Source organism: Pogoniulus pusillus, chromosome Z, assembly GCF_015220805.1.
Source record: "Pogoniulus pusillus isolate bPogPus1 chromosome Z, bPogPus1.pri, whole genome shotgun sequence".
In the NCBI taxonomy this organism is placed as follows: Eukaryota; Metazoa; Chordata; class Aves; order Piciformes; family Lybiidae; genus Pogoniulus; species Pogoniulus pusillus.
In genome coordinates, this window is record NC_087309.1 from 4783287 (window position 1) to 4927465 (window position 144179).

Here is a 144179-nt window from a genome sequence, read left to right on the forward strand (position 1 = left end):
TGTGAGCTATTAACTAGCTCAGGGGGGGAGCCCTGCTGGCTACTCTGGTTGCCTGTGGTGAGGCAAACATGTTCAGCTGTTGGGATGATGTTCCCAGCTGTCAGCTCTGTTTCAAGCAGTTCCACAAGCAATGCCTAAAACTCACTTCTTCACTCCTAGCAGCACTCAAGAAGGACGGAGCCTAGCGGTGCTGTGAAGTTTCAGCTTGGCTTTGTTGCCTTTCTGAAAGGGAATTTGAAATTGCTGGATGTGGGGAGAGTAGTGGATAGCTGGCACCTTTCAGGGTACTCACCCCCATATGTGAAAAGGCTTGTATAACTTTTACTGGGTTTTGTCACATCCACATAAGGACCTTTCCAAGTGATTCAACAGATGTAATTAGAGGAGTCAAAAATGACATTTAAACACCAAATTTCTGAAAAGCTTCCTCCAATGAATAAGAGCTTCAGTGTCACAAGCCAACACCCGTTGAAGGTTCGGATTCTGGTAATGATAAGTGAAAATGTTTGTAGCTCATCTTCAGAAAGGAGTTGCATAAACAGTTGGAAGAACCAGTATGGAAGGAAAAAATAATTCATTGCCATCAGCATAAATGGTTACAGGTGTAGAGGTGCATGTGTCTGGAGAGTAAGTCAGAACACACACAGCTTTCATAGAATCAACCAGGTTGGAGGAGACCTCACCTCCAAAATCCTCCAGTCCAACCTAGCACCCAGCCCTATCCAATCAACCAAACCATGGCACTAAGTGCCTCAGCCAGGCTTTGCTTCAACACCTCCAGGGACAGTGCCTCCACCACCTCCCTGGGCAGCCCATTCCAATGCCAATCACTCTCTCTGACAACAACTTCCTCCTAACATCCAGCCTAGACCTCCCCTGGCACTACTTGAGACTATGTCCCCTCATTCTGTTGCTGGTTGCCTGGCAGAAGAGACCAACCCCACCTGGCTACAGCCTCCCTTCAGGTAGTTGTAGACAGCAATGAGGTCTGCCCTGAGGGTCCTCTTCTGCAGGCTGCACACCCCCAGCTCCCTCAGCCTCTCCTCACAGGGCTGTGTTCCAGACCCCTATCCAGCTTCATCACCCTTCTATGGACATGTTCCAGTATCTCAACATCTCTCCTGAATTGAGGAGCCCAGAATTGGACACTCTACTCAAGGGGTGGCCTGACCAGTGTTGAGTACAGGGGCAGAATAACCTCCCTTGTCCTCCAGGCCACATTGTTCTTTATCCAGCCCAGGATACCATTGGCTCTCCTGGCCACTTGGGCACACTGCTGGCTCATGTTTCCCTCAGTATGTTAGTAGCTTTCCTCCTGTAGGCTTAGAAGAATTTGAGAGGGTGAAAAAAATCAAACCCTCCAAAGGTCTGATGACTGATACATGCCTTTTACTAGCATTTTCTGACAGCTTTGTTCGAAATCTCTCATATTTATGGGAGTACTTAATTCATGATAATTCTGTATGCAATGAGAAAAAATAAACCAGCTCCTCCAAGATTAAACTGTTGAAAATATTGCCACTTTAATTATGTTTGTCCTGCTGAGTATGCAAAACTGGCTGCTAGCAGACCATTACTAAATACAGTCAGTGCCCAACCCACACACATAGCTATTTATGGCACTGTAGATCAGTCTTTGGGGGTCTGTAGTCTCCTCTAGCTGACCTCCATCAAGTGCTTTTCTTCCCCCCCCCCCCCCCTTTTTTTTTCTATACTTATCTCTTCTTTTATTTGTCTTTCAATAGTTGTATTTATCAAATAAAGACCATAAAGATACTTTCAAACGTCACATGGCTGTTTGTAATTTCTTAGGCATAGCATAACTGTAAACATATTCTGAGAGAGAAGCCATAATTAGCATTTTAAGAAGAATAAACAACTTCCTTAATCGTCTGCTTGAAGCACATCATTCAGACAGTTTTGCCAACACATCCATGAGAGAGAAACACATACCATAAGTAATGGGGAAAATCCTGCCTGGCCCCACAATTTATATGTCTGTTCACAACAAGACCTGTGTGGTCTTAAGAAGCTGCCATATTTTCATTCTGGTTCTTAAAAGAAAAACAAACAAACAAACATAAACCATGATATATTTCACAGAATCACAGAACCTTAGAGGATGGAAGGGACCTCCAGAGATCATCCAGTCCAACCTCACCAAGGCAGGATCATCCAGGGTAGCTTACACAGGAATGCATCTAGGTGGGTTTGGAAAGTCTTCAGAGAAAGAGACTCCCTAACCTCTCTGGGCAGCCTGCTCCAGGGCTCTGTCACTCTCACTGCAAAGAAGTTCCTCCCCCTGTGGAGAGGAAACCTTCTCTGTTCCAGGTGAAGCTGTTGCTCTTTGGCTTATTGCTGCTGACCACCAAAAAGAGCTTGGCCCCAAGCTCTCGATACCCATCCCTCAGGTATTTATATACACTGATCAGATCTCCTCTCAGCCTTCTCTTCTCCAGATTAAACAGCCCCAGGGCTCTCAGTCTCTCTCCATAGGGGAGTCCTCCACTCATCCTAGTGGCTGTCCACTGGACTCTCTCCAGCAGGTCCCTGTCTCTCCTGAACTGGGGAGCCCAAAACTGGACACAGTATTCCAGGTGTGGTCTCAGCAGGGCAGAGCAGAGGGGGAGGAGAGCCTCCCTAGCCCTGCTGGCCACACTTTTCCCAATGCAGCCCAGGATGCCATTGGATCTCTTGGCCACAGGGGCACATTGCAGGCCCACACAGAACTTGCTGCCCACCAGCACTCCAAGGGCATTCTCCATGGAGCTACTTTCCAGCAGGGCAGCCCCAACCTGTACTGGTGTCTGCTGTTATTCCTCCCCAGATGCAGGACGCTGTACTTGTCCTTACTGAACTCCACGTGGTTCAGCTAATCCTTACTTATCACTAGTAGCAGTACCAGCCCAACCAACTCATCATCCTTTCATCGGGTCTTGGTCAGGGCACTTGGCCATTTCTGCTAGCGACTGTGTAGGCTGGGGGAAACCAGACTACATTTTGGTTACCTCAGACTCATTTCACATGTGTCTATTGTTATGCCTAATCTAGGAACACCAATGGTTTTGAAATTAAAAAACAAAACAAAACAAAACAAAACACCCGAGCATTTATTAACCTCTGCTAAACTCTGCTTGAGTTCTCCTATTTTGGATACCTAATTGGAAAGGAGCACACATAAAGAAGCCAAGGAATCCACTGCAAGCAGCTAAAATAGTATTCTGATTTTATGTGGCTTGTTCCAGCTTCATACACACAAAAGAGTCACACTGCCTTCAGTCTTGATGTCTGACAAATTTAGGCCTTATTTTGTATCTCTTTCTACACATAAAAGAAGAGATTCTTATTTTAACTTTTTTTTACTTCCCTTTTAATGGCTTGGACATGTTTTAATGGTAAAAAATAGAGATAAAAGCAAAATTTTGTAGAATTCACAGAAGAATACAAGTGTAGTAATGATTTATTTACCTTTCTCAAGCTGTGACACATACTTTATTCAGGTAAAATGCAATGGCTTTCAGTCCCTGCTGCTGCTGGGTGCGACCTCCACTGTGTAAAGACTACAGCAAGTAGCACTGCATCTCAAACAAAAGAGCTTATCTCATTGCTGGTCGGTGATTGTGAGAACTGTGTCTCACTACTTTCTCTTTATAAGCAAGATTACCATTTCACAACACTACCAAGTCCTGCAGCTTGGAACTGACATAGACAGAGGCATCTGAACTGTTAACTGGCTTTTGGCATTCCTTGCTGAATTTCTGGCAGAGCTGCTTCTCTGGCAGTGACATTCCTGGCCCAAATTTCTCTCAATGAAATCACTGGCAAATTTCCCAACACCTTGAATAAGAGCAAAATCTGGTCCCACGACCAGAAGATGCATGTGCACCTCCCACCACACTGTAAGCAGCAAATGTTCACGACTGCTACCTAGCAATCCAAACTGAGGGGCTGGCATCAACTGAGAGTGAGCTGATTATATTAAAACTCAAAGGCATAGACAGAACTTACTTACATCACCAGAAACAATTTCACTTTGCTTAAGGGAGATCATATAAGCCAAAATGGACTCCTGCTACCATAAAACATTTCTTCTTTTGATTAACAAGGAAAACAAACAAACAAACAAAGCAAAACAAAGCAACAACAACAAAACAGCCAAGCAAAAAAACCAAACTCACCACTACCAAAATAAAGCCTCAGAACTCCCCTCTTTGCTGACCAAAATTCAAAAGCTACGAATATCCAAACAAAAAAAAAAAAAAGTATTTAGGCTACTAAAAGTAGCCTAAAGTATTTAGTTCAGGCTACTTTTCATTAAAATTCAGTTCAGGCTACTTTTCATTAAAATTCACCTGGGCAACTAACTTCCCTGAACATGCTTTGGGAAGAAAACAGCCCAGGAAACAAAACAAAACAAAACAAACCTTAAAATATCTTTTTCACTTTTTGCACATATTTTAGGAAAGGTTTTCTTTGTTTCCTTCTGGATGGGTCAGGGTAATTCAGCATTTATAAACCTGCAGCACAGGGAACTTTTCACAGAATCTTAGAGCAGTGAAAGGCAAAACAGAAACATTGTTTTAGAAGCAGCAGGTACCATTTCTAGTCTAGGACCTGTACTGAAGGTAGCTGCTTTTCAAGCTTAGCAATGGAACAATTAATAAAGGAACCCATTAAGGTCTGATTGTTGCTGCTAAAAAGGAAGGTTGAATTTCAGCCCTTTGAAGTAACTGAGAATGATTCAGGCCTCATTACAGAGATATAATCTACATTCATACATTTATGTTAGTGATTCAAATCTATTGGGACAGATTGAATTCCGTTAAATAGTGCATCTTTCCTGTGGAACTTTTCTCAGGCTTTCTGAGGCTGACTTAAGAGGTGACCTGACAATACAAAGTAGTGGGGTATTTAGGGATTCAACTGTGCTATAAAAGAAAGGCTATGCAGAAGGGGGGGGGGGGGGGGGGGGGGGGGGGGAGAGAGAATGAGATATAATCTAAAAAGCTATGTCAGCTTTTCATTTGGACTCTGTTTTGTTAATGCCCTCTCTGTCATCACACGGGATAGAAAAGGACTCTGTGTGTTGTAGTAATGTTAAGTATTGGGCTGAATATTGCACCTGCCAGAGGCAGATTGAATATGAAATTCTGGCTATGTGAGGTTTGTTCTTAACAACAAGATCCTTACAACCACCATGCAGTGACAGATACAGCCATAGAAATAGGTCCAAGATGAACTATTCTTGAGTGAATTCAAGATAGTACCTCATTTTTTTTAAATGAATAGTGTTTAATGTATCTGTTTGGCTCCAAATCTTCTCTTTTATCCTGCCACTGTGATCTTAAAATGCCAATCCATTCTATATTCCAGTACTTGCCAAAGAAATAAAGTGATGTTTGCTTTAAATGTGCAATTTTAAGATATTACAGTAATTATTTATGATTAAAGGTGTTAGAATCAAAAGAGCTTGTATTTCAGAAATAATTCATTGCACCCTTCACAGAATCACAGAATTAACCAGGTTAGAAAAGACCTCTAAGATTATTGAGTCCCACCTAACACCTAACACCTTCTAACTAACTAAACTATGACATTAAGTCCCTCATTCAGCCTCCTTTTAAACACCTCCAGGGTTGGTGACTCCACCACCTCCCTGGGCAGCCCATTCCAATGTCTTCACTCTTGCAGTGAAGAACTTCTTTCTAACATCCAGCCTGAACTTGCCCTGGTACAGCTTGAGGCTGTGTCCTCTTGTTCTGTCCCTGGGTGCCTGGGAGAAGAAATCAACCCCACCTGGCTACAGCCTCCCTTCAGGTAGTTGTAGACAGCAATGAGATCTGCCCTGAGTCTCCTCTTCTGCAGGCTGCACACCCCCAGCTCCCTCAGCCTCTCCTCACAGGGCTGTGCTCCAGGCCCCTCACCAGCCTTGCTGCCCTTCTCTGGACACGTTCAAGAACCTCAACATCTTTCTCAAATGGAGGCACCCAGAACTGGATACAGTACTCAAGCTGTGGCCTAAGGGTTGAAGGACTTCCCTGGTTGCTGGCCACACTATTTCTGATAGAAGCCAGGATGTCATTGGCCTTCTTGGCCACCTGGACACACTGCAGGCTCATGTTCAGATGCCAACCAGTACCCCCAGGACCTTCTCTGCCTGGCTGCTCTCCAGCCACTATCTCCAGCCTGTAGCACTGCATGGAGTTGTTGCGGCCAAAGCGCAGAACCCGGCCACGACCTGGACAGCAAGCAAACATTGACATCAGCTTTGTGACATGCATGTAAGCTGCTGGGCATTCACCAAAAAGCAGGGGGTTGCTTTTCACTTTGGCTTAATTTCTTTTCTTATTAGTTGCCACAAAAGGAAAGCCTAAATGAGGTTCAGAGCTGGGGGTGGAATTTGAAATGCTTTGCACTCAGTGTAAATACACACAGAATAAATATTCTGAAGTGCCATAAACAATATCATAAAATATAATGACTCTAACATTAAATGGTTTCATTTGTAAGGCTGTTTAAATGTCACCCCCAGAAGCTGAATGTTTAGATTTAGGAGGCATCTCTCCCCAGAATAAACATCATAATTAAAGCAAGTAATTCCTAATTTCTGTTGTGAAGTTAGCAGTATATTTAACATCCTAATCTAATGAATCAGTCTAATTATAGAACTGCTTGTACTTTTCTGCACTCTCCCTTGTTTAAATTAAGAGTCACCCCAAATGCAGAATGCAACTGCATAGGTGATTTTCCATTGCTTTCCACTGCTGTTTAATGTGTCTTTGCTTCAGAAATGTTCTGGGTTAATGTATTGAGCTACTCTCAGTTTCTGTGCCACTTCACTTCTCTGCCGCTCCATTTTCTTAGTGGAACTTACATTCCAAAACACTTATTTTACAATACTAAATACAGAAACAAAATTTAATGCCTTGGATGCTGTCCATATCCTCAGTTCCTGACACCTTTTTCTAGTGTTAAAAGATTGTACATCATATGGAAGCTGCCTGTTAGTCGCTGGGAAAGTTGACAGTTTGGTGATGGGTTAGAAACATGTGACACTCTGTGAACAGAATGACAAATCCATTAGGAGAGATGGAATCAGAGGAAGAACCAACAACTTATGCCCTTCTAGAAAAAAAATAATAGCTTGGGGGAAAAAAAATCACTCGACGATAGCCTTGAAAACAGAAAATTTGTTTTCTTTCTGGCAAAGGAAACTGTTAGTTAAAAAGGGAAAAAAAAATCAGACAGATTTTATGGGCAAACCTTTGCAATCCCAATAAAGCCCCTTTTGCTTTGAAGTCAGATGCGTGATTCAGTAAATGACTCATGTTAGCAATTAGAAAATGGCCATTTAGGGCCCTGATTTCTTTGGAGACAAGGAGGGTGAGTGTGGGGGAAAGAGACACAATAAATCGTGAGAGGCTTAAAAGGAAGAGCAGGCTAAAGTGTGAACTTTTTATTTCAGCAACGGAAGTGAGAAATCAGTGATTCATTAAAGGAGGGCAAAAGACCTCCATGGAAGCTGGCAAAGAAGAGGGAAAAGGAGCTAATTACATCTCCTTCCTCTTTACTCTCTCTGACCATATAATCTGCTTTTCCAGAGTCTGCCTGTAGTATATATTTCTTTCCAATCTCTCCACCCAACCCCTCCTCCAGCAGGGGGGAGGGGGAGATCTAGCAGACAACAAGCTCCAGGTGGCTTTCTCAAACACTTCACTGCCAAAAAAATAAAATAAAATCCTCCGCAAGAAAACAAGTTTCTTTTTAGGAGGGTGGAAGGGGAGGGAAGCCTCCCTAGAGGGGATTGGTTCAGCCTGGAAGACAGGGAAACTAGTAAAGCATGAGTCTCCAAGCCATGCTGGTGGCCGCCGCTCCGAGGAGAACGCTTTAGGAGCAATTAGCAGCGAGCCGAAGGCGGCGGCTGCCGCAGCAGCCCGGGAGGAAGCGAGGGCAGCTCCCGAGGCTCCCTCCGCAGCAGGCACCGCTCGCTCCAACTGCAAAAGGGTTTCAGATGTCCCACCGCTGCTTGACCCCCTGCAAACAAGGGCTGACCACCAGAGGCACATCCTACCTCTGACTTGTAATCGCTGACATTTAGGCTACAGCTTCCAACCTGTTTACAACCAAAAGGGGAGGAAAAGGAAGGCAAAGGGGGGAACAAGTTGAGATTTTCCCCTCTCTCTTTCACTCTCTCTCTCTCCCTCTGGATTTTTTTTTTTCTTAAAATATTGTTCTGGAGAATTCAAAACAAAGAAACTGCCTCCTCTGGGGTCGTCAGCGAGAAAAGGACGAGTTGTGCAACTGGTTTGGGGTTTGCAAAAAGGCAAAGGGGGTTAGGGACCAGAAGAAGGTGCAAAGCCACAAAGTGTGAGTGCCTCTCTGTGTAAAGGGGTATGTGTGAAAAATCCACTCCAGCATCCCTTTCTTGTAGTTACTGCTTTTTGTTGTTGTTGTTTTTCACTTTGCTGTCATCTGTTTTTCAGACCTTTCTGCATCTAAGATGGTGAAGAAAGGAGTGAGGAAGAGAACAAAATAACTGCTGGGAAGTCTCAAACCAGGTTGGGGAGTGTGTGTGTATGGAGGGGGGGTGGGGGGGGGGGCGGGGGGTGGGGAAGAGAAAAAGGAAAGAGGATTAACCACAGCAACCCCCCAAAAAAAACCAACAGCTCTTTTTTCTGAGGGAGGACTCGAAGGATTAAAAGGCAGCAACTTCTGAGGCGATTTGTCCCCTGAGTTATGGATGTTGGTGCACTTACTTCAGGCCAGATCAGAGCTCAGAGGGATCTAACCAGAAGCAGCAACCACCGGCTCTCCACTTGCCTTTTACCAGGTTTTACCCTTCCAGTATGTTTCTTTTGATAAGACATTTTCCAGCGCCCAGAGTTTCAGTACAATGTGCAAATGGATACTGACAAATGGTGCCTCAGCCTTTTCCCACCTGCCTTGTTGCTGCTTGCTGCTGCTCTTCTTGGTGTCTTCTGTGCCTGTCACCTGCCATGACCTCGGCCAGGACATGCTGTCCCCGGAGGCCACCAACTCTTCTTCTTCATCATCCTCCTCCTTCCCCTCGTCCTTCTCCTCTCCTTCCAGTGCGGGGAGACACGTGCGGAGCTACAATCACCTCCAAGGAGATGTTCGCAAGAGGAAGCTCTACTCTTACAACAAGTATTTTCTCAAGATTGAGAAGAACGGCAAGGTCAGCGGCACCAAGAAGGAGAACTGCCCCTTCAGTAAGTACGGTTCTGCCGCCGCGCTGCCGGCCAGCAGCTGCCAGCCGCCCCCAGCGCCCCGGCCCCGGGAAAGGAAGGGGAAGGTGATGCCTCGGCGAGGAGAGGGCGCGGGGCAGAGGTGGGGTGGGCTCTCCCGGGACACCGCTCCCTGCCGGAGCCCGTATCTGCAGATCTCTCCGGTTACATTTGTTTTGCAAGTGGTTTCGCCGAGCTTAGTTTGTTTCTTTGCCTGGCAGAGCAGCGAATTAGAAAGATTTACAAGGATGCGGCGCGGAGCGTGTGTGTGGGGCATTGTCTCCCGAATCTGAAAACCATTACCCGCTGTCATTGCCGTGCTCTGACGAGAGCCCCATACCGAAACAATGCAGCGATTCCCACCCCCCCTGCCCTCCGCGCGCACGCGCTCTGCCCCCCGCGCCGCTCCGCGGCTCTCCGCTCCGCGCTGCCGTCTCCCCGCGCCCGGGACGGGGTTGTTTGCTCCGGGCCGGGAGCTTAGCTGGGTTTGCCCCTCGTCGCAGGGAGTGCCCGGCGGGGCGGTCGCTGGGAGCCAGTGGGGCAGTGCGGTGCCTGGCGAGCGCCCTGCCGCTGCCGGCCGCTGTCCCGCTACGCGCGGCGTGGGCAACATCTGGTGCTGGTCTCGCACGGACCTCACACGCGTCGCATTGTCTTTTTTCCCCTTTTTTTTTCCTTTTTTTTTTTTCCCCCCCTCTTCCTTTTCAAGAAATTATTCCAAAGCAAAAGGCATATGGCCGTTCCCATGGCTTTAAGTTCTAAGCTTTCATTTTCTGTAGTACTTGTTAGGCTTCTAGTAAGAGCACGGTTCCTGTATCGTATTTTTATCTGTAAGTGCTAGAAATGTAACCTTTGTTTAGTTTTCCTGCCTGTGCAATCTCAAATTTCAGTAAGTGTAGTAAATCACAATATATTGTGTTGTTACTCTTCAGTGTCTGCATTCAGCTAGTGGCGTGCTGAGAAAGTAAGCTCAGTTATGCAGCTGCTGGAGAAAACTCTCTGACTTGCTTCACTGGTTGAGAACCATGTTTTGATTCTTGGGTTTTGCATAAATCCAGATAAACCTGGGATAAACCTTCTGTTAAATTAAAACAACTTCAAGTGACTTAAGTAGATCCCTTGTTAGCTAGTGTGTAAAGTACGCAGTACTTTAGCAGGTTGCCATGCTGTATGATAGGCATTACTGTTAATTCAGCTGCATTTCTATTAAATACCTATAATACAGGCTTACAAACAGGGAGGAGAAGAGCTGCTGTATCATATGACACTACTTCACTTGCTCCACCTTGCAGCTTCATACTTTATCACGCACATGGTGTTTGTAAAAGCTTTAAATGTCAAAGCAGCTGAATCTTGCCACCTCCCTCTCTGTATTTCATAGGAAGACAAATTCTTGGAAACATAGAGCTATGATGAAAGCTTCACTGATGAATTTGTGTGGAACAAGGTCCTAGCAGTATATTTCTTAGATTAGTTTTGTTTGTGGAGGACAGCATCATCCCCCTAAAACGGGCTTCTGAAAGCTTTGTCTGAGAACATCAAGCCATTCTGCGTAGAGCTTTGCTGCTGAAAAGGCTACAAAGGGCTCTATCTGACAACAGTGTGCTCTTGGGAAGTAACTGTTTATCTTTGTAAGCCTCACTTAGCCAGCAGAAATGTTCATGCATACAAGCACGTTCTTCTATGAGATTCTGCAAAGAGCAGGTAGAACACACTGAAACGCACATACTTCTGCTCTTTCAGTCTGCACGCAGGTAGAACTCCCTACAATGACAGAGTTTGATTCCTTTCTGAGTTTTCCAGTTAGTGCACCAGAAGGAGAATTGGCATTTTTGGTTATATCATGATTATTGTCATCTCTGTAGAGTATGTGCTGGAAAAGAGAGAAAGAAACTTGTTTTGTGTAAAAGTAAACCAATACCTTTATTATGCATGACTATATCTTGTCCTTCAAGTTTATGTACAAGAGAAGAAAGTACTCCCATCATCTTGAAACTAGCAACTTGCTAACCTCAGGTCACAAAGCCAGACCTAGAATATAACATACTTAAATACAAAGCAAACGGGGTCTTGTTAGCAGAAGATAAGTCAAACAAAATTCCTTTTGTAGTTGTTACAATTTGCAGTGTGACATTGCTTTCTGTAAGAGTTACACCGTCTGAAACTACTGAAGAACATACCTTTACTGTGCTCTTTATTTTGAGGGTGCCTGTGTATCAAAATAATGCAAGTGATTCGTGAGATCCATGGTTTTCATAACCTCCTATCCATAGCTGCGCTGTCGTAGTACTGCCGTAATCCTCGGCTGGACTGATTCCACGCAAATATATGGTACCTTTAAGAGACTCTGAAATATGTAATTACATGTGAATAGTTTTTATGTGTTCCATAAAGTGGTAGCCAGCCAGCCCACTACATCGTATCCTGTTTAACATTAGAGGCTATTTAATGTAAGTTCCCCTTTTAAAATCATACTATACTAAACAAATAATAGTGACTATTGACACACAAGACTGAAATATTCTAATCTGGGGGCTCCCTCCCCCCCTTTATGTGCTAATGTTTAAAATCCATTTATGCTTTTATCTGTTGGGTTGTGAGGTAAATTATATGTTGTGTAATTAGACAACAGCTTTCATGGCTGCCAACACTGTCAAGCAAGAACAGTTGGAGAAAGTCAGAATAAACATTCAGAATACATAATTTAGTCTCTAGCCTTTAGCTGGCTCAAACAGCATTCATAGTTTTGCTGTGTAACAACTTGATTGCTTGGAACTACTCCAAGAGCCTTTCTCTAGCTATAGAATAATGGGAACAGAGATGGCTTCTGAATGCTCTGTCAAGAGGCTGGGAGAACTTGCAGCATTTGGTGTAGCTGGAAAGAGTCTGCCACCAGGCAGAAGCAGGATGCTTTTTAAGGTTTGTTTTGTTGTTCTGAAAGGTTCTCCTGAAAAATCTAATTACTGGCTTGTCCCACAGCCCCACAGCTGAAAAGTCCTTTACCCCTCTTCTTGATAAAGCCTTATGTGTGCATGAATAAGGAGAGCTGTACTGCTTTTGGATGACTTAAGTAGTTTTTGCAGGAAAAAAAAAAAACCAACAACAACACCCAAACCAAAACCACCACCACCAACAACAAAAAAGCCTCTGAAGAGCATTTGCAAAGGCTTCCACTGTAACTTGAGATGTGGGATGACCAAGAGAAGCTTAAGCCTTATTATTAAAATTGAGAGAGAACTGCCTATGTGCAGATTCTGACTTGCACTTAGAAAACCTTCTTGAAAATAGATGAAGCTCTTTGATTTTATTAGATGGCATGCACTGGGGGCTACATGATAGATAAAGCTGTTTCAGGAAAACTGAAACGTGCTTTTGAATGTTACACTATTTTCAGCTGTCTTTTAAAGGCGCTGCTGATAGTGCTGTGAAGCACGTAGGCTTCAAATTTACAAGGCAGATGCTTAATAACTGAAGAATAGCACCACAGCGCTCGATTAGCAAGTTTCTCCCTGAGCAAGGACTGCAGGATCAGGCCGTTACTTAGGTATGTGTTTAGGAAGTGGAATCCGTGTCGCTGAGCCCTGGGTTTCACTAGGAAGGGTTCCTGGAATGATTTCTGCGAGCTTTGGACCAAGCGGTGCTATGCAAAGCCTTCGGTAGATGGCGGCACAGCCACTACATGGTGTCACCTCTGCTCCAAGTGGACAAGAAGGGACAGATCCTCAGCTGTACGAGCTGAGGTGAAAGGGCTACTCCGTATGAGATTCTACTAACTGACCTTCTGGACATCCAGAGTGAATTAATCCGAACGGTGCCAAAGCACTTCAACTGCAGAATAAGTAAGGGTGTTTACTGGGAGAGGCAGCATGAAGTGAACAGCTACTTCTCACAAGCTGACTTGTGCAATGCTTTTCTTCCTGAGTAGTTACCTTTAGGATCTGCTGCAGTCCCTGATAGTCTTTGGGCTTGCTTTAGTTAGTGTGGGAGCAGATTAGCAACACAGTGAGTAGTAGTCTAAAAGACTGTAAACACTCTAATTACTGGAAATGCCAAACATTACTACTGAAAGTTTTAAGTGGCTGCATACATATATGTATGGCATATAAATATATGTGTCCAAAAGATTGGGTTGTATGCATTAAAGAGCATTAAATATGTTTTGAATAAGTATGCTCATTTAGATTTGGTTCTGCGTTATACCCTAGGTGTAATAAAACCAAGCTTTACAGTGAGCCTTAACCTCAGCTGTAAAGCTCAAACCAGATTATAGCAGTTGGTATTAGAATATTTTTGCTCTGGTAAAATATGCTCCTTTTGCTACTAGAACATTTTTAAGGTAGCTGTTTGGGGTTATTGACTCCTTATGAGCTGCGGTTTGTAAATTAATGTGAGAACCTTTCACTGTTTTTCTGAAGACTGTTAGGCATATGTGTTTTACTGTTTTACTCTTCATAGATATCAAGTTTATTTGGTTTGTTTGTTTGTTTGTTTGTTTGTTTTTTCTAATCAAAACACTTAAAATAGGAAACAACCCTGGTTTAGAGATGTAATTTCAAATTCAGGGTCTTTAATACGGAATGTGTAAGTTCTAGTGGAGGTGATTTCTCACTTCAAGTATTTTCTCTCTCTTTTTTTTTTTAACTTCCACAGAATTCAGTTACATAATTTATTACCAGCAGTATCCAGCGCTGGGCATTTAGAACCTATGAATGTAGAGTGAATTGTACTATTTAACATCTACACGACACTCTCCTCTTACCCTTCCCGCATTCTTGCCTTGTGGACCCTCCATGCTGATACTGTAGCCCTGTCATAAATCTGCTCAGAATACACTGTTGTAAGAAGTCTTTTTGTCTTCATAAATCTAATTTATAGCCACTTGCCAAAGGAAGGGGAAAAAAAAAAAGGTCAATTGGAAGACTGTTCTTAAAGAAAAAGAATCTCAGAAGAAAGAAATCAAGAGGTATGCAGGCTTGTAGGTGCTGTGCTAGTCTTTTAATCAGGAGTCTTCTCAGGTCGTGGCTCTGTCAGAGCCTCCCTTGAAGATGGTGTTAGCTGAGTGAGCACTACAGAATGTGCTTACACTTCTGAAACATCTTGGATGCATTCTCTCATAGGATAAGATTCTCTGTTTTGAAATAAGGCATCTTAAGATGACTTTCAGATGTCTTTGAGCTCTGTGTGTGAATAGGGGCCTTCAAGCAAGAGTCAGGTCAGATCCTGCAATAGGGGAGTTTTCATTTAGTCCACAGAGCTTTTCATTTGGGGAAAGTAAAATCCCTTTCTTGTGTTAACCTGTGTGTCTTAAGTTAAAAATAGCAGGTACCAGTACCAGCATAGGGCATCATCTCCTGTTGTGATGGATTCCTGACTTTTCTTCTGAGCAGATAATACAATTGCTCAAGGAAGGTTCTAAATAGGAAATATAAATAAAACAAAGCAACCTAACAGAGAAGAAAAACAAACAAACAAACAAAACAAAACACCAAAACACCAACAGATCAAATCATTTAAAATAATGTTTGGAATGACAGAGATAGCAAAGCAGTGAAATTATTCAGTCAGCTGGGGTTTGTTATAATGCTCCCTTCATGGCCTGTTTTTGTTTGTTTTCTAAAGAGTTTACTGAATCAATCTCTTGCACTTCTTGTTCCTCAGAGTTACTCCAAGATTTCATTTTGGACATTTTGAACACTTGGCTATCAATTGTTTTCAGCCTTCATAAGACTGAATTGCTTTAATATTTTTGACTTTATTGTCTAATGTCTTTACAGCAGAAATGTTTATTAACAGTAACAACAATTAGCCAGCTTGATGAGACTGCATGGGAAAGACACCTTTGATAGACTTGGACCATAAGACAATATTACCTGATCAGAAATGGAGGATGCATAGAGCTAAACATTTGCACATGTGTATTTCTTCATCAGTAGGTGTACTAGTACTGTACTGCTAGTCTCACTGCATGTACTCATCAAACATTATCCTCCCTTTACTTCAGCAACTTACTATGATGCAGTGCTTTAATACCTAGCAGCCTTTCATAGCTCAAATGCTGTGACAAAGAAAGGTAGTCAATGCTACTTGCAAACATTAGTTCTGTTAACTAGAAAGATGCCTGCTGACCTGCATTAATTGCTTCTGTTTCTAGTGCCAGTTTGTTGTAAAACATCCTTGTTAGTTACAACATAGTAAAAAGGAGACAGGAAACAGTTATGAAGTTTTGGAAAGTCAGCCTGGGAAAACTCTCTGTGTTTATGAAGAAAATTAAGATCATCAAGGGCAGGAGTGAGAAGGAAGTGGCTTAATCTTTAATCACCAAATGGATATCAAAACTTAACTCATTAGCTGAATGGATTATTAAAACTGATTATGCTACTTCATGAGTACAGTGCAACAAATGGAAATTGCAGGGGAAAGAAGTGGTTACATGTAAGCCAGGTCACACACTAAATAATGGCTTTAAAGGCACTCTTTGTTTTTAAATTAGGTCACTTGTGTTCTTTCTTTGAACATTCAGTTCTAATTGCAACAGTAAATCAAAGAACACACTCAAAGTAGATTCCCATGTAAGGTGGACAACTGGACAGTGCCTTTTTACTGCTACTAACACGTGCATCCAATTACTGGGTTGATATACTCACAGTGTCAGCTGTGAAGCATTCCCCTATTTTATAGTTAGCCTAAAGAATTATTAGCCTGTCCCCTTTCACATTTACCTCTAAATAATCTGTCAGTGGTATATATCTTGTACATGTAAAGAGGAATTTGTGCACGCATCGAATCTGACTTTCAGGCAAAAGGAAATGTTGAAACTGCACTCCAAAGTTTAATTCCTTTTCTTCCCTCCCCCTTCTCTAATTTCTGTTGTGCAAGAGAGGAAAAGGCTATTAGTGCTGGAAACGTGAATGCTCATGAATTTTGTATAAAAACAAAGGTCACATCTTTCATAAACCTGGAATTTGTAAAGCAGGCTGATGCCTCTTTAATGGTGAACAACACGTGAATAAGCTTCATTGGGTTTTGCAGCTCCTGACTCCTCCTTTTACACGGGAGGCAGAAGCAAAAATGGGGAGCCCATGGAATCTAATTCTGTTTCCTCCTGCCACTGATATTAGAGGTTCAGACCTTTCACAGAAATAAAGGAAATATGTTTTCTTTCAGGTTGCCAGTGCACATCTGTGCAGCTGTAGTCAGTGTGTGTGAGATGGAGCGCTGAAGTATTTTGGAAGGATTCAGGATGTTGTTTAATTAGAGTTAAGGCACAGTGCTAAGTGGAGACTGGGTATGAATCAATGGTATAATGCCTACATTAGAGGAAGGAGATGGGAAGTGTGATGAGTGCCAGAGCAACACTAGAAAGGATAACAAGAAAGAAGTAGGGGGCAGAATGTGTCATGAGTGGAAGAAAAATGGGGAGAGGAGGAGCATAGCTCAGGCATTTCAGCAGCTGTGAACTGTCAGTGATGTTAAATTGCCTTGTCTCATCTCACTGCATCATCAATTTGTGCTCACAGACTGAACCTATGAAGCCATTAAGGTGACTGTTGAATTTGTCTACAAGTGTGTAATTTGTATTGGGATATAAAATCTTCCTCTCTCAATTTCTTTGTCTTCTCTGGCCCTGTTCTATAGATGTTAGATGCTATTTGGTACGTGCTCTGTGATTCACCTCTCCACATTAACTTTTTCACGAGGACTAGTAGTGTGCTTTATTCCCAGTATTGAAGTCAGTACTGACTACTTGTCAGCAGAAAGGTGGGCAAACTTAATCTTCACAGTAAAAAGCTGTTTAAAGGAGCCACAAGTAAACCTATGTTAGAGAAAAATGCTGAGGGGGGGCAGGTGCTGGTTGTTTTTTCTTCAGTTTTCCTTATGCCTCTGTAATCTACTCTATTTGTAATCAGAAATATACACCTGAAGGGCATGATTTACTAAACTTCTGTTTGTTTTTTTTTTGAGGGTTGATTAGGGGTATTTGTTGACTGATGTGTTTAGTGTTATCAGTATGTTGTGTATACAGGCTTATCATTACAAGATTGTACATTCAGTTAGTTGTTAGTGCAATGGACAAGGGAATATATAGTCTAGAATAGGATATGGGATGGCTGTGTTTAAGACAAAGTGGATTTTATAAACCTGTCATTTTGATGCCTTCTTTTCATAGCTTCTTATGGCATTTGAAGAAATGCAAAAGCTCCTGGTGTTGACTTGAAAGTCTTTTGACTTCAACAGAACAAAGCTTGATCTCTGTGTATTTCACAGGTACTTTTCCCCCCTATGTTTTTCTTGGAGTTAAACATTGAAAATGCAAACCATGTCAACCTAGAGGTACCTCTCATCCACATGAAGTGCCTTAATACATGTGGCACCTGTTCCTTGGAGGCATGGAAGCCAGTGAAAATCTTCCCCTGAACTGTAACCTTAGCTGACTTCATTGTGCCCTTCTCCCTTGTCTCCAGGGAAGCAATGTGATGCAAGCAGCTCACGTTCTGACCACAGGATGCTTTTCCTTTCACAAAACACTGATGCTAATAACTGCAGCACAGAAATCGTGTGCTGAGGATCTGTAGCTGCAAAACTAACCATAAGATGAAAAGAAGCAGCAGAAACAATCTAGAGCTAACCACATGAGCTGAGCTGTGGCTGCTTATTGTTAGTCTGCTTCAAGGTCTAAGCTTCATTGCTCATCTGGCTTTTCAGATGCTGAAAATTTAGCCTCCTCCTGTAAAAGATGCACATGTAGTTTTACTGCTACCTTTACCAGGTAGTTGGGTTAGTAGTAGCTAATTTGGCCAAAGAGCTGGGCTAAGGTGCCACTGTGTGTAAACTTCAGCAGAAAATTAGCACAACCTGAGTTTATGCAGGTACCCAAACCTATCAAAATTATCACTTGACCTGCTACTTCTGTCAGAAGTGGCTTGGAAAGCAAGTAGTATGTAAGAATGGAAGGATGTCCCTGGAGGTGTTCAAGAAAAGACTGTGTTGTGAAGGGGATTTCTCTATTCCTCCCCTGTTAGGGGGAGGTGAGAAATTAATTTGAGGTGGGTTTGGTTTTTATAAAATTATTTATTAAAATTAATATTAACAAATTTACACCACGCCCAACCACTATGAAATCAGGTTCGTTGCAAAGTTATGAAAATAGCTTTGGGATATATTTACAGGGATTGATTCTTAAATGGAAATATCAAATTACTGACAATTATTGACAGAGAGAAAGATTTCTTAGACTTAATGCCTCTTAACCACTCTAGTGTCTGCCCATCGAAGGCTGAAACTGTGTGTGCTCTTCAGATAGAGATAACTTATATTACAGAGGAATTGAAGCTTACTTAGGTGTGCTGCTCTTGAGTATTAATCATTAGTCACCCTCCTGGGAATCTGTCTCAGCATGTGCCCAGTATTTGGGGTCTTGGTATAGCTGGAGTCTGTCCTGGCTTGCAAAGGGAATTGATAAGGGTTCTCCCAGTCTCTGGGGTAGATTGAGTTTTCTCTAACCTTCTCTCCTGGGGTGATCTCTGTCTTGGAGCTGTGGCTTCTGGATGCTGTGTGTGTCCAGGGATGATCAGCTGGCAGGAATTTCCCAATGCAGGAGAAGGATTGGTCCGTGTAGCTCCTGACACAGTCTCACAGCTACCAGGCTGCATTCGTAGGTTTGCAGACAGTCTGAGGGTCTGCTGGGCCTGGGTCTTTCCAGAGCTACAGGATAGCTGGCAATCAGTATTTATGCCATGCTGCAGGGAGATTTAACTCTGCAGATGGATCAAGATAGCTCTAGGCTTAGGCAGGGGTCTCTCAGCTCCCCATATATGTATGGTGCAGGCATGAATGTGCTCTGCTTCTCAGAGGGCTTGCAGATAGCTTGGCTGCGCCCTGAGGTCAATGCATGAGGTCTGAGCCTCTGTAGTGCTTGCAAGTGAGCAAGGCCTGATCCTGTGTCTAGGCCAATGCAAGCAGGTCAGGGTAGCAGGATGCTGCTGTGGATCAGAGCTGAGTCTAAATGCTCTAAGCTTCTGAAACTGGTAAACAGTCTGGACCATCTGAACAGACTGAACCTCTGGACGGGCTGAACGTCTGACCACGTGGTGCTGCTGTGCACCCCTCTTTATAGGCTCTGGGCCGAGATTCGTGGCTCGTTGGACATCTAACATGACCAATCAGGTTGGCAATAAGCCAAACCTTGCCCCAATAGGCAGTAGAGATATGCCTGGACCTGCCAGTAGGGGATTACCTGCCCAGGCCTCAGGGGTACACAGGCTGGGCGTGTGTGTGTTACACAATTTGTTTGCTGCCTCGTGGGTCCTGGCAGAAAAACATGTCTGGGCATGTAGAGGCATAGAGAAGCCTCAGTTTTGGGGCTGCTGCCTCTCTGCCACAGACTGGATGAGGCACTTAGTGCCATGGTGTAGTTGATTGGCTAGGGCTGGGTGCTAGGTTGGACTGGATGATCTTGGAGGTCTCTTCCAACCTGGTTGATTCCATGACTCTATGATTCTGTGAAATTATGATTGTTTCAGCTTCTTACAGTAGAAAATGGAAGGTACTGGCTGAAGGTACATGTTGTGCAAGTATGCCAATTGTTATGAACAGTGACATGTGCTGCCAGGTCTGTTAGCTTTTATTCACAGAGCAGCACTACCTTTGCTTCCTAACACCCATGAGCACACACAAGCAGTGACTCACTTGTTAGGGAAATGGACAGTTTAAACCACTTAAGCAGTTAAGCCAAAATTTACTAAGGTCAGCACCAGGAGGTGCAAATTATGTCCTTTATGAGGACCAGGAGTGGATTCAATTCAGTTTTGCTGATGCTTTGGGATTTGCTTTGTGGGCAGCCCTAGTCCTAAGGCCAAGGAGGATGGAGGGAGATGCTGACATCATGCAGAGTAGGAATTCTATCGGTCCTGGCAGTAATGATGTTTCCTATTGCCAAAACAGAGCAGAAGATACTGCAAGGTGGGGGAAGGGGAACAACGCTAAGGGAAGTCTCTGCTTGGTGTATTATGTAGAGAAATGGGCAGTTTCTGTCAGAGCTTTATGTGCCTGAATAACCTGAGCAGTGGTAACAAGAGGCCATTCTGTAGATCCTGTTCTGTTATATGACAGCTATATGTTACTTAGTTATTGCTTGGAACTTGCTGTTTCTCCTGCCATAAACCAGCCATCAGCAGCAACTGCAGATTGCTTCCAAGCTGCTGGCAATTGTGCACTAAGGAGCCACGAGGCTGAAACCCCTGCCATTGATGAAAACATTTTATCATTGTCTGTAAGACATAGTACTGATAGTAAATGCAGAGAGTAAAATGCTTTGCTGGGGGGATTTTGATAGAAAAATGCCTTTCCTCTGGATGATGCTTCACAGAACAGCCACTCCATCAAGTCTGCAAATAAATTGGTTGGGAAAGAAAAGATCCAATCTCAGCTTTCTGTGTAGAGGAGTGTGTGGTGGTTTGGGACTTCAGAAATATTTTTAATGATCACAACAGGTTTATTTGTTAAGTCAATACAAGACTGAAATGCATCAAGGCTGGAGTAATGAAGCAGGATTGTGGAGAACTAAAGGCTTATGTCCTCCATCATATGCTCTGAAGACACTCTGGGTGTAAATGAAGTTGGGAGACTCTTGCGAGTTCCTTTTAGAATCAGAATGGTGTAGGTTGGAAGGGATCTCAAGGATCATCCAGCTCCAAGCCCCTGCCATAGGCAAGGACACCTCCCACTAGAGCAGGTTGCTCAAGGCCTCATCCAACATGGCCTTCAACACGTCCCATAAGAGAGCAGCCAAAATCTCCTTGGGCAACCTGTGCCAGTGTCTCACCACCCTCATTGCAAAGAACGTTCTCCTAACATCTAGTCTAAACCTCCCCTCTGCCAGTTTAAACCCATTACTCCTCATCCTGCCATTACAAGACCTTGTCAATAGTTCCTCCCCAGCCTTCCTGTAGGTCTCCTTCAGATACTGGAAGGCCACTGTAAGGTCTCCTCAAATCCTTTTCTTCTCCAGGCTGCAGAGCCCAAACTCTCTCAGCCTGTCCTCATAGCAGAGCTTCCAAAGCCCTCTGAGCATCTTGGTGGCCTCCTCTGGGCTCGCTCCAAGTGTTCCATGTCCCTCTTGTGTTTGGGGCTCCAGAACTCCACACAGGACTCCAAGTGGGGTCTGACAAGAGCAGAGTAAAGGGAAAGAATCACCTCCCTTCCCCTGCTGGCCACACTTCTCTTGATGCAGACCAGGACACAGTTGACTGTGCACACTGTCATCTCATGTTGAGCTTTTCATCAACCTGGACCCCCAGGTTCTTTTCCTCAGGGCTGCCCTCCAGCCATTCAACACCCACCCTGTATCTGTGTCTATGCTTAGAATCATAGAATCAAGCAGGTTGGAAGAGACCTCCAAAATCATCCACTCCAACCTAGCACCCAGCCCTGTCCAATCAACCAGACCATGGTACTAAGTGCCTCATCCAGGCTTTGCTTCAACACCTCCAGGCATGGTGACTCCACCACCTCCCTGGGCAGCCCACTCCAATGCCAATCACTCTCTCTGCCAACTTCCTCCTAACATCCAGCCTAGATCTCCCCTGGCACAACTTGAGACTGCGTCCCCTTGTTCTGTTGCTGGTTGCCTGGCAGAAGACTCCAACCCCACCTGGCTACAGCCTCCCTTCAGGTAGCTCATCTTCTCCTGCTGATGGTCAGGTTTGGTCAAAGAGGAGAATGGGAGAAAATAGAAGATTGAATAATTTGACACAAAGATAATCCCCAGACCTAATCTTTTGAATATAAGGAGTACCATACCATATTAAGTATTATGAAGTATCTGGTGTTACATAATTGTTATATACTGTACCCCAATATTTCCAAATTTATTTTACTCTAATCTTTCTTTGGCTTTCTGCTGCTTCTAAAATAGTGATAGTGAGGCTTTCTGTATGAGCAAGTTTGTTATGAAAACAGATTATTTGTGAAACAAGCTGGTGACCCTGTGGTGAGTGCCAGGAATAAAAAGCCCACCCAGATGGTAATCATTCTCTTTCTACAGAAAGCTCTGGGTATAAGAACTAGAAAGGGTAGTTTTGCCTTTCTATGGAACAGGAAAGAGCAGTCTACCTATCTATGAGACTGAAGTGTCTGTCTTTTGACAAGGAAATATTCTATAGCCTCTTATGCAAATACTCTGTCAAAAGCACTCAACAAATTTGTTGCATGGCATATTAGAAGTTAATAGCAAAATAGCTCTTAACCAAACAGCAGGGGTGTAGGCACAAATTGGATCAGTCCTTCTGTCAAGCTGAGCTCCAGATTGGTTATGCTGCGTGAACATTGTAGCCATATGCCGTGCCAAAGCTTATTCTGCTTTAAAGGTATGAACAACAGGATGTTTCAGCTCAAGGATCTATGTAAGTCCCATGATTAAGCAGTTAAAACAGAGCTGCTATATTACCCTCTTTACTGTCAGGACTATCAGCCAAAGAAATTTGAGCATGGTCTCCCAGTATTTGTTGTGTTTGGTCCCATTATATATTTTGGGGACTGCCTCAATTTCCCTGAAGTGCTGCTTATGCATTGGGCTTAAGCTTCTAGAATTATTTGTTTGGTTTCTACTTCTTTTCTTACCATCTTTTAAAAGTTATTGATATTTCCCCTTTGGTGTCACAGACACCATTCTTCCAATTTAATTTACTGCAGCTACTTTTCTATGTCACAACTTCTCTTTGAAATGACAGCCATCCAAGTTAAAGTCTTTTCAACTTTAGTGAAAGCATCTAATGAGGCTGACACTTGGCTCACATGGTATTAATCTGGTCTCTTGGTCATTTCTTCTGTGTCTCCTACTTCAGTCTGTTCTCAAAAAGACGTTATCTGCAGCTGGGGAGTACATAAGATTAACTTCCGCCTCTCTGTGGCTTCTTGCCTCAGACCACACACCAAATAATTCCTCAAAGCATTATCCAGATTTGCTTAAAATTCACCATGCTTGCTTTATTCCTCCAGTTCTGCCACACATGCATTCATAGGCTGTGCTTGCAGCTGATTCTGCTTATGAAACAGGAAATATTTTGCAAAGATGAGGATCTGGAGACAAATACTATTGTAAAATACCTATTTTTTTTTTTCCTGTGGAACTCTCCCCTTTTTGGTGTTGCTGATTTTGTAAATGTACACACTACAGCAGAAGGGTCAGCGAGTTGTAATCTCTCTATTTTCAGTTGTACTCGGGGCATGAAAAAGATTGATGCATGTTTTTAAGCATGGGCTTATAGTAACTCTTACGTCCAAAACCAAGCTTAAAGCTATACTCCCATTCAGTAAGATCTTTAGTGCTGCTTGAACTACTCAATTTAATAATACTACCAAAACATAGCCACTGTGCAGATAGAGGAAGTGTTAGTAAACTCTCTTATCCAGGGGTGGCTACACTTTAATTGCAGATGAAGGTAGAATCATAGAATCAAGCAGGTTGGAAGAGACCTTCAAGACCATCCAGTCCAACCTAGCACCCAGCCCTGTCCAATCAACTGTCTGTTGTAACATGATTTTTCCTGAACATCTCATAAAATGTAACACAGGGGAAGAGTTAATATCTGCCATGGCTATGAGCAGCTAATTAAATTGAGGAAGTACTAGAAACATAGAGTCATAGAATCATAGAATCAACCAGGTTGGAAGAGACCTCCAAGATCATCCAGTCCAACCTAACACTCAGTTCTAGCCAATCAACCAGACCATGGCACTAAGTGCCTCAGCCAGGCTTGTCTTGAACACCTCCAGAGATGGTAACTCCACCACCTCCCTGGGCAGCCCCTTCCAATGCCAATCACTCTCTCTGGCAATAACTTCCTTCCAGCTTAAACCTCCCCTGGCACAGCTTGAGACTGTGTCCCCTTGTTCTGTTGCTAGTTGCCTGAGAGAAGAGACCAACCCCCACCTGGCTACAACCTCCTTGAAAAAGGAGCCACATGTGTGAGGGGTATGAGTACCTGTGCCCACCTCCCAGGGCTGGCTCGAGAATTATCTGTAGTGATATGCAAGACAACCAGTATGTTAAAACACATAACTGCTGTTAACCTTTCGCTTAGTACAAGAAGTTCACATGTGGATGGGAACATAATTTTTGGGTTTTTTTGTTTTTTTTTCCAACTAAACATCACAGGATGTTTAGCTTACAGGATATTAGGAGCTGGAAGGGACCTGAGGAGATCATTGAGTCCAATCTCCCTGCCAGAGCAGGACAGTAACTAACACAGATCACAGAGGAACACATCCAGACAGGCCTTGAAAGGCTCCAGAGCAGGAGACTCCAAAACCTCCCTAGGGAGCCTGTGCCAGTGCTCTGGGACCCTTACAGTAAAGAAATTCCCTCTTGTGTTGAGGCAGAACCTTTTTTGCTGCAACTTACACCCATTGCTCCTTGTCCTATCCCAGGGAGCAGTGAGCAGAGCCTGTCCCCCTCTTCCTGGCCAGCCCCAGATACTTATAAATATCTATCAAATCCTCTTTAAGTCTTCTCTTCTCCAGACTAAAAAACCCCAGGTGCCTCCATGGTATATATCCATGGTATATATCCATGGTAGTTCTGGTGTCTTTCTGCTTTCTACAGTAAGCAGTCAGAAAGACATGTATAGATAAGGTTTTTATTTATGGATATATTTTGTGTGCCAAGCTATGGAAGTTCTACACACAAAACTCCTGTCACACGTTTACAGATGCCCTGACAAAGCAAGGGTAGATTGCATGATGATCCTGCTGCAACTAATGTAGTGCATAAGATGAGGTTTCCAGACCTGTAAGGCCAATAAGTGAAGAGCATACTTGCAGTTTCAGATGTAACCCCATTGCTCTGAGCATCTTCAAGATCTCACTCTGCTGAGCTGATGATGTGAAAGCTCTCAGGATTTGAAACATCCTGGAAATGAGTAGAAGTCTCTGTCCTTATTGCAGTACTCAGAGATGCTAGACTGCTTTCAAAAGGACCACAATATATTCTTCACAAAGCAAAGGATGCAAAATGTTAAGAGACCTGTAGGTATCTGCTAATAAAGTCAATTTAGTCAGTTAAGAAATGTACTTCATTCTCTATTTCCAGTGTTACACAGTATCACCAAGGTTGGAAGAGACCTCACAGATCATCAAGTCCAACCCTTTACCACAGAGCTCAAGGCCAGACCATGGCACCAAGTGCCACGTCCAGTCCTGCCTTGAACAGCCCCAGGGACGGCGACTCCACCACCTCCCCGGGCAGCCCATTCCAGTGTCCAATGACTCTCTCAGTGAAGAACTTTCTCCTCACCTCCAGCCTAAATCTCCCCTGGCACAGCCTGAGGCTGTGTCCTCTCGTTCTGGTGCTGGCCACCTGAGAGAAGAGAGCAACCTCCTCCTGGCCACAACCACCCCTCAGGTAGTTGCAGACAGCAATAAGGTCACCCCTGAGCCTCCTCCAGGCTAACCAATCCCAGCTCCCTCAGCCTCTCCTCATAGGGCTGTGCTCAAGGCCTCTCCCCAGCCTCATCGCCCTTCTCTGGACACGTTGAGAGTATCTGCTAATAATGTCAGTTGAGCCAGTTAAAGAATATATCTCATTCTCTAGTTGCAGTAACTGCCTTCCTAAGGAATCCTAGTTAACATGACCTTGCAGCAGAGCTTTTGTGCTTTTCCTTTTCTTCCCTCCACCCCCCACCCCGGCCCCGTGTTCCTTATGCCAATGTTAGATTGGTGTTCTGATTGTGAATGCGAGTTGATACTCGCAAGTCATATGTCACAAGCCACTAAAAGTGTCAAGATCTTACAGCAGGCTCTTGGTGGCTTGTTAATCACTTTTTTCCCCCCTCTTCCCCCCCCCCCCCCCCCCCCCCCTTTTTCTAAAGGAAACAGACTAATTCACTTAAATATAATGAGAGCCATACTTGCCATAGCCTGCTTTATAAACAGCCCGAGTAAGATCTGTCTTATTTCTTCACCTTCTTTTCTTTACTCCGACAGTTAAACGGAAAGCTAAGATAATGCAAGTTTGTATGGAAAAGCTGTTTCATACATTAAATGAGAATTGGAGGCTGCTGCTCTCATAACAGAAAAATATGCAAGTGTTAAGGCAGGGAAGTTCCTCCTTTCCTTTGTGTGTCTCCCTTCCCCCTCTCCCCTTCCTCCCCCCCCCCCCCCTCCACTAATTATCATCAGCAACATGCAAAAGATAAACCTCTGTGCTGAATAGGGAGACCAGATGAATGTTTAACCTCCTGCCCTTATTTTCCAATTGGCTTCCACTAGGAACAAAAGTTAAAATATCTCTGAACAAAAATATGGTAAGGTGAACTTTTCAACTGAAAAAGAGCTCTTTAGGAAACAACAGGATAACAGACTCCTGCATTAGCCCAACAGACTATTTGACTTTAGGAGGCAACAGGATAACAGACCCCTACATTAAGCTGACAGACCATTTGACTGTAGTGATACTACTGTACTTGTAACAATAACTCCATGTTCAGCTTTGATAAGCTGTGGCAGAAAGTGGTGAGCTGCAGCAAAAGTGAAAGAAATGAATAGCTAAAATTTTCACATTAAGAACATCTAGAAGCATCATGCTGCAGCTCTTAGCTTTGCTGTTCAGTGTTAAGACTTCTTCATCTCTGTGACTGTTATATAACCAAATCTTGAAATATATGTAAATTTTCACCTTTTTCAGAGACAGAGGTGGAGGCAGAGAGTTTAAAGAGCAAGATTTTCTCTCTCTTATCTTTATTCAAGCTTATTCCAACATAAATCCCAGCTGGTGACTCTGTTCCTTATTTTGTGTTCACCATTCAAAGGGTGATATTTGTGTTCTTAATAGAAATAGAAGGACCATGTGCAATGCTGTTTATTTTATGTATCAGATTTTCTCCAGCATAGGTGTCCATGTGTGGACACTAGTTAAAAACACAGAAGGTAGAAGGGAAGTCTGCTGAAGTGGTTGAAAAGAGACAATAGGCAAGTCTCTCTAAAGGCAGAGGTATTGGAAAGTGTGTTCTGGTAAAAATGCCCATCAGCCCATGGAGGCAAGAAAACTGGCAACGTTTGCAAATTCCTTGTTCTTAATGAGCAAAGCTGAGAGCTTCTGGTAACCCATAAGCTATCCTTTGGAAGAATCTGGGAACTGAGTTTGTTATGTTATGGAAGATAAATGTTTCAAGTGCTGTTCATGTATTCAGTACAGATGACAGCTGGAAAGAGTCTGTCTTTTAGGGAGTGCATAGTCTGAAGGCCAGTAGGTTTTTGTGTATGGATTCTGAATGTGTAATTTTAATTTCTCCCTTCCTATATCATTAAGCTTTTTATGGATGAGTTAGTGTTTGGGAGAGGCCTAACTGAAGAAAAGTTATTTATCCAAGAACAGAAGAAACTTGCCAACAGAAAGGCAATAGAAACAGGTCTCACCCTGAAGAAAATGAGACTATTGCAATTTGGAAACAGCTACCAGAAGCAAGTGAGGAGAGGAAAATCTCTCCAGCCAGTTCTAGCTCCTTTGCTGAAACTCACCAGCTCATGCTGGCGTTCTGTAACTTCCTCCATGCAAAATCACACATCTTAGCTTTACTGGCTTAAGTGCAAGATTTCAGCAGTCCTTGCTGATACTATCTAAAGCAAATGTACACTGGAGTGTTTGGAGAGCAGCTAAGCTGGGGAAGTCACATAAAGATTGGGTGATGAGAGGTGTTTTGGCTGTTGGTTTTTTTTTTTTAATCTTTTATTCATAATTTATAAAAGAGGTGCAGGATATTTCAGAAGGAAAGTACAAAGGAGGTGTTAAAAGGAGAGTTATTTGAAGTAAGAGAAACAAGAAAAGAGAGATGAGAGAAGAATCACCAAAAAAAAATCATCCAGACTTTGAACAGAGAGGAGAGAAGTTTGCACCTATACCCTAGTGCAGCAATTCAGCATCTCACTTGTGCCTTCCTTGTATTTCTCTGAGATTGGTAATGTAAAACAGCAGGTTTATGCACACTGTGATTTCTATCAAGAGTATAATTTCAGCACCTTATAAAAACAATAATACCACCGTAGAACCTAGTCCAAGAGAAAATGCCAGTTGATTTTGGTTCGTTGTTTGGTTTTTTGAGTCGCGCCTATTCTGGAGCTAAAAAGCTACAAATGTCAGCTGAAGTAGCCTAAGGTAAAGTCACACAGAATCACAAAGCCCCTCAGGATCACTAAGTCTAACCTGTAACCCTACTCCACAAGATTCACCTTAAACCATATCCCCAAGCATCATGTCCAAACCACCCTGAAACACATCCAGGATGGGTGACTCCACCACCTCCCTGGGCAGCTCATCTGTGAGACAAAGAGGAAAGGGAAATAAAAGAATTCTTTGTGCTGCAGTCTGCACCAAGCAGGTAGGAGTACTCTGAACAGAGGAAGTTCATCCTTTGTGTCCTTCAGGTACCTTAGAGACCCTCTCATGTCCTTACCTGTATGCATTCTGAAGGTAGAACATGATTACTACTGAACAGCTTCAGCAGTTTCTGCAGTCTGAGCATGGTATTGATGGGATCTTCTCTACAGTCTCTCATCCACAAAATTAGGGAACAGTCTCAAGTTGTGCCAGGGGAGGTCTAGGCTGAATGTTAGGAGGAAGTTGTTGTCAGAGAGAGTGATTGGCATTGGAATGGGCTGCCCAGGGAGGTGGTGGAGTCACCATCCCTGAAGGTGTTCAAGAAAAGCCTGCATAAGACACTTAGTGCCATGGTCTGGTTGACTGGGCAGGGTTAGACTGGATGATCTTGGATGTCTCCAACCTAGTTGATTCTATGATTCTATGAAAACAGGCATTTCCATATGCCCTCTTCTACTTACAAACATCCTGTTTGTGGCACTTTGGTAGGTGGGGACATTTTGTGGCTCAAGTTCAGCAAGCCCTGTAATATGTAACCAGTGAACTCATGGTACCAAATAAAGAGAGAGAGGTCGCTGCTCATCTTTCTCTATGTCCCCTTTTAACATCAGCTTTTAGTGGATTGATCCAAAGTGGTCAGGCAGGCCTTGAGTCCCAGGGTCAGGAAGCAGGCAACATTGCTGCCATTTATGATGACAGGGAAACTCTGTTGAATTCACAGCCCTGACATGGGCATTTGTTATGCATGGTCAGTGTGCGTCCATCAATTGATTTTTTTTCTACAGGAGCATCTTTCACTTTCCTACACATAGGAGACAGCTACAGGAGCATCCTACACTTTCCTACACATAGGAGACAATTACATTCCCTCCTTTTTTTTTTTTTTTTCTCCTTTTTCCCTTATTCTTTTTTTATCTGCTAAACTTAACAGAAATCATAGAATAGAATCATAGAATCATTCAGGGTTGGAAGAGACCACAAGGATCATTTAATTCCAACCCCCCTGCCATGGGCAGGGACACCCTACCCTATATTAGGCTGGCCAGAGCTTCATCCAGCCTGGCCTTAAACACCTTCAGGGATGGAGCCTCAACCACCTCCCTGGGCAACCCATTCCAGGCTCTCACCACTCTCATGGTGAGGTACTTCCTCCTCACCTTCAGTCTGAATATAATACACCATGTGGATTGTTAAGCAGTGTGCTGAGACACAGTCCACCATCCTCCTGCTGGTTCTGTCTGCAAAGCCCACATGGGCTAATAAGCTGTGTGTCTTGGTGGAGTGTATTAATCCCCTTGTGGCACCTTGGGAACACAGCTGTGTTGCTTCCCAAACTCAAGTTTGATAGCTTCTCTGGGGCAGCTTTATTTGAAATATTTCTTTGTCACCTCCTGTTTAGATTTGCCTTGACATGTCCTTCTCTTTTTAAGCTTTCATTCTCCTGCCATTCTAGAACTGCTTCTAGGTGCCCCATCTTAAATCAGAACTTAAAAATTCCAACTTCCTGTTAAGCCCCCAAAGCAGACCTCAGATCTGCCATTTGGGAAAGGCTGCCTCCTGCACAATAGGTAAAAGAAATGTGGAGTAAGAGAATAGGCCTGGTTTAGAGTGTGTTTGCCAGGGCAGAGTTTTGGAAAAGTTAAAAGTACTCTGTCAGGAGTCGTGATGAGAACACAGCTCATGTAGACAAAAGTGAAGTGGATTGAAAGAATCTCTCCTGTTATATTTTGGTCTTACTCATTTGCATGCAAGACCTCGCTTGCAGATTGAAAGGAGACTATTCCTTTGTGGGTGTTTTCAGGAGGAATCTTATTTTATTCTCAAGGCAATGATGTCCCAGCTAGTCCTTAGTCTCAATCTTTAAGAGGTCTTGAGTTGTTTAATTAATAATGATAAAGAATTAAGGTGGATACCAATAAGGGTTTAACACTTGTTGCGGAGGGGGATTTCTCTATTCCTTCCCTTATTAGGGGGAGGTGAGTAACTAATTTGAGGTGGTATTGAATTTTTATAAAATTATTTATTAATATCAATATTTACAAACTCTTGCCACCTCCAACCACTGAATAGTTCTTTTGTGCATGGTTATGAAAACAGTTAGGATATGATATATTTACAGGGATTGATTATTAACTGGAAATATCAAATTGTCAACAACTATAGACAGAGAGAAATTTCCCTTAGGCTTAATGCCTGCTTAGGAGCTATGATGTTTGCCCAGCAGGGGCTGAAAGCTGTGTCTGCTCTAAGGCAGAAATAACTTATTCTACAAAGGAATTAAAGCATATTTAAATGTGTTGCTCTTAATTATTAATCACCCTCCCGGGATTGTGTCACAGTGTGTGCCCAGTATTCAGGTCTTGGTGAGGAGAATGAGAAGTGTTCCCAGTCTCTGGGGTAAACAGGTTTCCTCAAACCTTCTCTCCTGGTGTCAAGTGGTCTCTGCCTCAATGCTGCTGCTTCTTCTGGATGCCGTGTGTGTCCAGGGATGATCAGCTGGCAGGATTCCAGGAACAGGAGGAGGATTTGTCCATGCAGCTTCTGGCACGGTCTTCTCACAGCTAGCAGGCTGTGCTCATGGGTTTGCAGACAGTCTGGAAGGTCTGCTGGGCTGATTCTTGAGGCTATGGCAGGGGGTATGCAATGTGCCAGACTGCTGGGAGATTGATCTCCGTGAGATAGCTCTAGGCTTAGGGGCTGTTGGCTCCACATATATGTATCAAGTGCAGGCATGCATGCGCTCTGCTTCCAAAGGTACGCAGACAGAGTTAACTGCGCCTTGAGATCAATGCAAGAGGGCTGAGCCTCAGTGAGTTTGCAAGTAAGTGAGAGCCATATCCTATGTCTAGGCCTTGCATGCAGGTCAGGGCAGCAGGATGCTGATATATGGATCAGAGAGCTGAGCTTAAACAGCTAAGTCTGAACCTCTGAACACTCTGAACACATGGTGCTGCTTTGCACCCCTCTTTATAGACTCTGAGCTGAGATTCGTGGCTCTTTTGGCCATCTAAAGTGACCAATCAGGTTGGCAGTAAGCTAAACCTTACCTTAGTAGGCAGTAGCTGTTTGCCTGGACCCTCCCAATAGGGGATTACCTGGGCAGACTCCACGGGTACACAGACTAGGTGTGTGTGTGTTACACAACCTGTTTACTGCCATGGGTCGAGGCAGAAAAGCATGTCCAGGCATGTAGAGGCATAGAGAGGCCTCAGTTTTGGGGCTGCTGCCCCTCCACCACACCACTATGTACAGAACTGTTGCTTCTCATGCAGAAACCTGCCTGTAGGTCATTACCTTTCTGTTGATGTGTAGAATGGAACAGGCAGAGCTGTGCCTTTACTTCCTTGGCATCTTTTCCCACCATTACTAAGAGATTTAAGGTAAATTACAGGAAAATACACTTGTTTTTCTCTCCAAGCATATCATTATTTCCCCTGACTTTTGGTTTAGTTTGTTTTTTGTGTTTTTTTGAGTGGTGAGGTCTCTTCCAGCCTGGCTGATTCTGTAGTTCTATAAGACCACCATCTTTTGTGCAGGATACAGTGCAAACTGAGCAACCAGGATTTGTTGTTATTATTGTTATTAAGTTGTATTATTTCTTATGCTAACAACACATATGCATTTAGAAAAGCACTTTGGGAAATGGTGCATTTATGTGACTCTGTATTTGCATCTGATAAACCTCATACAGGTCTACTGCTCCTATGTTGAGGAGGGGTGAAAAGAATGTGTTGGCATAGTGGTTTTTTTTTCCCCTCATGTTGTGACAGGTCTTTTCAATATATTATCTCCTGAAGCCTTTAGGTATAATTTCACTTGTTCCTGCCATTCTAAAATAGATACATCAACCAAAGCTATTCTTAGCACTCCGCTGATGCATCAAGATGTCATAGAAGTGTGGACTGTTGCAGCTAATATATGGAGATAATGGGCACCACATGACAATTTTTTCCCCCTGTTTTCTTTTTCTTTTACTGTCTGTATGTCTGGCTTTAATCACTGACTTCTCTGTGAAATGTTGCAATTGAGACTGAATAAACTCTGCTCTTCCCTGATAGAGACCTGTGGATTATGGGTGAAATGGCATTAAGAGGCTACAAAGGTTAATTATGCTTGAAAGTTTCCAGCACTACCCACATCAGTTGACACTCTCAGCACACTGCATAAACAATCTGGGAGAAGCTATCATTAGCAAAGTTGGAGAGCTGCACTTGCCCCAGCCCCTGCACTCTGTGCATTTTGCATTTCAAAGCCTTTACACATGGTTGTTCATTTATGTGCTCGAATAAGTTTGTTGGTCGTCTGCAAACCCTGCGTGTGGTATTTCTTTTGTGGGGAAAAAGATCTCTACCTACCCTCCAAAAATTTAACACCTACATTACCCTTTCCAAAAGCTTTATTTGAGGTACCTAATCTTTCTTGAGTTAATTTTGGTGGAACACCTGAATGTGTTATATGTGTATATAACCTATATGTGTATATTTATGTGTATATATGTATACGTAAGATATATGTATATGGTATACATATGTATATATTATACATATGTGTATTTTCTACATAGATACCTGCATGCATATGTATTCTGTGGTCACATTCTGCTACTTTAAAAAGCTGCTGTTTTCTCTCTTATCCAATGAAAATTCCCAATTTGGCTGGAAGTTAACTTTCGCTGGGAAAATACTAGAACTGATTAAACAGAAGTGCTGTCGAGAGTGCAGTGTAAGCATGCTGATAAAACATGGCAGTCCTTTTAATAGCATCCGTGCAGATGTTAGGTTAAAAACATAAAATATCTGTTTTCCAGACACAAGCAATCCTCAGGGCAATCATGTCTTATTTCAAGTTACTTTATTTCACATCAAACTCCAGTGGAATTGGTTCTCTCTTAGGCAAAACAAAGAAAGTGCGAGTACCTGCGTCCCTCTGTCTCTTGTCATGATAGTTCCTTAACATTCCAACACTGTTTTCTTTACTCTTTTTGAGTAGAAAAGGCAGTTTTATGATTTGGAGTATGCAGGAACAAGTTGAGGAAGGGTTGGAAGGTCAGCCAGCGAGCTCAACGAGTGGCAGTTCATTTCTCTCTCACCTCATTCCTGCTTCTTCAGAGCAGCAGCACAATAATCTTTTAAATCTGGTATGGCCCGTGGGCTTGAAGCAACTTGGACACAGGTTGCATTGGAACTGACTTGAATTGCTTATATGAGATCACAGAAGTGTGTGTGGGGGCGGGGGGGGAAATAATCATAGGACACTCAAGGAGTTCTCCAGGTTGCTAGGTTTAATTACCAGAATTTCTAAGGAATTCTTTTTGTACCAAAAATAATGGGACCATCATTTTTCTTTTTTTTTTTTTAAAGTGGATTAGATATAAAAATATAATGTAAAACAGCCATTACACTGAGATATGATGTGGGACATTTTTAGCTGTCAAAATGTGCTTAGAAATGTATAAAAAATGCCAACATGATACTATGAATTGTGAAAAGGAAAAGACACAAGTTCTGCTATTTGCTGTTGCCAGTAAATGTCAACTTATGTTTAGACACTATTACTACAAAAGCTAAGATAAGGCTGTGGTTTGCCAGATGTTGCACTGTGCTGTCCAACTCAGGATTTTAATTGAAGCACACACATGCCAAAAAAAATATGCTTATGTAATTTAGTATGTTGTGTAACAGGACTGTGTTAGGTAGTCTAGTTAATGAAATTACTAAACTTTGGCAGAGCAATGTTAAATTGAGTTTGTATTGCCATTGGAATGGGCTGCCCAGGGAGGTGGTGGAGTCGCCATCCCTGAGGGTGTTCAAGAGAAGGCTGGATGAGGCACTTAGTGCCATGGTCTGGTTGACTGGATAGGGCTGGGTGCTAGGTTGGACTGGATGATCTTGGAGGTCTCTTCCAACCTGGTTGATTCTATGATTCTATGATTCTATGTATATTGGGTCTGGGGAGATTTGGTGGCAGGTTTTGGATTCTGCTTTGTATTAATTGAGACGGACTAAGCTGTTGATAGTAATTAGCTGCTATGTGATAGTGCATCTCTCTAAGAAGACAACTTGGAAAGGGTTTACTTTAAAACAAAGTATTCTTTTTTATTTCCTGTAAGCAAGTGTCTGTGTAGCCAACATCTCTTTTTGGGCAGGTGAAAAGTTCCCTGGCTCCAGCAAAGCCATGCACTTGGGGAAAGGTCTTTGAAGTTATTCTGCAAAGCAAAAAAAAATTGGAGTCACACATTCAGTGGTAGAAGCTGGCCCATGGGAAGTAGCATGACTTAGTATTTGTTTTTTTGCCAGTTGACATTTTGGTTCTCAAGACAAGACCAGCCTTTTCCATTTTCTGTGAACCAGAGCACATGTAAAAGATCTAATTACTTTTTAATTAAAACTCTTATGGAAAACACTTGGATAATTTTCTTGAGTGGAGCAGTTTTTGAAGATCAGCTTTGTTTTTCCCTGCAAGTTGCTCAGGCACTTCCAGTTGGACCAAATCTGCGCACCCCAGCTTTTATGAGTCCTGTTTGTTGTTTATTTTTGCATTATCAAGATCACCAGCTGCATGTTTCATAAGTTGGTGGGTTTTGATTATTAGGAGTGTGGCAAACAAGCTCCGTTTGTCCCTTGTTTGGTTTGACACTCTTCCTGGATGCTAACACTTAATTATTTACTGTCTGATTTGAGGAGTTTGAGTAGCTTGATATTTTTGTGTGTACTTATTCCATCCTATTGTTAAGTAGTTTAAGGCATTATCTTGAAACAGAACATGGACTTTTCCCCTGTACTCAGGACTGATCAGACCACACCTTGAGTGCTGTGTCCAGTTCTGGGCTCCTCAATTCAAGAGAGATGTTAAGGTGCTGGAATGGGTCTAGAGAAGGGCAACAAGGCTGATGAGGGGCCTGGAACACAAACCCTATGAGGAGAGGTGAGGGAGCTGGGGTTGTTTAGCCTGAAGAAGAGGAGACTCAGGGCAGACTTCATTGCTGTCTGCAGCTACCTGAAGGGGGGCTGTAGCCAGGTGGGGGTTGGTGTCTTCTGCCAGGCAACCAGCAACAGAACAAGGGGACACAGTCTCAAGCTGTGCTGGCTGAAGTATATTCTGGATGTTAGGAGGAAGTTGTTGTCAGAGAGAGTGATTGGCATTGGAATGGGCTGCCCAGGGAGGTGGTGGAGTCACCATTCTTGGAGGTGTTGAAGAAAAGCCTGGATGAGGCACTTAGTGTTATGGTTTGGTTGATTGGCTAGGGCTGGGTGCTAGGTTGGCCTGGATGATGTTGGAGGTCTCTTCCATCCTGGTTAATTCTATAATTCTATGATGTGAAATGCCAGCATTGAAAAATTGCTCCTTATTGGTAACAGAAGTTAAACCATTGCACCACTTCTTTTTGATTGAGCAGTGAGAGATGACAGTCTCTTAAATCACATATTAAGAAAAGGGAGGGACAGATGAGCCTTGAATGACCTGTTTTAATGGGAAGTGCCCCTGCCTATGGTAGGAGGCTGCAACTGGATGATATTTGAGGTCCCTTCCCACCTAAACCATTCTATGATTCTATTCTAATTATAGCTAGGAAGAATTTGAGTTGTAGCAAGGTCTTGTTATGAGAGGACAAGGAATAATGGGTTTAAACTGGCAGAGAGGAGACTTAATCTGGATGTTAGGAAGAAGTTCTTTGCAGTGAGGGTGGTGAGACACTGACACAGGTTGCCCAGGAAAGGTTGTGAATCACTAAATGTGATCAAAGATGTGATTGCATCAAAGATCACATTCTGTGATTCTGTACTCCACAACCTCCCTGGAGATGTTCAAGGCCAGTTCAGATGAGGCCTTGAGTGACCTGTTCTAGTGGGAGGTGTCCCTGCCTATGGTGGGAGGTTGGAACTGGATGATCCTTGAGGCCCCTTCCAACCTTTTCTTTTTTTCTTTTTCCCCCTCTTTTTCTTCTTTTTCTCCTCTTTTTTTTTAATATTTTCTCTTTTTAATTTTCTTTTTTCTTTTCCATTTTTTCCTCTTTTTTCTTTTCCCCCTTTTTTTGATCTTCCCCCCCCCCCTTTTTTTTTTATTTTTAACTTTTTTCCATTTTTTTAATTTCTTATTTTCTCCCCCCCCCCCTTTTTTTTCTTATCATATTTTACTGCAGCAATATGCAAAGAAACAGATAAAAAATATATTATGCTGTTGAGACTGATTAAAGCCAAATCTCAGCAGCTTGCATTTGTATGAAATATTTTTATGCATATTTACTCTGAATTAAAAGAACTCTGAAGTCTTGGGTGCTGTATGCTAAGTCTTTGAGGACCTATCGAGAGTGGCCAAATACACATGCTTTTTTTGAGCATCCAAGCATTTGCAACTGCTGCCCAGAAAGACAGGTCAAATTATTTCACTCACAGCAAAAGAGTTACGAGTAAATAAGAAAGATGAGACAAGGTCTAGAATGATAAAATATAACATGAGAAATCTGGTTATTTACAACTGGGATTTCATAGAATCATAGAATCATACAATCAACCAGGTTGGAAGAGACCTCCAAGATCATCCAGTCCAACCTAGCACCCAGCACTAACCAATCAACTAGACCAACTGTAACAAAGATTAACCACTGACATATACCTCATGACCATTCTCTTAGCAGAAATAGCTATGTAAGATGACTTGGGCTGCTCAGGTTGAAAAAGAGGAGGCTGAGGGGAGACCTCATTGCTTTATAGAGCTACCTGAAGGCACATTGTGCAGAGGCTGCTGCAGGTCTCTTCTCACAGGTAACTGGAGATGGAACAAGGGGCAATGGCCTCAAGCTGAGGCTGAGGAGGTTTAGATTGGACATTAGGAAAAGGTTTTGGAATCATAGAATCAACCATGTTGGAAGAGACCTCCAAGATCATCCAGTCCAACCTATACCCCAGCCCTAGCCAGTCAACTAGACCATGGCACTAAGTGCCTCATCCAGGCTTTTTCACAGAGAGAGTGGTCAGGGATGGGAATGAGCTGCTTAGGGAGGTGGTGGAGTCACCAACCCTGGATGTGTTTTAGGGTGGTTTAGTTTGCCTTAAACCACTTTAGGGGTGTGTTTTAAGGCAAATCCTGTAGAGGAGGGTTACAGGTTGGACTTGGCGATCCTTTTCCAACCTGCAAGTTTCTGTGATTCTGTGATGCTGTGATGTGACCAGGTCTGACCGCCCAGCCATAGGAGATTATGAGGCATCTTGTAGTGTTAGGGGTGTAGAATCATAGAATCATAGAATCAACCAGTTTGGAAGAGATCTCCAAGATCATCGAGTCCAACCTAGCACCCAGCCCTAGCCAGTCAACCAGACCATGGCACTAAGTGCCTCATCCAGGCTTTGCTTGAACACCTCCAGGGATGGTGACTCCACCACCTCCCTGGGCAGCCCATTCCAATGGCTAACAACTTTCAAGGATGTTTGCCTGTTCACTGGGTTTGGGGATTTTTCCTAGCACAAATCTGGAAATATGTCAGTAAGGGTCTCAGTTATGTGCTATCAACCAAGGCCAAGGGGCTGGAAGGGATCTCAAAGCATCATCCTGCCAGAGCAGGATCTCCTATACCAGATCACACAGGAATGCACCCAGGTGGGTTTTGGACATCTCCAGAGAAGGAGACTCCACAACTCCCTTGGGTAGCCTGTTCCAGTGTTCTCTCACTCTCATAGGGAAAAAAAAATCCTCCTCATGTTTACATGGAACTTCCTATTCCTCAATAGTAGGTACCTGTCTAAATGAGTCTATGTATATGTATAAAGACGAGATGAAATATCAGATGCTTACTGCAGTAAGGTGATCTACTGCAAAACCATGGAGTTTTCGTTGTTGTTGTTATAAGGGTTTTTTTAAATTATGCATCATTTTTCTCACTGTCTTTCTGCCTGGGTTTATTTGCAATGCCTGCAGTTGTTTTGCCTAGCTGTACAATGCAAGGACATATATTGCAGAGGATTTAGAAGAACAATTAAAAGTGATTTACAGAAGTTAGCCACAAAAAAAATGGAAGCAAGGGCATTACTCTTAGAAAACTGGCTACTGCAAGTGTCTGTCTAACCACTGTTGAGCCAAATGAATAGCAATGTAACCTGGTATTATGAAGTGCAGGGAATCATCAAAGGTAGTAAAACTGAGATCAGACCAAAGCAGCATCTGGGAGCGAAGTTTTAAGTAGCAGAGAGGAATGTGTACTAATTATTGCATTGTTAATATGTTGCACGTGTTGGTTGATTAGAGATGGTGTAACTGAGGGCAGGCAGTAGCACAGCCAGTGCCCTGGTATTTATCCATCACAGATTCTGTATTAAGTCTCCAGCTGCTTTATAACTTGCCTAATGCAACATATTCCCGTGCAGAACCTGTCTGTCCAACCACGCACACCATTTCTTTCAGATGTCACCAAATTTATTTAACAGTCTAGGACCCTTTGGCTTCCTGTTAAATGGGATTGAAAGCTCAGAAGAGACAGCTGAACAGTGTTTCACTGCTACTAAAGTACTTGCATGGTATACATCAGACACTCAAGGTCATCAGTGTGCTTTGATGGCTTCTTTCCTGTATATACAGGGGGAAAATTTAGTTGAGTTGATGTTGCAGCATTGCCTTCAAACACAGCACTCCAAGGTGTCTTTCAATCTCAGAGAGGACTACTCTTCAAACTCTTATTTCTTTCTTTTTGTTTTGTTTGGGGTGTTGTGGTTTTGGGTTTTTTTCCCTCCCTCTTTGACTATGGAGGCTTTAGAGAAGGTATTGTATTGGTTTCTTTTCTGTACAAGGTGTGGAAAAGAAGTACAGAACAAGCACATTTCACCAGCCAAAAAAAAAACCCAAAAAAACCCAACAACCCTTTTAATCCTGAATTTTGTGTGTTTGTTATTTGAAATATCAAAGCTGAGAAAGCTAATTTCATGCTAATTACTACTCTGAAGAAAAGGAGGCTGAGGAGAAACCTTATCACTCTATACAACTACCTGGAATGGTATTGTAGAGAGGTGTGTTGCCCTCTTCTCACAAGTCACAACTGACAGGACTAGAGGAAATGACACCAGGTGGTAGAATCATAGAATCAACTAGATTGGAAGAGACTTCCAAGATCATCCAGTCCAACCTAGCACCCAGCCCTAGCCAGTCAACCAGACCATGGCACCAAGTGCCTCATCCAGGCTTTTCTTCAACACTTCCAGGGACGGTGACTCCACCACCTCCCTGGGCAGCCCATTCCAAGGCCAATCACATCCTAATATTCCCCTGCCACAACCTGAGACTATATCCCCTTCTTCTGCTTTTGGGTGTCTGGGAGAAGACACCAACCCCACCCGGCTACAACCTCCCTTCAGGTAGTTGTAGACAGCAATGAGCTCTGCCCTGAGCCTCCTCTTCTTCAGGCTGCACACTCCCAGCTCCCTCAACCTCTCCTCACAGGGCTGTGCTCCAGGCCCCTCGCCAGCCTTACTGCCCTTCTCTGGACATGTTCCAGCACCTCAACATTTCTCTTGAATTGAGGGGCCCAGAACTGGACACAGCACTCAAGGTGTGGCCTGACCAGTGCTGAGTACAGGGGCAGAATAACCTCCCTTGTCCTACTGGCCACACCATGTGGCACACTTCTGACACACTTATGCCAGAAGAAGTTTAATTTAGACATTGGAGAAAACAACTATATCAAAAAAGCTTATCAAAAACTGGAAAAGGCTGCCCAGGGAAGTAGTTGAATCATCATCCCTGCGTGTAACTAAAAGCCATGTAGATATGGTACTCATGTAGTAACAGCCCCAGTAGAGTTAGGTAATGGTTGGGTTTGATCTAAATGTTTTTTTCCAACCACAGTGATTCTGTGATCAATCAACTGAGTGGAATAATATTCACCATTTGTACTTAAAATTCTCAAGGCATAGCAACATAACCTAATCAACATCCTGGAAGTCCAGAAAGCAGTAAAAGTCTTACAATACTTTGAACACATATAGCAGGACAATATACACAGTTTAAGTGTGTACTTAAAGTCTTGAACATTAGCTGGTAAGTGAAGACATAATTTTTCTCTGTGAAGTCTTCCAAATTGTGGAGTTACAGTATCACAGCATCACAGTATCATCAGGGTTGGAAGAGACCTCACAGATCATCAAGTCCAACCCTTTACCACAGAGCTCAAGGCCAGACCATGGCACCAAGTGCCACGTCCAATCCTGCCTTGAACAGCTCCAGGGACGGCGACTCCACCACCTCCCCGGGCAGCCCATTCCAGTGTCCAATGACTCTCTCAGTGAAGAACTTTCTCCTCACCTCAATCAGTATCCATTTAAAATGCAGAACACTCACCTGTTAGCATCACAACTGTTTGTATCATTGCCAATTTATGTCTTGCTCTGCTCCCAGACTTCCTGGGTGTATCTGGTACCACTGGAAGATCACAGGATTATAAGAGATGTCAAGGGAATTGGCCTCCGACACCAAGCAACATTGTGAGGTTTTTGTGAGGAATAATTATTTGTCAAGTCATTTGGAATGTTATGTTCATGTTTGGGAAATGTTTAATTATTCATAGAATCGCAGTATCAGTCAGGGTTAGAAGGGACCACAAGATTCATCCAGTTCCAACCCCCTACCATGAGCAGGGACACCTCACATTAGATCAGGCTGTCCAGAGCCTCATCCAGCCTGACCTTAAACACCTCCATTGATGAGGCTTCCACCACCTCCCTTGGAAAATTATTCCAGGGTCTCACCATCCTTATGGTGAAGAAGTTCTTCCTAACATCCAGTCTGAATCTACTCATTTCTGTCTACAACTACCTGAAGGGACACTGTAGCCAGGTGGGGGGTGGCCTCCCAGGTATAGAACAGCAATATTGCTCTCCCAGCAATAGAACAAGGGGACACAGTCTCAAGTTGTGCTGGCTGAAGCATAGTCTGGATGTTAGGAGGAAGTTCTTCACAGAGAGAGTGATTGGTATTGGAATGGGCTGCCCAGGGAGGTGATAGAGGCACCATCCCTGGAGGTGTTGAAAAAAAGCCTGGATGAGGAGCTTAGTGCCATGGTCTGGTTGACTGGCTAGGGCTGGGTGCTAGGTTGGACTGGATGATCTTGGGGGTCTCTTCCAACCTGGTTGATTCTATGATTCTGTGATTCTATCTTTGTTGCATTCTGTGGTGATTTGGGTGTTCCCTACTCCCTCACACTTTGGAAATCACCCAGACTAGACTCAGCCAGCTCTGGAAATATGAATGGAGCTTATATTTACAGCTAGCACAATATCCAAGCAGATAGTTACAGTCTATACAGTTATAGAAAGAAATAGACAAGGGAAAAGGTAATACAGAAACACAACTCCCCTCCCAGAAACCTGAGTCCCCAGGAGGGGCTCTCAACCACCCTTGCACCTTCCCCCTGCCCCTCTCAACCTTACACCAGTCCCAAGGAAGATTTGAGGGTTGGCCAGAGGTTAAGAAGCAAAGTGGGTTAGGCCAAATGGAGGGTGAGGTTAGGGAGTAAGATGTTGCTCAGTCAGCAGCCCAAGTGAGAGTGAGAGAAAACGCTGAGAGTGTTATCTAATGTTTTCATTTCTTGTTCCCATACATCTCAGTAAGACTGTGAGTGAAGCAAACATCACCATTGTTTTCCTTTCACAGCCTGTAATCTACTTCTTCTCACCAAAACATTGTAGCCTGCTTCAAACTAGCACACCCAGGTTTTAAATTCTACACTGACTAAATACTAAATGGTTTACATTTGTAGCAAGAAAGGGGAACTGTGCTGCAACTGTTCTGGGTTTTGTCCATTCTCCTTCACATAATTTTTGCCAGGCTGCTAAGACCCTGATGAAGTTTTTGCTACCCAAATTTGCTCTCTGAGTCTAATGATAAGAAAGTCTGAGTTTATTTTTTAGTATTTTATAACGTATCTTGTAACTATCTGGTTTGCTCTGTAGCATATTTTAGTTTAGATTCCCATGCCCAACTGTCTGATTCCAGTGATAGCAGTGGCTTGGACAGCCTCTTTGGTGCAGAACGGGAACACTTTTTGAACCTTGAAATGTTTCCTGGGCTAAGGAGATGGATTTCTACACAGCTACCACCAGCAGCCATTTATTGAATCACAGAATCACAGAATTAACCAGGTTTGAAAAGACTTCTAGGATCATTGAGGCCAACTTATCACCTAACACTTTCTAATTAATCCATGGCACTAAGTGCCTCATCCAGCCTCCCCTTAAACACCTCCAGGGACGGGGACTCCAGCACCTCCCCAGGCAGCCCATTCCAATGCCAATCACTCTCTCAGGGAAGGACTTCTTCCTAACATCTATCCTGTATCTCCCCCAGCACAATTTGAGACTGTGTCCCTTTGTTCTGTTGGTGGTTGCCTGGGAGAAGAGATCAACCTCACCTGGCTACAACCTCCCTTCAGGTAGTTGTAGACAGCAATGAGGTCTGCCCTGAGCCTCCTCTTCTGCAGGCTGCACACCCCCAGCTCCCTCAGCCTCTCCTCACAGGGCTGTGCTCCAGGCCCCTCACCAGCCTTGCTGCCCTTCTCTGGACACATTCAAATACCTCAACATCTTTCTAAAATGGAGGGCCCCAGAACTGGACATGGTACTCAAGGTGTGGCCTAACCAGTGGTGAGTACAGGGGCGGAAGGACTGCCCTGGTCCTGCTGGCCACACTGTTCCTGATAGATGCCAGGATGCCATTGGCCTTCTCGGCCGCCTGGGCACACTGCTGGCTCAAGTTCAGTAACTGTCAACCAGTATCCCCAGGTTCCTCTCTGTCTGGCTGCTCTCCATCCACTCTGTCCCCAGCCTGTAGCACTGTTTGGGGTTGTCGTTGTGGCCAAAGTGCAAAACCTGGCACTTGGACTTGTTAAAACTCATGGCACTGGACTGTGCCCATCTGTCCAGCCTGTCCAGGTCCCTCTGCAGAGTCCTCCTGTCCTCCAGCAGATCCACACTTGCTCCCCACTTGGTGTCATCTGCAAACTGGAGGACTTTAACCATAGGTGAAGGATTCATAGGAGAATTTATCCATGGCCTTCCCATATGCCTTTGTGGGTGGCAATGTGTAGAGAGCAGCCTTCCCACCACTGCAGTTTTCCTCAGTACAGGTTTATTTTCTTTTGTTCTGCAGAGTTTTCAGTCTTAACCACTGCTAAACTTGTTCATGATATTTGTATGACAGTTTAAATGATATGAGGAAATAGCTCTGTTGAGATGTGTTGAGCACCTTACCCATGTACTTCCACTGCAGCCTAAGTGCTGTGGGTAGAGACAGCAGCCAACCAGCCACCACTTCTTCTCTTGTAAGGTGCATTGATTACCACTGCCACACTGCCATCACACTCACAGAGCCTAAGTACAATGTAAATGTCACAGTATTGGAAGTAGTTCAACAAGACCAACTGCAAGGTCCTGCAGCTGGGTTGAGGCAATCCCAAGTACCAGTGTAGGCTGGGCAGTGAGTGGCTGGAGAGCAGCCCTGAGGAGAGGGACATGGGGGGTGCTGGTGAATGAGAAGCTCAACATGAGCCAGCAGTGTGCATTCACAGCCCAGAGAGCAATCAGAGCCTGGGTTGCAGGAGGAAAAGTGTGGGCACCAGGGCACGGAAAATGGTCTTCTCCCTCTACTCTGCACTGGTGAGACCCCACCTGGAGTACTGTGTCCAGTTATGGAGCCCCTGTTACAAGAGAGATATGGATGTGCTGGAAGGTGTACAGAGAAGGGCCACAAGGATGATCAGAGGGCTGGAGCTGCTCTGCTATGAGGACAGAGTGAAAGAGTTGGGGCTGTTCAGTCTGGAGAGGAGAAAGCTCCCAGGTGACCTTATTGTGAACTTTCAGTATCTTAAGTGGGCTACAAGAAAGCTGGGGAAAGACATTTTAGGCAGTCAGGTAGTAATAGGACTGGGGGGAAAGGGGCAGAGCTAGAAATGGGTAGATTCAGACTGGAGGTTAGGGAGAACTTCTTTACCATAAGGATGGTTAGAACCTGGAACAGATTTCTCAGGAAGGTGGTGGAAGCCTCATCCCTGGAGGTGTTTAAGGCCAGGGTGGATGAGGCTCTGGACAGCCTGACTTAGTGTGAGGTGTCCCTGCCCATGGCAGGGGGATTGGAAATGGACGATCTTTGTAGTCCCTTCCAACCCTGCTTTTAGTTTTAAGTTTTAGTTTTTCAAAGTATTCTTCTCTTTTAACTGCGTAAAATTACATGATAATCATCTTGTCACCATGTTTTGTTATTTCCTAAGTGCTACTGACTGGCATAATGGAAGAACAAACAGAAGAGAAGAGACTGGTTGAGCTTAAGCTCTGCACACAATGCCACACACACGTTGCCATTCAGCCGTGTCTAACAGATACTGCTTAAGCAGAAGAAGAAGGTAAATAGGAGCAGTTAACAAAGTACACCAAAGCAAATCAGCCAATTGCAATTCATAATTGATTTCATTTGGTTGTGCAGTCTTCTCTGGAGACTTTCCAAACCCACCTGGATGCATTCCTGCGTGAACTACCCTAGGGGATCCTGCCTTGGTGATCTCTGGAGGTCCCTTCCAACCTCTAAGGTTCTGTGATTCTATGATTCTGTGATTTGGGCTCACATCACTAAGTTATCCTTGTGTTTCCAACTGCCAGAAAATCAAAGTTGAGAATTAAAAGTGCAAGTGTAGTTAAGCACTCAGGGAATGCAACTTATTTCTTAATAAAACAGACAGTAAAAGAATTAGATTTTCTGCTGCTGCAATTGAAAAGAAATATTGGACAAGGGGGAAGTTGAGGTGTAGGAGGTTCCATGTGAACCTGAGGAAGACCTTTTTTCCCTGTGAGGGTGACAGCACTGGAACAGACTGCTCAGGGAAGTTGTGGAGTCTCTCTCTCTGGAGATGTTCAAGGACCATCTGGATGCATTCCAGTGTGATCTGCTCTAGGTGATCCTGCTCTGTCAGGTGGGCAGCACCAGATGATCTGTGGAGGTCCCTTCCAGCACTTGACATTCTATGATTCTATTGCCCTAAATTGTGTAAGTCATCATAACCTAAAGACATGAGATAGGTTCTCCTCTATACTAATGTTACCCTGATTTGATGCCTTATTAAAAGTACTGAATGTTTTGCGGAATCATAGAATCAACCAGGTTGGAAGAGACCTCCAAGATCATCCAGTCCAACCTAGCACCCAGCCCTAGCCAGTCAACCAGACCATGGCACTAAGTGCCTCATCCAGTCTTTTCTTGAACACCTCCAGGGACGGTGCCTCCACCACCTCCCTGGGCAGCCCATTCCAATGCCAATCACTCGCTCTGTGAAGAACTTCTTCCTAACATCCACCCTAGACCTACCCTGGCACAACTTGAGAAGTACACTTAAAAGACATAAGTCTGTTCCTTCATTGTTTGTAGTTGTCTGGTGTTTTGGGGAGAATTTTATTTGCATGAAGTAGTGGAATTCTGAGACTGCAAAAACCCTTCTGTGAAGTCCAGTATGAACACTTAATGAAGTATCACACACATAAGAAAGCATAGAGTCATAGAATCAGTCAGCATTGGAAGGGACTACAAGAGTCATCTAGTTCAAACACCCCTGCCATGGGCAGAGACACCCTACCCTAGATTAGGCTGACCACAGCCTCATCCAGCCTGGCCTTAAACACCTCCAGGCATGGGGCCTCAACCATCTGCCTGGGCAACCCATTCCACGGTCTATTTGCATCTCAGCAAAGGAAAAAGGAGCAGAAAGAGAGCATATGAGGAACTATCATCAAATCAGGGGTTTCAGGAATTGTTCTAAGAGTTGTAAGGCCTTCACCTTACAAAAAATGAGACATTGCTCCTGGTTCAGAGGGCAGTGGTATTTGGAGTGCCAAGGAACGCTCTTCTCCCCATGTACTTGGTCTTGGTGAGAACACGTCTGGAGTACTGCATCCAGTATAGACTCCCCAGTTCAAGACAGACAGATTAAGTAAAGTCCAGTGGAGGGCTAGAAGGAAGAGTAAAAGGTCTAGGCTGGATGTTAGGAGGAAGTTTTTGGCAGAGAGAGTGATTGGCATTGGAATGGGCTGCCCAGGGAGGTGGTGGAGGCACTGTCCCTGGTGGTGTTCAAGAAGAGCCTGGATGAGACACTTAGTGCCATGGTCTAGATGACAGGATAGGGCTGGGTGCTAGTGTTGTGGAACGGAGTTTTGGGGAATTTTGGGGAATAACGCGTAAGGCCGATTTATAAAAAAAGTTTAAATGATTTATTACTAAAACACTAGAAATCCCCTTCCCCAAACTGATTTATAACTATCCCATGTGAGTTCTTGGTTCGCGGTTACAAATTAAAATACAGAATGGCTAAAATGAAGAGAGTCTGATTTTGAGAGAGTTCATTGAAGTCTTGAGAGATTATTCAGTCTTTAAATTAGGATTTTATCAGTTACTCACTGTCCAAATGCAGTTCAGATAAGAGTCTCAAAGTATTATGAATTTAAGGTGCGTTGTCCGAGCCTCCGTGGGTCCAGGCTGAGCTGGACGCTGGCTTCCGAGGCTGATGAGAATTAAGGCGCTGCCAATTTCGTGCCATCCTGAGCTGGCTGTAACTTCAGTGCTGCGGTGTGAATGCCGAGCGAGTGCCGACGCGTGTGCGAGCAGGGTATCAAGGGGGGGGTATAAGGTGCAGAGGTGCAAGGAATGCTCAATTAAGACAAATGCAGCATTTTTATAGTGTCCCAAAGAGGTGTGTTCAGCCAATTCAGGTGGTTTTATGTTAGCTTTACAGATTGGTACAAAGTTATAATCAATTCGTACAATTGGATAATTTTTTACCAAAAACAACCTATGGGACCACCTAGGGGTCAGCCCCCAACAGGTGTTCATCAGGTGGTCAGAATGCATGAGAACCAAGGTCCCTTATTTCAAAACATAGCCTATGTTTACCTTTTGCCCCTCTGAGGGAGAAATCTTCTCAGAGGCTAGGCAGCTACTGGTACAGCAGCTGTCGTCATTGCAGGCAGATAGTAAGCAATGTTTTGACTTTTTCAGTGGAAGGCCTCTGAACCACAATTTTGTGTATAAATGAAAGTTTTGCAAGAGGGCAAGAGGGCTCTGCTACCCTCCATGACAGCTAGGTTGGCCTGGATGATCTTGGAGGTCTCTTCCAGCCTGGTTGATTCTATGATTCTATGATTCTTATTAGGAAAGGCTAAGATACCCAGGACTGTTCTGTCTGGAGAAGAGAAGACTGATAGGGGATCTTATTAGTGTTCATAAATACCAGAAGGATGAATGTCAGGAAGTAAGTGAGCCTCCTATAAATAATACTAGAAATAAAGTCAGATCCTCTCCATGGATGGGAACCAGCATCGTAGCATCGTCCTTTCACACCTCAGTCCTGCTATAGGTGAGGCATTAAGGAAGAAAGCTGAGTACTGAAAGCAAAGTTAAACCTGGGGTGAGATAAAGCTTTACTGATCAACAAACTCAGAGGAAAAAAAAAGAAAGAAAGAAAGAAAGAATGCCTCAAAAATGTTTGGGTGGTTTTTTTTTTTTTCATTCTTACATCAGGCTCCCAACAAGATTCCAGGAAACTGAGCACTGCCATTGTCTTTTTATTTGCTAACTGACTCCTTTTCTCCAGCCATGTTTCAGTCAGACCAAAGTACAGCTGAGGAATAGATAGGTTGACAGACTGCTCCTGGAGAACTTTATCCTAGGGTAAGGAGAAAGGGAACCCTGCTGAGCCATGAACTCCCTGGGGAAAAAAAAACACATCACACCATTAGCCACATTGGTATCAGCATGTAAAGCCTCCAGAGGGAGTGAATGGCATTGGAATGGGCTGCCCAGGGAGGTGGTGGAGTCACTGTCCCTGGAGGTGTTGAAGCAAAGCCTGGCTGAGGCACTTAGTGCCATGGTCTAGTGATTGGCCAGAGCTGGGTGCTACGTTGGACTGGTGTTGTGGAGGCAGGAATTAATGTGTGGCCGAGTCAGGGATTTTATACAAAATAGTTATTTTATTTTCCCCAAAACCCACCCCCAAAACCATATATACAAAGATTAATTTAGTTTAATTAGCAGATTCAGTCGCATGAGAATTATCTACAGGGATACCATCAATAATCTGCCTATTTTGGAAGTCAGAAGTTGGAAAAGGCTTTAGCTATTAATTAATAGTGGGTTTCTTACTAATAAAGTTGAGCCAAAATAACTCACGATCAGGCTGGCTTCCTGGTGAGGTTTGTGTCTCATTCTCCTGCAGAAGCTGTCGGAGAGTCGTCTAGAGGTATTCAGCTCTTACAAAGGTGTCAATGGGGAAGCAATCCTTTGAAGCTTTCTGTATTCACCTTAGGCGAGCGGGGCGGGGGGAGTCTCAGGCAGACACGAACATCCAGGCATGGACAAAATCCAAGGTGGGAACCCCCAAAGGTGGGAAGTCCCCCAGTTTATACCCTTGCTAGACAAAGGGCAGAGTTACCTCACCTTAGGCACTAAAGTGCACAGCCAATCCCAGCCAGATTCCAGCGCGGGCACTGCACAGGGCACTCCTAGTGCAGGCAGGACCCCTTGGCTCACCCCCTTCACACCTACGGGGCAGGCGAGGGGGGGAACCAGGCAGCTTTCCCTCTCCCATTCAAGCCACGGAGAGAGAGGAATTTAGGGGTACACAGGACTTCCAGGACAACTGGCTGATCTTGGAGGTCTCTTCGAACCTGGCTGATTCTACGACTCTATGAAGAATAAAGGCCCAATCTCTTTTCAGTGGTGCTCAGTGATAGAATGAAGGATAATGGATACAAACTCAAACACAGAAGTTCCACCTCTACATGAGGTAAAGCTTTTTTACTGCAAGGGTGACAGAGCCCTGGGAGCAGGCTGCCCAGAGAGGGTGTGGAGTCTCATTCTCTGTAGACTTTCAAAACCCATCTGTACATCTTCCATTATGGTCTGCCCTAGGTGATGCTGCTTTGGTGTAGAAGTTGGCCTAGATGACGTTTTCAGGTCCCTTCCAACCTCTATCATTCTATGATCCTGTAGTTCTATGAAACAAAAAGTTTCCTTCTCTAGTTATAAGCTTAACAGAAGAGGTTTAGTAGAACCGCTGCAGCATGCACTGGAGTAGGCTGTGCCTGGGGCCTGTTTGCTGAGTTGAGTGAAAGGTATAAGAAGAAACTGGTTCTAGGGGCAAGCCCACAGAATTAGACTGAACTGAAGGAAGAGAGCTGAAACACATTGTAAAGGGTCCTTGCCCCTCCATTTGCTTGAGTGGTTTAGTGGCAGTGTATTAGAAACTGCAGGTTTGATTAGAAGAGGGAGAATGTTCAGCAGTTAATGCATACTGAAAGAGAACACTTTTGTCTGTTTGTTTCTTTTGCCTCAAGCAATTTGCTTAGTTCTCATTTACCGTTGTGTTTCTTTGGTGGGAAGCACTACAGAACTCTTGCTTGAATCCAAGACAAATGTTTTCTGTATAATGTAAATAAAAGTTACCTTCTCATGACACTGTGGTGCAACCTCTTATCAGTGACATAGAGTAACAAAATACACTGCTTTGGTTTTCTAAGCTGGCAAAACTTAGTTTTCTGACAAAGTCAGTAGCACATCCTTAGTGGTTAATTCTACTACACCATAGTCAGAAAGCAGCAGCTGGAATTGCAGGGCCTGATGTTCTCCTTCAAACCAGCATTATTTTTGCCATTGACTTCATTGGCAGTAGGAGTACTTCATGTTTAGCTGCAAATATTATCTCATACAAAGGCCTTGGAAATTTTAAAGTAGCCTCTTAATTTGGTGTGAGAGAAATAAAGAAGGGAAACATTTTCTGGACGTTAGTGGTTTGTTGTTGGGGTTTTTTGTTTTGTCTGTTTGTTTGGACTACTAGCAATGTTCAGTGACTGTGATGGTTTGGGTGTTACCCACCCCACACACACACTTAAGTAAAATCACCCAGCCTAGACTCAGTCGATCTGGCAATTGAATGAAGCTTTATATTTACAGCTTAGCACAGTATACAAGCAGACATTTGCAATGAATGTACAGCTATAGACAGTAATATACAAGTTAAAAAGGTAATACAGAAACACAGCAGCCCTTCCAGAAACCAGAGTTCACAGGAGGGGCTCCCAGCCACCCTTCCACCTTCTCCCCACCCCTCTACCTTACCCCAGACTTTGCCTTACGTTCAAAGTGGGTTTGGAGGGTCAGCCAGAGGGGTTAGGAAGCAGATGGATTAGTTAGGCAGCAAGTTAGAGATAGAGAAGTTCATGCAGTCCCAAAAGCCAGAGAGAGACTCTGTTGTCTGTGTTTGTGTTCTTGTTCTTATACCTCTCAGCAAGCCTATGAGTGCAGCAGACAGCCACCACTGTTTCCTTTTCACAGATATCATCTAATTCTTCTCAGCAAAATATCCCAGCTAGGCTCAAACTAGCATAGTGATAAAAGCTCTGAGTATCCCTGTTTGAATGTCACTAAGTCACTCAAATGCCAGAAGCTAAAAACTTCATTAGACTGTTAGGTATCACCAAAGCCTTTATGTATCATCCCACTCACAAAGTACAAACAGCCCAATATCCAGGAAGCAACATAAAAGTAATTTGGACTATTAATAAACAGAGTAAGACCTCGCTGAGGTGTAAAAGAGGATATATATTGCTGTTGATTCCAGGGGGGTGGATATCAAATGGATGAGGGTTTGGTCCTTTTATTTCACTGAGTTACAGAAGTTTTTGTTTGTGAGTGGGAAATGTTCTTGCTGTTTTGGTTTTAGTATTGAATTTTTTTCTCTAAGATGTCAAATAGGAAATAGTCCTTTGCATATGTTCACAGAATCACAGAACCTTAGAGGTTGGAAGGGACCTCCAGAGATTGAGTCCAACCTCCCTGCCAAGGCAGGATCATCCAGGGTAGTTCACACAGGAATGCATCCAGGCAGGTTTGGAAAGTCTCCAGAGAAGGAGACTCCACAACCCCTCTGGGCAGCCTGCTCCAGGGCTCTGTCACCCTCGCTGCAAAGAAGTTTCTCCTCATGTTGAGCTGAAACCTTCCCTGTTCCAGTCTGTAGCTGTTGCTCCTTGGCTTATTGCTGCTGATCAGCAAAAAGAGCTTGGCCCCAGCCACCTGATACCCACCCCTCAGCTATTTGTACACATTGATCAGATCTCCTCTCAGCCTCCTCTTCTCCAGACTAAACGGCCCCAGGGCTCTCAATCTCTCTCCATAGGGGAGATGCTCAAGTCTCCCAGTCATCCCTGTGTTTGTGGAGAGGTTTTGATAGGCTCATAATTACTGTGTTCTGAAGGAAGATATGTCCATCATTGTAGACTGGTAAGAAACCACCGTTGACTCTCTGGCACAGGCATAGCTGATCATCAGCACACAGTAACACATAATGTTGGAATGTTTTATTTTAAAGACATATTCTGTCTTGTGTCAGATTGTCATAAAGCAATACTTATTCTGATTGAGTCTGGAGTCTGAGTTGAGAGACAGTGGACTGCACTGATGCATGTGCCATTGAAGGGTCCAGCCTGAGGTTCACAGATGTGTTTCCACTGAGCCCAGTGAACTCTGAGCCTAATTCCTAATGAATGTCAAATTAAAGATGCCTTTTTTCCCACAGATTACTCAAGCACCTCTCCTGTGAGGAGAGACTGAGGGAGTTGGGGCTGTTCAGTCTGGAGAGGAGAAGTCTCCAAGGCAACCTTATTGTGACCTTTCAGTGTCTTAAGGGGGCTACAAGAAAGCTGGGGAGGGACTTTTCAGGCTGTCAGGTAGTGATAGGTCTGGGGGGAATGGAACACTGCTAGAAATGGGTAGATTCAGACGGGAGGTTAGGAAGAAGTTCTTCAGCATGAGGATGCTGAGACCCTGGAAATGGTTGCCCAGAGAGGTGGTGGAAGCCTCATCCCTGGAGCTGTTTAAGGCCAGACTGGATGAGGATCTGGACAGCCTGATCTAGTATGAGGTGTCCCTGCCCACGGCAAGGGGCTTGGAACTGGGTGATCTTCGTGGTCCTTTCCAGCCTTGACTGATTCTATGAGTCTGCGATACTGTCCTGCACTTTTGATTCACAACTGAAGAACAACAACTAGTTTCACACAACAGTTTTCAGTTTTACTGTGCAAGACTTAGTTTTATGTCAGAGAGAGTTGCCCCAAATTTGTTAAAATGTGGTGCTAAGGCCCAAGCAGTTCTTTGTGTGGTGAGGAGGAGGAAAATCTTTCAAGCATATGTTTTACTTATTTCATTTTTAAGCCTCTTGTCTTTAAGAGCTACTCTGTAAGTTTTAAATGGGAGGCTTTAAATCACATTTAAATGCAGTTACAGATAAATTAAACTCTAACATGGCTGTTCTGGCAGAATATTTGTTTAAACTACAGCTAAGAATTAAAATGTGTTTTAGCTTAGGTAAGGAGGTTGAAAAGCCCAGAGACTGTAATATTGTTGTTTCTCAGAGTACCCCAGAAGATTCCCATTTTAAGTTTCCAAGCTTTAATGATCCATAAAAATTATTGTATGCTTGGGATGGATGACAAAGGATCAAATTTCTTGCTTTGCCGTAGAGACGAGCATGCAACCTCCTGAAAGATGATCCTGGGTAGGCATTTTAACATGACTTTGAACTCATCCTTCACAGCATCTTATTCTCAGCTCAGTTTTGTCTCCAAGAGCCCTACTCGACACATGGCTGTCCTGAGAGATTCAGTTCTTTGACATCTGGAGATGATCTCACAGTGATCACTGTCTCTCTTCTCCCACCAATATTCCCTCAAACAATTTCCAACTCATTTTTCTCACACAGGCAATAGCATGCCCAGAATTCATCTTTGGAGTAGTTTTATCTGCACAATGAACTGGTAACAGTACAAAGCTGTGACTCACTGAACGAAGGCTGTGGATATGAATCCTGAAAACTGTTACCTTTGAAAACTCTGCCTTCTACTTCCCATGTTAGTTTTTCTTGAGCATTAAATCCAGGTTGAGCAAATGCCATTGCTGTTTCTGGTCTCCTCCTTCTCATCTTTTTCACACTTATAAAAAGTGTGTAAAACCATCACACCATCCTTTCCAGTCATAGAATCATAGAATCAACCAGGCTGGAAGAGACCTCCAAGATCAACCAGTCCAACCTATCCCCCAGCCCCAGACAATCAATGAGACTCATCCAGTCTTTGCTTGAACACCTCCAGGGACAGTGACTCCACTACCTCCCTGGGCAGCCCATTCCAATGCCAATCACTCTCTCTGACAACAACTTCCTCCTAACATCCAGCCTATACTTTCCCCAGCACAACTTGAGGCTGTGTTCCCTTGTTCTGTTGCTGCTTGCCTGGGAGAAGCAGTCTCTGCTTTCCATTCATATTATTGCAGCACACCCATAAAACTCTCTAACTAGCCTCACCACGCTGTCCTCATGTTAACTGTTGTTCACTTACTCTGTTTGTTTCCTCTTGTCAGTAATTTTTTTTTAATGGTAAAAATTCCTGGGACCAGGAGCCTGAGGATAGAACTCTCCCAAAATAGGGCAGTAGATCCTGTATGAGATCCTTGGAGCACCACTGGAGCTAAACAGAAATAGAATCAACCAGGTTGGAAGACACCTCCAAGACCATCCAGTCCAACCTAGCACCCAGCCCTATCCTATGAATGCACATACATACACTTTAATTACATGGGAAAAAATAAAACAGGAAGCAGGACAAAATCTAACAGGGATTTGCCAAAGGGATGTAAGGTCATGGCAATCTGATAACTTTGGTGTTTTCTTTTAACAGACAAGGAAAATAAAGGAAAGCTTATCTATCTGGATGAACTTTGTAGAAGTGAATGCATTTTTGGTGCCTTCAGTAATAACTAAACACATTCAGTTTGATGATGTGACACTGAGACATCTAGAAAATATACAGCAGTTGTAGAATCATTGAGTGGTTTAGGTAGGGAGAGACATAGATAAGGACATCTCCCACTAGAGCAGGTTGCTCAAGGGCTCATCTAACCTGGCCTTGAGCACCTCCAGGGTGAGAGCAGCCACAACCTCCTTGGGCACCCTGTGCCAGTGTCTCACCACTCTCACCGGAAAGAACTTCTTCCTAACATCCAGTTTCAATCTCCCCTCTGCCAGTTTAAACCCATTACCTCTCATCCTGTCATTACAAGACCTTGTCAGTACTCCCTCCTCAGCCCTCCTGTAGCCCCCTTCAGGTACTGGAAGGCCACTCCAAGGTCTCCTCGAAGCCTTCTCTTCTCCAGGCTGCAGAGCCTCGGCTCTTATAGCCTGAGCTCATAACAGAGCTGCTGCAGCCCTCTGAGCATCTTCGTGGCCTTCTTTGGACTGGCTCAAAGAGTTCCATGTCCTTCTTGTGTTGGGGGCTCCAGAACTGCACAGAGTACTCCAGGTGGGGTGTAAGAAGAGCAGAGCCAAGGGGCAGAATCCCCTCCCTTGCCCTGCTGGCCAACAGGAAGTATTTGATGAGAACAGAGAATAGAGAGATGGAATAATTTAGTAGTTTAAAGAATAAGATATCATGGGCTAGTAACAATAAAATGCATTATAAGCAAATATTCATCACTCAGAAAGCAGGATTTTGGTGTACAGCTTCACCACAGACTTAACAAAAATCTCTCATGTGAATGCAGCAATGAAAAACACAAACACAAGCCTCTAATGTTCTGCTTTAGAGAGTTCTTGGAGAAGTGGAGTAAATCTGATTCCATTCTGGCACCGTTAAGAGCTCATCTAAAATGAAATATTTCATTCCAGTTTGGAAAAAAAAAAAAAAGAAGAAGAAGAAGAAAAAAGGAAATGGGAGTTGAACCAAAAACGATGCTGTGGATGGCTCTGTAAGGAATAGGAGTGGTTTTATCAGGGAGTCAAAAGAAACCTTCCGTGCCAAACCAGGCAGGGGGGCAAAAACAGGCTAAAAGGGGATGTAAGACTTATCTGTTAATATATTTAAGCAGAAATATAAAGAGGAGATATGCTTACACTAAGAGACTAGTGATACAGAAGAAAATGTGTGAATGTATTTATCATAGAATCATAGAACCAACCAGGTTGGAAGAGACCTCCATGATCATCCAGTCCAATCTTTCACCCAGCCCTATCCAGTCAACCAGACCATGGCACTAAGTGCCTCATCCAGGCTTTGCTTCAACACCTCCAGGCACAGTGACTCCACCACCTCCCTGGGCTGCCCATTCCAATGCCAATCACTCTCTCTGACAACAACTTCCTCCTAACACCCAGCCTAGACCTTCCCCAGCACAACCTGAGACTGTGTCCCCTTTTTCTCTTGCTAGTTGTCTGGGAGAAGAGCCCAACCCCACCTGTCTACAGCCTCCCTTCAGGTAGTTGCAGACAGCAATGAGCTCTGCCCTGAGCCTCCTCTTCTGCACACCCCCAGCTCCCTCAGCCTCTCCTCATAGGATTTGTGCTCCAGGCCCCTCACCAGCTTTGTTGCCCTTCTCTGGACATATTCCAGCACCTCAACATCTCTCTTGAATTGAGAGGCCCAGAACTGGACACAGCACTCAAGGTGTGGCCTGACCAGTGCTGAGTACAGGGGCAGAATAACCTCCCTTGTCCTACTGGCCACACTGCTCCTGATGCAGGCCAGGATGCCATTGGCTCTTTTGGCCACCTGGGCACACTGCTGACTCATCTTCAGCTACTCTCTATCAACACCCCCAGGTCCCTTTCCTCCTGGCTGCTCTCAGCCACTCTGTCCCCAGCCTGTAGCACTGCTTGGGGTTGTTGTGGCCAAAGTGCAGAACCCTGCTCTTGGCCTTGTTCAATCTCATCCCATTGGCCTCTGCCCACCCATCCAGCCTGTCCAGGTCCCTCTGCAGGGCTCTCCTACCTTCCAACAGATCAACACCTGCTCCTAGCTTGGTGTCATCCCCAAACTTACTGACTCAATCCCCTCATCCAGATGTTGACCAGGACTGGGCCCAGCACTGATCTCTGGGGCACACCACTAGTGATAGCTGCCAACTGGATGTGGCACCATTCACCACCACTCTCTGGGCCTGGCCTTCTAGCCAGTTCTTGACCCAGCACAGAGTGAATCTGTCCAAGCCATGAGCTGCCAGCTCTGCCAGGAGCTTTGATAGAACGCTGACCCTGTGGAGGTTTTGCTGGCATGTGTATTGCTTCACTGTACCATACAGGAGATTTTTGAAATACACTTTAAATAAAAACCTCAGAAGGAATTAAGGCTTAGCAGGTTATGAGTCTGTGACCACAAGGTTCCAGAGCACTGGAACAGGCTCCCCAGAGAGGTGGTGGAGTCTCCTTCTCTGGAGCCTTTCAAGGCCTGTCTGGATGTGTTCCTGTGTGATCTGTGTTAGATAGGATTGCCCTGCTCTGGCAGGGGGTTGGACTCGATGATCTCCTTGGGTCCCTTCCAACCCCTAACCTCCTGTGAGCCTGTGATGCAAGTGCTTCACAAAACAAGCAACTTACCTTGACTGCTCCACTTTATGCCACTATGACTTAAGGCATTCAACAGGAATATTTATTTTTAAAACAATAATTTTTTAGTGGTTGACTCTCTAGCATTTTGTTGATTCTCAGTCCTTGGTATATTGTTTAATGCTCCTCTTTGTGGACTTTCAGTATCTTAAGGGCGCCTACAAGAAAGCTGGGGAGGGACTTTTTAGGCTGCCAAGTAGTGATAGGACTGGGGGGAATGGAGCGAAGTTAGAGATGGGTAGGTTCAGACTGGATGTTAGGACGAAGTTCTTCAGCATGAGGGTGCTGAGAGCCTGGAACGAGTTGCCCAGGGAGGTGGTGGAAGCCTCATCACTTTCAAGGCCAGGTTGGATGAGGCCACCATGATCTAGTGTGAGGTGTCCCTGCCCATGCCTGGGTGGCTGGAACTGGATGGTCCTTGTGGTCCCTTCCAACCCTGACTGATCCTATGATTCTTTGCTAAATGCAAAGAATGTGCAGATCTCTGTATTCATAGTTATGTGGATTAATGAGCAGTTACTTTGTTTCATAATTTTTCCTTTTTGGCTTTGCTAGAAAATGGTGGATGATAAATTAGTCATTTACAACACAATTATTCACGTGGCTTTTGTCAAGCCACATTTGGAAAGAAATTTGCTTCTAACTATAAATAAATAAATAAATAAATAAACAAAACAAAACCAAACAATTTTACATTGTTTTGTTAGTTAAATTATATTGAATGACATTATGTTGGAAACTCAAAAAGTAGCTTGTCAAAATGCACTTTGCATTTAGCATGAACTAATTTATTAACCAAAAGAAGTGTGTGCAGTTATTGTGCTCAACTGGCCGCTGGTTGTTGCTGTTTCCTTAGGACTTTTGAAAGTAGAACTCATCCTACACACCTTATTTCTAAGCATTGATTTATTTCCTGTTACAAATTTCACTAGCTTTTGGAATCCAAATCACTTCTTTGCTTGGAATGGATGACTTAGTGACATGGATAAACTGAATATATGAATGACAAGAGAAGGGCCAAGGACAACCTTCAGTCCTTATTAGATAGAGAGGGGAATGTAGAGACCAAGGATGAGGAAAAGGCAGAGGTGCTTAACACCTTCTTTGCCTCAATCTTCATAGAATCACAGAATCATAGAATCAACCAGGTTGGAAGAGACCTCAAAGCTCATCCAGTACAACCTAGCACCCAGCCTTATCCAATCAAACAGACCATGGCACTAAGTGCCTCATCCTGGCTTTGCTTGAAGACCCCCAGGGATGGTGCCTCCACCACCTCCCTGGGCAGCCCATTCCAATGCCAATCACTCTCTCTGTGAAGAACTTCTTCCTAGCATCCAACCTATATCTACCCTGGCACAACTTGAGACTGTGTCCCCTTGTTCTGTTGCTGGTTGCCTAGGAGAAGAGGCCACCCCCCACCTGGCTACAATGCCCCTTCAGGTAGTTGTAGACAGTAATATCACAGTATCACAGCATCACCAAGGTTGGAAGAGACCTCACAGATCATCAAGTCCAACCCTTTACCACAGTGCCCAAGGCTAGACCATGGCACCAAGTGCCACATCCAACCTTGCCTTGAACTGCCCCAGGGATGACGACTCCACCACCTCCCCGGGCAGCCCATTCCAGTGTCCAATGACTCTCTCAGTGAAGAACTTTCTCCTCACCTCGAGCCGAAATTTCCCCTGGCGCAGCCTGAGGCTGTGTCCTCTCGTTCTGGAGCTGGCCACCTGAGAGAAGAGAGCAACCTCCTCCTGGCCACAACCACCCCTCAGGTAGTTGTAGACAGTAATAAGGTCACCCCTGAGCCTCCTCTTCTCCAGGCTAAACAGGCCCAGCTCCCTCAACCTCTCCTCATGGGATTTGTGCTCCAGGCCCCTCATCAGCTTTGTTGCCCTTCTCTGGACACGTTCCAGCACCTCAACATCCTTCTTGAATTGAGGAGCCCAGAACTGGACACAGTACTCAAGGTGTGGCCTGACCAGTGCTGAGTACAGGGGCAGAATAACCTCCCTTGTCCTACTGGCCACACTGCTCCTGATGCAGGCCAGGATTCCATTGGCTCTCTTGGCCACCTGGGCACACTGCTGCCTCAGCTTCAGCTTACTATCTATCAGTACCCCCAGGTCCCTTTCCTCCTGGCTGCTCTCAGCCACTCTGTCCCCAGCCTGTAGCACTGCTTGGGGTTGTTGTGGCCAAAGTGCAGAACCTTGCACTTGGCCTTGTTCAATCTCATCCCATTGGCCTCTGCCCACCCATCCAGCCTGTCCAGGTCCCTCTGCAGGGCTCTCCTACCTTCCAACAGCTCCACACCTGCTCCTAGCTTGGTGTCATCTGCAAACTTACTGATGCTGGACTCAATCCCCTCATCCAGATCATCAATAAAAATATTGACCAGGACTGGGCCCAGCACTGATCCTTGGGGAACACCACTAGTGTGTGAGACAGGTTGTCTCCAGGACAGCTGGACTACTGAAGTGGCAAATGGAGTCAGGGACCAGTATAATCCCCCTCTAATCCATTAGGAAGAAGTAAAGGACCTGCTGAGACACTTGGATCCTCACAAGTCCATGGGACCAGATGGGATCCATCCTAGGGTGCTGAGAGAGCTGGCAGCTGAGCTGGCCAAGCCACTCTTCATCATTGATCAACAGATAAATGATGGAGAGGTTCCTGAAGACTGGAAGCTGATCAAGGTGATACCCATCCACAAGAAGGGTCGTAAGGTGGAGCCAGAAAACTACAGAGCCTTCGTTATAGAATCATAGTCATAGAATCAACCAGGTTGGAAGAGACCTCCAAGATCATCCAGTCTAACCTAGCACCCAGCCCTAGCCAGTCATCCAGACCATGTCACTAAGTGCCTCAGCCTGGCTTTGTTTGAACACCTCCAGGGATGGTGACTCCACCACCTCCCTGAGCAGCCCATTCCAATGCCAATCACTCTCTTTGGGAAGAACTTCCTCCTAACATCCAGCCTAGACCTCCCCTGGCACAGCTTGAGACTGTGTCCCCTTGTTCTATTGCTGGTTGCCTGGCAGAAGAGCCCAACCCCACCTGGCTACAATGTCCCTTCAGGTAGTTGTAGACAGCAATGAGGTCTGCCCTGAGCCTCCTCTTTAGGCTAAACGTGTGAAACACTACATGTGTTTCACACCTCACTTCATTAGCAGATGTAGTGCTTCAGTTAATATTATGACTTTACAGTTGACCTTAATATGTCATCATATAATAAGGAAACAGGGCTTTATTATTAAATCATGGAATAACAAATGAAAAATGAACAGTATTCACTGGAGCCCTTCTCCCCTTCACTGGACAGCAGTGAAGGGGAGAAGAACTTGGGAGTCCGGGTGGATGGCAGGATGACCATGAGCCTGCAGTGTGCTCTTGTGGCCTGGAAGATCAAACCCCCCATTCTGGGGTGTATTAGAAGGGCTGTGGTTAGTAGGTTGAGGGAGGTGCTCCTGCACCTCTGCCCTGCTGAGGCCACATCTAGAGTATTGTTTCCAGTTCTGGGGCCCCCAGCTTAAGAACATCAGGGAGCTGGTGGAGATAGTCCAGTGCAGAGCCACAAAAATGATTAGGGAAGCTGAACATCTTCCTTATGAGGAGAGCCTGAGGGAGCTGGGGCTGTGCTGCTTGGAGAGGAGACAACTAAGGGGTGACTTCATCAATGGTTATAAATATGTGCTGGGTGAGCGCCAGGAGGCTGGAGTCAGGCTCTGGTGGGTGATGCCCAGTGACAGCACAAGGGGCAATGAGTGGAAGGTGAGGTGTAGGAGGTTCCATGTGAAGCTGAGGAAGAATTTTACTACTGTGAGGGTGACAGAGCACTGGAGCAGGCTGCCCAGGGAGGTTGTGAAATCTCCCTCTCTGGAGATATGCAAGACTCATCTGGATGCATTTCAGAGTGATCTGCTCTGGGTGATCCTGCTCTGGCAGGAGGGCTGCACCAGATGATCTTTTGAGGACCCTTCCAGCCCCTGACATTCTATGACATCCTGTTAATAGTAAATAATATTTTAACATTGATTCTTTAATAAAACCAATTGCCACAGGTTTGTATTTTTCCAGTTACATAAAAGAGAGCCATTGTGAACAGTTTAATGTTGGGCAGTGCTGGCTCAGTGCTTATAACAACTACTTCAGCAACTTCCTTGATTCAAAAGTTATGGTGTGCAGCCACTTACTCACTTATCCATTACCCACTCAGTGGGACAGAGGAGAGAATAAGACAGATATGACCTGAAAAATCTCACAGATTGTAAAATAAATACAGTTAAAAATGTAAATAAATTTAAATATACATTTAATTCTGCCCCAGTACTCAGCGCTGGTCAGGCCATACCTTGAGTCTTGTGTCCAGTTCTGGGCCTGTCCATCTAAGAAAGATTTTGGGGCATTTGACCGTGTCCAGAAAAGGGCAGCAAAGCTGGTGAGGGGCCTGGAGCACAGCCCTGTGAGGAGAGGCTGAGGGAGCTGGGGGTGTGCAGCCTGCAGAAGAGGAGGCTCAGGGCAGACCTTATGCTCTCTACAGCTACCTGAAGGGAAGCTGTAGACAGGTGAGGTTGGTCTCTTTTGCCAGGCACTCAGAGACAGAAGAAGAGGACACAGTCTCAAGTTGTGCCAGGGCAGGTTCATGCTGGATGTTAGGAACTTCTTTCCAGAGAGAGTGATTGGCATTGGAATGGGCTGCCCAGGGAGGTGGTGGAGTCACTGTCCCTGGAGGTGTTGAAGCAAAGCCTGGATGAGGGACTTAGTACCATGGTCTGGTTGACTGGCTAGGGCTGGGGGATAGGTTGGACTGGATGATCTTAGAGGTCTCTTCCAACCTGGTTGATTCTATGATTCTATGGTTATGCATCACTTGATTTTAGTGGCCACAGAAGTGGTCTACACCCAAAGAATGCTTAGGCATTTGCCTGTATCTTTTTGCATCCCACATTACTCAAGTTAACCAGTGATATTTCCACTTCCATTTCTATTTTATCATTGTCCTGGAGGTGTTCAAGAAAAGACTGGATGAGGCATTTAGTGACATTGTCAAGTTGATTGGATAGGACTGTGTGATGGTTTAGGGGTTACCCCGCCCCCCCCCCCCCCCACTTTTGAATTTGCCCCAGCTAACTCAGACGGACCCTGGGAATATAGATGAAGCAATTTATTTACAGCTAGCAGAATTTACAAGCAGCTATTTACAATATATACAGTTATATACAATTATATACAGAAATATACAAAGGATAAACAATACAAAAGCACAACTCCCCTCCCAGAAACCTGAGTCCCCAGGAGGGGCTCTCAAACCACCCCAAGACCTCCCCCCGGCCCTCTCAACCTTACCCCAGTTCTCAGGAAGAAGAGAGGTGCAGCCAAGAGGTTAGGGAGCAAGGTTAGTGGGAGCAGGGTTAATGAGATGTGACCAGGTCTAAGGCAAAAGCAAGAGTGAGAGACAAAATGGAGAAAAAGTCTTTCTTCTTCCCAGAGTTCTCAGCATGACTGTGAGAGAAGTTGACATCAATTGTTTTCATTTCACTGCCTGTTATCTAGTTCTTTTACCAAAACATTCCAGCTTGCTTCAAACTAGCACAGACTGGATTGGACTGGATGATGGTGGAGGTCTCTTCCAACCTGATTGATTCTATGATTCTGTGATTCTTTTGTACTGTAGTATTTACTAATTCTGTAGCATTCACCCAACTCTGATATTTATTACTTGTGAAGTGTTCAAGGGGCCTGAGCCTTCACTCCTGCAGCAGATTGTTTCCAGTATTAGCAAAACTTCTAGGCTTTAAAGTGAAAAGTATTTTATGTGGAGAAGTCAGAGAGCAAACTAAAGATCTAACTATAGCTGACACTTCTCTAACTAATACAGCTGTCACTACTGTCTTTCATCCCTGCTCCATGACTCACAGGCAGAAAAAACTACAAGCTACAACCATTTTGTGCACCAATTTTCAGACACAGCATTTCATAATTACATTTCACAATCCTTTTTCAGCAAAGCCAGCCAAATGCTTCATTGCAATCTCTTCTTCATTAATGAAGTGTCCCTGTACAAAGTTTTCAATGGTGCATTCATGATGTATTTTTGTTCAGTCTGTGAGCACAACAAATGAGTACAGTTCAGCCTCGCGTGTTGAGGTCCATGCTGCAATAGACTCCATCAATTTCAGGGGTTTTGGTTTCTCTTCTATGTCACTTAATGATGTTTCTGCTTGCTTATAATACAATATAGCTGGGGAGAGACTCTTTAGACTTTCAGGTAGTGATAGGACTGGGGGGAATGGAACAAAGCTGGAAATGGTTAGATTCAGACTGGAGGTTAGGAAGAAGTTGTTCAGCATGAGGGTGCTGGGAGCCTGGAATTGGTTGCCCAGAGAGGTGGTGGAAGCCTCATTCTTGGAGGTGTTTAAGGTCAGACTGCATGAGGCTGTGGCCAGCCTGATCTATGCTAGGGTGTCTCTGGCCATAGCAGGGGGGGTGGAACTAGATAATCCTTGTGGTCCCTTCCAACCCTGACTGATCCTATGATTATATGATAGTGAAAATTATGCATTTGGACATCTGGCAGTCAATTTCTTTCACCTGGAGAGAAAGGCAAACACCTGCATTAACGAGCTCAACAGTCATCAACTAGATTGCTGTTAGCAGACAATATTATCCTTGTAAACATGCATGTTATCTGCTGTAGCCAAAAGCAAACTGTGATTGTCATAGATGTTTGCAGGGTGATGGCTAAACACAGCTGAAATGAAGAGATACCCATAACTGGTGAACAACTTGGAATGGCTCCTGAGAGACATCCTTCACTGGTTCCATCTGTTATTTCTTTTGTTTGGCCTGCCTCCAGATGGGAAATAGCTTAGTGGAGATCTGTCCATTAGACAACATTGACATCTGTCTTGTGGGTAGAAATGTGAGAAGGGAAGATGAATGGTGTCTCACGTCTGTGCTGAACTCTATCAAATGTTAAGGAAAGGAAATCCACCTTGTGCCCTTGGATGACAAGAAGTATTTACAAGAGGTCACTATCGTTTTGCCTGCATGTAGAGTGCTGTCACTTTTCTACCCAATTTTCTGTGTCAGAAATATTGATTATCAGCCAGTACACTTCATAAATGTTCAGTGTAAATTGAGAGTATGAATAATTTGATGGTTATGCTGTGATTAGGCTTCTGATGGGAACAATACCAGGGGTTTTACATTCAGTTAGATGTACTTCAGAGTTTAGAAGTACATTTCTAAGTCATCTGTGAATGTGTATCAGAAGTCTCCACAAACAGTATTTCAGTAGCTAATACTCTTATGGCTGGATTTATATTTGTACATGAGAGGAGTAAATTATACATATGTGTGCATGTGTGTGTGTATAGAATAATAGAATCAGTCAGGGTCGGGAGGGACCACAAGGATCATCTAGTTCCAACCCTCTGCCATGGCCAGGGACACCTTACCCTAGGCAGGTTGGCCAGAGCCTCATCTCAGGTCCAGCCAGCATGGGTTTAGGAAGGGCAGATCCTGCCTTTCTAACCTGATCTCCTTCTATGATCAGGTGACCTGCTTGGTGGATGTGGGGAGGCCTGTGGATGTGATCTATCTGGACTTCAGCAAGGCCTTTGACACTGTCCCCCACAGCAAACTGCTGGCTAAGCTGTCAGCCCATGGCTTGGATGGCAACACTCTGTGCTGGGTTAGGAACTGGCTGGAGGGCCGGACCCAGAGAGTGGTGGTGAATGGTGCCACATCCAGCTGGCAGCTGTCACTAGTGGTGTCGCTCAGGGACCAGTGCTGGGCCCCATCCTCTTTAACATCTTCATAGATGATCTGGATGAGGGCATCGAGTCAGTCATCAGCAAGTTTGCAGATGACACTAAGCTGGGGACAGATGTGACTGGGTTGGAGGGCAGAAGGGCTCTGCAGCGGGACCTTGACCGCCTGGACAGATGGGCAGAGTCCAAGGGGATGGCATTCAATAGCTCCAAGTGCAGGGTGCTGCACTTTGGCCACAGCAACCCCATGCAGAGATACAGGCTGGGGTTGGAGTGGCTGGAGAGCAGCCAGACAGAGAGGGATCTGGGGGTGCTGATTGATACCCACCTGAACATGAGCCAGCAGTGTGCCCAGGTGGCCAAGAGAGCCAGTGGCATCCTGGCCTGCATCAGGAATGGTGTGGCCAGCAGGAGCAGGGAGGTCATTCTGCCCCTGTACTCTGCACTGGATAGACCACACCTTGAGTGCTGTGTTCAGTTCTGGGCCCCCCAGTTTAGGAGGGACATTGAGATGCTTGAGCGTGTCCAGAGAAGGGCGACGAGGCTGGGGAGAGGCCTTGAGCACAGCCCTACGAGGAGAGGCTGAGGGAGCTGGGATTGGTTAGCCTGGAGAAGAGGAGGCTCAGGGGTGACCTTATTGCTGTCTACAACTACCTGAGGGGTGGTTGTGGCCAGGAGGAGGTTGCTCTCTTCTCTCAGGTGGCCAGCACCAGAACAAGAGGACACAGCCTCAGGCTGTGCCAGGGGAGATTTAGGCTGGAGGTGAGGAGAAAGTTCTTCCCTGAGAGAGTCATTGGACACTGGAATGGGCTGCCCGGGGAGGTGGTGGAGTCGCCGTCCCTGGGGCTGTTCAAGGCAGGACTGGACGTGGCACTTGGTGCCATGGTCTGGCCTTGATCTCTGTGGTAAAGGGTTGGACTTGATGATCTGTGAGGTCTCTTCCAACCCTGATGATACTGTGATATACTGTGATACTGTGATCTCCAGGGATGGGGCCTCAACCACCTCCCTGGGCAACCCATTCCAGCCTCTCACCACTCTTATGATGAACAACTTCCTCCTCATATCCATTTCCAGCTTTGCTGCATTCCCCCCAGTCCTGTCACTCCCTGAGAGCATAAAAAGTCAATGCCCAACTCTTTTTTAGGCCCCCTTCAGATCCTGGAAGGCCACAAGAAGGTCACCTTGGAGCCTCCTCTTCTGCAGACTGCACAGCCCCAACTTTTTCAGTCTGTTCTCATAGCAGAGTTGCTGCAGCCTCTGAGCATCCCAGTGGCCCTTCACACTCCAGCATCTCTACATCCATAAAAACCTACACATGAGAAAAAAAAACTTTTCCCACATGCAGTTTAATATTGCAGACAAGATGTATAGCTACTTGTAGGTGCACAGCTAAAGGGGACTTGGACTTGATCTCTGGAGGTCACTTAAAACCATTCTGTGATTCTGTATGACCTCTATCAGTTTAGTTTTGCTGCTGAACTTAAAACTAGCATGTTTTTCTGATGTCTTCTAAGTTAAAGATCATATAAAATTGTTCATGGCAACTTAGCATTTAGAACCAGATGCCAGCTTATAAATAACTGTCTGAATCATAGAATCAACCAGGTTGGAAGAGACCTCCAAGATCATCTAGCCCAGCCCTATCCAATCAACTAGACCATGTCACTAAATGCCTCATCCAGTCTTTTCTTGAACACCTCCAGGGACAATGATGAAATAGAAACAGAACTGGAAATATTACTGGTTAACTCAACTAATGTGGGATGCAAAAAGATACAGACAAATGTCTAAGCATAGAGGATGAGAATGTGTCAAACAGAAAGGGTGAGGTTTGTTGTGGAGAAGAGACAAAATATTGCTTCACTAGAGTATTACCAAATCATACAAACTAGCTTTACATGAGCTAGGCAGAGAAGCAGAAGCAAGCAAGGCACTGGGCTGAATCCCTCTGCAGAGCTAACATATTGTGTACTGAGCACTTAGAAATCTACAGTGCTAATCCTTCTATGCTAGAAACCAAGCTAGGAGCAGGTGTTGATCTGTTGGAAGGTAGGAGAGCCCTGCAGAGGGTCCTGGACAGGCTGGATGGGTGGGCAGAGACCAATGGGATGAGACTGAACAAGGCCAAGTGCAGGGTTCTGCACTTTGGCTACAACAACCCCAAGCAGCTCTACAGGCTGGGGACAGAGTGGCTGAGAGCAGTCAGGAGGAAAGGGACCTGGGGGTGCTGGTAGATAGTGGCTGAAGATGAGGCAGCAGTGTGCCCAGGTGGCCAAGAGAGCCAATGGCATCCTGGGCTGCATCAGGAGCAGTGTGGCCAGCAGGACAAGGGAGGTTATTCTGCCCCTGTACTCAGCACTGGTCAGGCCGCACCTTGAGTCTTGTGTCCAGTTCTGGGCTCCTCAATTCAAGAGAGATGTTGAGGTGCTGGAAGGTGTCCAGAGAAGGGCAACAAAGCTGGTGAGGGGCCTGGAACACAAACCCTATGAGGAGAGGCTGAGGGAGCTGGGGGTGTGCAGCCTGGAGAAGAGGAGGCTCAGCGCAGACCTCATTGTGGTCTGCAGCTACCTCAAGTGAGGCTGTAGCCAGGTGGGGTTGGGCTCTGCTGCCAGGCAACCAGCAATAGAACAAGGGGACACAGTCTCAAGTTGTGCCAGGAGAAATCAAGGCTGGATGTTAGGAGGAAGTTCTTCCCAAAGAGAGTGATTGGCATTGGAATGGGCTGCCCAGGGAGGTGGTGGAGTCACCATCGCTGGGGGTGCTGCAGAAAAGCCTGGCTGAGGCACTTAGTGCCATGGTCTGGTTGATTGGACAGGGCTGGGTGCTAGGTTGGACTGGATGAGCTTGGAGATCTCTTCCACCCTGGTTGATTCTATGATTCAAAAATGTGTATGTGAAATCAATTTTCTTTGAAAGAAATGAATGCTAAATTAAGTTTGGTTTAAGACTGTATTCCCTGTTTTAACCTGGCGTACCTAGAAGTAACTATAGATGTTCTGCTTTGTTCAAAATAGTGATTTTTTTTTTCCCTCCTGTGGTTTCAGGCAAAGTAACAGAGAGAGAATGGACAAGAGTCTTAAGGAGTCAGGATGGCAGAATTAGGCACATTTTGCATTTATCTCAAAGAAACATATAATATTTAATTAAAATCAAAGCATATACTGACAAGATAAATTGTGGAAGTTATCAACCAACTTAAAATGTGTCCATTTCCACATGTTTGGTTTTTTTAAACTAAAAGCAATGCATACACTGAGAAGATAAATATTGTAAAATACCAATTAACTTAAATCAATCCACTTGCAGAAGGGGACCGTGAAAATACCTTGTCCCTTGGATTTGGGAAGTTACATTTTCTCTGCCCAACTGTTCATGTGAGGTGACTTTCAACAGTGGCTTCCAACTGTTGCATCTATTTCTAGCTTTTCTAGAGCTCCTCCATTTAGTAGTTCCTTCATACATGAGTTACATGTATCACTTTCATGAGAAGTGATGATCACAGAGCCACAGAACTAACCAGGTTGGGGAAGACCTTTGAGATCATTGAGTCCAACACCTTCTAATTGACTAAACTATGGCACTAATTGCCTCATCTAGTCTCCTTTGAAAGCCTTCCAGGGATGGGGACTCCATCACCTCCCTGTACAGCCCATTCCAATGCCAATCACTCCTGCTGGGAAGAACTTCTTCCTAACACCCAGAGTAAATCATAGAATCACAGAATCATAGAATCAACCAGGTTGGAAGAGGCCTCCAAGATCATCCAGTCCAACCTAGCACCCAGCCCTAGCCATTCAACCAGACCATGGCACTAAATGCCTCAGCCAGACTTTTCTTGAACACCTCCAGGGACGGTGCCTCCACCACCTCCCTGGGCAGCCCATTCCAATGCCAATCACTCTCTCTGACAACAACTTCACCCTCACATCCAGCCTAGACCTCCCCTGGCACAACTTGAGACTGTGTCCCCTTGTTCTGTTGCTGGTTGCCTGGGAGAAGAGACCAACCCCACCTGGCTACAACCTGACCTGACCTGGTGCAGCTTGAGGCTGTGTCCTCTTCTTCTGTTCCTGGTTGCCTGGAAGAACCATTATATTTATTATTTAATTATAATCATTACTATATTATTTCTTATATTATTGTGTATAAATATTCATTATATTATTTATTATACTATGTTTAAAATAACATTATTTATAATATTATTAATGAGCTGCCCAGGCAAGTGGTGGAGTCACCCACCCTGGATGTGTTTCAGGGTTGTTTGGATGTGGTGCTTAGGGCTATGTTTTAAGGTGAATCTTGTTGAGTAGGGTTATAGGTTGGACCTGTTCATCCTGAGGAGCTTTGCCAACCTGCATCTTTCTGTGATTCTGTGATATTTGAATCTAGTTGTGGTTAAAATTGGTTTTACCTCAAACAAAATTTTTGCTTGCTTAGGGCTTTCTGCTTTCTTTTGGCTAATCTTGTTTGTGGCACTTGATTTATAGAACTGAGCTTTTCACAATAAACCCTGTGCCCAGCCTGTGTGTACTCTCCTCGTCTCCATGCACCTATAATTCATTTCCTTTGTCCTCACTTGCTTTTTGTGTGCTAGATAAATGGCCACCAACTAACAAAAATGTTTGTTGATCTTAGCTCGGATATTAGAACATTTCTTATGAATGCTAAAACTGTACACAGCAGATCAAAGCTGCTAGAAAGCCTTTGTTACAATTCAGCTTTTCTATTATATGTCTTCTTTGAACTTGCACTGTACTGGGGAAGATGAGGACAAGGCTCTACTGATGTTTGAAACACTTCAAAGAGTTAAGAAACTAAACATGTGAGACAGATGCTTTTGTTACCCGGTGCTGTATCTCATTTCACCATCTTTAGCAGCATATACAGCTTCACAATTTGACAGAGTTAGTATCTTGCTGCTCATTGAAGTGAAAATTTGATACAGTAGGAAACACTTGTTCCCGGAGGGAAATATATATATCTTTTTTTTTTTACAACAATTTTAACCTAAAAATAGAACTTGAAAGAAGAAGAAGGGGGAAAAAAAGTTAATAAATTGCTAATAGATACCAATTCTTAGATTTCTTTAGCTACATGAAAAGATAAATATCATCCAGTGTGACTGCTTTGATATTGCAGTCTACTGCATTTCCTACAGTCAGCACTGTAGAGGTAATAGTAACTTCCACTTTGAGCATAACTAATATGTAGGTAGCCACACAGCCCAGAGTGGCACTGGCCTGGCTTTAGGCACATCAGTGTGTAAAGCATCTCCATACTGAAGATTCTTTGCTAGCTAGTTCTAAAGTGTGATCAAAATTCACATTGAAATGCTTTTGGTCTTAATTTCGTCTGCAATTGGATCCCTGCTAAGGCTTCAGTATTTTACATTAATCAGACTGTTCCTTTTTCTTTTTCTTTTTGCTTGTTTGGGGTTGTTTTGTTTTGTTGTTTTCGTTGTTGTTTTGGGGCTTTTTTTGCATTTTGGGTTTTTTTGGGGGGGTGGTTGGGTTTTTGTTTGTGTGTTTTGGGGTTTTTTTGTTTTGCTTTGCTTTGGTTTGTTGAGTTGGTTTGGTGATTTGTTTGTTTGTTTGTTTGTGGGGTTTTTTGTTTGGTTTTTTGTTGGTTTGGTTTGCTTGGGGCTTTTTTTGTGGTGGTGGTGGTGGTGTAGCTGAGGTTTTTTGTTTGTTTCTTGGTTGGTGTGATGGTTTGGGTGCCCCAGCACTCTTATGAAATCACCCAGACTAGACTCAACTGAGCTGGAAATTAGAATGAAGCTTTATCTTTACAGCTAAGCACAAGATACAAGCAGGTATTTACAATCTATACAGCTATAGACAGAAATAGATAAGTTAAAAAGGTGATACAGAAACACAGCAGCCCTCCCAGAAACCAGAGTCCCCAGGAGGGGCTCCCAACCACCTTTCCACCTCCTTTCCACACCTCTGCCTTATCCCAGACTTTGCCTTATGTGCAAGGTGAGTTTGGAGAATCAGTCAGGGGGTTAGGAAGCAGAAGGATTAGTTACACAGATAGCAGGTTAGGGAGAGAAGGGAGGCAGCCAGAGCCAGAGAAAGCAACTCTGTTATCTATGCTTGAGTTCTTGTTTTCACATATCTCATCAAGCCTATGAGTGCAGCAGACATCCCCATTGTTTCCTTTTCACAGCCTATCATCTAATTCCTCTCACTAAAATATCCCAGCTAGGCTCAGACTAGCACAGTCAGGTTTGTTGTTTGTTTATTTGTTTGTTATTGTTGTTGGAGTTTTGTTTAGTTTCAATGAGCAGGAACTTCTACACATAGGTAATCATAGAAGTGAGCAAAGTTTGCCAGTATGATTGTAACAGGAAATCCTTTCTAGCACAGGTCCAAATTTAGTCTTGAGTGCTGAAGTTTGACTTTGAAGGAGTTGGGGAAAGAGTGGCTGGAACACCCCATTGTTGCATATGGGTAGCCCCAGCTGCAATTCCTCTCATACCTCTTTATGCTACCAGCTTCTGATTCGTTATATTTTCCCTAAAGTAAAATGCTAATGATGGTGAGGATAACACAATAAACCTGCTAATGAATCTGAAATAACTTGGCTAATGAATGCTGCCTTTTACTGCCATAACTCTAGGGGATACATAGGTCTGGGCTGTTTACAATTAAAGGCACTCCATCCTAAGTTCAAGTGGAAGAAGAGGCAGGCTACAGCAGAAGAAGCTATCTGAGTCCTATCCACACTTCTGCTTTGCAACCACACATTCGTTACAGTACTTTACACACACTGCTTTCCATTTATGGACCTCACTGAAAATACTCATCCCTAAACATTCCCAGCCTCCCTCCCCCCCTCCCCCCCCCATTCATAATGTGATGTACCACTGGGATTTCTTTATCTTGTTTAAACTGAAAATGGGCATGGACTAAGGCTGTCAGTTTTGGTTTCTCTCGTTATGGTTAAAGTAACAGGCTTTAATCATTACCAGCAATATTAGTGCCACAACAGTGTTTACATCTCAAATATGCTTCTAATTTTCCCAGTCAAAGGCAAATTGTTGGTGATATCTTAATGTTTTTTTAGGTAGCTAATGCCAAAATGCAAGGTTACGATCTTGATCTGAATATTTCCCAGATGTGTGGTAAGGTGAAAGGTGGAACAGCTAACAGAACTTGACTTCCTATCTGTGATAGTCTAATTTAAGTGAATTCTAAGTCAGGCATAATTAGAGAATGAGACCCCCAGAAGCCTTCACCTTCACAGCTGTTAGAGATGAAAGCTTAGCACTTGGGTGGATGTAACATAATCCACATGTTGGAAGAGAAATCTGAATCAGCTGTCACTGTCTTCTTGCATGTGCTTTACAGTGCCACATTAGCCACCTTCTTGTCAGAAGTCAGTGATCTTCTTCAAGCTTAATGCTTCTAATTCATTTACAGTGGAACCAGGACCAGATTCTGAATTCTGCCACAGTGACTTTTGCTGAGGTTTCAGTTTGCACATGGCAGAACAAGTTCTGGAAGAGATTCGTTATTCTAAGGGTCTTCAGTTAGATGAAGACAGTTAACTCTTTTTCTAAGACAGTCGTGTCAGAGACAGCACAGATACCAAAAATAAGAAATAGAACAACTTAATAACATTTTTAATTTGGCCCCTGGGCTGTGGACCAGATGATCTCCAAAGGCTTTCTCCAGCCTACATAATTGTCTGAATTGAAAAGGCATCTAGAATTTTTTCTGTGTCTTGCAACACTGGAATTAGAATCATAGAAACATAGAATCAACCAGGTTGGAAGAGACCCCCAAGATCATCCAGTCCAACCTAGTACCCAGCCCTAGCCAGTCAACCAGACGAAGTGCCTCAGCCAGGCTTTGCTTCAACACCTCCAGCAACAGCAACTCCACCACCTCCCTGGGCAGCCCATTCCAATGCCAATCACTCTCTCTGCCAACAACTTCCTCCTGACATCCAGCCTGCCCTGGCACAGCTCCAGACTGTGTCCCCTTCTTCCCTTGCTGGTTGCCTAGAGGAAGAGCCCAACCCCACCTGGCTACAGCCTCCCTTTAATTGTAGACGACAATGAGATCTGCCCTGAGCCTCCTCTTCTGCAGGCTGCATACCCCCAGCTCCCTCAGCCTCTCCTCACAGGGCTCTGCTCCAGGCCCCTCACCAGCTTCACCACCCTCCTCTGGACACCTTCCAGCACCTCAGCATCTCTCTTGAATTAACTCTTAAGCTGTGATCCAAATACTGGTAATCAAATAATTTCACCTAGTTAGATATGTTTACTATTATTAAAATCATCAAAAATTACAATTAATAATTAAAATTGTTAAAAATTGTAACCTCAGTGGATGAAACACTGAAGTAGACCTTGCTGAACTCCCGTGTCAGACTCTGGTACTCTTTTGCTAAGCCACTGCTGTGAAGTTTTCAGTATCCTGAATCAGCAGTATTGGCTGGCTTTTCAAACTCATCATTGTCACTCTGATACCCAACAATCCTATCACATAAAGGGGATATGGCATTCAGGTGCCTGTCTATATAGCAGTAAAGAGGTAACAGACTGTTTTCAATGTGCATGATATAATGGCTTTAATGAGGCTAGAGTGGAAAAACATTATAGAGTGGTCCTATAACAAGTGCATCAATGCTTTAGGCTGCTGGCTAAGAAGAAGGTAAGGATTAAGTACTGTTGTTTGTTCATTTTTCCTATTAAGTTTTGCATCTGTTGCATCAGGTTTGTTAGTTGCTCAGTTTTCATACTGGAAAAACTAAACAAAACAAAAGAAAACCCAACCAAAATATAGAGCTTTTATGAGATAATTAGGCAAGCAGTCAAAGCAGTGGCAAATCATAGAATCACAGTATCATAGTAATATTACGATTGGAAGAGACCTCACAGATCATCAAGTCCAACCCTTTACCACAGAGCTCAAGGCCAGACCATGGCACCAAGTGCCACGTCCAATCCTGCCTTGAACAGCCCCAGGGACGGCGACTCCACCACCTCCCCGGGCAGCCCATTCCAGTGTCCAATGACTCTCTCAGTGAAGAACTTTCTCCTCACCTCCAGCCTAAATTTCCCCTGGCGCAGCCTGAGGCTGTGTCCTCTCGTTCTGGTTCTGGCCACCTGAGAGAAGAGAGCAACCTCCTCCTGGCCACAACCTCCCCTCAGGTAGTTGTAGACAGCAATGAGGTCTCCCCTGAGCCTCCTCTTCTCCAGGCTAACCAATCCCAGCTCCCTCAGCCTCTCCTCGTAGGGCTGTGCTCAAGGCCTCTCCCCAGCCTCGTTGCCCTTCTCTGGACACGCTCAAGCATCTCAATGTCCCTCCTTAAACTGGGGGGCCCAGAACTGAACACAGCACTCAAGGTGCAGTCTTGTTAGTTCAGTGCTAAGAAAATTAGAGATTTAATCAGCAACCAACCATAGATGTGAAAGAACATTAAGAGCTCTGTATACATTCTCAGCAACAGAATAGAATAGGAATGGCTGAAGTATCAGCTGATGATGATAGTATATTTTGGAATGGTACTGACCACTGCTGCTTTAAAATCTTGTTATTTCTGAGCACTGGGCTAAGAATGTCTTTGAGTAAATAATGATCAGTCAGCTGTGAACTGTGCTGGACTGGTCATTTACCATAGTATCATAGACTCATAGAGTCATAGAACTATAGAATCAGTCAGGGTTGGAAGGGACCACAAGGATCATAGATTCATAGAATCAACCAGATTGGAAGAGAGCTCCAAGATCATCCAGTCCACAAGGATCATCTAGTTCCAACCCACCCTGCCATGGGCAGGGACACCTCACACTAGATCAGGCTCTCTAGAGCTCCATCCAGCCTGGCCTTAAACACCTCAGGGATGAGGCTTCCACCACCTCCCTGGGCAACCCATTCTCACAGCCCTCATGCTGAAAAACTTCTTCCTAACACCAATTCATCTGACCTCTCTTGTTGAAATGGGATTTAAGGAAGAATGATAGATCTGACATAAATCTGTGTCAACTCTTTAACACTTCCAGCCTTTCAGTTATGAGTAGTCTGCTTGGAATGTGGCCACAGATCTCCCTTTTATGTTCTCCACAGCACTGAAATTGTTACATTGGCAATCAGAGATTGGTATTTAGTGGGTTAAGAAGATATTTCTGAGATTGGTGGGCACTGGGTCTTTTCAGCTTACACTTGGAACAGTGGCACTTAGCCAGCATTGAGAGCCTTCAGGCAACATGCTAGATCAACTTGCACCAGAACCTTTCCACCTGGGTACTAAAGAACTGAGAAACTGGTGTGCCAACTGGAATTTCATCATCTCTGTCATGTTAAACCTTTCACAGGGTAGTAGCTGTTGCTCAATATGTACATGAAACATAAGGCACATGGAAATGAAAAACCATCTGCATATAATGTCAGTGATACATTGATATTATTCTATTGGCATAACAAAGGGAATATTTGCAATACAGTTATCATCTTGCTGTCTGCAACTACCTGAAGGGACATTGTAGCCAGGTGGGGTTGGTCTCTTCTCCCAGGCAACCAGCAATAGAGCAAGGGGACACAGTCTCAAGTTGTGCCAGGGTAGGTCTAGGGTGGATGTTAGGAGGAAGTTGTTGTCAGAGAGAGTGATTGGCATTGGAATGGGCTGCCCAGGGAGGTGGTGGAGTCTCTGTTGCTGGAGGTGTTGAAGCAAAGCCTGGATGAGGCACTTAGTGCCACGGTCTGGTTGACTGGCTAGGGCTGGGTGCTAGGTTGGACTGGATGGAGGTCTCTTCCAACCTGCTTGATTTTATGATTCTTGATTATAAAAAGAAAAAAAATAAAGAGAAGAAAAGTAGGAGCATTGCTGGTAGTTGGAAGGGAAATTTTTCTTGAGGTTATTCTTTTGTCAACTGCTATAAGGCTTATCTTATTCAAGAGCATTAGCTCTTGTGTGATGCCATGAGAAACACTTTGACCTGTGCTGGTCAAATGCCTTTCATTGTTTTATTAAAAATGGGAAGTTGTTGTATTATCATTTTAATGGAGAAGAGGTCAAGTGAGGAGCACCTGAGGGAGCTGGGGTTGTTCAGCTTGGAGAAAAGGAGGTTGGGGGGAGAACTTCTTGCCTTATGGAGCTTCCTGAATGGAAATTGGAGCCAGGTATCCACTCCAGTCACAACTGATAGGACAAAAAAATGGCCTCAAGTTGCACCAGGGGAAGTTTAGGTTGGATATTAGAAGCATCTTCCTCACCGAAAAGGTTCTCAAGCACTGAAATAGTTTTCCACTGGAGGTGGTTGAGTGCACATCCCTGGAGGTGTTGTAAACACACAGAGATGTGGTGCTGAGGGACATGGTTTAGCACCAGGCATGGCAGAGTTAGAGACTGGTTGGACTCAATGATCTTAGAGGTCTTTTCTGACTGAAGCAATTCTGAGAAAAGTTTTCTCTACCAGAGAGTGAAGAAATTCTTCATGGAAAGAGTGATTGGCATTGGAATGGGCTACCCAGAGAGGTGGTGCAGTCACCATCCCTGGAGGCGTTTAAGAGGAGGCTGTTTGAGGCACTTAGGGCTATGGTTCAGTTAATTAGAAGGGTTAGGTGACAGTTTGGACTTAATGATCTGGTTCTGTGATTCTGTGAGTGGTTTATTATATTCTACTTTCAGGCCTTTCATTTTGTTCACAGGCAGCTGACAGTGCAGCTGGTGGGTCTGAGTGGGGTCAGATCTTCCCAGTTCCTTTGTAGTTGCATGGAAACTAATCATAATTGTGCAGATGTACGACCACAGGTTTAGCAGTGTCCTGCAACTGTTGATTATTGTGTTAGTTTATACACAGCAAGCAGCTCCCAGACCATGGTCTTGGCACACAGAGAATTCAAAACTGCAAAATAAATGAAGTAAATAAATAGACTGTCAACTTAAAGGAAGCCACTGTGATTCTTCAACTCAATCTTTTGCTATCAAGTTACTGTATTAGTGTCTATTACAGGGAGGCAGGAAGAGGTTATGAGGTGGGCTTGAGGGGGAGAAAAGGCACCAGGAAAATGGTGAATAGAAAACAATTGCCTACAAGTGAGCAAAGGAAGCTGAAGATTAAGAATCAAGTTCTCAGAAGTAGTGGTTTGTGGTTTGCTCTGTAGAGTACTTGATGTCTATGAGCATGATTTGTGAAAGAGTTCCACAAATTTGTACAAGCTAAAGCTGAGATTCCAGACTTCAGAGACTGGATCCCAAGTTCTGCACGACAGTGTGTGCAAGCTCATTCTTTGTCAGTTTGTTTGCTTATTTGTTTGTTTTTTTTTAAGAAGTGTCTCTTTAAGTGTAGTATAACAGGCTTAGTACTGTTGACATACCTGAAGGGAGGTTGTAGCTAAGGTGGGGTTGGTCTCTTCTCCCAGGCAACCAGCAACAGAACAAGGGGACACAGTCTTGAGTTGTGACAAGGGAGGTCTAGTCTGGATGTTAGGAGGAAGTTGTTGGCAGAGAGAGTGATTGGCATTGGAATGGGCTGCCCAGGGAGGTGGTGGAGTTGCTGTCCCTGGAGTTGTTCAAGAAAAGCCTGGATGAGGCACTTACTGCCATGGTCTGGTTGATTGGCCAGGGCTGGGTGCTAGGTTGGACTGGCTGATCTTGGAGGTCTCTTCCAACCTGGTTGATTCTATGATTCTATGATTCATACCTATGCATGTCTTTACAGAAATAAATAGGTGTCATGGAAGGTACATGTTGTGGCTTGCCCAGGCATGACCCCATGGACCCCTTCCCTCTGCTGGAGGGTAGGAGGAAGAGTGCAGAGAGAAGACAAAAGGATTGGAGACACCCAATTTGAGGGTCCAAGACTTGTCCAGACTTGTTCCTCCCAAATAACTGAAAGAAAGCTCTCCTGACTTCACCTGACATGGTCAGGTTTGACAAAGTGCCAATCTGATTGGTGAATTTGTGTGGCCAAAGGGGGCCACTGCATTCAGGTAAACAGTAAATAGGTTTTTGCCACAATAATGATTTGCTTTTGCTTTTGCTTTTGCTTTTGCTTTTGCTTTTGCTTTTGCTTTTGCTTTTGCTTTTGCTTTTGCTTTTGCTTTTCCTTTTCCTTTTCCTTTTCCTTTTGCTTTTCCTTTTGCTTTTGCCTGCTCTACCCTGCCACATTGTGCTCTCTTTGCAACAACTTTCAAGACATCAACAGAACTCCCTTCCAGTGTTTGGGTAGTGGATACTATTTTGTGAGTGAATATTCAAAGCCTGTTTGTAAGAAATTCTGTAACTAGATTCTATTGTGCCTTCTGCCTTAGCAGCAGAAAGGACACTCTCAGGCCTCCCTCAAGGGCAAGTGGCATACTGGCCGCAAGGTTCTCTCTCTTAATGAGTTAATGTTTGTTATATTGACAAGTTATCTCTTAAGTGTTCTAGGTTGCCTGTTCCCAGTGTGTATAACTATCCAAATCATGCATTTCAAATGTTGTAAATAAATTTTCTGGTGAGATTTAATGCACAATTTTCATAGTTACTAACAATTCTCCCCTGGATATCAAAATCGATATTGATTATTCATTGTGCAGAATTTGTAACAGTAGGTGTCTCAGTTCCCAGCACCACTGGCTGCAGTGTTTGAATAGTTTCTAATAGAACAAAGAGGAATGATGGCTAGCCTTGTATTTGATAAGATATTAATTAGGTCAGTACACACAAACCTACAAATGAAGAATCATAGAATCGGCCAGGTAGGAAGAGAACTCCAACCTCATCCAGTCCAACCTAGCACCCAGACCTAGCCAGTCAACTAAACTATGGCACTAAGTGCCTCATCCAGTCTTGTTTTGGACACCTCCAGGGACAGCAACTCCACCACCTCCCTGGGCAGCCCATTCCAATGCAAATCACTCTCTCCGTGAAGAACTTCCTCCTAACATCCAGCCTAGACTTTCCCTGGCACAACTTGAGACTGTGTCCCCTTGTTCTGTTGCTGGTTGCCTGTCAGAAGAGACCAGCCCCACCTGGCTATAGCCTCCCTTCAGGTAGTTGTAGACAGCAATGAGGTCTGCCCTGAGCCTCCTCTGCTGCAGGCTGCACACCCCCAGCTCTCTCAGCCTCTCCTCACAGGGCTGTGCTCCAGGCCCCTCACCAGCTTTGTTGCCCTTCTCTGGACACCTTCCAGCACCTCAGCATCTCTCTTGAATTGAGGAGCCCAGAACTGGACACAGCACTCAAGGTGTGGCCTGACCAGTGCTGAGTACAGGGGCGAATAACCTCCCTTGTTCTACTGGCCACACTGCTCCTGATCCCAGCCAGAGTGAGGATGAGTAGTGTAAAGCTTACAACTTAAGAGGAAAGATCTCCAAAGCTTGTACATAATCCCAAGGAGACCACACGCTGAAACAACTCTTGAAACTTTTATGGTCAAAATCTGACTACTTCAGGATATCAGCTGCACACTGTGCATGCTGCATGCCCTACAGTTCTGGAAGTGTTTTCATTTCAGTTGAAAATGCTCTACAAAATACTTCTCTGTAGCAAAGCAATAATTCAAACACCATCAGAAACATGATGATTTTCTCTGTGGAAATACAGTTTTATAGGCTTGGAAGATATCTCAGCAGATCATGTGGTGTATCTCCTTGTCCCACAGTGTACAAATGGATGATACCTATCATCAACTCTGCTGGACATTTTTATCACCTGCTTTTAAAGGCTGCAAACACTCCAAAGCATCTTTAATGAATACAGAGAGTTTTCACCACTTCCACAGAATGTCATTATTCTTAATAACCTCTCTTACTCTTCTGTGCTGTCAAACCCTTTATTTCTACTACCTCTTGCATGGGATATTCCCCTTCTCTTTCTAGATTTTTTTTTTTTTGTAGTATTTGAAAGTTACTTATATGATTTTTTTTCCAAATGTCCTCTTATTAAGATGATTAGAATGAGTTTGTTTAATTTTCCTTTACCAGTCATATTTTCTAGACCTGTGTCCGTGCTGGCTGCCCTCCTTGAACATATCTTGAAATTAACCTAAAGCCCAGATGAAGCTCTTCAGGTGTCAGACAACATGGAAAGCTTTTCTTTTGCATTTCACACACTATATTCATGTTCAGATCTGTTAGGAAGATGTTTGGTTTTCGTGTTGCTCACTCAAGCCCAGATTGTGGACCAGTAGCCAACCAGGCACTTTTCTGCAAAATGGGTATCTCATTTTTCTTCATCTTGTATTTCTACTTCCTTCAGCAGTGAGTCATTGAGAATGATTCTCTAAATACAAGTTTCTAGCTTCCTACTTAAAATACAGTTTCATGTGAAAGTAGTGTGTTTAAGGTAATGTGCTATGAGGTGCTGGAGCAGGTGCAGAGAAGGGTGACCAGGCTGGTGAGAGATCTGGCAAACATGACCTATGAGGAGTGGATGAGGTAACTGGGGTTGTTTGGAGAAGAGGAGGCTGAGAGGGGATCTTACTGCCCTCTACAACTACCTAAAAGAGGATTGTAGTGAAGCTGGAGCTGGTCGCTTCTCCTGAATGATAGGACAAGAGGAAATGGCCTCAAGTTGAGTCAGTGGAGGTTTAGATTGGATGTTGGGAGGAAATTCTTTAATGAGCAGGTGGCCAGGCAGTGGCACAGGCTGCCCAGGGAGGTGGTGGAGTCACCATGCCTGGAGGTGTTTAAAAGGAGAGTGGATGTGGTGCTTGAGGCTGTGGTCTAGTGATGAAGGCTGCTGGGATGAAGGTTGGACTGGATGATGCTGGTGATCCTTTCCAACCACAGTGATTCACAGTGTACTGTGTCCAGTTCTGGGCCCCTCAATTCAAGAAAGATGTTGAGGTGCTGGAGCATGTCCAGAGAAGGGCAACAAAGCTGGTGAGGGGGCTGGAACACAAACCCTATGAGGAGAGGCTGAGGGAGCTGGGCCTGTTTAGCCTGGAGAAGAGGAGGCTCAGGGATGATCTTATTACTGTCTACAACTACCTGAAAGGACATTGTAGCCAGGTGGGGGGTGGCCTCTTCTCCCAGGTAACCAGCAACAGAACAAGGGCACACAGTCTCAAGTTGTGCCAGGGTAGGTCTAGGCTGGATGTTAGGAGGAAGTTCTTCCCAGAGAGAGTGATTGGCATTGGAATGGGCTGCCCAGGGAGGTGGTGGAGTCTCTGTTGCTGGAGGTGTTGAAGCAAAGCCTGGATGAGGCACTTAGTGCCATGGTCTGGTTGACTGGCTAGGGCTGGGTGCTAGGTTGGACTGGCTGATCTTGGAGGTCTCTTCCAACCTGGTTGATTCTATGATTCTATGATTAGATGTTGTGCTGAGGGATTTGGTGTAGTCATGGACTTGTCAGTGTGAAACAATGATTGGACTCGATGAGCTTGAAGGGCTCTTCCAATCTAAGACACTCTGTGATTCTGTGATGTGATAGTATCAAAAGCCTAACTAGGTAGCTCTTTGCATAATATGACCTATTCCATTGTGATAAAGTGAAATCAGATGTAACAGAATTTACCCTTGACGAGTCTCTGTTGGTGGTTTCCTTGCTTTCTTCCATTTCTCTGTATGAGGGGATATATGTGTAAGAATTAGAGGGCAACCCCACTGATTTAGACCGAGTTCATTCTGGTTCCCTGTCTGTGACAGCAGCAACAGCAGAAGCTTGTAGAGAACACAGAGTGCTTAATGCCTATTACTTTCCTAAGTGTTCACCAGTATGCAATTCAGAGACAAATGATGGTATGCTTTTACTTGTTCTAGGAACATGTTGTCGGAATTAATTGTTCTGTCTGCTTTTCAGTTCATGTGAACTGATGTCCTGAGAGTGACTTGCTAACAAATGTGAAAAAATGCTTTCTATTGTTTTGAAGGCTTCGCCAATAATTTCATTTAAGACTCAGTACATAGTTGCTCATTCTTCACTTTCTTAAGGCTGCCCACAATTTGGTAGATTCCTCCTCCTCAAGTAATTCCTGTTCCATCCCATCATCCCAAAAATTCTCAGGCTAATTCACCACAGGCACCACTCTAAAGTGGAAATATGGGTAAGGCTAAACCAGGATTTGTTTCTTTGGTTTTATGCACTGTCATGCCAGGCCCTGCAAGAGGATCTCTCCATGCCCTTGGCATCAGACTATCCCAATAATGAACTGGGGGATTGCTGCAGAGTCTTCACACTCAGAACTGAAAAACCACAAAGCTCTCTTAGGGCTAAGGATAAATTCTCTAGAGGTAATAGTCTGGGGAAGATTGAGGAAGCACTTTTAGTGATGCAGCAGACCACCCTGGAAGGTGTGGATGTGATTGTCGTCCAGTTTTCACTGGATGGCCTGGAGGCCAGGTGCTCTCTGCAATGTTAGACAATGTTGTAAGTAAAGGTGTCTCTGAGCCTGACATAAAAGTACATAGAGAAGAGGGGAGGTCCTTTGCCTGCCCTTCACATGTCCTCTGACAAGGATTCTGCTCGGATCAGAGCAGAGAAGCTGGAAAGAGAGTATCAAACCTTCTGAGTCTGATTTTCTGTTAGATGTCCTGGGCATGGTTTTGTCAGTGTTTGTGCAAAGTACTTACACAGTTCAAGGAATGAGAGAGCTAAAAAAAATTCAGCAACCTGGGCTGGGGAAATAAGAGTTTGTATGAAAGAGCAAGACATGAGGTGCAAGCATGTGTGAGTAGATCACATAATCCTGCTTGCAAAGCATGCTCATTAGCTGCTATCTGAGGATGTCAGCAGGGAAGATGGGAATCAGTGTAGAAGGACACGTGAAAAATAATGAAAGCAGGAAAGTGTGAGGTGATTGTGCTCTGCAGATCAGCCTTTTAAGTTTCTGTGCAGGATTGACGATTTTGTCACCCTGCTTTTTTGATGAGGTGTTGAAAGAATGTTTAAGAAGACACTGCTTATCACTGCTCATCAAAGTTTAAAAGGAGCTGTTTGTACTAGCAGGCTGAAGATACCAGCTCCAGCCAGGTTTCAAGGCAGTCAAGTATTAAAGATGAAAACACTGTGAAAGACATGTATCATGTGTCTGCACTGTATTAGTCAATAGTTTACATCTGTGTGCAAGAGACTTGGTTACTTGCTTCAGCATTTCAGGATACTTTTAATGATGAAGTGTACAAAGTATTTGAGATACATTACAGATCTAGGATCCAGTTTTTAAAGTGGAAAGCTGATCACATAGCATTCTGACAAGAATAATATGGTTATGGAATGGTATCTTTTTGATTGCTTGGAATTTAGGATGGATCAAGTACATTATTTATTATATATATAATAATAAATGTATATAATTATTTATCCCAGAAGAAAAAAAAAATAAATCCAGTGGACAAAGCAATGTTAAACAAAGGTCACCAAGCTCTTTCCAGCTCCTAAACTGTTGGTTCCTAACATCTTAGAAGCATAGAATCAATCAGGTTAGAAGAGACTTCCAAGATCAGCCAGTCCAACCTAGCACCCAGCCCTATCCAATCAACCAGTCCATGGCACTAAGTGCCCCAGCCAGGCTTTGCTTCAACACCTCCAGGGACAGTGACTCCACCACCTCCCTGGGCAGCCCATTCCAATGGCAAATCACTCTCTCATATCACAGAATCACAGAACCTTAGAGGCTGGATGGGACCTCCAGAGATTGTTGAGTCCAACCTCCCCTGCCAAGACAGGATCCCCTAAGATACTTTGCACAGGACCATGTGCAGGCTGGGTCTGAAAGTCCAACAAGGAGTGACAAGTCTCAGTTAACTTCTTTTTATTCACTCCAAGACGGTGAAAATTGTTGTAATGATTGTGTCTTTCAATAAATATTTTGTCAGGAAAAGTTTAATCAGTAGTTTGTTTACAAAGCACCCACAGAGTTATGAGCTACTCACAATCTATGATCTTGAGTCATATGTGACATTGACTCAAGCTATGTAAACATGAATATTAGGGTAAGAGATCTGCCTTTTATTTGACCACATTCAGGTAAAGGAAGACAATATTTTGGATATGGAGTCAGGGTCAGGTGGGGGGCTACAAGGGGCATGCAAGAGTTAGGAATTCTTAAATACATGAAATGCTGTTTGCAGTCATTTTCTTAATGCTGATCATCATACAACTGCCATAATATAATCTTCTCAGATATTGCTTCTGTTCACACAGTCATAGAATCATAGAATGGTTTAGGTTGTAAGGGACCTCAAAGATCATCCAGTTCCAACCCCCCTTTGTCCCCCCATAGGCAGGGACACCTCCCACTAGAACAGGTTGCTCAAGGTCTCATCCAACCTGGCCTTGAACACCTCTGGGGAGGGAACAGCCACAACCTCCCTGAGCAACCTGTGCCAGTGTCTCACCACCCTCAGTGGAAATAACTTCTTCCTAGCATCCAGTTTCAGTCTCCCTTCTGCCAGTTTAAACCCATTACTCATCCTGTCATTACAAGACCTTGTTAGTAGTCTCTCCTCATTCTTCTTGTAGCTCTCTTCAGACATTGGAAGGCCACTCCAAGGGCTCCTCGAAGCCTTCTCTCCAGGTTGCAGAGCCCCAACTCTCTCAGCCTGTCCTCATAGGAAAGCTGCTGCAGCCCTTTTTGAGCATCTTGGTGGCCTCCTCTGGACTGGCTACAGGAGTTCCATGTCCTCCTTGTGTTGGGGGCTCCAGAGCTGCACCCAGGACTCCAGTCACTGTAAAGTTTCTTTTTAAAATGTTATTATTATGACCAAGCTGTGTTGTGAATATTAGTGGCACTGCAAAAGAACATTGCTGGAAATGTTGGTGAGTAGCTACCACCAAAGAGAGTTATGTGAAAAGGAGTGATCATTACAGGCATCCAAAGGTGATCTTGTATTATAAACATGTGGATCCCATTTAAAATACTATGAATTCCTATGTGAGGCAAAGATCCCCAGAAGTATCAGATAGTTGTTGATGCAGTGGGTAAGTGCATTTGGCAGCTTTCTGATTTGCAGAAGAAACCATGGAATCACAGAAACATTCAGGTTGGAAAAGACCCTCAGGATCGCCAAGTCCAACCGATAAGCTTGGTCTGTGAGATTCACCCTAAACCATAACCCCAAGCATCACATCCAAACGACTTCTAAATACATCCAGGGTTGCTGACTCAACCACTTCCCTGGGCAGCCCGTTAATGCTAATCATAGAATCATAGAATCAACCAGCTTGGAAAAGACCTCCAAGATTAGCCAGGCCAACCTAGCACCCAGCCCTAGCCAGTCATCCAGACCATGGCACTAAGTGCCTCAGCCAGGCTTTGCTTCAACACCTCCAGGGTAGTGACTCCACCACCTCCCTGGGTAGCCCATTCCAATGCCAATCACTCTCTGTGTCAACAACTTCCTCCTAACATCCACCCTAGACCTCCCCCGGCACAACTTGAGACTGTGCCACTCGTTCTATTGCTGGTTGCCTGGCAGAAGAGACCAACCCCACCTGGCTACAGCCTCCCTTCAGGTAGTTGTAGCCTTTTTTTCCTTTAGAGAAACATGGCAGTAGAATGGTACTACTAGGAACTGCACCCAGTCGTGGCTTCTTACAGAGGAGTCTGTAGACCCTTGTGATTTCTGTATTTTACCCCATTATTAGTTCTTTATGCCCCTACAGATTTCAGGAGGGGATCTTAATTGCCACAGGAGTGTAATGCGTGTTGAAAGGTTTGTGGTACATTTATGCAGTTTCCTTCTGTCCCCTGCCTTTCACAAGAAAAAAAGATAAGTATTTGAGACCAGCAAATGGGAGACCATACTTTTACAGTCCTGTTGTCTTACATGATGGGGAGTCAAGTCGAGATTCATCTTAAGAACAAATGAGGCTCAAATTAAACATAACTGTTGAAAGAAACTGTTGTCTCGATTTCATGTGCAGCTGTGCAGCCTTAGCTAGATAAAACGGCTACAGCATGCATCAGACAGTCCCAGTAGGAGGAAACAAACAATTTGGATAGATCATTGACAAACAATTAGCAGAGGGCATCTGTAGCACAATGAAGTCTCACAACTTCTATGCAGCATTTGGTAGGGATACCTCACAGGTTTAGAATATCTGTGGAGAGGGAGATTCCACAACCCCCCACCCGAGCATCCTGTTCCAGTGTTCTGTCACCTTCACAGGGTAAAAAATCCTCCTCATGTTCCTTCTTCCTATTCTTCAGCTTCCAGCCATTGCCCCTTGTCCTGGCACTGGGCATCACCCAGCAGAGCCTGCCTCCAGCCTCCTGGCACTCACCTTTACATACTGATAACCATTGCTGAGGTCACCTCTCAGTCTCCTCTTCTCCAAGCAGCACGGCCCCAGCTGCCTCAGGCTCTCCTCCTAACAGAGATGTTCCATTCCCTTCATCATCTTTGTGGTTCTTTGTTAGACTCTCTCAAGCAGTTTTATGTCCCTCTTGAACTGGGGGGCCTAGAACTGGACTCAGTATTCCAGATGAGGCTTCAGCAGGGCAGAGTAGAGGAGCAGGAGAACCTCTCTTGATCTACTAATCATCACTCTTCTAATACACCCCAGAATGGCATTGCCCATCTTGGCCACAAGTGCATATTGCTGGCTAATGGTCAACCTTCCATCAACTAGGACCCCCAAAATACCTGTTTATATGTCTGTACATACTCTGACCACTTTAGCAGTGGAGTTCACTTCCATCTGCTCATACTTGTCAATGCCTGAGTAATGACTGACTCAATTGAATTAAAATTTGTGCCCCATTTCTGGAACACAAACCCTATGAGGAGAGGCTGAGGGAGCTGGGGTTGTTTAGCCTGGAGAAGAGGAGGCTCAGGGGTGACCTCATTGCTGTCTACAACTACCTGAAGGGAGGCTGTAGCCAGGTGGGGTTGGTCTCTTCTGCCAGGCAACCAGCAACAGAAGAAGGGGACACAGTCTCAAGTTGTGCCAGAGGAGGTCTAGGCTGGATGTTAGGAGGAAGTTGTTGTCAGAGAGAGTGATTGGCATTGGAAAGGGCTGCCTAGGGAGGTGGTGGAATCACTGTGCCTGGAGGTGTTGAAGCAAAGCCTGGCTGAGGCACTTAGTGCCATGGTCTGGTTGATTGGCCAGGGCTGGGTGCTGGGTTGGCCTGGCTGATCTTGGAGGTCTCTTCCAACCTGGTTGATTCTATGATGCTATGATTTGAAACTGTACGTACTGCATCTACTAGAAGCTCCTGCTGCTCAGTCAGTGTCCTTCCTGAGACTGCAGGTGGTGGACAGCTACTTCTCCTGGCAGTCCTTCTGCAGCTCCGCTGCCTACGTGCCTTGAGCACTTGGATGAACTAAAATATATCAGCCTTAGCTCCACACAGTTTCTTTCAATTTTCATTATTCACACTAAATTCTATACCACAGGTAAAAAGAAGGAGATGTATGGAATGGTCACGGATGTGAAAAGCAGCTCAAGATTACACCCGGGTTGGAATAGGCAGCTATGCACACAGAAATTTTCCTGAGCTGTGCTTGTCTCTTCAAAGCCTTCCATGCTCCTGCCTAGTTCTGTGGAGACCTAGAAATTTAAGATTTGGCAGAAATCCCGGGTGCCTGGTCCTGTCTACTAAGTGGAAACATATATGGACTGCCAATTTTCGATTAGGATTTGGATTGGGATCCAAGTTTCCTTATAAACACATGAAGTAATCTTTCTGCTCAATTCAGTACCCATCAGGCCTTAGTTAGAACATCGGTCCAGTCTTGGGCACTGCACCTCAAAAAAATTAGCCAGTTGGAAAAGGACCAGAAAGCAAGCAATAGGAGGTCTAGGAAATATATACTACTATGATTGACTGCAAAAACTTGGACTGTTTAGTCCTTAGGGGTTTAGATTGATTTGTTTTCTATTGAGAGTTATTTCCAAGACAGATCATTCCAATTATTTTGTTTATATTGCTGCTCCACAAACAGTTATGTTTGAAGGGTTGGTGAACTTCAGCACAGAGACAGGAAAATGTATCTGGGGGAAGGGAGGGCTGAAGCTCCCTAAGTTATCTTTGTCAAGAAATCTAACAAGTCAGGTAACTGCAATCGTGCATCTAACCATACATGCTGAGTGGGAGTGTTTTGGTTTCCTTTTTCCTTCTCTCTTAGCACATGAAATGCTACTATTCCTTGTTTGATAAGAGTCACTCTAACTGATAAGCCCCAGCCCAGAAACAGATCAGATAATCACAGAATCGTAGAATCATCAGGTTGGAAGAGACCTCCAAGATCATCCAGTCCAACCTAGCACCCAGCCCTAATGACTGCTAACACTGTGTCTAATCTATCAGTGGTCAAATCTTTTAGTGTTGGTGTCAAGCATGCTGAGATGTTCAGGCCCTTGTCTGTTTCATTTATCTGCCTACATGCCATGGAGTCATAGAATCACAGAATCATAGAATCAACCAGGTTGGAAGAGACCTCCAAGATCATCCAGTCCAACCTAGCACCCAGCCCTAGCCAATCAACTAGACCATGGCACTAAGTCTTCCCATCTTGGCTCTTTTCACTGTCAAGAAGGAAAACTAACAGCTAACTGTGATCCTGAATTAATTGTTTATTTTACAACTCAGGATGTATGATGGCCAAATTGTTTCCTGGCATTCTTGTAGCTAAACTTAAACTCCTCTTTTGATAGCAGCTCTCACTGGTACATCACTAATCAGGTTCTCTCTTCCTGTGTAGCCTACTGCTGCCATTCTTCCTTCTACTTGGTCTACAGAAGACTGTTGGTTGAGTTGTCCTTACTTCTCTCTGAAATTAAAGCCATAAAAGAAAGAGATAAGGAAAGGAAAAGTAGTTCAGTTCCCTCTAATCCCCTTATTGGCTTAAGAAAGGGCTGCAGTAATTAGTCTTTTACATAGAATCATAGAACCGACCAGGTTGGAAGAGACCTCCAAGATCATCCAGTCCAACCTAGCACCCAGTCCCATCCAGTCAACTAGACCATGGCACCAAGTGCCTCATCCAGTCTTCTCTTGAACATCTCCAGGGATGGTGACTCCACCACCTCCCTGGGCAGCCCATTCCAATGCCAAGCTCTCTCTCTGCCAACAGCTTCCTTTTAACATCCAGCCTAGACTTCCCCCAGCACAATTTGAGACTGTGTCCCTTTGTTCTATTGATAGTTGTCTGGGACAAGAGACCAACCTGCACCTGACTACAGCTTCCCTTCAGGTAGTGGTATAATCCATGCTGTGTGGCAGCAAAGCATTTAAAATCACCTCTGCTAAGGGAGGCAATGCACAGTGGAGACTTTGCATCTTATGCTGATATTACATGAAGGCCCAGACATCCTGTTCCCAGAGCCTTCCATAATAGTGAATGTATATCTCAGGCTTCTCCAAATGCATGATGTGTGAGAACTGAACTGTAAAGTGCATGGGATATCCACACTCTGGATAGATGATACATTTGCAGCTTACTTTGTGGTCTTTAAGTACTTTCACTTCTAATGTAGAGCAGGAGGGATGGAGGTCTCAGGAAATATTAAACGATGACAACAAAAACCCTCCTAAATTAATTGCACTTTGCAAAACTTGCAGTTTTAAGTCGAAGTTCAGGTTATGGTTTAGGCTGGTTAATACTTGAGATTGCTGATCCTAACTGTAAATTAAGCTGTGTTCCAAAGAAAATCACTGAGCCTGTAAGATTGCACTTCAGGGTAACTACTTTGCTTCATTGAAAAAGCTTCCAAACGTGAGTCTTGTGTGCTGGCTTGAGGACAACTTGAGCCCATCCTCAGTTTCTGAGATTTACCTTTTACTCCACTATCTCACTCTTCCTATTGTCAATAGTTCCTATGCAAAAATAAATAAAAGATAGGAATAGCAATACAGATTCTCATTGCTGTCTACAACTACCTGAAGGGAGATTGTAGCCAGGTGGGGGTTAATGTCATCTCCCAGACAACCAGCAACAGAACAAGGGGACACAATCTCAAGTTGTGCTGGGGGAAGTATAGGCTGGATGTTAGGAAGAAGTTCTTCCCAGAGAGAGTGATTGGCATTGGAATGGGCTGCCCAGGGAGGTGGTGGAGGCACCGTCCCTGGAGGTGTTGAAGCAAAGCCTGGCTGAGGCACTTAGTGCCATGGTCTGGTTGACTGGCTAGTGCTGGGTGCTAGGTTGGACTGGTTGATCTCGGAGGCCTCTTCCAACCTGGTTGATTCTATGATTCTGTGATTTGGGAATGTTTTTGACTTGTGTTTCATGAGTATAAATGAAGAAACAATGGAAGCAGAGGCCTCATATTCCCTTAGCCCATCACTCTGTCATGACCACATTCAACTAGTCTTTTAATTTCTCCAAACTACTCTTCTTCAGGCCACCTACTAAAAGCATCTTTTTGAACTATCAGATCTTTAACCTTATGCCTTACCATCAATGCCACTCAAAGATGTCCCATCAGAGAGGCTTCTGGAGGGTACTGCAAAGACAATTTTCAGTCACCCACCAGCTGCCTTCGCAGGTCCAGCATGCTTCTTGTCACAGTTTGGGAAATTGGAAAGTTTTGGGAGGCTCTCAGTCATCATCACATTCCATCCAGTTGAACTCACTCTTCATCTGTGGTATTTCTGCACACAGAAGAAAAAGCAAGGGAGGGAGGGAGGGACTGCCTGTGGATTGCCACGTATGTGGGATAATCTCTGAGAGGGGAAGGAAGATGCAAAGTGGTCCTGCTGCTCTACACGAAGAGGACTGTAACTAGGTTTGCAGATGTTTCAAGTCTCGTTTAAGAACTTACAATACAAATGATGCAGCTGATGAAAAATGGCCACTGCCTCACCCTACAAAGAAATTGGATTTGGTCCCAGAATCGAGTGGTTCTCGTGGCATGCTATGTTTGGATCCATAGCAGTACAGCCTTGATAATACATATGGTACTCTGGCAAGTTGTCTTCCCTAACAAATTGCTTGACATAATTTCACTCAAGTTCTAGGATACTTTGTACCTTTTTCTTCTGCTTCACTTCATCAGCGTTTTTTTATGAAATCTTAGGACATTTGGAATTAGCACACAGAATTATGTAAGTGCAATTTTTCACTTCTGTTTTTGTATAGTCCCTCTGTGCAGAGCAAAACAGCCAGTCAGCTTTCTGTTATCTTGTCCTCTCTATAATGATCACTTCTATAAACTATTAAAAAAGATAGTTAATATTTAAGTCAAATACATTTGAGTTTTGTTGGAAATAAATCTCAAGCCTTTGGGACCTGTAAAGAGGCCACATGTGTAGCTGCAGGGCACATCTTAAGTTGATATTTGAAATGTTTTTAATTACAGTGAGTTGGAAATGGTTTGGGTATTGAAAGCTATGTTTTGAAAGCAGTGGATGTGATCAGAGGAGATTAGATAGAATTGTTGAAGTTTGCAGAGTTATGGTTGTAAAATAATGGTGTTCTGTCTGCTTTAAAACCGTAATGGAAGAGACAGCACTTTTCATTTTTTAACTGTTTTGTTTTCCTGCCCAAGTTCCTAAAAAAAAAAAAGCATCATGGAACCAGAAATGAGTAACTACTAACAAATGTTTTCTCCCCAATAATACTAATATTTTTCAGTGCTTATTATCAGTCCTAAAGACAAATCACGTTATGATTCGCTTTACGCGTTTCCTGGGAGTGGAAAATTTTAAGGCATGAAAAAGAACACAAAAGCACTGATATAAAGTCATTTGAAAGGAACATACAAGGATGTGTGTTGAAATGCTTTTGCTGGTTTCAGTCTTCACAGAAACAAAAGTAGGAGCTCCAAAGAGAAGCTAACAGTGATTGGAAGAGAGCAAGAACAGTACTCAGCACTGGTCAGGCCACAGCTTGAGTACTGTGTCTAGTTCTGGGCTCCTCAGTTTAAGAAAGATGTTGAGGTACTGGAACGTGTCCAGAGAAGGGCAGCAAGGCTGGTGAGGGGCCTGGAGCACAGCCCTGTGAGGAGAGGCTGAGGGAGCTGGGGGTGTGCAGCCTGGAGAAGTGGAGGCTCAGGGGTGACCTCATTACTGTCTACAACTACCTGAAAGGAGGTTGTAGCCAGGTGGGGTTGGCCTCTTCTGCCAGACACCTAGTGATAGAACAAGAAGATAAAGCCTCAAGCTGTGCCAGGGCAGGTTCAGACTGGATATTAGGAGGAAGTTCTTCACAGAGAGAGTGATTGGAATTGGAATGGGCTGCCCAGGGAGGTGGTGGAGTCACCATCCCTGGAGGTGTTTAAAAAGAGACTGCATGAGGCACTTAGTACCATGGTTTATTTGACTGGATAGGGTTAGGTGATAGGTTGAACTGGATGATCTTGGAGGTCTTTTCCAACCTGGTTAATTCTGTAATTTTGTTGAACACAACAGAATATCCACAATAATCTGGCATCCTTTTAGTCATGTTGTCTATCACTACACATAGACTGTTACTTAAAAGTCTACAGCTCTTGAAGAACATGAAATTTTGCAGTGTCAAGATTGTGGAAATGGTATTTTTATTATAGTGTTATAGAAGTCAAATTATGATCTATGACTCCACTAAAACAGGTTTAAGGAAATAACAAAACTTTTTTGCACTCTGAAAGATGCCAGCTCCATTAAATCTTGAAAACACTACAGTTTTAAGCTTCATCTTTATGTCTTTTTCTTAAATATACTGTGGTGGTTTGAAGCTAATTGGAATGAGCTGGCTGGGGTGGTGGTGGAGCTGCTGTCCCTGGAGGTATCACAGTATCACAGTATCAACAAGGTTGGAAGAGACCTCACAGATCATCAAGTCCAACCCTTTACCACAATTCTCAAGGCTAAACCATGGCACCAAGTGCCACGTCCAATCCTGCCTTGAACAGCTCCAGGGACGGCAGCAATTAATGCCATGGACTGGTTGACTAGACAGGGCTGGGTGATAGATTGGACTGACCTTGAGGGTCTCTTCCAACCTGGTTGATTCTGTGATCTTAATGAGATAAATTAGGCTACAGGCTGTGAAAATGAAACAATGGTGTTGTCTACTTCACTCATAGGCTTGCTGAGATGTATTAAAACAAGGACACAAACATAGATGTCTGTCAGTGTCTGTGTTTTCTCCCTGGGCCTACCCTGTTCTGCTTGGATCTGTGTAACCCAACTAATCATTCTACTATTAACCACCCTGGCCAATCCTTCCAACTCACCTTGCACATAAGACAAAGTCTGGGATAAGGTAGAGGGGTAGGAAGGAGGTGGAAGTGTGGTTCGGAGCCCCTCCTGGGGACTCTAGTTTCTGGGAAGGGTGTTGTGTTTCTGCACTACTTTTCACTTGTATATTTCTGTATATAGCTGTAAATAATTGTATATATCTGCTGTGGATATAAAGCTTCATTCCTTACCTTCCAGCTTGGCTGAGTCTAGTCTGGGTGAATTCATATTGTGTGGGGGTGTGGGTTACTCCCAAACCATCACATATACTTTTATATATATATATATATACTTTATATATATATACTTTATATATATATATATATATATATATACTTTTATATATAAACTTACATTCCTCATAAGTTTAATAACAACTACAACAATAATCAAATATGTATTTCCACTCTTAAATCCAGTCTGTTTCAAAGTTCTGAAAAGTCTTTATGAATTGTGCTTGTAGATCCATGTCAGATAAGTTGATGCTGGGCCTGTTTAGCCTGGAGAAGAGGAGGCTCAGGGGTGATCTTATTACTGTCTACAACTACCTGAAAGGGCATTGTAGCCAGGTGGGGGGTGGCCTCTTCTCCCAGGTAACCAGCAATAGAACAAGGGGACACAGTCTCAAGTTGTGTCAGGGGAGGTATAGGCTGGATGTTAGGAAGAAGATCTTCACAGAGAGAGTGGTTTCCCATTGGAATGGGCTGCCCAGGGAGGTGGTGGAGGCACCGTCCCTGGGGGTCTTCAAGAAAAGCCTGGATGAGGCACTTAGTGCCATGGTCTAGTTGATTGGGTAGGGCAGGGTGATAGGTTGGACTGGCTGATCTTGGAGGTCTCTTCCAACCTGGTTGATTCTATGATTCTATGATTCTATGCTCTTGTGCTGACCTTCAAAGTTTGCATCTACATCACTGGCACCTATGAAATGATTTATATTGCTTTCAGTAGATGTCTGTCAGACTCATAAGACAATCTCCTGAGAAAAATCTGTAATATTATTGAGTAATTTGAGGTCTGGACAAAAACTAGTTCTCTGCTTGTAAATATCATGCAGTTCCAGTGGAGCTTCCAGGGCTGCAGGGTTGATGAGTACCAAGGTGGGTCCCTGTTACCCAGTAGGTAATGGATCAAGAGTTTTACATTAATTTGAGAGATTCAAAATTTTGCCCTACAAAATATGTCATGAGTTAGAATATGCAAAATCTTAACTGAAAATTGTACCTTTTCCAGCTTCTGATTAGGCACACAGAAAACAAACCAAACCCAAGAAACAAAAATCCAGTATCTGTAACAAGTGGTGTTCCCCAGGGGTCACTGCTGGGTCCAGTCCTCTGCCATGTATTGATCAATGACCAGGGAGAGGACAGAATGTACCCTCAGATCCTTTGCTGGTGACACAGAGGAGAATGGCTGACACACCAGAAGGCTAAACCTCCATCCACTGTGATCTGGACAGGCTGGAGGCTTGCACAGCGAGTATCCTCATGAATTTCAACAAGGGCATGTTATCAGTACAGGTTAGGGGATGGCCTGCTGGAAAGCAGCTCTGAGGAAGAAGGCCTGGAAGTCATGGTGGACAACAGGATGACCATGAGCCGACAATGTGCCCCTGCTGTCAAGAAGACCAATGGCATCCTGGGGTGCATCAAGAAGACTTTGGCTACCAGGCTGAGGGAGGTTCTCCTCCCTCTCTGCTCTACCCCAGAAGTGCTGTGTCCAGTTCAAGAAAGACAGGGAATTGCTTGAAAGGGTGCAGAAAGGGCTGTGGAGGTTATTAGGGGACTAGATCATCTCTTTTATGAGGAAGGGCTGAGGGACTTTGGACTTTTTGGCCTAGAGAAGACTGAATGGGATCTTACCAATGCTTATAAATACTTACACACAGGATGGCTGTCAAGTGGATAGGGCCAGTTTATTTTTACTGATACTCCACAACAGGATGATAAGTAGTGGGCACCATCTTGACCACTGGAAGTGCCATCTAAACATGAGGAGAATCTTCTTTAGTTTGAGAGTGGTAAAGTACTGGGACAGGCTTCCCATAGAGGTGGTGGAGCGTCCATCTGGACTTTCACAGCCCACCTGGGCACCATCTGTGCAGCCTGCTGTAGGTTAGCATGCCCTGGCTGTGGTGTGGACTAGATGACCTCCAGATATCCCTTCCAATATCATTTTGTGATTCTGTGATCATTGGTGATGTGATCAAACTCATAATAGCTCCAAAGAACTCAGCTGCATTTGGCTCTGGATAAAGAGCACAATTAAGTGTAAACAGGCTGGTTTCCTTGGATGCAATGTAAATGTAGTAACAGTTCTCTTCATCACCTCCTTTCAGCCATTCCCACTGGGAATATTATGGATGATGATACTGCAAGTAAGCTTTACCAGATAATACAACTCTATTTTAATGAATTATATAAATACTTCTGTTGCTTTAACTCAGCTATTGTACTGAAGAACAGTACATTTCCATTCAAGTGCAAGACACTGAAAGTTAGTTCATTCTGTGCAACTTTCTTACTTAAGTACTGCTGTCCTTCAGCTGCAAATGTAATTGTCCATTGAGATGGTCTAGTGATGATATTGTTACAAGAATATCAGTAGTTATAAATATGTGAAGGGTGAGTACCAGGAGTCTGCAGCCAGGTTCTGCTGAGTGATGGCTGATGACAAGACAAGAGGCAATGGGTGGAAGCTGAGGCATAGGAAGTTTCATGTAAACATGAGGAGGATTTTTTTTCCCTTTGAGGGTGGCAGAACACTGGAACAGGCTGCCCAAGGCAGGTTATGGAGTCTCTCTCTCTAGAGATATTCAAAACCTGCCTGGACACATCCCTGTGAGCTCTGGTATAGGAGATCCTGCTCTAGCAGGGGGATTGGACTGGATGAACTTTGGAGGTCCCTTCCAGCTGCTGACATTCTGTGAGTCTGTGAATATGATTCAGTTTAATCCATCCCAAAGTAGACAGTAATAACGGCACTGTCTCTCCTGGGTTTCACTGGTTTTGTTACTGTACTTGTTAGTCTAGTTTTACCAGTGCCCTTCTTTGGGTTGCTGAAGTTAATTTCTATAAGAAGAATTAACTAAATTCTTCTCATCACTTTTTGGCACAGAAAAGGCAATAAACCCACATGTGTCCCATGTAAAAAGAAGTGGGCACTGTAGCAGTGTTCACCCCACATGCTTGGTCTGCAGTAGCTTGTCCTCCATGTAATTTAGGGCACGCTGCTTGACTCTGCAAGATTTTCAGCCCACATGCTTTAGGGCATGTCCCATGGGAGAAAAATATTAAAGATTACAGCTCTGCATTATTTCTCTCAATCTCAGATACATAAAATAGTATGTGGCTCATTTGCAATGGTAGACAAGTTAGCTTTAAAAGTAGGTATCGAGTCTGTAATAGTATGGGTAGTAGTTTGTTCATTTTGATATTCAGAAATCATAGAATCATAGAATTGACCAGGTTGGAAGAGACCTACAAGATCATCCAGTCCAAACTGTCACCCAGCCCTATCCAGTCAACCAGACCATGGCACTAAGTGCCTCAGCCAGGCTTTGCTTGAACACCATCAGGGATGGTGACTCCACCACCTCTCTGGGCAGCCCATTCCAGTGCCAATCACTCTCTCTGACAACAACTTCCTCCTAACATCCAGCCTAGACCTCCCTCAGCAGAACTTGAAAATGTGTCCCCTTGTTCCCTTGCTGGATGCCTGGGAAAAGAGACCAACCGCACCTGGCTACAGCCTCCTTTCAGGTAGTTGTAGACAGCAATGAGGTCTGCCCTGAGCCTCCTCTTCTGCAGGCTGCACAGTCCCAGCTCCCTCAGCCTCTCCTCACAGGGCTGTGCTCCAGGCCCCTCACCAGCTTTGTTGCCCTTCTCTGGACAGGTTCCAGTACCTCAACATGTCTCTTGAACTGAGGGGCCCAGAAATGGACACAAGACTCAAGGTGTGGTAATCAGAAGTCTCAGACCACGATTTTTAATAATGAGGTTTTTGCACAGTCATGAAGAGTATTACACAGAGGGAAAACAGGGAATCTGAAGTACTTAATAAATAACTAGCTACAATATAACAGACATTAAACTATACTGGAAAGAGAATCCTGCAGCCAATATGCTGCTTGCCCTCTAGTGAGACCTGAGAGGCTCTTTTCTGCTAAGGCAGAAGGCACAATAGAGTTCAGTTATAGAGACGCTTTTGAATACTTTTCTTACTAAATATTCTCTCTGCACTCCTGGAGCTGAATTACAGTTTCCAGGCAGTACCCAAACACTTGAAGGGAGTTCTGTTAGTGTCTCAACAGATGTCAAGGCTTCTAGATCTTTCCAGGCTCTAACAGGGTTCTGGAAGAGAGGCAGACAATCTCTGACCTGATCCTGGTTCCTCTTGGACTCCAGACTTATTATAAACAGTGCACAATGTTTCTGATATCTGGATGAGAAAGGTAGTGTGATGTTTAAAGTTAGTCTCAAGTTGTGCCCAGTCTCAAGTTGTGCCGGGGGAAGTCTAGGCTGGATGTTAGGAGGAAGTTGTTGGCAGAGAGAGTGATTGGCATTGGAATGGGCTGCCCAGGGAGGTGGTGGAGTCACCATCCCTGGAGGTGTTCAAGAAAAGACTGGATGAGGCACTTGGTGCCATGGTCTGGTTGATTGGATAGGGCTGGGTGCTAGGTTGGACTGGATGATCTTGGAGGTCTCTTCCAACCTGCTTGATTCTATGATTCTATGATATTCCAACATGTCAGCATGTTTGCTGAAAGTGAATTTATCAGCTCAGCACAGCCAAGAGATATTTAGTTTCTCTTAATGCCTTGCAAGGAATAAGTAGTTTAGCACTGTTTTTGAAGACTGGGGTAAATGTGACATTCTATTGACACATGCTATAGATTTCATTTAATTCTGAGGTTCAGATGTCTCCTCTGAGAAATTTGAGTAAACTCGGTGCTAAGAGGAATGGAGCTGCTTCAGTATTTGTGGGGTTTAAAATGCAAAGGTTAGCAAAAGAAACATAGTAATTGAAACAATGTCTGTGTATAATCTTGCAATGATGTAGGGAATAAATTTGCTAAATTTTGTTGTCCAGTTGGTTCCAACTATTAGAAGTTTAACATTTTTCAGTTCTCTTGTCTTCCCTGTAGCAAGAAAAATCCTCTAATGAAGTGTTTAAATAGCTCAATTTTTCTTTTTTTAGGCATACTGGAGATAACATCTGTAGAAATTGGAGTTGTGGCAGTTAAGTCCATTAAGAGCAACTATTACTTAGCCATGAACAAGAAAGGAAAGGTCTACGGCTCTGTAAGTATTTTTTAACTTCCCAGATGGAAGCCAGCATAATTACCTCTCATACCTACTGAAAATCCCTCTTCTCTGTGTGTTGGCACTAGTCACAGCTGAAGTAAGCTGCTCATCAAAAATCTATCCTCTGATAAACCAGCAGCCTCATCCTCCCCAAGCTCCACACATTCGTTAAACCCATAACATACCGAGTTAGCTGCTGGGGTTTGTTATGCATGGAACACCCCAGTAGCTTCAGTCAGGTATGTGCTGGTGTATGCAGGTGTTTGCTGCTACAGGGCTAATTGGAATATTTTAATGAGAGCAGTTAGATCATTTGCTGTGAAAATAAAGTAATAGTGATGTCTACATCACTCGTTTGTTCTGCTGAGAGATATGAAAACAAGAAACAAAAATGGTCAGTCTCTGTCTGGCTGCCACTTGCTTCACCAATTCCTCTGCCTGGACCTGTATAACTCTAATTGTTCTACTCCTAACTCCTTATCTGACCATCTCATCCCTGTACCTAAGACTTCTGTTGGGGATGGAAAGGAGGGGGAGTTAGTTTGAAAGCCCTCCTGGGCAGTTCTGCTATTTGGAGTTCTGTATTCCTTTTAACTTGTGTATTATCTGATTTTCTATGATAACTGTATGTAGTTGTAAATATCTGTTTATGTTGTGTATATATATGCTTGTATATTTGTGGCATGCTGTCAATACAGCTTCATTCCTTAACTTCCAGCCAGTCTGATGAATTATGGGGGGTACTCTGAAACCACCACATCTTTATTTCTTATAAAGTACTGGCCAATGGAGAGCATTCTAGAAAGTCTAATTATTAAGGCTGTTTTTACCCTGGTTTTCTGCAGTACGGTCACATTTAGCAGTAATTCTGTAGTCAGACACTTAGGTGTGTCTGCTCCATCAGCTGAAGTTCCCAAGATTTCAAGTACAATCCAATCTAAATGTCTCCTGGCACAGCTTGTGGCCATTTTCTCTTGTCTTACCACTTGGTACAAGGGAGAAGAGACCAATACCACAAGTTTTTTTAGCTAGTTGTAGGGGACAATGAGGTCTGCTCACACTCTTGTCCAGATTTAACAATTCCAGTTCCCTCAGCCACTCTTCACAGGTGTTCAAGAAAAGACTAGAAAGGACTGGATGGGGCACTTAGTGTCATGATCTGGTTGACTGGCTAGGGCTGGGTGATAGGTTGGACTGGATGATGTTGGAGGTCTCTTCCAACCTGCTGATTCTATGATTCACTAGACCTACTCCATCACACTTGTTCTTTACATCCGTTACCATCTTCGTTGCTGTCCTCTGGATGTGGTCCAGCAACTAAATGTCCTTTTGTTGTGGTGGGCCCAAAATTAAACACACTATTTGAGATGCAGCCTCCCCAGAGCCAAGTGCAGGGTCACAATCACTTCCCTGCTCCTGCTGTTCACACTATGTCTGATACAGGCTACTGTGATGTTGGCCTTCTTGGCCATCTGAGTACACTGCTGACTTTCAAACAGCGCCCCCCAGGTCCTTCGCTGCTGGGCAGCTTTCCAGCCACTCTGCCCTAAGCCTGTAGCATTGAATGAGGTTGATGTATCCCAAGTGCAGGACCTGCTACCTGGCCTTGCTAAATCTCATACAATTGACTTTGGTCCATCCAGCCAACATAGAATCATAGAATCATAGAATCAACCAGGTTGGAAGAGACCTCCAAGATCATCCAGTCCAACCTAGCACCCAGCCCTAACCAATCAACTGGACATCCTCCATCCAGCATAATGCCATCTGCAAACTTGATGGTGGTGCACTCAAGTCCCTTGTACAGATTTGATAAAGATGTTAACAAGAACTGGATCCAGTACTGATCCTTGGGGAACACCACTAGTGAGTGGCTGCCCACTAGGTTTATCTCCATTCGCCATCACTTTTTGGGGCCAGCTATCCAGCTAGTTCTTTATTCAGCAAATCATCCACCCACTCAAGTGCAGCCATGAGCAGCCACTTTTTCTATGAGGATGCTGTGAGAAATGATGCCAAAGGCTTTACTAAAGTCCAGATAAACAATAGCTATAGCCTTTTCTCCATCCACCTGGTGACAGAAGAAGATCAGGCTCATAAAACACAACCTGCTCATGGACCCATGCTCACTGGGCCTGTTCACCAGGCTCCCCTGCACACGCTGCGTGATGGCATGACCTTCCCCAGCACTGAGGTCAGACTGACAGGTCTGTAGTTCCCTGGGTCCTCCTTACTGCCATTCTTCTGGATGAGCATCATATCTACCTGGTTGATTCTGTGATTCTCTGATCTCCAATCAGGAGACTTCCCCAGATAGCCAGGACTGTTGGTAAATGATGTAAAGTGGCTTGGGAGCACTTCCACCAGCTCCCTCAGTAACCTCAGGTGTGTGTCATAGGGCCCCATAGACATATGTATGTATAAAGCGTGCAGCAGGTCACTAATCATCTCCTCTTGAATTATGGAGGCTTGGGGTCTTCATTCTGCTCCCTATCCCTCTCCTTCAGGTCAGAGATCTGGGTATTCAGTGAACAACTGGTGTTACTTCTAAAGGCTGAGGCAAAGAAAGTATTGAGTACATCCACCTTTCCTTCCTGTGTCCCACTTTGCACCCAGCAAAGGGCAGCTGTTCTCCTTAATCCTCCCTTTGTTGCTAATATCTTCATAGAATGATTTTCTGTCCTCAAGTTAATGTCTAATTGGGCTTTGGCCCTTTTAATTTTTTCCCTGTGCAGTTTCAGAATAATTTTGTAGTCCTCTTGAGTGCCCTGCCCCTTCTTCCAACAACCATAGACTCTCTTTTTTCTCACTAAACTGCAACCAGATCTCTCTATTCAGCCAGGCTGTCTTGGGGACAGCCTGTTCCTGTGCCTGTGTCCAGCACTTTCAGGACTGACCCCCAAGAGGCTCTCTTGACCAGTCTCCAGAACAGGACAAAGTCTGACTACTAGAAGTCCAAGGTGGCAGTTCTGCTGAGCCATCTCTGTACATCTCCTGCAACTAAGAGCTCTATCATTCTGTGATCACTGTGCCCAAGACAGCCTCCAGCTGTTAGGGATTCACAGATTGCTTTGGGTTGGAAGGGACCCTTGAAGGTCATCTTGTCCAATCTCTCTGCAGTGCATATGGACACCTCCAATTACATCAGGCTGCTAAGGGACACATCAGATCTGGTCTTGAATGTCTGCAGGGGCAGGGTCTCAACCACATCTCCTGGGCGACCTATTTTAGCATTTTACAACTCTCATTGTAAAGAACTTCACACTTAGGTCCAGCCTAAATCTACCCTGTTCCAGTTTAAAGCCATTGCCTTTCACCCTATTACTACAAGACCTTCTAAACAGTCCTTCCCTAGCCTTCCTGTGGGTCCCCTTCAGATACTAATCATCTTAGTGGCCCTCCTCTGAACTCACCCCAGCAGGCATATGTCCCTCTTGTGTTTGGGGTCCCAGAGATGGACACAACAATGAGGCACTTAGTGCCATGGTCTGGTTGACTGGATAGGGCCGGGTGCTAGGTTGGGCTGGATGAGCTTGGAGGTCTCTTCCAACCTGGCTGAATCTATGATTCTATGAACTCCAGCTGAAGTCTCACCAGAGCAGAAAGAGGCAGAATCACCTCTCTCAACCTGCCAGCCATACTTCTTTTGATACATCCCAGGATGTGCCTTGCCTTCTGAGCTGCAAGTCCACGTGCTGGCTCATGTCCAGCTTCTCATCCACAGTCCATCTCAAAAGCTCACGACAAGCCCTCCTGCCCAAGTTGATAGCCATCACTGGTATGCTGAGAGTCCATCCCAACCCTAATTCACAGTGTATTAGAAATAGTGTTGGCAGGAGGATATGGATGTGGAAAGCCTTTTCTAAATTCCATCTGAGATAATTTTTCAGTGTTCACGTCATAAAATCACAACATAATGACTTATTGAAACCCACTCCATAATACTTCAGAGATTTCAGGAATGATTCTGTTATTATTTTTCCATCCTCCTATGACTTGCAGTCAGACTTAACAGTGCTAGAGTGTGGCAGCTTGCAGATGAATATGAAAAACAGAACCGATAAAAATCTTAAAAACACTCTTAAGCATGTGCACAATAGACATTGATGCAGGGTTATGTTGAAATCCATTTGAAATGAGGAAAGCAGTCCTAGGCTGACACTCAAGTCCCTGCCAATAAGACTTCTCAACCACAGCACAACATCATCTGTTCTCCCTTTATTATCTAAGAATAGAGGTAGAAGTTTGGATTCGAGTACAGTTCTGCATCTGGGAAAACAAGTTAAATAAGACTGGTTCTATGTTTATCAAATACTTTTCCATTTGACTGACTCTGGTTGGAATGAGGAAGCAAAAGGAAACTCACTATTTGGTTTCTTTAACAAAATAAGCTGCTGGCAGACCGGAGAAGTTAGTGTGGTTTATAACTGTGGTTGATGGTCATCTGCCTCCTTAATAACACAGTGCTGGAACACTAAGTCATCTGCATGGGATTTTTTGGTGACATCCTGGCCTGCATCAGGAACAGTGTGGCCAGCAGGACAAGGGAGGTTATTCTTCCCCTGTACTCAACACTGCTCAGGCCACACCTTGAGTGCTGTGTCCAGTTCTGGGCTCCTGAATTCAAGAGAGATGTTGAGGTGCTGGAAGATGTCCAGAGAAGGGCAACAAAGCTGGTGAGGGGCCTGGAACACAAACCCTATGAGGAGAGGCTGAGGGAGCTGAGGGTTGCTTAGCCTGGAGAAGAGGAGGCTCAGGGCAGAGCTCATTGCTGTCTACAACTACCTGAAGGGACATTGTATCCAGGTGGGGTTGGTCTCTTCTGCCAGGGAACCAGCAACAGAACAAGGGGACACAGTGTCAAGTTGTACTGGGGGAGGTCTAGGCTGGATGTTAGGAGGAAGTTGTTGGCAGAGAGATTGGCATTGGAATGGGCTGCCCAGGGAGGTGGTGGAGTCACCATCCCTGGAGGTCTTGAAGAAAAGACTGGATGAGGCACTTAGTGCCATGGTCTAGTTGACTGGCTAGAGATGAGTGCTAGCTTGGACTGGATGATCTTGTAGGTCTCTTTCAGTCTGGTTGATTCTATGATTCTACGATTATCATTTTGTAGAGTCTTCACAGAATCACTGAATTAACCAGGTTGGAAAAGACCTCTAAGTTTATCGAGTGCAACCTGTCACCTAACCCTTCTATTTAATTAACCCATGGCACTAAGTGCCTCATCCAGACTCCTTTTAAACACCTCAAGGGATGGGGACTCCACCAGCTCCCCGGGCAGCCCATCCCAATGCCAGTCACTCCTGCTGGGAAGAACTTCTTCCTAACATCCTGCCTAAACCTGCCCTGGCACAGCTTCAGGCCCTCAGTCCTATCACTACCTGACAGCCTAAAATGTCCCTCCCCAGCTTTCTTGTAGGCCCCCTTAAGATACTCAAAGATCACAATAAGGTCACCTCAGAGCCTTCTCCACTCCAGACTGAACCCAGATCCTATTTTTCGATTGTAAGATGCACCTGTTGCAAATGTCAGACTTTCAAAAGCCATCCAAATGGAACATAAGCAGCCAACTTGACAAAACTACAGGGTTTTATACGTTGCTTGTTTGTAAAATCAAAGCATTCTTGGCTTCATTATAGTAAAAAAAGATCTGTGCAGAAGTGCATTTAACATTAGAGAGAGAAGAAAAGAAAGGGTCACAGGATGGAATGAATGGTTTAGGTTGGAAGGGACCTCTAGGATCATCCAGTTCCAACACCCCACCCTAGGCAGGTACACCTCCCACCAGAAGAGGTATCTCAAGGCCTCATCCAACCTGGACTTTGGCACCTCCAAGGAGGATTCTATGTGATTCTACATGCTTGTATTTTTCATTCTTTATAACAGACAACTTGTTCTCATTTAAATAGAGAATTTTGTTTAGTTGATGAGATACAGAACCATACATGGTCCTTGTTTTAGGCTAAGCCACTCCAATTCAGCAAAGTAAACAGGCCTCATAGTCACTGCAGCAACTGCATAACAGTGACCAGCACACATCTGAAAAAAACCCTCTTTTATATGACCACAGTGTTGTAAAGTATCATAGTCTATGCTTGAAGTATGCCTATGTCATGCATGTTTATTTAACACATGGTATTAATAATCTGGTTCAAGATATTTGAGGATTATATTTGTTAGAACTGAAATATGATGCTCAAAAAGACACTGGATGAGGCACTTGGTGCCATGGTCTAGTTGTTTGGCCAGGGCTGGGTGCTAGGTTGGACTGGATGATCTTGGAGGTCTCTTCCAACCTGGCTGATTCCATGATTCTACAATATCATTTCAATGCTATTATGATGCTGCAAAGAACTGATTATGTCTTTCCTTATTTTCACTTTTTTTAGTCTAACTGATGATGCTTAAATGTTAAAGGCAGAGGGAAATTTTTCACTAAATACATTGTAGAATTCTAAAAAGAGGTTGCATGCAGAAATCCTGCAAAACATTTTCAGAAGCTGACTTCATTCAGTATGCTGCAACTATAGAAGCTGGTGCTTATTCTGAATCTGTGCTGTTTGCCTCTTTTAACAGAAGGAGTTTAACAGTGACTGCAAACTGAAGGAAAGAATAGAAGAAAATGGCTATAACACATACGCATCCTTAAATTGGAAGCACAATGGGAGGCAAATGTTTGTGGCCCTGAACGGAAGGGGAGCCACAAAGAGAGGGCAGAAAACAAGAAGGAAAAATACTTCAGCTCACTTTCTTCCAATGGTGGTAATGTCATAGACGAATGAACTGTCTTATTGATTCAGTTGAACCAAAGGCTATAATGTCAAGAGTGTTTGGTAATCTTCTTGAAAAGCAAATGCAAATAAATAGTACAGCCATCTGCATGTTTGAAAAGAGAGCAGGGGAAGCCTTTGAAGGTTTTGTACTCATTGCTGGCACGTGAAATACTTTTATTTAGTCGGTGTCATATCTTATAATCAAGATACAAGCTGGATCAAGTGGGATGGAAGTTATTGCCAGTGTGAACAGTTTTTTTTTTTGTTGTTGTTGTTTGTTTTTGTTTTGTTTTGTTTTGTTTTTAATTTCTGCAACAGAACTTGAGGGACATCAGACAATCTGTTGAATCTGTGCATGGGGATCTATTGAATCCCATGAAGTTTTTTCATGGGGATTTCATGGTAAAGTTATTTATGGAATACGAATTCATATCAAAGACCTTAATTGCTTATTCAAGCCTAAGGATCCAATGAACAGGTAGACATGCAAGTATTTACTGGAAGCACTTGGGTCATATGCACAAATAATGACATTTCTGGAGAAGCCTTGTGGATGAATGGATAGGATTAAGGAATATAAGCAAAGCAATGTAAAACTGTTCTAACAAAACGAATAGTATGGTTTGCTTGTATGTTCTAAATTCATTTCTTTTTATTTCTCTCTAAGTTATTTATTTAATAGGATGTTAAATATCTTTTTGAAATGTTTTCCTGATTTGCTTCTTTGTTATTTCCCCCTTTTTCTGAGTGCTTCACACAGGGCCTAATAGGTTAAAATACCAAAACCTCAGAAGTACTCTGAGAATATGTATTAGACAAGGCTTTAAAGGCAGAATTTAAGGTGTATTAACCATTTTTTCCCTAAACTTGCTTGCACTTAAGCAAAAAGACCAAACAAGCCGTGCTTGGATTTATGGTATTGGGTGACTTTATGTTAGAGATTTTTTTTTTAACCTAGCAGCACTCAAGAGCAAATTTCAAGACATACTTTGTTCAAAGGGTCTCTCTGCTATTTTGAAATTGAGAGAAGGGGGCCACATCTGTACTTGGGTGTTAGTGCACCTGTGTGTATATTCATCTGACTTTGATTTCCTTTTGGAACTAAGATTGCATTGGTGTTGCAATCATTGTGCTGTTCTGCAGCAAGCTTTGGGCTGGAACCTAGATGAGGACAGACCTGTGAAAGTCACTGAGGTTGCAAATGTTTAGAACTTGACCAGCATGCAGTTCCCAAGTGTAAGATTTGGCCTTCAAAAGGTAAACAGAAAGGCATCACGGCCCTGCACTCCTTCTTCAATGGAGACACCCACTCAGCACATTCGTCCTTGTTACCAGCTTGTTAGGATCGCAGCCACATAGTGGGAGCATTACCTATGTAAGGACTGAGGGACAAGAGATCCAAAGTCATGCGCATGCTTCTATCAGAGATTATTAGTCACATGTATGCTATAGATGAGAGCCAACCAACAAGCTGTGCTGGTATCCAGCTTTAGCATGCCTTTCATATTCATCATAGTAACTGGAGGCTCGAAGTACAATCATATCCAGCACATTCTTATGAAGTGTCACTAGTCCCGTGGCTTAACTTGAGTGACTGCAGTATAATAAAGTTAAGCATAATATGAAGTCTGTTCAATTAAAGGTACGTAAGGTTTGTTTTATGTTTTACTTTACTCTGTAATTTTAGAGAGCTCTGGATAGCTCACCAGTGTAACCATATTGAGATTCATTTTGTTAGAGCAGATAAATAGAAAACAGTACATCAAAGAATTTGTACCACTGTCTTCACATTGTATTCCACTAAATAAATAAGTAAATAAGCCTTTGCAGTGTCTTTAGTAAGAAACAAAAGTAGTATAATATTATTTTGTTCTAAATACTTTAAGGGATAGCTACGAGATTATATTGATGCTGCAGCTTTATCTTCAATACTTCTTGTTGTGAAAAAGTTTGTTCTATTTTTATTGTTTGGAAGCTGTATTTTGGTACAAAGGAGAGCCTTGCTTAAATGTGTCTTTTTGAGAATGTTTAACCTCTATAAAGGCTGGTGGTGTTGAAATCTTCTATAACTTATTTAAGTCAGTGTTTAACCAGCACTTCAATCTTAATCTGTTATTTAAATATTAACTGTTTGAAAAAAAAAAGAAAGGGGGGGCCAAAAAAATTAGCTTTCCCATAAAATACAAAATTGTCTGGTTGTATTTCTGGTCCTTGAATGAAGTCAAATGTTTTAAAACTAGAAATCAATTGAGAGACAATGTAACTGATGTTGTATGTCACAGTACTTTACTTTACCTACAGTTCTATTCTTGGCAAATGAGATTTTTCCAGAAAGAGAAATGAGAATTTGAAATTTAAAATGCAGTTTCAGGTCAACAGCAAAACTTAACTACCATGATAAAGCAAGTTTCTATTGATCAGATTTGCAATTGGTAGTTAAAACTGGCAAGACATAATGGACCACCCGCAGCGTACACACAGTGTAAGCCTGGGTGAATGCAGTATTGGATGACCATTTAAAGAACATTTAAGGTACAAAACAAGTTATCTTTTGACAGAATTACTTAGATGACTTTGTCAGGGCAGGATTTATGCGTGAATAGTATCACAGTACTCGAAACACCATACTGCTCAGAGGCCAAGCTGGGAAATACCACTTCTCCAAAGTGAGTCGGGAGCCATTTGTAACATGAATAGTGGTTTCTGAAAATTAACCTAAACCAAAACAAAACCTTGAAGGAGTCAATGATTCCTGTGCATTTGGTATACTGTAATGCTCACTGTAGCGGGAGCAAACTGCAGACATTCTATCTAGTGTATCATAAATGCTTAACCATAGGCTCTGTTTTCTGTCACACTCAGCGTAATGGACTCCTGAGCAAAAGGAAAATGGGGATTTGTAAAAGAAAATGGAAACAAAAAAAAAAATCATTGAGCAACAATGTATAGTATGTTATATTTAAATAAAAATAATAAAACGTGGGGATTAGAGAATAAGAGTACAATAAGAGTATTGTCTTTCTTTGTTTTATTAACCTGAAATGATACTGCACAAATAAAAAAAAAAAAAAAAAAAAAAAGAAAAAAGAAAGAAGTTAAAAGATCTGTTGTACTGCAGGATGTGGTTTGATGCTGTGTAGCCTCAAAACAAAATAAGAAGTCACTTGACCATTTGTGAGTTTCTTTAATTTTTTGCATGTGTGAGTTAGCTATCGCCACACTAATAACAACCAAATGCTTTATATTCCTCCTGTAAGTATTCACATACACCTACTTCATACAGCAGAAAGAAACCCAACCCACCAGTTAATTTAAAGCAAGCCCATTGGATGGAAGAATGAGGGAGTTTAGGAAGAGGAACGTGCAGTCCCATTTTTAAAGTCAGCATTAGAAATGGAGCGGTAGTTAATGTATTAGTAAGGCTTAAGACACTTCAGGTTGTAAAATTCACTAAAGCTCAGCAATCCAGTGTAAGAATACCAGAGTATTATAGAATCATAGAACCATAGAATCAACCAGGTTGGAAGAGACCTCCAAGATCATCCACTCCAACCTAGCACCCAGCCCTAGCCAGTCAACCAGACCATGGCACTAAGTGCCTCATCCAGGCTTTTCAACACCTCCAGGGACAGTGACTCCACTGCCTCCCTGGGCAGCCCATTCCAGTGCCAATCACTCTCTCTGGGAAGAACTTTCTCCTGACATCCAGCCTGTACTTCCCCCAGGCTGTGTCCCCTTGTTCTATTGCTGATTGCCTGGGAGAAGAGACCAACCCCACCTGGCTACAATGTCCCTTTAGGTACTTGTAGACAGCAATGAGGTCACCCCTGAGCCTCCTCTTCTGCAGGCTAAACAACCCCCAGTTGCCTCAGCCTCTCCTCATAGGATTTGTGTTCCAGGCCCTTTATCAGCCTTGTCGCCCTTCTCCGGACACCTTCCAGCACCTCAACATCTCTCTTGAATTGAGGAGCCCAGAACTGGACACAGCACTCAAGGTGTGGCCTGACCAGTGCTGAGTACAGGGGCAGAATAACCTCCCTTGTCCTGCTGGCCACACTGTTCCTGATGCAGGCCAGGATGCCATTGGCTCTCTTGGCCACCTGGGCACACTGCTGCCTCATCTTCAGGTACTCTCTATCAGTACCCCCAGGTCCCTTTCTTCCTGGCTGCTTTCCAGCCACTCTGTCCCAGGCCTATAGCGTTGCTTGGGGTTGTTGTGGCCGAAGTGCAGAACCCTGCACTTGGCCTTGTTCAGTCTCATCCCACTGGCCTCTGCCCACCCATCCAGCCTGGCCAGGTCCCTCTGCAGGGCTCTCCTACCTTCCAACAGTTCCACACCTGCTCCTAGCTTGGTGTCATCTGCAAACTTACTGATGCTGGACTCAATCCCCTCGTCCACATCATCAATAAAGATATTGAACAGGACTGGGCCCAGCACTGATCCCTGGGGCACACCACAAGTGACAGCTGCCAACTGCATGTGGCACCATTACAGTTTTGTAATCTGTGCTCCTACTGAAACCTTGCGCCTGTTCACACAATCAGTTATAACTGCTCCAAGGAGTCTCCTGCCTAAAGACAGCCCCTCTTTTGAAATATCAAGTGCCATTATTTACTCCAGTAAGTCACATTGTGAGGCAGAGTTCATCCTGCTGATTTCCAGGGAAACTTGAGAGAGAAAAGCGTAAGTAACAATGCAAACACATTTTCTGCTGCAGCTGGTCAATGTGTGAGTACTAATTGTATTTGCAATAAAAGCTGTGGAAACAGTTTCAGTGCCACTGCAAGTGCCAAATCATGGAAAGACTTTGTGAGTAAGAAACAGAATTGTGATAGTTTGGGTGTTCCCCACCCCCAACACTTTGGAAATCACCCAGACTAGACTCAGCCAGCTCTGGAAATTGAATGAAGCTTATACTTACAGCTAGCACAATATACAAGCAGATAGTTACAGTATATACAGTTATAGACAGAAATAGACAAGGTAAAAGGTAATACAGAAACACAGCAGGCCTCCCAGAAACCTGAGTGCCCAGGAGGAGCTCCCAACTGCCCCTGCACCTTCCCCCTGCCCCTCTCAACCTTACCTCAGTCCCAAGGAAGAATGGAAGTTCAGCCAGGGGGTAAGGAAGCAAAGTGGATTAGAAAAGAAATGGAGGGTGAGGTTAGAGAGACACAGCTCCAAGCTCACCAGCAGCAGAAGAAGAGAAGTGGTTATCTATGTTTTTATTTCTTGTTCCTATACATCTCAAAAAGTCTATGAGGGAAGTAGACACCATTCTGTTTTCCTTCCACAGCCTATAATCTAGTTCTTCTCACTAAAACATTCTAGCCTGCTTCAAACTAGCACAAGTATACAAAAAATTAATTGGCTTTGCTTCTGGCCTATCAGATTGGGGTTTGCAGTTAAACTGACCTGAGTATGGAAACTTTCTTGGAATACATTCTAGAAGTTTCACAGAATCACAAAATGGGTTAGGTTGGGAGGGACCTCAAAGATCATCTAATTCCAACACCCCGCCATAGGCAGGGACACCACCTGCAAGTACAGGTCACTCAAAGCCTCATTTTCTAGTGAGGCACAGTGAATCTCAGATACCTGATGATGACTTTTCACTCAGTAATCCCAGAAGAAAAGAAAAAAAATCAATTTAATATGTCCTTTGCCCACTTGAACCATGTAAAGAAGAAGTGTTCCTGTGAAAGGCAAAATAAAGGAACCATGACTGAGCCTCCTTGGAGCACTGATTTCTTAAGTTAGTGCACTATAAAGGGGGGAGAATATACATTCCTGGAATTCCTCTCCAGAACCTTTAATAATCAAGAACCCTCTGGATGCATTCCAGTGTGATCTGCTCTAGGTGATCCTACTCTGGCAGGGAGGCTGGACCAGATGAGCTTTTGGGCTCACTTGCAGTCCCTGACATTCTATGATTCTAATGCCACTGTATCCTACTCCATTAATGCAAAATACTAACTCATGCAACTGAATAAGTGGTGGTGCCAGCAGAAATACATGTCCTGTAAGACCTGTGGCCAAATAGGATGATATGAGAATCAAAATATCTGGAAACAAATAAATAAAATAAAACTCAACACGAGGGAGTACCAAATTTATAATTAAGTGCATTAGATAATGTATCACAACACAAGATTTCATAGAATTTTGTAGAATCAACCAGGTTGGAAGAGACCTCCAAGCTCATCCAGTCCAACCTAGCACCCAGCCCTGGCCAATCAACCACACCATGGCACTAAGTGCCTCATCCAGGCTTTGCTTGAACACCTCCAGGCACAGTGACTCCACCACCTCCCTGGGCAGCCCATTCCAGTGCCAATCACTCTCTCTGACAACAACTTCCTCCTAACATCCAGCCTAGACTTCCCCGGGGAACAACTAGAGGCTGTGTCTCCTTGTTCTGTTGCTGGCTGCCTGGGAGAAGAGCCCAACCCCACCTGGCTACAGCCTCCCTTCAGGTACTTGTAGACATAATCATATCACCCCTGAGCCTTTGCCCAGTTGTGGCAGTTTCTTGTGATTCCTTCCTTTTACACATAGTGATGCTTCCATGAAAGAAAACTCATGACTGGTTCAACTAGGAAGCTTACATGACTGATGTTGGCAGCAAGCTGTCACTAGTGCCACAAACACAAGACTCATTTCTGGTATCATGCAGAAGATGACAAAGAGATCCAGTGATCCTGCAGTGTTTGGTAACCCTTGAAGCCTCTGAAGCTATATGCAAATTAGGTTCAAAAGTTAAATGTGCCTTGTGAAGGAAGCTTGGGTATTAACCACCATACACAATGTGCATTACAAATTCAAACATATTTTTCCTCCTGCTTTCTCCTTCCATGGTTCAGTCAAGGAAAGAGGCACAGAAGGAAAGGGTATTGCTATTTTTATTTACATTATATTAATTTTCTTAATTGGTAGCCAACACATGACATGTGCTGGCCTTTGACTGGGTATTATTTCAGTGATGAAATAGAACAGAGATATCAGCAAACTTTTTAAAAGAAGGGTCAGCCTCTTTCTGTTCCTTATGTTCAGCCAATTTGACTTACTGAGTGCTACTGATGTAGCATGCAGTTTATGCTCACTTAAGTATAGATTAAGCTAAAAGATTCCAGCTTTTAAAAAAGATATATGAATCAGCTTATCCTATTAAATGAGTATTGTATCCTTTGCCTGACAGAGATGGATAAGATTTAATTCATTCATTTATTTAACTGATTGCTTCTTAGATGCTCCGAGGTGAATGATAGAGTGTGAGAGAAGAGTCTTGCTGATAGCTGTAATTATTCCATTTCAGTGTTAACTGGGAGGTGCAGTAGGAAACTACAGTGTCAGGGCAGTAAAAGAACTTACATACAAAAACCTGCAGCAAGGTTCAGCCTAAAAAAGCAAACTCCTTCACAGGACTTGTGTACAGGTATTGCACTTAGGTTTTTTAACCTTACATACATTAGATTTTCCCCAAACTTATAATTCATTTTGTCATAAAAGACTTGGTTGAGCTTCAGACAGTTGTCTCAGCTTGTCCACTGAGGACCACTAATTCAAGACATCAGGCTCTGTCCCAGGAACTATTTTAGTTTCTTAGTACTGGATATCAGAGGTGTACTATAACGAAATACACATTTGCTCCGTTCTGTTCTTACCTTTTCCCACACTCTGCTCACTGTTGGAGGCAGAACATTCCAGAGGGTAGTTTTCAGTCTTGTACAACATGGCTTGTACAACAGTGGCAGTTTTCCACCAACCCAATTTGAGCACCAGTGTTAGTTCCTGCTGTCTGTACCTTTGATTGGGTTCTCAATCACCACCTTTCAAAGACAATGCCCATCTCTGAAGTTCACAGGCCTTACAACTCCGTATGAAAGAAAACTCATTGGTGAATGAGTTGGTGGTGAATGGTGCCACATCCAGCTGGCGGCCAGTCACTAGTGGTGTCCCTCAGGGATCAGTGCTGGGCCCCATCCTCTTTAACATCTTCATAGATGATCTGGATGAGGGCATCGAGTCAGTCATCAGCAAGTTTGCAGATGACACTAAGCTGGGGGCAGATGTGACTGAGCTGGAGGGCAGAAGGGCTCTGCAGCGGGACCTTGACCGCCTGTACAGATGGGCAGAGGCCAATGGGATGGGGTTCAATAGCTCCAAGTGCAGGGTGCTGCACTTTGGCCACAACAACCCCATGCAGAGATACAGGCTGGGGTCGGAGTGGCTGGAGAGCAGCCAGACAGAGAGGGATCTGGGGGTACTGATTGATACCCGCCTGAACATGAGCCAGCAGTGTGCCCAGGTGGCCAAGAGAGCCAGTGGCATCCTGGCCTGCATCAGGAGTGGTGTGGTCAGCAGGAGCAGGGAGGTCATTCTGCCCCTGTACTCTGCACTGGTCAGACCACACCTCGAGTACTGCGTTCAGTTCTGGGCCCCCCAGTTTAGGAAGGACATTGAGATGCTTGAGTGTGTCCAGAGAAGGGCGACGAGGCTGGGGAGAGGCCTCGAGCACAGCCCTACGAGGAGAGGCTTAGGGAGCTGGGGTTGTTTAGCCTGGAGAAGAGGAGGCTCAGGGCAGACCTTATTGCTGTCTACAACTACCTGAGGGGTGGTTGTGGCCAGGAGGAGGTTGCTCTCTTCTCTCAGGTGGCCAGCTCCAGAACAAGAGGACACAGCCTCAGGCTGCGCCAGGGGAAATTTCGGCTCGAGGTGAGGAGAAAGTTCTTCACTGAGAGAGTCATTGGGCACTGGAATGGGCTGCCTGGGGAGGTGGTGGAGTCGTCATCCCTGGGGCAGTTCAAGGCAAGGTTGGATGTGGCACTTGGTGCCATGGTCTAGCCTTGGGCACTGTGGTAAAGGGTTGGACTTGATGATCTGTGAGGTCTCTTCCAACCTTGGTGATACTGTGATACTGTGATACTGTGATACTGTGAAAAAGCTTAGTACCTCAGAGTCCTTAGGGCAGGTGTTCTCACCTCTGCTTGTTTAGCATCCATCAGCCTAATACACATAATGAAATTAGAGTTGTTAGCTGCAGCTACTGCTGTTAGGAAAATCCCATTGTTTAAGGTGCCAAACAATAACAGGTAAGAGGCAGCCAGCAACAGAACAAGGGGACACAGTCTCAAGTTGTGCCAGGGGAGGTCTAGGCTGGATGTTAGGAGGAAGTTGTTGTCAGAGAGAGTGATTGGCATTGGAATGGGCTGCCCAGGGAGCTGGTGGAGTCACCATCCCTGGAGGTGTTGAAGCAAAGCCTGGGTGGGGCACTTAGTGCCATGGTCTGGTTGATTGGCCAGGGCTGGGTGCTAGGTTGGACTGGCTGATCTTGGAGGTCTCTTCCAACCTGCTTGATTATATGATTCTATGAAGACATATCACTGCTGCCCCAGTATGATTACACCTCCTATCTGATACAGTAGAATGTGACAAAGAACAGTAAATATACTAAACTCTTCCTATTAAAATACCATTATGCATACCTCTCATCCATATCATGGAGGATGAGGTTATGGTCCTTAGTGACAAAGTGTCATTAAGGAATGATTTATAAGAAAGTAAAGCAAAAACTATACAGATTTTAATCTGGAGGGTTACGTTCTTCTTCAGTCCAAAAGAAGGCACATGAATGAAACCCTGTCTGGATACAGATCTGAAGGCAGAGGCAGCAATCACAACTAATATAATGAAGTCAACAAATCATGCAAAGGGAAAGTCTCAGTGAAGCTGTGTTCTTTAAATGTAGTCAAAGACAGAAAGGCAAGCCTGTGATAGAAGAATGACTTTAGCAGGTGTGTCCTTAGTACTCCTAAAGAGGGGACTCAGCACAGCTGGCATGTGAGCCAAAGTGCAATGGGACATAATGCTTTAAGTGTGTAATCATGATGAACTTCTCAGAACAAGTCACATCTTTTCTCACTTTTCATTCAGAAAGGAATTACAGGTAAATTGATATTTACCTGTTTAAAATAGCGTCCAAACAGGATGTTCTGGCAGCGGGCAGCTGACCTCATATAGATGCTCACCTGCCCCACCCCCATCCAATGGGATGGAGAGGAGAATCGGGGGGGGGGGGGGGGGGGGGGGGGGGGGGGGTGGGAAATGGCAAAAACCCATAGGTGGAAACAGAGTTTAATAAAACAATAGAAACAATGAAGAAACATCAGGAATAACAATAACACTGCTGAAGTAATCTACAAAATGAGTGACATAAGAGGTGATGATCTCACACAGTAACACACACACCGGAACATTTCTATGCCTACCAGGGCCAACTCTACCCCAGCAAAAGTGCACATGGGATCACTGTGGAACCAAATACCCATCTGGATGGCTCATTTGGCTGTCCCTTGACAAAACTAACCCAGTCTTACTCAGGACACAAGATTTATTATTTTCACTTAGAAATGAAAGAACACTACAGCAATCATGCAATCCAGTTGTGCTTTGCAAGGTGTTGTGGAGGGCCTGTAGGCTTAAAAATAGGCTTATTTATACCTTGCCTTGCCTGGACATGTTTTTCTGCCCAAACCAAAGGTAAACACATTAAATGGATAAAAGGGACACAATAGGCCTGGTGCCATAAAGTCTGGCCTGCCCAGGACCCCTGTGGTTGTAAACATGTTTGTGTATAGAATCATAGAATCATAGAATCAACCAGGTTGGAAGAGACCTCCAAGATCAACCAGTCCAACCTATCCCACAACCCTATCCAGTCAACCAGACCATGGCACTAAGTGCCTCATCCAGTCCTTTCTTGAAGACCTCCAGGGATGGTGCCTCCACCACCTCCCTGGGCAGCCCATTCCAATGCCAATCACTCTCTCTGGGAAGAACTTCCTCCTAACATCCAGCCTAGACTTCCCCGGGGAACAACTAGAGACTGTGTCCCCTTGTTCTGTTACTGCTTGCCTGGCAGAAGAAGCCACCTCCCACCTGGCTAAAATGTCCCTTCAGGTAGTTGCAGACAGCAATGAGGTCACCCCTGAGCCTCCTCTTTTCTATGCTAAACAACACCAGCTCCCTCAGCCTCTCTTCATAGGGTTTGTGTAAGCCCTTGCACCCAACTCATGCTTGCTGGGTGCTGGCCTGTGTGTTTACCATATTTGGAAAGTCCAGGCCTGTGGTTTTTGCCTATTATGGTATTGTTTGGCTGACTGACAAAACCTGGTTGGTTATTGTGGTATCCAAAGGGCCATTAATCTCAGCCCACATTTAATAAATAGAGGCACACAAGTAAACAACATGCTCAGACCCCCTGGCATTGCCCACGCTCACGTGCTCATTCAGGCTCATTCGCTCATTATTAGGCTCAGACTCACCAGCACTGCTTCTTGCTTATGTCTGCATGCCTAATTGCTTTGCTGTCATTACAGAGACAGTATCTCCCATAGTCTCCCAGCCAGCTGCACTCACCTGCACGCCACTGCGGTGAGTTACCAGGACCAGATCCTGTATTGCCTGTCTTTACCTATGGAGCCCAGATTCTCGTGCAGCCGTGCATCCTATTGCATTCCTGCTGCCTTATCATTGCCTGGTAAGTGCCACTGCTGCTGAGTTAACCAGGAGCAGACTCCACTTGTCTGCATGCAATCAGCCTGTGTAGCAAGCATGAGACCACGTTCAGATTGCATGGCATCGTACTCCTGCACCTGAGGTCCTGCCAAGAGTCCCTGGAGAGAGCATCCAGAAGAAGCCAGGAGACAAGGGCAGAGATTGCATCCTTTGCCAGGAGAACAAGGTCAGAGACTGTCATCTCCGCAGAACTGGGAAGATTCTCCTTTCCCCTCTAGCTGGGAGGATTCCAGCCTCAAAGTCCATGGGCAAAGACTCCCCTGAAGTTTGGACACTAGTAATAGGCTGTGATGTAGCCCTGGAGGGTGATTGATAATTAATCAGAAATTGTCAGTAAATGCTTTAATGCCTCTGTAATTTCTATTGCCTCCTGCCATAGAGCAGAAAGAGCTTTCAGCCCACCTTGCTGGGCCAGCAGCATATCAACCTCAAGCAGCATTAAGCCATGGGGAAACTCCTCTCTCTGTTTATAGTTTGGATGGTTTGCTAGTTATTAATAAGTTATGGTTGGATATTAATCCTGGAATATTTTCATGACCATGTAGATCCTTTTAATATTAAATACAGAGGTTGGGTGTGGTGAGAGTTCAGAATATTGAAGTTAATAAATATATATATTTTTACAGAATATTATCTTGCACCAGTCAATTTGTCCCCTCCACCACAATCGGTGTAGGTGGCAGAATACCCCTCCATGACACAAGGAAATAATGCATGTAGTTCAGAGGAATGTTAACATGAGCAGGATCACAGAATGGTAGGGGCTGGAAGGGACCTCCATAGATTAATGAGTCCAGTCCCCTGCTAGATCTAGATCTGGTTGCACAGGAGCTCATCCATACAGGGCTTGAAAGTCTCCAGAGAAGGAGATGACACAATCTCTCTGGGCAGACTGCTCCAGTGCTCCTTCATTCTTACAGTAAAGAAGTTCTTCATCATGTTGAGGTGGAACTTCCTGTGCTGTGGCTTACACCCATTTCCCTGTGGCCTATCACAGGGTGCAAGTGAGAAGCGTTTGTCCCGTCCTTCTAACCCCCAGCCCTCAGATGTTTATAAGCACTGATTAGATCCTCTCTAAGTCTTCTCTTCACCAGACCAAACAGCCCCAGATCCCTCAGCTTCTCCTCACAGGGCAGTGCTCCAGCCCCTTCAGCATCTTCATAGTCCTCCCTTAGGCTCTCCCCAGTAGATCCCTGTCCCTCCTGAACTGGAGATCCCAAAACTGAATGTGATATTCCGGGTGAGGTCTCAGCAGGGTAGAGTGGAGGGGGATTTGCTAGACATGTTTCCATTGTGCTGTAAAGACCAACATAAATTCTCAGTGTTTGGAAGTGGCAGGATTAGTTGTGTTGACCAAAAGCTGCAGAAAGTGGAAAGTGAATGACCTAAAGCCACATGTGAAACTTCTGTTGAGAATGCTTTATGCTCAGTTACTTCTTTAAACAGTTAGCCCAGAGCTGTATTATGTGAGGCTAATGGGTGGTATCAGCATTATAGAGCAAAATTAGAGCCTTAGTTTTCACTTACACAGGATGCCCTAAATGCAGCAAGGAGAAGAGGAGGCTCAGGGAAGACCTCATTGCTGTCTACAAAAACCTGAAGGGAGGCTGTAGCCAGGTGGGGTTGGGCTCTTCTGCCAGGCAAGCAGCAACAGAACAAGGGGACACAGCCTCAAGTTATGCTGGGGGTGGTATAGGCTGGATGTCAGGAGGGAGTTCTTGCCAGAGAGAGTGATGGCATTGGAATAGGCTACCCAGGGAGGTGGTGCAGTTGCTGTCCCTGGAGGTGTTCAAGAATAGACTGGATGAGGCACTTGGTGCCATGGTCTGGTTGGTTGGATATGGCTGGGCGCTAGGTTGGACTGGATGATCTTGGAGGTCTCTTCCAACCTGGTTGATTCTATGATTCCATGATACTAATATCTATGAATTCTATGAACTGCAAGAAGGGCAGGCATTGTATCACAAAAGCAACAGAAGAATTTAAACGTGGCTAGGCAAGGAAACACAGCGCTGAAATAAAGAATATTGGGGGATATGAGTTAAATTAACTTTACAGAACCCCATAGCAAAGATTCATTGTAAGTTTTGGACTGTGCCTGAGTCTTAGAGGGACATCAAAATCTCTTTTTTTTCAAATTCAGTCCTAGAAGGAAGTTGCTATTTGGTTCTAATTATTACATTAAATGTGATCTTTGTTTGTTTCAGTCCCTCACAGATTGGCTATGTTGTAAACACTTTACTAGTAACATTATTGTGTTCTATGTAAATACAGAGAATTTTCTTAACTTGAGCCAGATCACATTTAAAACAAGCACCATGTAACAAATACAGTCCTAATTAAACAGAGGACAGCTGGCAGCACTATTGCATACATAGGAAATCTTGTGCTGTTTTCTGTCTTTTTTTATTGAGCATGAAATGCACAACAGATTTCTTGCCACCTAGGTTGAACTGAGCAAGACATACTCTTGCTCTTGTTCTTCTCCATAAATGCATGTACAGGCAGTACTGCAGGGAACCGCAACACTGAGTGTGGGATTGTCCAGCAGTCTGTGTTTACCCAGGCACATAGAATCAACCTGGTTGGAAGAGATCTCCAAAATCATCCAGTCCAACCTATCACCCAGCCCTGTCCAATTAACCAGACTATGGTGCTAAGTGCCTCATCCAGTGCCTTGAACACCTCCAGGAATGGTAGTTCAAGGCAAGGTTGGATGTGGCACTTGGTGCCATGGTCTAGCCTTGGGCACTGTGGTAAAGGGTTGGACTTGATGATCTGTGAGGTCTCTTCCAACCTTGGTGATACTGTGATACTGTGATACTGTGATACCTCCCTGGGCAGCCCATGATACAGAGCCTGTGCCCAACCCACATGCAGCAGGCACTGAGACAGTTTAGCATGCATGGTGGAACAGATTTCTGTTATTGAACATAGAAGCATAGAATCATAGAATCATAAAATCATAGACTGTCTCCAGAGAAGGAGACTCTACAACCTTTCTGGGTAGCCTGTGCCAGAGCACCTTCACCCTTACAGCAAAGTTCTTCCTCATGTTGAAGTGGAACCTCCTGTGCTATAATTTATACCCATTACCCCTTGTCCTATCACAGGGTGCATGTGAGAAGGGTTTGTCCCTTCCTCTTCACCCCCAGCCCTCAGATATTTATAAACATTGATTAGATCCCCTCTAAGTCTTATCTTCCCCAGACCAAACAGCCCCAGGTCCCTCAGCCTCTCCTCACAGGGCAGTGCTCCAGCCTATTCAGCATCTTCATTGCCCTCCCTTGGTCTCTCTCCAGTAAATCCCTGTCCCTCTGGATCTGGGTAACCCAGAATTGGATGCAATATTCCAAGTCAGGTCTCATCAGGGCAGAACAGAGGGGGAGAAGAATCACTCTCCATCTGCTGGCCACAGCCCCCTTAATGCAGCCCAGGATCCTATTGGCCTTCTTTGTTACAAGGGCACATTGCTGCCCCATGGAGAGCTTCTTGTCCACCAGCATTCCCAAGTCCTTCTCCACTGGGCTGTTCTCCAACAGATCACCTCCCAGGCTCTACTGGTGCAGTTTATTGGTCCTTGCCAGGTACAGGACTCTGAACTTATCCTTGTTGAAACTCATCATGTTCCTCTTTGTCCAGCTCTCAATCTGTCCATCTATATATTACTTTCTCCAATATTCTCTACTATTCTTGTTATTCCAGCTGTTCATTTGTTCTTTGTACTGCACTATGAAAGTCTCTTTATTTAAGTGAGAAAGGTTTTGCCTTTTGTTCTGAATTTCTCCTTCTCATCCTACTGCAGGTGGTGGAGCAGTTCAACCAGTGGCTGCGTGGGGCTCAGGAGCGTCTGGGCTTAAAACCATGACATAAACATATTGTGTTAGTTTGAAGCTAGCTAGAATGTTTTGGTGAGAAGAACTAGATTACAGGCTGTGAAAGAAAAACAATGGTGATGTCTGCTGCTTGAGCGTGTCCAGAGAAGGGCGACAAGGCTGGGGGGAGGCCTTGAGCACAGCCCTACGAGGAGAGGCTGAGGGAGCTGGGATTGGTTAGCCTGGAGAAGAGGAGGCTCAGGGGTGACCTTATTGCTGTCTACAACTACCTGAGGGGTGGTTGTGGCCAGGAGGAGGTTGCTCTCTTCTCTCAGGTGGCCAGCACCAGAACAAGAGGACACAGCCTCAGGCTGCACCAGGGGAGATTTAGGCTGGAGGTGAGGAGAAAGTTCTTCCCTGAGAGAGTCATTGGACACTGGAATGGGCTGCCCAGGGAGGTGGTGGAGTCGCCGTCCCTGGAGCTGTTCAAGGCAGGATTGGACGTGGCACTTGGTGCCATGGTCTAGCCTTGAGCTCTGTGGTAAAGGGTTGGACTTGATGGTCTGTGAGGTCTCTTCCAACCCTGATAATACTGCGATACTGTGATACTCATAGGCTTGCTGAGATGTTAAGAACAAGAATCCAAACACAGATAAGGCACTACTCCTGCTGGGGACCCCACCTGGCTAGACCTTTCTTTCAGGTAGTTGTAGATAGTGAGGCACAGGAAATTTTGCAGCTTCTCCAGTAAAGCAAATAAGCAATTAGCAACTCAAAGAAATGACAGATCATTTTCTATTTGCTTGGTACCTTATCACATTTATCAGCAAGCTGATAATTTTCTGTTCCAGACCTTTTGCCTAAGGTATAATCCATTACCTAGGCTATCCCTGACAGAAGTTATCCAACGGTTTCAACATACCTACTTTTGTAAATTCTGCTGCTCCTTAAAGTAGCCTTCTTGGGTGTTGAACTGGCCTTTTGATGTGAAAGTTTGTGTTAATATCTAATATAAATAGTCCTTGCTACAAATTAGTCTAACTGATTCATGTTCTATCTTTTGCAGGGGTGAAAACACTTAATCACCATCTTCTTTGCCATAACCTTTTATGCATTTGAAGCCTGTTATCATATCCCTTCTTCATTCTTTTCTTCTGCAGACTAAACAAATTATCCTCTTTCATGCTCACTTTGAAGGCTGTGTTTTCTAAACCGCTTATCTTCCTTGTTATTTATGATAAGTTGTCTCCAGGTTCTGTATCTTTCAATAAAAACATCCCCTCCCCCAAAAGTGCCTCTTCAATACCAGGTAGCATGAAATAAGCACACCCTAAATCTAACAAGAGATGTGTTTTTGATAACTTTCAGGAACTCCTTTTGCCTCTTTTCTGAAAGAACATTCCCTTGCATCTCAGCTCCCACTGTATTTTCTGCATTTGCCAAGCCAGTCCTTGCCCATTTCCTATTTGTGCACTCAGTGCACAACACACAAGCTGGTTTTCAATCATCTGTGACTACACTTTATACTAGGTTTACTGAGATTGTATGTCCCTAGTTTCCTTAATCATGAAACAGAGAACTGCTTGGAAGGTATCCAACCACTGAAGACAAATATTAACCCAAACTGATAATTCCCATTCAGAGCCAAAGTCCATATAAACTAAGAATGTCCTTTCTCTGCCCTCCAACCTTACTCTCTATGTGCTCCTCTCTAGCTCCTATCCAATACTGCTCTAACAATTTAGTTAACAGGTTTACTTCCTGAGATCCACAAAGTAAGAATCAAGGTGGCATTTCATATAAACCCCATGTAGACAAATGTTTACTTTGGGACTTACCAAAGTGTCTAACAGATGGCTACCTGCATCTGTAATTATAATGTAAAACAATTCTATACAGCTCAGGTATCCCACTTTTTAAGTATCTGGAAATAGGGAGATAACCTGTCTGTCCTAACAGGATTTTTTCCTGAACATCTAATAAAATGTAATACAGGGGGAAAGAGTTAATATCAGCCATGGCTATGAGCAGCTGATTAAATTGAGGAAGTACTAGAATCACAGAATCATAGACTCATAGAATTAACCAGGTTGGAAGAGACCTCCAAGATCATCCAAGCCATCCCAGACCTAACCAATAAACTAGACCATGGCAATAATTGCCGCATCCAGACTTTGCTTGCACACCTCCAGGGATGGCAGTTCCATCACCAGCCTGGGCAGCCCATACCAATGCCAATCACGCTCTCTGCCAGCAACTTCCTCCTAACATCCAGCCTAGACCTCCCCTGCCACAGCTTGAGACTGTGTCCCCTTGTTCTGTTGCTGGTTGCCTGACACAAGAAACCAATCCCACCTGGCTACAACCTCCCTTCATGTAGTTGCAGACCACAATGAGGTCTGCCCTGAGCTGCAGGCTGCACACCCCCAGCTGTGCTCCAGGCCCCTCACCAGCTTTGTTGCCCTTCTCTGGACACCTTCCAGCACCTCAACATCTCTCTTGAATTGAGGAGCCCAGAACTGGACACAGTACTCAAGGTGTGGCCTGACCAGTGCTGAGTACAGGGGAAGAATAACCTCCCTTGTCCTGCTGGCCACACTGCTCCTGATACAGGCCAGGATGCCATTGGCTCTGCTGCCCACCTGGGCACACTGCTGCCTCATCTTCAGCTACTCTCTACCAGTATCCCCAGGTCCCTTTCTTCCTGGCTGCTCTCAGCCACTCTGTCCCCAGCCTGTAGTGCTGCTTGGGGCTGGTGTGGCCAAAGTTCAGAACCTTGCACTTAGCCTTGTTAAATCTCATCCCATTGGTCTCTGCCCACCTATCCAGCCTGTCTAGGTCCCTCTGCAGGGCTCTCCTACCCTCCAACAGATCCACACCTGCTCCTAGCTTGGTGTCATCTGCAAACTTACTGATGCTGGACTCAACCCCCTCATCCAGATCATCAATAAAGATATTGAACAGGACTGGACCCAGCACTGATCCCTGGGGAACACCACTAGTGCCAGTTGCCAACTGGATGTGGCACCATTCACCACCACTCTCTGGGTCTGGCCTTCTAGCCAGTTCTTGACCCATATCAGAGTGAATCTTTGAGTCTATAATTCTTTTATTCCAAAAGCTTTATATAGCAACTAAGTGTTGCATTCCAGAATTCTTACCTTGAACACAATAGAAAGAGCTTTCATCCTCTCATGCTACCCAAAAGTTTTGTTGAGAACAATTTTTCCTACTGTTTTTGTAAAATCAAATTTAATACTGCATTTGATTAGACTTGATAAACAAGAAGCTAAATGCCAGAAGTGGGAAGGAACATTGCTCAAACAGTACTGCTCATTACGTGCGAGCTGTCTTTAGAAGACATTACGGCAGCTTACTGTGCACCACTACGCTTTGAAGAAGGGATCTGAAGTTTGGCAAGAAGCTTGAATTTCATTCTGTTTTTCTCACTGTGATGATTATGTCCAACTTGGGCTAGTTTATAGTGCCTATTATGCCTCCATTATCTGTTTGTTTTTTTTTTTTAATGTAAGGAATGTCCTGGAATCAAGGAGTAGAACTTAAGACTCTTTCCATCACTGAACACATCCTTATCCTTGAAATGGATGCATGTTTCCCCTTTCTTTCCTTTCTAGACACACTAACTTATTCTCTTGGCTCTGCAATAGTAATCTTTACAATGAGAGGTGAGACAATAGCCACGTCGTGCACTTTTGCCTTTATCCAAATTCTTAGCCTATCTGTGAGGTACTTGGTCCTGTACTTTGAGCCCTACATTCACAAGCTCATTGAAAGGAGGGGAGATGTATGTATGGACCGGAAACCTATGGGATCTGGGATACCTCTTTATTGAGTCAGCTTGGACTCCACCACACTGATGTGCAGTTTCCTGGGGATTTCTACCTTTCACTCAGGTTCTGACCTCTGCTTGCAAGGCCACATACCAGGAAATTGCCTTGTTTCTCCAGGACTGCTCACTATGTAGTTACTATGTAAGTTTTGTAAGTAATGTATTACCCAGCTTTCTTTTCCCTAAGGTTAGACCCTGTGCACTTCTACACCTGTGCCCTGCAGAGTCAGTCCCCATCATGCAATCTGTTTGATTGCCCAGGGGGGGGCAGGGGGGGGAACAACAAAAAAAAACCTAAAGACAACAAGCAAACAAAGCCACCAGACCAAACCAAAAACAACCAACCAAAAAATCAAACCAACAAACAAAAAAACCCAAGCTGCAAAGGAATCCTGTTTCTGACAAAAGTGGGAGTTCATCTTCATTGTATGTTGTTTACTGATAGGCTGCTCCTTTTTTTTACTCTAAAAAGGTACTTGGGATGTACAGTTAACCCATTAAATAAAAGCAGAAAGTCATTAGCTGCAAACTGCTTAATCCCCTGTAAAATTTATAGGGGAAAAAAAAAAAAAAAAAGAAGGCAGCCTTCAATTTTGGAGGAGGAGCTTCAGAAAACATGGTGAATTTGTCTGCTAATATTTCCAGCAGATGCAGTCTGGTATGAGTTGTATGCCACTGCTCCAGTAAAACAAAAGGTTAAGATATTCACAACATAGAGGGGCAGAAGGGATTGAAACTGAGACAGATCTTTAAAACACATTGGATTACGTTTGGGTGATAAATGAGAGGTACGAAGATTATCTTATCTTTAAGAATAGAAATCTGAGAGCATGATACATGCTAAAAGCAGGTTGCTGAATGTAAACGGTGTGTCATTGAGCCCTACTCGATGTGAAAACTAAAATGCCAAGGGTAGTGGCCTGGTGTGATCTAAAAGCGTGGTTTTAATTGCAAAAATTACTGGTCAGATTTGCAGTTATTTAATGCTGAACTTAGGGCCTCAAGCAGGTATGTTTTTCAACTCTTTTTCAGCGTGTTATGTGAGCACTGAAGCATTAAGGAACCTCAGATGAGAAAAGCAGGTTAAATAATATGAAACTTCTATTTTATTGGGCATGGACAGGGTGAAATTGTCTTTCCAGGCTAAGCTGAGGAGAACAAGGAAATCGCCGTATTAAATGTTTTATTACAGCCTTATGCTCCACTTCTGAAGGGCAACTGTTGAGTGATAGATCCTTGTGTCACCCCAAATGAAAAGCTATCTCTCTTTGAAATGTTTACTGTGGAAGGCAGGAAATCTGTTTGCAATCTTAACCACAGACCAAACTTTTCAAAGGATATCTCTAGTGTCTAAGCATAAAGATAATCTTGTGAGTAAAGCACTGAACTGGAATTCTGACCTCATCTCAGCTGCCGGGATGGCTACACGTGACCTTGGGAAGCCATTCAGGGCCAGATATAAATTAAAGTGCTTAAAAATAGAGGTTCAAAAGCACACCTGTGGCAGCTGATAGATGCCTACATCAAAATTTGTAATCTGGCAACCCTTTTATTTGGTTGCTGCTTAAATTTCAGAGGGACTTTTTTGTTTTAGTCAAGATTCTCCATGATGTATGTGTGGTACTCCTCACTCTGATCCATCATCTCAGTTTCAAGATCCCTCCCAAATGTGTTTTTTTTCTGTGTGAGGTACTTATGGGAGCTGAAGATTTGGGCAGCTGACCTGCATCAGCAAAAACCAAATCAACCAAAAACAAATATGTTTGCTATCTTACACAAAACAATGACTGACAGAACAGTTTTCCTTATCTATGCCTCAGAACAGTGTTCTCAGAACTTTGGTAAACACAACTTTTCCAGGGATGTATCCACCACTGTGGGACAAAGCTCCTCTCTCTGTCCATCACATCACATCATAGCACCAAGAATTTAATTTGTTTAACTTGACAATGAACAACTGCTTCGAAATTTGTGCTCTGGTACTACACAGTAATTAGATACCCCTGACTAGTATGAGAATTCTAAAATTCCCTGGACCCACCTATGGCACATTTGGTGATTAACTTACTGCAGAAATTAAACTACAGGTTAGACAATCCACCAAGGAAATAGAAAATCTATGGTCAGGTCCCTTGCGTGTTATTCTCCTGCACACTAAATACATGCATACATGTATCACAGTATCACAGTATCACAGTATCATCAGGGTTGGAAGAGACCTCACAGATCATCAAGTCCAACCCTTTACCACAGTGCCCAAGGCTAGACCATGGCACCAAGTGCCACATCCAACCTTGCCTTGAACTGCCCCAGGGACGGCGACTCCACCACCTCCCCGGGCAGCCCATTCCAGTGCCCAATGACTCTCTCAGTGAAGAACTTTCTCCTCACCTCGAGCCGAAATTTCCCCTGGCGCAGCCTGAGGCTGTGTCCTCTTGTTCTGGAGATGGCCACCTGAGAGAAGAGAGCAACCTCCTCCTGGCCACAACCACCCCTCAGGTAGTTGTAGACAGCAATAAGGTCACCCCTGAGCCTCCTCTTCTCCAGGCTAACCAATCCCAGCTCCCTCAGCCTCTCCTCGTAGGGCTTGTGCTCGAGGCCTCTCCCCAGCCTCGTTGCCCTTCTCTGGACACGCTCAAGCATCTCAATGTCCTTCCTAAACTGGGGGGCCCAGAACTGAACGCAGTACTCGAGGTGTGGTCTGACCAGTGCAGAGTACAGGGGCAGAATGACCTCCCTGCTCCTCCTGACCACACCATTCCTGAGGCAGGCCAGGATGCCACTGGCTCTCTTGGCCACCTGGGCACACTGCTGGCTCATGTTCAGGCGGGTATCAATCAGCACCCCCAGATCCCTCTCTGTCTGGCTGCTCTCCAGCCACTCCGACCCCAGCCTGTATCTCTGCATGGGGTTGTTGTGGCCAAAGTGCAGCACCCTGCACTTGGAGCTATTGAACCCCATCCCATTGGCCTCTGCCCATCTGTCCAGGCGGTCAAGGTCCCGCTGCAGAGCCCTTCTGCCTTCCAACTCAGTCACATCTGCCCCCAGCCTAGTGTCATCTGCAAACTTGCTGATGACTGACTCGATGCCCTCATCCAGATCATCTATGAAGATGTTAAAGAGGATGGGGCCCAGCACAGATCCCTGAGGGACACCACTAGTGACAGCTGCCAGCTGGATGTGGCACCATTCACCACCACTCTCTGGGTCCGGCCCTCCAGCCAGTTTCTAACCCAGCACAGAGTGTTACCATCCAAGCCACGGGCTGACAGCTTAGCCAGCAGCACCCTGCACTTGGAGCTATTGAATGCCATCCTCTTGGACTCTGCCCATCTGTCCAGGTGGTCAAGGTCCCACTGCAGAGCCCTTCTGCCCTCCAACCCAGCCACATCTGCCCTCAGCTTGGTGTCATCCTCAAACTTGCTGATGACTGACTCGATGCATGTATATATATACACACACACAGTGTGCACTTGCAGCCCAGAGGGACAAGCAGATCCTGGGCTGCATCAGGACAAGTGTGGCCAGCAGGGACAGGGAGGTGATTGTCTCCTTCTACTGCACTCCTCTGAGACCCCACCTGGAGTACTGCATCCAGCTCTGGAGCCCTCATTACAAGAAGAATGCGGAGATGCTGGAGTGTGTCCAGAGAATGGCCATGCTCAGAGGGCTGCAGCAGCTCTGCTGTGAGCACAGACTGAAAGAGTTGGGGCTGTGCAGGCTGGAGGAGGCTGTGAGGTGACCTTCTTGTGGCCTTCCAGGGTCTGAAGGGGGCCTCCAAAAAAAATCTGGGGAGGGACTTTTTAGGGTGCCAGGGAGTGACAGGACATAGGGGAATGGAGCAAAGCTGGAGGTGTTCAGCCTGGACATGAGGAGGAAGTTTTTTGGCATGAAAGTGGTGAGAGCCTGGAATGGGTTGCTCAGGGAGGTGGTTGAGGCCCCATGGCTGGAGGTGTTTAAGGCCAGGCTGGCTGAGGCTGTGTGCAGCCTGCTCTAGGGTAGGGTGTCCCTGCCCATGGCAAGGGGGTTGGAACAAGATGACGCTTGTGGTCCCTTCCAAGCCTGGCTGATTGTATGATTCTATGATTCTATACATATATATGTGTGTGTGTGTACATATATATTTTTTTTTTTATATTTATATATATATATATATATATATATACACAGATACATACACACACACACACATATATGTATGTATATGTATTTCTTATAGAATCAAACACTGAATTGTGAAAGTTTCTTTTGAAACTGCAGATATAAGTCTTCCCTATTAACTGATTCTTCTCATGTTGCAGCCTTTTCCTCCTGCCATAGACACAATTACGTGTGAAAGGGATGTTTTCAGGGCTCCCAAGAGTAAGCTCCCAGGAGGTTACCTCTATGCAGGTTAACAATAAGCTCTGTAGAAAATCCCCTCGGCTTGAAACGTGTGGCCTGAGAATTCATAGAATCATAGAATCATAGAATCAACCAGGTTGGAAGAGACCTCCAAGATCATCCAGTCCAACCTAGCACCCAGCCCTAGCCAGTCAACCAGACCATGGCACTAAGTGCCTCATCCAGGCTTTTCTTGAAGACCCCCAGGGACGGTGCCTCCACCACCTCCCTGGGCAGCCCATTCCAATGCCAATCACTCTCTCTGTGAAGAACTTCTTCCTAACATCCAGCCTAGACCTACCCTGGCACAACTTGAGACTGTGTCCCCTTGTTCTATTGCTGGTTGCCTGGGAGAAGAGGCCACCCCCCACCTGGCTACAATGCCCCTTCAGGTAGTTGTAGACAGTAATAAGATCACCCCTGAGCCTCTAGCTGCAAGAGAAGCCTAAATATCCAGCTTTGGACTAGTTATTAATTTTCATAAGGCTAAAGGCAAACTGAACTGTCTAAAGACTTTAATCTCTTCAGGAGAAGTACTGTCTTTATTATGTGCCACTTCCTTCCACAAAATGTTCATAACCCTGATAGGAGCTTCTGTGGCAACAGAAAGCAATTTAGGTGTTGTTACTAAAAATTATGGCTTCTCCAAGTTTATGTATTATTTTAAGCAAGGCATTTTAGTAGCAAAAAATAACTAAAAGAAAAAAAAATAGAGCACTAATGGACATTTTCTACTACTTGTCCATTACAGAAAGAAAGCAACTGCCCATTCTTAATTTCTTTTGTCCAGCTGGATCCACTGGTATGAATGAAGTCCTCAGATCAAAACGAGCTAGGTTCAACTAATCACAGTTAAACATAATTCATTAATCTCTTGTGAAAGCCTTACAGTGTAGGTCTTCCATTCTGACCTCAAGGAAGTCTGTGTAGGGTTTATAAGCTCCTGTGTTTTACAAGCCCTTCTTCAAATGCTGTGTCTGATGCAGTCGTTCGATGCTCAGGAGCAGTACATTGTTCCTGGATGTTCATCCCGGTTCAAAATACCACGACATTAAATATTTTCAGCCAAACATAACATCTAGGGAATGTTCCACATGTTTGGCCCACAGAGAAGAGGCTTTAACACTCTTGCAATTACATCCTCTACAGATGGCACATGCTGTATGGATTACAGTTGTTGCTTGTTCTGTTGCTGTGGACTTGGTTTGAGTCGTCTGTGAAACATTGAAACCGTAAATCAATTCTTCTCCCTCTCAAAGAAAATAAATGTATTTCAAATACAGTTCTGTGCAAAATAGCCTGGGTCGGGGTGGGGGCACACTATGGAAACCTTCCACATTGTGTCAAGGAGAGGAGGCCTTTTGAACAAAACAAAGAAAAGGAATCTGCGTGAATAAAACTACTCTTTTTTCAGCCCCCTGAATTTATACATCAAAAGCAAAACCTCCATTGGAATAAAATATGATGAAAAGTAGGCTATATTCAGTTACTGAAAGTAGACTATACTTAGTTCACTCATTGTATATTCCTGAAGAGCTAGCAGTCGTCCTTACCAGCAGCAGTGGAAGACTGAGGCAAACTACCCATCTAACACATGCTCCTTAAAGTCAAACTGTTCATGGCTAGAAGGACTGTAAAATATTACAACAAAATGGTTTTCAAGCTGAGTGTTGCACCAGATGACAAGGTAATGTTATGTCTTGATCAAGCCTCATACAGCTGTTTTGGCTTGTGGCAACATCAAATGTGAGTTACTCTTGCTAATATTTATCTTTATACCTGAAGTGACCCTCAGAATCACTGCATTTAAAGGGGGGGGAGGGGGGGAGACCTTTTGCTAATAAAATCAGATTTTTTTTTTCAGAATTATATAACATAGTTTTGTGTTGCAATTATTCCCAGACTTTATTGCCATTTCCTGCACGAAATTAAATCCTTAAGCATACCAGTCCACTGTTTAATGCATAGGCAGGACAATAAAAAGTCAGCAGCAGGAGACAATATGTTTTATACGTGCAGTTAACTTTACACAGCGCTGGAAATGCAGGCAAGTGGCACTTAATTGTGGTACGCCTGGATTCTGACGTTGTATCACACAAGGAGCACAAAGGCACAAAGAACTTCTCTGCTGTAGTTACTTTCAGTAGTGCCTATCCAGAGGTACAGGCTTTGTGTCTTAGAACAGTTTCAAGATGTTCTAGCTTGGCAAATACAATCATTCTGCCTTCTTTGCATACTTTTCTCTGCTTTAAAATTATCCCCGGTGAATAATCATATCAAAAGTGGTTTTGCTTGAGGTAGCTGAGGAGTAACTCCAGACCAACAGACAAATCTAAATCCTTATTTAAAATTGGTTCCATAGTGTGGTGGTTATCAGATCTGCTTTACATGCAGAAGGTCCTGGGTTGTTGAGGTGCTGGAAGGTGTCCAGAGAAGAGCAATGAAGCTGGTGAAAGGGCTGGAACACAAACCCTGTGAGGAGAGGCTGAGGGAGCTGGGGGTGTGCAGCCTGCAGAAGAGGAGGCTCAAGGCAGAGCTCATTGCTGTCCTACAACTACCTGAAGGGAGGTTGTAGCCAGGTGGGGTTGGGCTCTTCTGCCAGGCAAGCAGCACCAGAACAAGGGGACACAGTCTCAAGCAGTGCCAGGGGAGGTATGGGCTGGATATAAAGAGGAAGTTCTTCCCCAGGAGAGTGATTTGCATTGGAATGGGCTGCCCAGGGAGGTGGTGGAGGCACCGTCCCTGGAGGTGTTCAGGAAAAGCCTGGATGAGGCACTTAGTGCTATGATCTAGATGACTGGAGAGGGCTGGGTGATAGGTTGGAGTGGATGATCTTGGAGGTCTCTTCCAGCCTGGTTGATTCTATGATTCTATGAATTCTTTTTCCCATGTTGTCTCTGGTTCTCTTAAGTTTTAAACAATACCAAAGGTGGATGGTTTTTCCCCTCCAGTGAACAATGTCTACATCTAGGACCAGTGATGGAAAGAAGCCTAAAACTGAGGATACAAGTAGGATATTTAGGTTTGTGGCATATTCAACCTACACAATAACAGAAAACTACTGGAAATGCTGGGCTGAAAGTTCTTCACCAAAACAAATTGGGAAATTATCTGACCATAAGCCCTTCCTATTTTCTACTTAGTGGTGCATTCATAGAATCATAGCATAGTTTAGGTTGGGAGGGACCTCAAAGATCATCCAGTTCCAAGCCCCTGCCACAGGGAGGGACACCTCCCACTGGAACAGGTTGCTCAAAGCCTCATCCAACCTGATCCTGAACACCTTCAGGGAGGTTGTGGAGCACAGAAGCACTGTGCTTCTGTGCTCCACAACCTCCCTGGGCAACCTGTGCCAGTGTCTCACCACCCTTACTGCAAAGAACTTCTTCCTAGAGTCCACTTTCAATCTCCCCTCCGCCAGTCTAAACCCATTCCTCCTTGCCCTGTATCTACAAGACCTTACCAATAGTCCCTCCCCAGCCCTCCTGAAGACCCCTTCACATACTGGAAGGCCACTCCAAGGTCTTCTCAAAGCCTTCTCTTCTCCAGGCTGCAAGTCCCAACTCTTGTGGCCCGTCCTCATAGCAGACCTGCTGCAGCCCTCTAAGCATCTTCGTGGCCTCTGGACTCACTCCTCTGGACTCACTCCATCTAGCTAACACTGACCAAAGCATGAAAAAGCCATGTCCCACTTAATACATTAAAATTGTGATTAAACAAAAGTAAAAAGTAAATTATCTTCATACAGTCATAGAATGATAGAATCATAGAATCAACCAGGTTGGAAGAGACCTCCAAGATCATCCAGTCCAACCTAGCACCCAGCCTCATGTGTCTAACTAAATGCAACCGGAGCAAAAACTTAACAGCTGACAGCAATCTGCTGCTTCAGTAGCCTGTACAAGTATAATTTTATGTGTCAACACATAACAACATAAAGAGAAATATCTGAGACAGTGAACACCTTCTTAAAAGTGATTAAGTGCTACCTGTGGTGTAGGTCTGAGAAACACTAATTCAGGGTCTTATTCAAAGATCTCTGGAGATACTAAGAGGAAATTCTGGGTTGGGTGGGAAAGTAGTCAGTAATTTTCAGCTAAAATTAAAATGGTAAAAAAAGAGATGGCTGTAAAATATTGTCACATATTCACAGAATTAGCCAGGTTGGGAAAGACTTTTAAGATCATCAAGCCTATCACCTAACCCTTCTAATTAAATAATCCATGGCACTAAGTGTCTCATCAAGACTTCTTTTAAACACCTCCAGGGATGGTGACTCCACCACCTCCCTGGGCAGCCCATGCAATGCCAATCACTCTCACTGGAAAGAACTTCTTCCTAATATCCAGCCTAGACCTCCCCCAACACAACTTGAGACTGTCCTCTTTTTCTGTCACTACTTGTCTGGCTAAGGGACCAGCCCCACCTGGCTACAATCTCCCTTCAGGTAGTTGTAGACAGCAATGAGGTCTGCCCTGAGCCTCCTCTTCCCCAGGCTTCACATCCCCAGCTCCCTCAGCCTCTCCTCACAGGGCTGTGCTCCAGGCCCCTCATCAGCCTTGCTCCCCTTCTCTGGACACCTTCCAACACCTCAACATCTCTCTTAAATAGAGGGGTCCAGAAATGGACACAGCACTCAAGCTGTGGCCTGAGCAGTTCTTTTATTATGAAAGTTCACCACCTAAAAATAAATAATCTACAGACATTTACTTCTTTTTTTTTTAGACTGGAAATTTTCTTAGCTTCATGACTGTTATTAGGAAAGCAAATCTGTAATGCAGTTGTCCCACATGGGTTCCCCAGAGCTCAGTAACAGTGTACTTCCAGTAGTATAATGTATCTTATCAAATACTGTCTTTACTTTCACTGAATGCAAAGGTGAGTGCCAGGAGGCTGGAGCCAGGCTCTGCTGGGTGATGCCCAGTGATAGGACAAGGGGCAATGGGTGGAAGTTGAGGCATAGGAAGTTTCACTTCAACATGAGGAGGATTTTTTTTCCCTGTGAGGGTGACAGAACACTGAAGCAGTCTGCCTAAGGGGGTTGTGGAGTCTCCTTCTCTGAAGATATTCAAAACCTGCCTGGATGTGTTCTAGTTCTTCTCACCAAAACATTCTAGTGTCGTGGAGGGGATTTCTCTATTCCTCCTCTGTTAGGGGGAGGTGAGAAATTAATTTGAGGTGGTATTAATTTTTTATAAAATTATTTATTAAAATTAATATTTACAAATTTGTGCCACCCCCAACCACTATGAAATCAGGTTTGTTTGCAGGTTTATGAAAACAGCTTGGGATATATTTACAGGGATTGATTATTAAATGGAAATATCAAATTATCAACAACTATAGACAGAGAGAAAGATTCCCTTAGGCTCAATGCCTCTTAACAACTATACTGTCTGCCCAGCAGGGGCTGAAACTGTGTCTGCTCTTAGGACAGAGGTAACTTATATTACAAAGGAATTAATGCTTGCATGAATGTGTTGCTCTTAAGCATTAATCATTAGTCACCCTCCCAGGATTGTGTCACAGTGTGTGCCCAGTATTGGGGTCTTGGTGAAGCTGATATCTGTCCCGGCTTGCAGGGCAATGATAAGTGTTCCCAGTCTCTGGGGTAAACAGGATTTCTCTGACCTTCTCTCCTGGGGTGAAGTAGTCTCTGCCTTGGTGCTGTTGCTTCTTCTGGATGCTGTGTCCAGGGATGATCAGCTGGCAGGGTTTCCAGGTGCAGGAGAAGGATTTGTCATCTGTACAGCTAGCAGGCTGTGTTTGTAGGTTTGCAGACTATCTGAAGGTCTGCTGGCTCTGGATCTTTCCAGCCTTACAGGACAGCTGGTAAGCAGTATATGCTGGGCAAGCAGGGTCTGCTGGGCTGCAGGGAGACTTGAGCTCCGTAGATAAATGCAGGATAGCAGCCAGTGTGTGCAGCTGCTCTAGGCTTAGGCAGGGGCTCTCAGCTCCCCATATATGTATGAAGTGCAGGCGTGCAGGCGCTCTGCTTCTCAAAGGGTTCACAGACAGCTTAAATGCGCCTTGAGATCAATGCAAGAGGGCTGTGCCTCATAAGTATGCAAGTGAGGAAGGCCTGATTCTGTGTCTAGGCCATGCAAACAGGTCAGGGCAGCAGGATGCTGCTGTGGATCAGAGCTGAGTCTGAGTGCTCTGACCTTCTAAACAGTTTGAACGGTCTGAACACGTGGTGCTCCTTTGCACCCCTCTTCATGGGCTCTGGGCGGAGATTCGTGGCTCATTTGGACACATAAAGTGACCAATCAGGCTGGCAGTAAACCAAACCTTGCCCCAATAGGCAGTAGATGTTTGCCTGGACCTCCCAATAGGAGATTATCTGAGAGGACCCCGGGGTACATAGATTGGGTGTGTGTGTGTTACACAACCTGTTTACTGCCTCCTGGGTCCTGGCAGAAAAACATGCCCAGGCATGTAGAGGCATAGAGAGGCCTCAGTTTTGGGGCTGCTGCCCCTCCAACACATCTAGCTAGCTTCAAACTAGCACAATAGAGCACTACAGCTCAAACACTGCTTAATAAATCACCATTTTTGTTTCTACTCCAGCAGAAATGTGCTATGTTAAGCTATTATTAGACTCAGTACTGCCAACTTTGGAGACACAAGTGGAAGAAGAGACCAGTGCTTTTTTTCTTACCAGCCCCAAAGTTGGACTTTGCTAACGACACTTTAGTTTTGCCAGCTTGATTTTAACATCCTGACATGTGCCTCTCTGTAATAATTTAGGAAAATAGCCACTCCTGCTATTCTTTTTTTAAATTTTCTTATTATTACTAGGACTGCATAGCCACAAAAGTGCCTTTGGCTATTCAGAAGCACATCTCCTGCCATCTGGAGTTATGGAGCATGCATGACACAAGGCCGTGCCCATGTGTCCACAGTCTGTTAGCTGCTCCTGCTGAATAATCAGTTTCAGTTCTAAATGTAACAATGGAGAAACCTTTGACCAGAGCCTTTCCTGATGTGAGATGTTGTTCCAATCAACTTTCTGGCTTCTGCCTTGATTTATACCTGCTTAGAACCTATTTCGGTATGTCTGTGTTAACTCCAAGGGGGAATATGAATCTGTGTTAAGTTCTTCTGCACAATTAAAGCTGTCAAATGAGCATAATGAAAAGGACATAGAATCACAGAATCATAGAATCAACCAGGTTGGAAGAGACCTCCGAGATCATCCAGACCAACCCAGCACCCAGCCCTATCCAATCGACCAGACCATGGCACTAAATGCTTCATCCAGGCTTTGCTTGAACACCTCCAATGCAGAGACTCCACTACGTCCCTGTGCAGCCCACCCCAATGGCAAATCACTCTCTCATATCATCAAATAAGAACAGGTATGTGATTTGTCTTCTAGCCTCACTCAAAGGAAAATGGTTGTCATCTTTGTATCAGATCATAGAGCCACAGAATCACAGAATGTCAGGACTGGAAGGGACTTTCTCTTCTCCAGGCTGCACACCCCCAGCTCCCTCAGCCTCGCCTCACAGGGTTTGTACTCCAGGCCTCTCACCAGCTTTGTTGCCCTTCTCTGGACACCTTCCAGCACCTCAACATCGCTCTTGAATTGAGGAGTCCAGAACTGGACACAGCACTCAAGGTGTGGCCTGACCAGTGCTGAGTACAGGGGAAGAATAACCTCCCTTGTCCTGCTGGCCACACTGTTCCTGATGCAGGCCAGGATGCCATTGGCTCTCTTGGCCACCTGGGCACACTGCTGCCTCAGCTTCAGCTACTATCTATCAGTACCCCCAGGGCCCTTTCTTCCTGGCTGCTCTCCAGCCACTCTGGCCCCAGCCTGTAGTGCTGCTTGGGGTTGTTGTGGCCAAAGTGCAGAACCCTGCACTTGGCCTTGTTAAATCTCATCCCATTGGCCTCTGCCCACCCATCCAGCCTGGCCAGGTCCCTCTGCAGGGCCAACTGCATGTGGCACCATTCACCACCACTCTCTGGGCTCTGCCATCCAGCCAGTTCTTGACCCATTTCAGAGTGAATCTGCCCAAGCCAGGGGCTGCCAGCTTGGCCAGTAGCTTGTTTCACAATGCTACGCTTTTTCTGCAGGAAGTATTTTCTGCCAACGGGATGCACAACTTTGCCACAAAATTTACAGATATTCAGCTTAACATAAGCAGGATTAGTCAGAGAGACTACCACACACCTCTGATATATCCTCACTTTGGTTTCCCCTGTGGAAGTCACTTCTAAGCATGTATCTATTCTGAAAATGAAAGTCTTACTCCTACTCATTCTTTATTTACAGTCTTAAGAACTGGAGATCCAATAGGAGTTCTGCTCTGGCCATGCAGCATTTTAATGACTCTGCATCTTCAGGGAGTTAAATCTCCCCGAAGCATTTGCAAAGCCTTAAATGTAGGGCAGTTTTAAATCTCTAGCATGTGGAAATTGTGCTGAAATGTAAGATTGAGCCCATAATAAGAGTGGGCGTTAATAGGCAGTCCAATTTAGACAGCGAAAAGCTGAAGCAGATCTCTTCAATATTCCAAGTTGACTGTTGATTTCTTTTTTTTTCCTTTGTAATAGTTGTTGCATTTTAAACTACTAGAAGAGGCAAAAGGAGTTTATTGAAAAGAGGATGAATAAGCCAAGAACAGTATGATGAAAATCACAGCTATTTTTTCTCACTCTTCTTCTGGTCTTTTATTTAATAGTCAAATGATACAGTACATGAGACTAGGAGTTCAGTGAAACGTCAGCCATGAGCTGCATCTTAGTCTAGTTACTTATATGAAGATGTACAACTGTGCACTCTATCCACTTATGAAGATAATGAACTCTCTCAGCCTTTGGTCTTCAGGATCACATAATAGAATCAACCAGTTTGGAAGAGACCTCCAACATCATCCAGTCCAACCTAGCACCCAGCCCTAGCCAATCAACCAGACCATGACACCAAGAGCCTCAGCCAGGCTTTTCTTCAACACCTCCAGGGACAGCGACTTCACCACTTCCCTGGGCAGCCCATTCCAATGCCAATCACTCTCTCTGCCAGCAACTTCCTCCTAACATCCAGCCTTGACCTCCCATGACACATTGTGAGACTGTGTCCCCTTCTTCTGTTGCTGGTTGCCTGGGATAAGAGACCAACCCCACCTGGCCACAACCTCCCTTCAGGTAGATGTAGACAGCAATGAGGTCCCCCCCTAAGCCTCCTCTTTTATACCTTGTTTCCCTTCACTATACCATTTTTGTAACTACCCTACCTTAAATGCCTTTAATTTATTGTTAAGGTTTTTTCTTTTAACTTTCTAATGGAAGCAAGACTGTACTCAGCAGCGATCAGGCCACACCTTGAGTGCTGTGTCCAGTTCTGGGCTCCTCAATTCAAGAGAGATGTTGAGGTGCTGGAAGGTGTCCAGAGAAGGGCAACAAAGTTGGTGAGGGGCTTGGAACACAAACCCTATGAGGAGAGGCTGAGGGATCCGGGGGTATGCAGCCTGCAGAAGAGGAGGCTCAGGGCAGAGCTCATTGCTGTCTACAACTACTTGAAGGGAGGCTGTGGCCAGGTGGGGGTTGGTCACTTCTCCCAGGCAACCAGCAACAGAACAAGGGGATACAGTCTCAAGTTGTGGCAGGGCAGGTCTAGGCTGGATGTTAGGAGGAAGTTGTTGTCAGAGAGAGTGATTGGCAATGCAACGGGCTGCCCAGGGAGGTGGTGAAGTCACCATCCCTGGAGGTGTTGAAGCAAAGCCTGGGTGAGGCACTTAGTGTCATCTTCTGGTTGACTGGCTAGGGCAGGGTGCTAGGTTGGACTGGATGATCTTGGAGATCTCTTCCAACCTGGTTGATTCAATGATTCTATGATTTTTTTTCTCAGTTTTCTAAGATTTAACACATGATATTTAAGGTTTTAGACAGTAAGATACTGTCAGCTTAAGAATATATCCCAGGATGAGGACAGCTTCCATGAATCTTCTTCTTGCACTGAAAACATTATTAATCTCAAATGTAGTTCGTGCTTCTATCAGTCTGTATCCTACCTGCCACTTTAGAAGGATAAAAAACACAGAGGTAAAATTATTTCAAACAAACAAACAAAAATTTACACTTGAGAGATATTTAAAAACCTCAAAATAATGGAGCCTGGAAAAGGCAAACAACTTAAGATAGCAACCCTTACCATATCTGCAGCCACATTTGCATATTGGTTGTGCTCAACACCCATTCCTTAAGTCTTGATGTTACAGACAGCATAACCAAGGTCACTTAGTGCAGTGCTTTATGTTTTGTGAAGGGCTCTTCATTTAATTGTGAGCCCACCCAAACATTGTGGCTGTCACATTTGCTTTCTTCCTAGAAGACTGGGAGAGGGAGATGATCCTGCTACAAGAGAACTAAAAATGACTCACAGAAAATAGACAGAACAAGAAAACAAATAAATACACAGAGCAAAGAGAGAGCAAAGACAATTCAAGTGGAAAATAGGAGGAAGCATCTGCTTTTGCTATCCCTGAGGTGTACCTCACATGTTATAAGCCCAAGATTATTTTTACTTTTGCTTAAAAGCCCTCACATACTTTTAGCTATAAAGTTTATTATGCTGTTTCTATGGTGCATAAGTTTTGAGTGCTTACCATCTCAACTGCTCTAAAATGGAAGCCATACAATTGCAGCTCCTCCTTTCATTTGCCCAAAGCTTTATACATAACTGAGTAGTGGGTCCATACACCTGGTCACTTTGCCACTTCATTTGGAAACTGCTTTTTTTGTTCAAGAAGCTGAAGTGACAAAAAATGTTTTAAGTATGTTCCTGAGCTACCTATCTAGAGATGCTCAGAGGGCTGCAGCAGCTCTGCTGTGAGGACAGACTGAGAGAGTTTGGGCTCTGCAGCCTGGAGAAGAGAAGGCTTCAAGGAGACCTTGAAATGGCATTCCAGTATCTGAAGGGGCTCCAGAAGGGCTGGGGAGGGACCACTGACAAGGTCTTGTAATGACAGGATGAGGAGGAATGGATTTAAAGTGGCAGAGAGGAGATTGAAACTGGATGTTAGGAAGAAATTCTTTCCAGTGAGGGTGGTGAGACACTAGAACAGGTTTTCCAGGGAGGTTGTGGATATGCCCTCCCTCTAGGTGTTCAGGGCCAGGTTGGATAAAGCCTTGAGAAGTGTCTCTGCCTATGGCAAGGGTGTTGAAACTGGATGATCTTTGAGGTCACTTCCAGTCTAAACCATTCTGTGACCCTATGGTTCTACAATCTAAGCTATAATTTACCTGATGAATGCCAGAAAATTGTCTGCTGAAAGCTACCAATGCTATCTGTGAGGACTTTTTTCATCCATGCATTTTCAGACATTTATTAAGATTGCCAGTCTCCAGAAAGTTCTTTCTCATAGCTGAGCTGTGAACACAGTGAATAGTTTGGGTGCTGAACTGCTCATGTGCCGCTCCATGCTGCACAAGAGTATGCATCTTGCTGCTGCTAGAAAAGTGAAGGTCAAGAGTGTCTTGCATTAAAATTAGGAGCCAGTGAGTGTTGTGGTGGTTTGTATATCACACCATGGTTTTGGGCTGCTTCAGACACACTTCCTGCACAAAAGAGGGAAAACAAAAAAGGAATTTTGTATAATACAATAATCTGAATTGTTCTCCTTCCTGGAGCTTTCAAACTACCCTAGGGCAAACAAGCATAACCTCATAACTAGACAAGCATGAAGATCACTCCCCAAAGGCACATTGCAGGTTACTGTTTGGTTTGTTTTAAAAGTTGTGTGGCCATTTGACCTAGATTTCTACCTCAGACATAAAACATTGGGAACAGAGATACTTAGAAGAGGGAGAGCATTGGAGTCTCTGAGTAGAGAGGTGAACATTCCAGGGATAGGCCATTCAATTGCAACGATGGATAAGTTAATATAATTTCTTTGGAGCATCAAAATCATTATGTCTGGAAGCACAGCCTGGATCTTCCCCTTTGCTGCTTCTGATGTGCTTGCTGCGATCTTCCCCCACCGCTGTTTTGGCTGCTGCTTTGCTGCTGCTTGACCCCATCACCATCTTAGAATCATACAATTGTAGAACCAATCAGGTTGGAAGATGCCTTCAAGCTCATCCAGTCCAACCTAGCACCCACCCCTGGCCAATCAACCAGACCATGGCACTAAGTGCCCCACCCAGGCTTTGCTTCAACACCTCCAGGGATGGTGCCTCCACCACCTCCCTGGGCAGCCCATTCCAAAGCCAATCACTCTCTCTGACAACAACTTCCTAACAACATCCAGCCTAGACCTCCCCTGCCACAACTTGAGACTGTGTCCCCTTGTTCTATTGCTGGTTGCCTGGGAGAAGAGGCCAACCCCACCTGGCTACAGCCTCCCTTCAGGTTGTTGTACACAGCAATGAGCTCTGCCCTGAGTCTCCTCCTCTGCAGGCTGCACACCCCCAGCTCCCTCAGCCTCTCCTCATAGGGCTTGTAAAACAAAAACAAACAAATAAACAAACCAACCTCAAAGCTATATATTATAATTAAAATATTAAAGATATTAAAATTATATATTATATATAAAACCAATAAAAATATGTGTGGAACATATATTAAATAATAACTGAAATAATTAATAGCCACCTTACAGTATTACTTACAATGTTCTCCCTGTGCATAAAGATGGTGAAGGACAAAGCTGAGGCCCTTTGCATTGCCCCAGAACAGATCAGATGTACATTCCTTATCTGGAGTTCCAAAAGAAGAAAACCACTAAGGTGATTTTGGGCTGTATGTCAATTTTGGACACCTTGTTAAGGAAATTCTACTATATTGATTTTTGTATGAAAAGATCCTTTTCACTGAGAGAGTTAAAAACACTTCAGCCTGGGTATTCATTGCTGGGAATATAGCAAACTAAAAGAAGCACACATAACAACCATTATGGCTTTGGCTAAAAGCAGCATGGCTTCACCAAGGGCAAATCCTGCCTGACAAACCTGGTGGCCTTCTATGAACAGGTCACAACATTAACAGGTGAGGAGAGAGCAACTGATGTCATTGACCTGGATCTGAGCAAGGCCTTTAGCGCTGTCCTGCACCACATCCTGGTCTCCAAGCTGGTGACACATGGGTGTGATGGGTGGAGCACAAGATGGACACAGAACTGGCTTGATGGCTGCACCCAAAGAGTGGCTGTCAACATGTCCATTTCCAAATGGAGACCAGTGACAAGTGGTGTCCCTCAGGGATCAGTCCTGGGACCAGTCTTGTTCAGCATCTTTGTGGGTGCCATGGGCAGAGGCACTGAGTGCAGCCTCAGCAAGTTTGCTGACCACACCAAGCTGTGTGGTGCAGCAGCCAGGATGGAGGGCAGGGATCCATCCAGAGGGAGCTGGACAGGCTGCAGAGGTGGGCACAAGACAACCTCAGGAGGTTCAACAAGACCAAGTGCAAGGTCCTGCAGCTGGGTTGGGGCAATCTCAGGCACAATTCCAAGCTGGGCAGTGAGTGTCTGGAGAGCAGCCCTGAGGAGAGGGACTTGGGGGTGCTGGTGGATGAGAAGCTCAACAGGAGCCAGGAGTGTGCACTTGCAGCCTGGAGGGCCAACCAGAGCCTGGGCTGCATCAGGAGAAGTGTGGCCAGCAGGGACAGGGAGGGGATTCTCTCCCTCTACTCCACTCTGCTGAGACTCCACCTGGAGTACTGCATCCAGTTCTGGAGCTCCTATGACAAGAAGGATGTGTCCAGAGAAGGGCCACTTGGGATGATCAGAGGGCTGCAGCAGGTCTGCTATGAGCACAGACTGAAAGAGTTGGGGCTATGCAGGCTGGAGAAGAGGAGACTCCGAGGTGACCTTCTTGTGACCTTCCAGCTGTTGCGGAGAGCAGGATTAATTCGTGGCCGAGTCGAGAATTTATCAAAAATAGATATTTTTATTTTTTCCAAAATCCTGCCCCCACAACTATATATACAAAGATTAATTTCGTTTGATAAACAGTATCACAGTATCACTAAGGTTGGAAGAGACCTCACAGATCATCAAGTCCAACCCTTTACCACAGTGCCCAAGGCTAGACCATGGCACCAAGTGCCACATCCAACCTTGCCTTGAACTGCCCCAGGGATGACGACTCCACCACCTCCCCGGGCAGCCCATTCCAGTGCCCAATGACTCTCTCAGTGAAGAATTTTCTCCTCACCTCGAGCCGAAATTTCCCCTGGTGCAGCCTGAGGCTGTGTCCTCTTGTTCTGGAGCTGGCCACCTGAGAGAAGAGAGCAACCTCCTCCTGGCCACAACCACCCCTCAGGTAGTTGTAGACAGCAATAAGGTCACCCCTGAGCCTCCTCTTCTCCAGGCTAAACAACCCCAGCTCCCTCAGCCTCATCTGTAGGGCTTGTGCTCGAGGCCTCTCCCCAGCCTCGTCGCCCTTCTCTGGACACGCTCAAGCATCTCAGTGTCCTTCCTAAACTGGGGGGCCCAGAACTGAACGCAGTACTCAAGATGTGGTCTGACCAGTGCAGAGTACAGGGGCAGAATGACCTCCCTGCTCCTGCTGGCCACACCATTCCTGATGCAGGCCAGGATGCCACTGGCTCTCTTGGCCACCTGGGCACAGAATTAATCTACGAGGATACCATTAATAATCTGACTATATTTGGAAGTCAGAGTTTGGAAAAGGCCTCAGCTATTAATTAATAGTGGTTTCTTACTAAATTAAGCTAAGCCAAATAACTCACTCAGGCTGGCTCGTGCGGTCTGTGTTCCTCCTCCAGCGGCTGCAGGAGTCGTTAAGGGTCGTTAGGCAGACAAAGGTGTGCCTAACAGGAAAGCGAATCCTTTATCTCTCTGCAGTCCAGGCACAGGGGAGTGTGTGAGCTCAGGCAGACACATACGTCCAGGCACAGGCAAAAATCCAAAGCGGGAACCCCAAAGGCGGGAAGACCCCCAATAGTTATAACCTTCGCTAGACAAAGGGCAGAGTTACCACACCTTAGGCGCGAAAGCGCACGGCCAGTCCCAGCCTGGCTCCAGCGCGGGAACTCACGGGGCAGTCCTCCCCCCCTTCACGGCTGCAGGGCAGGCAAGGGGGGGGAAACCAGGCGGCTTTTCCCCTTTCCCCCTGAAGTCCGGGCAGGAGAGGAATTTAGGGGTACAGGACTCCAGGACACCAGCATGTGAAGGGGCCTCCAAAAAAAGCTGGGGAGGGACTTTTTAGGCTGTCAGGGAGTGACAGGACTGGGGAGAATGGAGCAAAGCTGGAGGTGGGGAGAGTCAAACTGGATGTGAGGAGGAAGCTGTTGAGCATGAGAGTGGTGAGAGGCTGGAATGGGTTGCTCAGGGATGTGGTTGAGGCCCCATGGCTGGAGGTGTTTAAGGCCAGGCTGGATGAGGCTGTGGGCAGCCTGATCTAGGATAAAGTGTCCCTGGCCATGGCAGGGAGGTTGGAAGTGGCTGATCCTTGTGGTCCCTTCCAACCCTGACTGATTCCATGATAACTTTATATGTAAAACATGTTAAAAAAATAATGGTTTCAAAAAGCACAATGAAGTAGCAGAAAGAGATAAAGAAAGAATAGTTGAATACACTTCCAGAGTTTGTCCATCTATGTTAGTTCAAAATCAAAAGAACAACACA

General features: G+C 44.5%; 1 protein-coding gene across 2 annotated transcripts; it reads left to right on the top strand.

Annotated features, from left to right (window-relative positions):
- The first annotated feature begins 7755 nt into the window (after positions 1–7755).
- Positions 7756–107962, top strand: FGF10 (fibroblast growth factor 10). Of its 2 annotated transcripts, XM_064140064.1 has the most exons (5): positions 7756–8391; positions 8484–8558; positions 8667–9230; positions 98075–98178; positions 104758–107962. In XM_064140064.1, exons 3-5 carry the CDS (start codon positions 8894–8896, stop codon positions 104953–104955), a joined length of 639 nt encoding a protein of 212 aa, XP_063996134.1. In that variant the 5' UTR covers positions 7756–8391; positions 8484–8558; positions 8667–8893; the 3' UTR covers positions 104956–107962. The 2 variants fall into 2 exon arrangements, with proteins under 2 accessions (XP_063996134.1, XP_063996135.1); XM_064140065.1 differs by lacking the exons at positions 98075–98178; positions 104758–107962 and adding an exon at positions 9467–11945 and having other exon boundaries at positions 7757–8391.
- The last annotated feature ends 36217 nt before the right edge of the window (positions 107963–144179 follow it).

What these genes read in the sequence shown, in the direction of transcription:
- FGF10 (XM_064140064.1), top strand. Translation starts at nt 8,894, where the DNA reads ATGTGCAAATGGATACTGACAAATGGTGCCTCAGCCTTTTCCCACCTG. An exon ending in GAAGGAGAACTGCCCCTTCA is followed by an intron (nt 9,231 to 98,074) that starts GTAAGTACGGTT and finishes TTCTTTTTTTAG; the next exon opens with GCATACTGGAGATAACATCT. An exon ending in AAGGAAAGGTCTACGGCTCT is followed by an intron (nt 98,179 to 104,757) that starts GTAAGTATTTTT and finishes CTCTTTTAACAG; the next exon opens with AAGGAGTTTAACAGTGACTG.